Source organism: Acartia tonsa, chromosome 10 (assembly GCF_053477335.1).
Source record: "Acartia tonsa isolate MP-2025a chromosome 10, ASM5347733v1, whole genome shotgun sequence".
Lineage (NCBI taxonomy): Eukaryota > Metazoa > Arthropoda > Copepoda > Calanoida > Acartiidae > Acartia > Acartia tonsa.
In genome coordinates this window covers 34,552,187-34,673,028 of record NC_137269.1, presented here as the reverse complement: position 1 = coordinate 34,673,028, position 120,842 = coordinate 34,552,187, and the positions used below count along the sequence as shown (strand labels likewise).

General features: G+C 33.4%; 5 protein-coding genes across 14 annotated transcripts; 1 reads left to right on the top strand and 4 right to left on the bottom strand.

Moving 5' to 3' along the window:
- Window positions 1–2,581: 2,581 nt before the first annotated feature.
- Window positions 2,582–16,026, bottom strand: LOC145329960 (N-acyl-phosphatidylethanolamine-hydrolyzing phospholipase D-like). Of its 3 annotated transcripts, none has more exons than XM_080174456.1 (13): window positions 15,949–16,026; window positions 15,651–15,719; window positions 13,276–13,369; window positions 12,360–12,440; window positions 11,186–11,271; window positions 10,903–10,999; window positions 10,172–10,296; window positions 9,768–9,805; window positions 9,431–9,504; window positions 4,909–4,979; window positions 4,512–4,615; window positions 3,850–3,979; window positions 2,582–3,326 (listed from the first exon to the last, which is right to left on the bottom strand). In XM_080174456.1, exons 2-13 carry the CDS (start codon window positions 15,668–15,670, stop codon window positions 3,179–3,181), a joined length of 1,068 nt encoding a protein of 355 aa, XP_080030582.1. In that variant the 5' UTR covers window positions 15,671–15,719; window positions 15,949–16,026; the 3' UTR covers window positions 2,582–3,178. The 3 variants fall into 3 exon arrangements, with proteins under 3 accessions (XP_080030582.1, XP_080030581.1, XP_080030583.1); XM_080174455.1 differs by having other exon boundaries at window positions 16,009–16,020; XM_080174457.1 differs by lacking the exon at window positions 15,651–15,719 and having other exon boundaries at window positions 16,009–16,019.
- Window positions 16,021–42,341, bottom strand: LOC145329959 (uncharacterized). 2 transcript variants are annotated; one of them, XR_013883190.1, is made up of 23 exons: window positions 42,211–42,341; window positions 41,576–41,664; window positions 40,974–41,058; window positions 39,565–39,627; window positions 39,116–39,185; window positions 38,528–38,603; window positions 37,971–38,032; window positions 36,635–36,731; window positions 35,904–35,947; window positions 35,342–35,426; window positions 34,664–34,741; window positions 31,975–32,039; window positions 31,304–31,362; window positions 30,019–30,083; window positions 27,220–27,352; window positions 26,030–26,137; window positions 25,548–25,669; window positions 24,059–24,175; window positions 22,339–22,464; window positions 21,966–22,063; window positions 21,542–21,711; window positions 20,145–20,534; window positions 16,021–16,703 (listed from the first exon to the last, which is right to left on the bottom strand). XR_013883190.1 is itself a non-coding variant. In XM_080174453.1 (22 exons), the coding sequence occupies exons 1-22, from the start codon at window positions 42,267–42,269 to the stop codon at window positions 20,471–20,473; spliced, it is 1,935 nt and encodes a 644-aa protein (XP_080030579.1). In that variant the 5' UTR covers window positions 42,270–42,341; the 3' UTR covers window positions 16,021–20,470. The 2 variants fall into 2 exon arrangements, 1 of the variants encoding a protein (XP_080030579.1); XM_080174453.1 differs by having other exon boundaries at window positions 16,021–20,534.
- A 2-nt stretch (window positions 42,342–42,343) lies between these two features.
- Window positions 42,344–59,959, bottom strand: LOC145329958 (DIS3-like exonuclease 2). Of its 4 annotated transcripts, none has more exons than XM_080174451.1 (28): window positions 59,755–59,959; window positions 58,673–58,854; window positions 57,870–57,947; window positions 56,740–56,827; window positions 56,142–56,331; window positions 55,724–55,771; window positions 55,182–55,325; window positions 54,676–54,772; window positions 54,179–54,500; window positions 53,885–53,988; window positions 53,415–53,612; window positions 52,909–53,044; window positions 52,577–52,641; window positions 52,116–52,237; window positions 51,678–51,862; window positions 51,091–51,217; window positions 50,617–50,692; window positions 50,013–50,103; window positions 49,526–49,635; window positions 49,137–49,250; window positions 48,738–48,823; window positions 48,214–48,316; window positions 45,512–45,680; window positions 45,090–45,154; window positions 44,573–44,652; window positions 43,531–43,828; window positions 42,851–43,142; window positions 42,344–42,558 (listed from the first exon to the last, which is right to left on the bottom strand). In XM_080174451.1, exons 1-26 carry the CDS (start codon window positions 59,809–59,811, stop codon window positions 43,683–43,685), a joined length of 3,183 nt encoding a protein of 1,060 aa, XP_080030577.1. In that variant the 5' UTR covers window positions 59,812–59,959; the 3' UTR covers window positions 42,344–42,558; window positions 42,851–43,142; window positions 43,531–43,682. The 4 variants fall into 4 exon arrangements, with proteins under 4 accessions (XP_080030577.1, XP_080030576.1, XP_080030578.1 ...); XM_080174450.1 differs by having other exon boundaries at window positions 43,545–43,828; XM_080174452.1 differs by having other exon boundaries at window positions 42,851–43,139; window positions 43,545–43,828.
- Window positions 59,960–64,612: 4,653 nt separating this feature from the next.
- Window positions 64,613–72,841, bottom strand: LOC145329961 (serine-arginine protein 55-like). Of its 4 annotated transcripts, none has more exons than XR_013883191.1 (11): window positions 72,716–72,841; window positions 72,297–72,391; window positions 71,833–71,911; window positions 71,426–71,497; window positions 69,827–69,968; window positions 69,273–69,328; window positions 67,399–67,542; window positions 66,916–66,999; window positions 66,543–66,633; window positions 65,426–65,682; window positions 64,613–64,707 (listed from the first exon to the last, which is right to left on the bottom strand). XR_013883191.1 is itself a non-coding variant. In XM_080174458.1 (10 exons), exons 1-9 carry the CDS (start codon window positions 72,802–72,804, stop codon window positions 66,555–66,557), a joined length of 840 nt encoding a protein of 279 aa, XP_080030584.1. In that variant the 5' UTR covers window positions 72,805–72,841; the 3' UTR covers window positions 64,613–64,707; window positions 66,543–66,554. The 4 variants fall into 4 exon arrangements, 1 of the variants encoding a protein (XP_080030584.1); XR_013883192.1 differs by having other exon boundaries at window positions 65,426–65,522; XR_013883193.1 differs by having other exon boundaries at window positions 65,430–65,522.
- A 2,029-nt stretch (window positions 72,842–74,870) lies between these two features.
- Window positions 74,871–116,192, top strand: LOC145329957 (uncharacterized). Its single transcript, XM_080174448.1, has 18 exons — window positions 74,871–75,027; window positions 75,211–75,304; window positions 75,595–75,702; window positions 76,326–76,542; window positions 77,246–77,310; window positions 77,629–77,787; window positions 78,351–78,446; window positions 78,759–78,878; window positions 79,242–79,288; window positions 79,582–79,673; window positions 80,111–80,175; window positions 80,972–81,090; window positions 81,432–81,499; window positions 82,716–82,841; window positions 91,349–91,459; window positions 105,470–105,567; window positions 112,334–112,420; window positions 116,097–116,192. Exons 1-18 carry the CDS (start codon window positions 74,879–74,881, stop codon window positions 116,151–116,153), a joined length of 1,878 nt encoding a protein of 625 aa, XP_080030574.1. The 5' UTR covers window positions 74,871–74,878; the 3' UTR covers window positions 116,154–116,192.
- The last annotated feature ends 4,650 nt before the right edge of the window (window positions 116,193–120,842 follow it).

The following is a 120,842-nucleotide window of genomic DNA, read 5'->3' as shown; positions in this document are numbered from 1 at the left end:
TATTATAAATATAGATTTATTTTTAATTCTATTGTAAATTTTTAAATCTAATCTTCAACATGAATATAAATACTTTAAAAATAAGTAATAATAATTAAAATAAAAAATACTATACTAGAATAAAGACACATATATAATAAACTGATTATATAATCTAAAAGATATTAGGACTTAAAAAACAATTTATAAGTATATCTGTTAAGAACTCTAAAAAGATACCTTTCTTAGCTCAATCTTATAAGAATAAGTACTTAAGTTAGACATGATAAATATTTTTTAGTATTTTTTAAAATCTGTTATGTTTGATTTCTAACCCATAAACATACTTTTACATATATTACAAACTATTTAATAAAGTAAGAATCATTGAACATTAAAGCTTTGTTATGCATCAATAAAAATATGAAGCTCTTCTCTAAAGGAAAAATAATCCAAAGAGGACTATCCACGAACAAGAGCACATGATTTTAAGTACCTTCCAGCATTGACCCTAAGTATTTTCTTTCAGAATATGATAGGTCACCATATATTATTGATATATTAACGAGAAAATTTATGTTTCACCATGTTTTTTTTTAGGTATTTTAATTGATTTTGAAAACTTTTATGAAGATAATTCTTTTAATAAAATGGATATTTGATGATACATATGCGAATACTCGTAGTATATAGATTGTAAAATAATACATAATAGCATTAATTTAAACATACATATGAGATATAGTAAATGTGCTTTTGACTTTTTTTATTTTTTATCATTTGACAACATGGACAATTAAAGACACCCCGAACTCAACAAAACGTTTGATATAATTTTAACTAAAAATGGTGGATATTTTTTTACTTTTCTTCAACTTGAAGTGGTGAAACATAAATTTTCTCGTCAAAATATTAATTATTGACAGTGACCTATTATATTCTGAAAGAAAATACTCAGGGTCAATGCTGGAAGGTACTTAGAATCACGTGCTCTTGTTCGTGGATAGTCCTCTTTTAAAAAGTTCAATTTTATGCGACATTTTCTAAAACTGAGGTCGGACAACTGATTTTATTTGAATCAGTTGCAAAAACAAAATATAAAATTTTGACTCAATTATGATCAAATTGTCTAGCAGAAAAATAGAGGCTAGTTTTATTTAAAAGAGTCATATTCCGGAGCTAGCTTAGAAACATTTAAATAAAGGGGGGGGGTAAAATGTGGTGACTCGTGCCACGACATACCAGCAATTTTATTTTGGGTGCTACTCCCTTAGTTTTAAAGATAATTGGATAAAATCTTTTGGGCTGGGTCAGTAATTACCCCAACTAGAGGTATCTTTCAAAAAAAAACGGCGGCAGGACCGCCGCTCCCGCCGCCCGCCGCCGTTTTCCGCCGCCACCAAAAAATTTTTTTTTTTTGCATTTCTCGCCGAATTAGGCAATTTGGAATCATTTGAGTCCATGTTATTTTTTTCAAAAATTTTTCCCCTTACAAGCAGCCCTGCGGGGGGACTTAGTCATTTTTTTCAAATTCTCGTATATCAAGGTATATCTTAAATACAGTACTTCTCCTGTGATTTTGAAGATATTGAAACAAAATCTTTTTAGGTTGGTAAGTAAAATATATTTGAATTAAGAAAACGGCGGCGGGACCGCCGCTCCCGCCGTCCGCCGCCGTTTTCCGCCGCCAACAAAAAAATTTTTTTTTTGCATTTCTCGCCGAATTAGGCAATTTAGAATCATTTGAGACCATGTTATTTTTTTCAAAAATTTTTCCCCTTACAAGCAGCCCTGCGGGGGGACTTAGTCATTTATTTCAAATTCTCGTATATCAATATCTTTAAAAGCAAAGGAATTTGAAAAAAAATGAAAAAAAAGTCTCAAATGATTCCAAATTACCTAATTCGGCGAGAAATGCAAAAAAAAAATTTGGCGGCGGAAAACGGCGGGAGCGGTACTGTATTTAAGATATACCTTGATATACGAGAATTTGAAAAAAATGACTAAGTCCCCCCGCAGGGCTGCTTGTAAGGGGAAAAATTTTTGAAAAAAATAACATGGTCTCAAATGATTCCAAATTGCCTAATTCGGCGAGAAATGCAAAAAAAAATTTTTTGTTGGCGGCGGAAAACGGCGGCGGACGGCGGGAGCGGCGGTCCCGCCGCCGTTTTCTTAATTCAAATATTTTTTACTTACCAACCTAAAAAGATTTTGTTTCAATATCTTCAAAATCACAGGAGAAGTACTGTATTTAAGATATACCTTGATATACGAGAATTTGAAAAAAAATGACTAAGTCCCCCCGCAGGGCTGCTTGTAAGGGGAAAAATTTTTGAAAAAAATAACATGGTCTCAAATGATTCCAAATTGCCTAATTCGGCGAGAAATGCAAAAAAAAAATTTTTTTGGTGGCGGTGGAAAACGGCGGCGGGCGGCGGGAGCGGCGACAAAATAAAATTGCTGGTATGTCGTGGCACGAGTCACCACATTTTACCCCCCCCCCTTACATAAATAATAATTATAGTAAATTATGGTTAAGAAATAAATGTCATGTAATTCAGAGTAAACACATTAAGAATTATAAAATTACAATGTTTGAGTATTTTTGTGTGTGCAAATTTTATGTTTTTTTGTAAAGTATATGATAAAAAAATCAATTTTATCTATAAAAGAGGTTTTTCACTTGACTAAAATGATTTTATATATGAAATATATTTATAAGTTGTTAAATATTTTACTCCTTATGAGTCAAAATAGAGTTAAAATTATTAAAGAGTTACATTTAAAAATAGCCCTCAGCCCCGCCAAAAAAAGGGTATTTGTCTTTTTAAAACTTAGGAGGAGGGCAGATCGACTCCCTCCCCTCGAAGGCTTATATGGGCGTATCCGCTAGTCTAAAGAAAAAATCCCAATTCTTAGTTAGTATTTTTACTAGTTAAATTTTGTTCATGAAACTACCCCCGCATTTTCTGCATTGTGATTGCTTAAAAATAAGAAAATTAAAATCAGGGATGGTGTTCCGAGGCACTCTTGACAACATCGGATTCAGTTTTTCTTAAAGTTGGAGGATTCCTTTAAACTAATTCAGATTAGCATAAAGAATGAATATATTTTATTTGGATTTCAGATTCTGATATTTAGTCCAAAATCCGGCGGTTTAGGCCAAAACATATTCAGATTGCCATCCCTAGATTAAAATTTACAATTCCACCGACTCTCCGATATTGATTGACACAAATTCTTCCTCTGGAAGTTTAAACTCTTGTAAATATTTTTTCAAAAGTTTTGGTGGTTCCATGTAGTGTTCGTAGGTGAGCTTGAAGGTGCCCCAGTGAATCCCAAGGGACCTAAAATCAGTTAGATTAATTCAATTAGCTACGAGTGCATTCTTTTTAAAACAAGAGTTTGTTATATTTCGTCTGATTGATAAAAATAATTGATGCATTCCCTCAAAGTGCATAGAAAGCACAAATCACAAGATAAAAGGGCAAGGGGGGGGGGAGGAAAGTGATTAAATTTTTCCTTCATTATTAACCCCTGTGGGGGGCTCTAAATCTGTAGGAGCCTAAACCTGCGGTGCCACTGCCTATACATTACTACATGCTGAGCTACCCTGTTCTCAATATAACCTAACCTAGCCTAGGGTAACAACAGAAAAAATACCACCCTACCTTATTTTCAATTTTATAAAAATGTGGAGGAGGGTTCTTTGCTAGACTATGTACCTTAAAGGAAACCGCCAAACAACTATAGAAGTATGATAAGAGTGAATATTGAGAGAAAGATGTATGTATTCGCTTAAAAACAGGTACAACTCAATTCTTTCTACCGTTAGTACTTACAGACAAAGACCGTGAAATGAAATCTTACTTGTTGCTCCTGATATCCTGATGTATCCTGACAGCCTCTCCTGGATGGACATGTTGATACTTCATGAACCAGTTGGGCTGGTATGCGCCTATTGGGATAGCTGCCATGCTAAAGGGTCCATATTTATCTCCTGAAGTACAAGAATATTAGTTATTATTTGAATTAAAGAGTACAAGTACACTTAAAAACCCAATAAACTGAGAAATGGTGATTTAACATGGATATGAGTAGGAAATTCATCTATTTTTTTCTCTTAAATTGCATTATGATTCGTTAATTTAAAAAAGTTAATTCTTTATCTTTTTGGACTCTATTTTTACATGATAGGTATATTGAAATATAACCTTGATTTATAGAATGTTGCTTGCTAAGACTATTAGGCACTTTTATAAACTAAGACTTTATTTTATTTCAAACTTAAGTCTTAGAATGCCAATACGTTACATTATAAGCAGTTTAAGGAGATTTAATTCTTTTCTTCAGATTTCTATGAAGACCTTAATATCATAAGTACAGCTTCAATAGAAGTTGTACTGTTTGTGCTTTGTAGTAATAGTAAGGCAACAAAGATGACAACATCCATTAAAGCGAAGTTTTGAATTCAACAATTGAATATGAACATTTATAGGATGTCAAATTTTAATCGAAATAGCTATATGTACCTATTTGTTTGAATCCTTCAAAGTAAGCAGTATCCCCACCAAACCAGAATGAATTGTTTGTTCCTAAGACTGCCCAGGAACCCCACAAAACTTTGTTGTCATCACTGAAATATAATAGGTAGGTATTTCTGGTATCTTCTTTGCATAATCGGTTTAGCGTTATTGAGATCCTTCACTAAACATACAGACAGACATCCTGATAATTTTTAATGATAAAATAAAGACTTCCACCAATTGTTGGCAATACTGTGCACAGATTGATGAAAAAAGTAGATCAGCTGTGACAGTCTTTGAAGTATTTGATTATTTGTTGGGCTACTGGCGGCTGAAGTGGCAAATTGCAAATAAGGAGCAGCTTATTGTACAGTTACCGCGCCAAAGGCCTGAAATAACTAACCTTACTGACCGCTTGCACCAATGATTAGCTGGGGTAAAAACTATTTTCACGTCAGAATCTTTCAAATTTCTAGATAATTATCAACTTTGATATTTAAATTATTGTTGTTTATGTTTAAAAAATCAATCATATATGGTAATTTTTTGGAGGAAATAGGGATGTAAATTAATCATGGTTGGCATATCGGGAGGGCGACTTTGGGCGGGCAGTTTTAAGCGGGCGGTTTTGGGCCGCCCTTTATTGGTCCTTTTGAGCACCCCTCGTTTTGGGGGGTGAAAAAAGAGGGGGCGGGCCTATTTTTTTGGGTGATATTAACTATTATATAGATTAGTAAGCTTTTTTTATACTTATCTAGGGTAGGGTTTCGCTAACCGCTGAACCGATATGATTCTCCTTTCCAGTGGTCCTGAGATGGTTTTAGGCTATTTTATTTCTAATAATAAGTCACGGTATAGTTTTAGGCTGTTTTTTTTGGATACTATGTTGGCCACATCTACGCTGTGTATCTACCTTCGTCAGCAGCAGCAACACCACCAGCAGCAGCAGAGAAGCCAAGAGCCAACGACAACAATCTCCCAACTTATCTTACCAACACATCATCAACAACCTTCCAGAGGTTTTTTAACAACATCGACAAAGAGGTTCACTCTGCTAACTCGAGTTTTTAGCTTGCCCGACAAAGAATAAGACAACTCCAGCCTGTCTTATTCGGCTTCTCTTAATCAGAGCTGGTATAGAGCAAAATCCCGGCCCAAACCATTGGCCCTGTATCATATGCAACAGTAACCTAACACCTTATGCTGTCCAATGCTCTTCATGTCAAGAATGGCTCCATGTCAAATGCTCTGGCCTAAAATCTACCAAACAGAGATCCAAATTAAAATCTTGGACTGGACCATGCTGCGCCACCAGAAAGAGCCCCCATGTCCCCCCCACCCCCAACAAACCCCCCCGGGACCCCCCTTCCCCCCGTGTCCCCATTCGGGACCCCCCTTCCCCCCGTGTCCCCCCTCGGGACCCCCCTCCCCCCCGTGCCCCCCCTCGGAACCCCCCTCCCCCCGCGTCCCCCCTCGGGACCCCCCTTCCCCAAATGGACCCCCTCGTGTCCCCCCTCCCCCACGTGCCCGCCCTCGGGACCCCCCTCCCCCCCGTAACCCCCCTCGGGACCCCCTTCCCACCCACAACCATCAAGGCCATAACCTGAAGATTTACCAACACAACATCAATGGATTCACTGGTAAACTCGACGAGCTGCTACATGCCCTAGAGAAAGGAAACTTCCTCATTGCAGCCCTTCAGGAAACTAAACTTACCGACAGATCTAAGCTAAGAAACACTCCAAACTACACATTTGTAAGAAAAGATAGAGGTGTGAACAAAGGCGGTGGCCTAGGCTTTCTAGTCCACAAGGACGTCAATTTCAATCTTGTTCCTGAACCTGCCATTCTTCAACAAGATCCACACCTCGAATCCCTCACCATCTGCATACCTGGCAAAGACAACAACCTTTCAATCAGAAATGTGTATATACCTCCACAGAGCAGCTGTAGCCCACAATACACCCCCCCTCTTAACCATCTTCATGAGGGACTTGGTGAATCTTACTACATACTTGGGGATGTAAACGCTCACCATGAACTCTGGCATTCAGAGGCCAACCCTGATGCCAGAGGCCGACTCCTAGCCGACACCATCTCTAACAACAGCTATGGAATCATAAATGAAGACTTACCTACAAGAGTCACCAACACAGCCTCTACAGCACCTGACATCAGTCTTGCCTCCCCAAACCTCATTCCCACCAGCACCTGGAGAATCGAGAATAAACTTAGCTCAGACCATCTGCCGATCTCAATCAGCCTAACTGCTAATTTCACCAAATTCAACTCCAAGCACTTTACCTTCATGAATTTTTCAAAAGCCAACTGGGAAGAATTCACAAATCAAACTGAACAATCCTTTGCAAATGCCAGAAATGTTACAGACGTCCACAAAGCAGAAAAATTCTTCAGAAATATCCTTCTTAAAGCCTCCAAAAAATCCATCCCAGCTGGTAGAATTCCTAAAACTTACAATGCCCTTCCCACAGAAGCAGCAAGACTAATTGATGAGAGAGACGAGATTAGAAGAAACAACCCTAATGACGACAGACTGAATGATCTTAATAACAACATCAACCAAAAAATCAGAGATCATAGAAAACAAAAATGGACTGAACACCTTGACAGCTGTCTACCTGGTTCTAAGAAACTATGGAGCACCATCAAAGGACTTGGCAACAACCCCAGGCAACCTGAGAACCAGGGCATCTCGTTTAACAATAAAACCATCAACCATCCCAAGAAACTGGCCACTAACTTCAACAAACAATATACTCCCAACACAGACAAGAAGCCCCAGCAAGCCCTACGTAATATTCTGCGAAGAATGAAACGCAAGGCTAAGGACCAAGCACCTGTTTTCACCCCTGCCCAGACCTTGGAAGCCATCAAGAAGGCCAAGAGCTCCAAAGCACTTGGACCTGACGGCCTGTCTCCAATCATGCTTAAACACCTCGGACCAAATGGGATTAAATACCTCACTAACATCTTTAATGTCTGCATCAAGACCTCCAAGGTCCCCACAATCTGGAAGACAGCCAAGATCATCCCCTTACTAAAACCCGGCAAACCTGCAGATAAAGGCCCCAGCTACCGCCCCGTCTCTCTTCTCTCCCCCGCAGCTAAGACATTGGAAGCTCTTCTTTTACCACTAGTCAATGCTGCTGTTCAGCTTGCTGACCACCAGCATGGATTCAGAAAGAACAGATCGACCACCACAGCCCTCCACAGCATTTTGAACCACATCAACTCAGGACTTAACCGGAAGAAACCCGTCAGCCGCACAGTCTCTGTGGCAATTGACCTGTCCAAAGCATTTGACACCGTGGACCATCAGCTTCTTCTAGAGGACATTAACAACCTTCCTCTAAATGACTATGTCAAACGCTTTCTCTGTGGTTATCTTCGCGGCAGACAGACATATGTTGAATTTAGAAACTCTAGATCAACATTTAGGAAAGTCAAGCAAGGGGTACCACAAGGCGGAGTTTTATCACCTGTTTTGTTCAACCTCTATATGTCCTCCATGCCCTTACCACCTGGCGACATAAAATTGGTATCTTATGCTGATGATTCCAACATTTTAAATTCTGGACCTGTTATCGACACCGTGGTGAAAGAGATCAACCAATATCTCGTCACACTTGACACCTGGTTCAAGAGCCGTAATCTTTTCATTTCACCTGCCAAGTCATCAGCTACTCTTTTCACAACTGCTTCATATGAGGTAAATCTAACACTGGATGTGAAAATCAATGGTGAAACTGTCCCGACCGTCAAGAAACCCAAATTTCTTGGGGTCACTTTTGATGGCCTCCTCTCCTTTAACCAGCATGCTTCAGATATGAAAACTAAGCTACAGTCTAAGAATAACATCCTGAAAGCACTGACTGGCACCAACTGGGGTAAGGAGAAGGAAGTAATTACCAACACCTACAAGGCCATCGGACAATCTACACTTAACTACTGTGCTCCAATTTGGACCCCCTCCTTAAGTGAAACTAATTGGAAAAGACTCCAGGCGGCTCAAAACTCCGCGCTGCGCACCGCCACAGGCTGTCATCTAATGTCTGACATAGATCACTTACATCATGAAACCAAGCTAATGAAAGTCAGACAGCACTGTGAAATGCTCAGCAAACAATACCTACTCTCTACACAGAAACAGGACCACCCTAACCCAACGAATCTAAATGCTCGCCCCCCCGCCCGCCAGATGAAGGAAACATTGACCTCCAAATTTGGCAGTGAAATAAAGGACTTATCCACCCCAAACCTCTCCTCCGATGCCTATAAGAGGAGACTGAAGCATATCCACACCACCTCTGTCAGAGACATGCTAAACAACATGGCCAACAGCAAAGTTCTCAATGCCCCCCCTCCCCCCATAAACGCTACTGAAAGGGTTCTACCTAGAACCACCAGAAGCACACTTGCTCAACTACGTTCCGGCTATAGTAGCTTTCTCAACAGCTACAGAGCAAGAATTGGCAATTCTATTGATGACACCTGTCCCAACTGCCCTGCTACTCACACAACCAACCACCTGTTTAACTGTCCGGAGAACCCTACTACCCTCACTGTCAGAGACCTCTGGACCAACCCTCTGGAAGCAGCCAGATTTCTCAATCTGGCCAGTAATGATGATGTAACGGATGAATAAGAAAAATGGGCTACAGAAAGAAAGAAAGGCTGTTTTTTTATCCTTTTTATATGCTTTTCACGACATTTGCCCAAAAGGGTTCCCAAAACCTCTTTTGGGCAATCGGGCGGAACTATATTGAAAAAAGTGCATGATATGCCAGCCCTGAAATTTATCGAATCAGCATTCTCCCTTTCTTGCATTATATTGTGTTGTTATTTTTATGAACTTCATTAGATACCAAAATATCATAAATTGAAAACTATCAAAGTTGATTCCTTTCTTGCCACCAAGTCATCTCATGAATATTGTCAGAGTCGGCCACCGTGTTTGATTCCATCCAAGATTTTAAACCTCAAAAGTCAGACAATAAATCAATATTCCACATAATACATTGTCTTTACGAATTCTTTTGAACCAAAGTAGCTGGTCAAGGTTTGGGCTATTTTTAAAGAGGGTAGTGGAATAACCCCCAAATAAGAATAGCTCTAGAACAGAACAAAAATTCAGAAATCGAGGGATAATTTTAACATGCTTACATTAATTCCTATTATTCCAACATACAGATACGCAAAAGCGAAATATAGAACAACTACCTAAGCTTTTAAAAATCTTACCCATAGGCACAAAAAATTCAGTGTTTGGTTGTACTCTAAAGATCAATCCTTAAAATAAATGAATTCTTTTAAAAATGGAAATCCACCAAAATGAGTTATGTGAACATATTAAATTTTTTGAAGATTTTTTAATCCTATCACCAAATATAATAAAATATTTAAGTAGTTTAGGTATACCTTTATCAAATTTAAATGTTTAAGCCTAATATAAATTATAGAAGTGCAGCTACTCAATAACTAGACCATACAACTTTTCATTAGTAATCATATAACCCAATAATATAATAGGTACTTCCTTCTTTATGCAAGCTACTAATACAATCTATAAATGCATGAGAAAATTGTTTCAAATCACATGAACTTTCATGATGAAAAACAAAGTATATATTAAGGATCAATTCCTAGCAATTTCTGCAACACTGTTGAGGTCCAAGTGGTCATAATGACTGTGGGAAATGACGACAGCATCCAGAGCTGGGAGGTCACTGATGGTGCAGGGGGCATACCTGTACCTTGCGGGACCAGCAAACTAAAACAAATACACTAATATTTGACTTTAATTAAAGAACAGCTGAAAACTTGTTAGTAAATGTAAGATTAATAAGAACATCTGTACCTTAACAGCTGAAGCTATGTTCGAAAATATAAGATCAATAAGAACAGCTATACCTGGACAACTGAAGCTCTGTTGGAGAATATCCAAGTTTAATAAGAACAGCTTTATCTGGACAGCTGAAGCTCTGTTGGAGAAGATAGGATCAGTCAAATCAACTAAAGCTATGTTGGAGAATATAAGATCAATAAGAACAGCTAAAGCTATGTTGGAGAACATAAGATCAATAAGAACAGCTTTACCTAAACAGCTGAAGCTATGTTGGAGAATATAAGATGAATAAGAACAGCTTTACCTGGACAGCTGAAGCTCTGTAGGAGATGATAGGATCAGTAAGATTAGTAATACCTTTACCTGAACAGCTAAAGCTCTGTTGAAATATATTTATAAGATTAATAAGAACAGCTTTACCTGGACAGCTGAAACAATAGATCAATAGAGAAGATAGGATCAATAAGAAAAGCTTTATCTGGACAGCTGAAGCTCTGTGGAAGAAGATAGGATTATAAAGAACAGCTTTACCTGGACAGCTGAAGCTCTGTTGGAGAAGATAGGATCAGTAAGAACAGCTTTACCATCAACCTCAGCAAGCACGCTAGCGTGTCCAAGCCATGTCATCCTAAAATAAGGACAATATTATTTTTTATATTTAGTATTTCATGAGAAGCTGCCCTCAAAATATTGTGACAAAGAAATTGTTGGACTCGAAATTGAATTAGGTATGAAATCATAGGTTGTGATAATCGATTATTTTTTCTATTTATGGTGTCACAAATAACCAATTAATGAGGCATTAATTTTATACCTGGCATTAGAAATATCTGTCCAGTTGGGTTTTATAACAGGAAAGGTTTTATCCAGTTCAGCGGGACTGGGAATATTTGAATCATCCTAAAAATTTTATTAAATCATTACAAGATGTATAATAAAAGCCAATTTGATTTTAACAAAGTATTTGATACAACTTTGCTGATTATTTTATATACTAAAAAAGTAAGTTGTGTGTGTATTCAAGTCCACTGAGAACGATAGAAACGGCTAGGGTGCTGCTTGGTTCACAATTTTGATCCTTGTAATGGGCAAGATATGAACTAGTTTACAGGGAATATAGAGCACCAATAAACCTTAACCCCCCCCCCCCAAAAAAAAGAAAAGATTGAGGGGGTAACCCTATCACCGTTCTAAGCGTAGCCATTTTTGCATTATTGTCAGGGAGTAAGGGAGGGGACAATGGATCGAATATTCAATTTTAAGGAGGCTCAGACTTTGGGTACTGGCTTAAAGGGAATGTGCAAGAATTTAGCAGTTTGGGTACTTGCGCATGAAATGCCGCTACTTGTTATGTATGTTTTGAATATTGCAGACGGGGAGAAGGAATAAGGGAAGTGGGGGCAAGGGAAATAAACACTCGTTGTGTTAGTTTGGAATGTAGCAAACGGGGAGAAGGGTGGTGGGGGCAAGGGGCAAGGGAAATAAACAGAATAAAAAGGGGCAGTCATATTCTTGCTAGCAGCTGGCCGGGTCCAATAATCTTGTAATATAAAAATCACACCAAAAAACCTCAATATATTTCATCAAAAACAAGTTGTGATTTCACTTTACATGACGCTATGGAAATCTATTATTCAATTAACAATCCCTTTATAATTTCCTACAAATTTATTGGATTAAACTGGATTTCATGCCCTTTCTTTGATAACTCTTATATTGAATTAATTGCCCATTGTCCCCTCCCTTTCTCCCTGATTATTGTAGGCTTGTCATAATTACCTACCTCGCACATAAAAGTAAATGAGTGGGGAAGGGGATAACAATTATAAAGAAGAATTTCCACCATTAAAAAATGTGGATATGTTTGCAGTATGCACAGAGCATAGGTATTATGGTTTTCATCTAATGATAATTTTGATTTCTTTATGCACTGCACATGCAGACAGACACATATAATATCAGACAGTCTACCTCTTCACTAGTTTTACCTTTCCAGTTAGGGCAGACCAGAAAAAGGATAGAACATTAGGTCTGTCCTTCATTGCCGGGTTTTGGAACCTTCCATTTTCCTTATAAATAAAATAACAAGATTAGTCTTTGTGAAAACTTACCTACCTACTCCTTTATATGTTTAAAAAGATAACTGTTCCTTCATAAAAATACCTTTAAGATATGAAAAGCATCTTAGTAAAAGAGAGTTAACAGTAAACAGACAGACAAACATCATGTATATTTTGTAAAAGGATTATTGTGTAATATTATAACGTAATATTAAAATTTAAGTTTTCAAGTGTTTATCTAAAACTGCTCATAAACAGCACTAAATGCGTTTATGTAAAGGTATTTTTATAAAAATAAGAATCAGATATTTCTGGAATTGCTTAAAAATTTGGACCATGAAAAGAAAACGAAGTAGCGGGTTTCGTCATGTTAATGATTGCACCACAGGGCTAGAGCCCCCCGCAGGGGCTAGAAATGAGAAGAAAGCTTATGTGAAAATACGAAGAAACCCACTCGGTACTTTGTTTTCTTTCCATGATCTAAAATTGTTTGTTGGCGGCGTAGAAACTATAAAACTAGGATATATATGTCTATTCCCTGTTGAATTCTACAAATTCATCTATCTATCACTCACGCAAAAGTACAAGAAATTATTCTTTAAAGGCTAATTACCTAATACAATGCATATTATCGTCCACACCCCCCTATACCCTAGCAAAATCCCGTACACGCCACTCGCCACGGAGTATGACTAGAAAATGTTTTAAATGTTTATTCTTGATGAGGCTGCGATACTTGGCTCTCTCTCTTCCTTATTATTTTTAAAACAAAAATATTAAGTGTAGGATCATCACAACGCCAATTTTCTCTAGAGGTCTCTAGGGGCGTCACCACTATTCGAACCTGATAAGGTAAAATGTTTCCATCTTGATCCCTGTATTGTTCAGGCCATGGAGGTGGTTCAAACAAGGTGAATGTCTCTGCTGGCTCCCACTCTCTGCAATAATGCAACGTGGGTCAGAAAAAACTGCCTTTTCCAGTTTTTTGACATAACCAATAGAAATATACCAGGAATAAGATATAACCAACAAGCGAAATCGAAATAAATCTAAAATAATACTTTGGGGGGCGAATAAAAAGGTCGTCAATTCTACGAAGTGTTTCCCCTCCAAACGACAGCTGAAAATAAGTATAGGTTTCGTGATTTTTAAATATACCGAAATTAATTGGAAGTCTGGGTTATTTGTTTAAAAATATAATGTAGATTTATTACCTATCGGTGTCAATTTATCTATATATAACGGCGCATTTTAAAGCTTTAAGATTTTAAAAAGTATTTTGTAAGTTATTTAAGATTTTGTTTTACAGAAAAACTCTTTAGTAATAAATTTAAATAGAATTGAAGTCATGGACTACAACTTAAATTTTAAAAACTTCTTTCCAAAACGTTTAGAACATGATCAAATTATGGTTTTTAAAAAGTTAGTAGCTGCCCGAATTTTCCTCCTCCCCAGTCTACTTTTCTTCTTCAAATTTTGTAAAAAATCCACTTGAGGTTAAGCTCTCCCAACCAAAAGTATGAAGCATAATTGAAATTTATAAGTATGCTTAGATAAAGATATTAAAATTTTCCTTTTTAATTTGATAATTAACTTATGGTGTGAATGCTTTTCCGTAGATGAATAATGTTGGATCATGGAAAAAAAAAACAAAGTAGCAGGTTTCGTCGTATTTTCACAGTACCTTTTATGTTTCCATTAGATTATCAGAACAGTAAATTATTCAACAGCATACTATCATATTTTTCTATTATCATAATTAAAAATCCTATATATAATATCTATTTGCGATTGCGTCTTTTTGAGAAAATGAAACGTTCGATAAAAACTTTAGGGACTTTTACTGAATTTTGATTTGTATGTATTGTATATTAAGTTGAGTGTTCAAACGTTTCAACCACTAATTTTAATCTACAGAAGAGGTAATTTTGTGTGTCATAATTGGGTATGTACATCAATTTATCGGCCATTATCTTATCCCTTTAGATCCCTGATATGAAACGCTGTGCAAAAGTGATAATATGTGGTTGTCAATGCACACCTAAAGAGTTAGGGACATGGACTGTAAATTAAAATGGTAACCAAAATTATATGAACACGTTCTGTCGTTCGTAGGTTTAAAAACTTTCATTAAATCTTGATTAGGTTTCACTAAAACTTTTTTACAAATATCTTAACATAAAGGGTAGCTTTGTTTATCGTAATTGGGGGTGTAAACCAATTTATTTCTCATTGTGTTATCCCTATAGATCCCTGCATAGAATGCTTTAAGTACCAAGTGTTTAGGAGTTAAATTTCGACATTAAGAATAAAGATATTTTTGATTTATTTAACATTTTTAGAGCTCTTAAAAGTTCTTAAGACAATTAAAAATCCTGCAGAAATCTTACATTTGATTATATATATTTCTAAATATTGTGTTAGCTAGAATACATTTTTTATTAAAATATATATCAAAATTTTACCCTATATGCAATATCATTATGTTGAATTCTGATTTTAATCTACTTTTGGCTTTTAGTATAATACCTATAATAATACTATTATGATTATGTTAGTAATTTTACAAAAATCTAAAGTGATAAAACAATTGTCGATAAACTGATTTACAACTCCTTTGATGATACACAAAATACCCCTTCTGGAGATCACAATTAGTGGTTGAAATGTTTGGACACTCAACTATATAAACAAATCAGTCAAAATTCAATAAAAGTTTAATAGGTTCTTAACTTGATAAGCCAACAAATAAGAAACCGTTCTTCATGAAAAAACCGTTCTTGGCTTTAAAAATTTTGATTACATTTTATTAAATCTCGGTTGGTTGGTACAAACTAGCACTGTCTAAAACCTTTTCCAGAAATGATTAGGTATTTAATCTACAAAAGAGGTAGATTTATTTATCATCATATGAGGTATGCATAAATTTATCGTCTTCAGATTCTTGACTCATAATGAAATGTTCAATTTGTGCAGTAATACAGATAAAGAAAAGGGTGACTTCCCTCACAGTGCATAGCGAACAAAGAAAACCGCGCCTATCTTAGTTGGGAAGTAAATTGAAAATAATGGGATTATATTTTTTTTCACGCCGAACCCGAACTAAGAACTATTTAGGTACTTCCCTTTTTTTTCAATTCATTCTAAAATAAGTAAGGTGGGTTCTGCACTCGATTACCTTGTCACTTTTGGGGATAGTGGCAGCTAAAAATACTATACCTTGAAGTAGCCACACCCATTATAACAAGGATGAGAAGGGTCCAAAGAAACAGAGGAATAATATTGTCACTAGAAAACAAATAAGGTATAAAAACATGGACGATTACTGTCACAGTAGCGTACCTTTAAACAAGAAATGAGGGGTACAATTTACAACAACACCCCTTGGAGCTGGTCCCAATAAAAAGTCATCCACCTTAAAAAAATATTTCTTGTTTTCAAAAAAAAAAAAAAAATAATAGGTATGGAGTAAAATAATGTAAAATCGTTTTTAAAATATTAATATTGTACTTCTTACCTAAACTTTTTGCGACCTGAATAAAAATTTTTTTTTGTCAAGTTCCCAAAAGATACTTACATCATTACATTCTTTCTGAAATATCATATTTTATTTTATCTATTTAACATCTTTTATGCATTATCTATTTACAAGGTGCGATACATAAAAAGTTCCATTTCTTAAACTATAAAAAATGCAGGTTTTGAGAAAAAACAACTTTGAATCAATAATAGTTAATCGTTGTCTATAATGAGGCAACTGAAGCTAGGGCTATAAGACTATTTTACTCTACAAAAGTAAGTAACGTTAAAAGTTAAACTATCGATTTATTTTTTCCCCTGCATATTTTTTATTTAAAAATAGGACAGTTTTGGTGCCGCATCTTGTAGATATCAGATATGTAAGAAATATAACGACTTTATTAGAGGACCTCTAGATTGCATCTTGTTAGAGGACAGAAACCAGTGAATAAAACATGACTAATAGTAGTAGCAGATTTTTGAATAAATGATCATCGTTTTGAAAATGCCTAGTTGTATGGAAAGATTTCAAATTCCATTAAATGGCCACAAATATTTTTTGGAAAATTGTCTCAATCCATGGATCCTCTAATGTAAATATCTAATTATTTAAGTTTACATTTATGTTGAAATCAATATTAAATAAGGCATATTCATGATCACAAGTTTTTACTGTAAATTTTGGATAAAATCAAAGAATTAGTAAATAATAATTTTTTGTAACATTGTTTTATAATTATACAATATTTTATGCTTTTAAATAAATTTAATATTTGCTTATAGCTCTATGTAACAAAGACAGTTATGTCTATAATTAGCGCAGCAACAGGTCAACAACATTTTGGGGTTTTAAAATTTGGCAATAATTTCTTTATTTGACATTTTAAGACCTAAATCGGAAAATAAATTATCTCGGATGTACAGACAAGCATACCCAAGTCATAAAATAGCTGCGCTACTAATGACAAGCAATTATTAATATTTGATAATATTGAAAATGAAGATATATCGAGATTTCAAAATCACAGCCAAAAATTAAAATATGCTCTACATAATATAACAAAAATGAAAAAGTTATGTTTGTTCTTAAGAGAAGTACATTTAAATTAAAGTGATCACACGATTCATTATTTTACAAACCCTGCTAAATATTTTTAGGCATACACGTATTCCAAAGAATTAAATTTTTCGACAATTTATTTTGCAAAATACTTGCAACTTCGGTCCAAGGAGCGAACATAGGGCCTAAATATATTAAAAACGGACCTAGGTGAAGACTCCCTAAAATGAGTACAATCAGTTTAGTGGATAGAGGCATCTAAGCGACAAAAAAACCTTACTGCTATATAGAATTCAATTGGTTAATATATAAAAATTAACAACAATCTCTTTTGAAATATGCAAGTTGAAATGTTCTTATTTTAACAAAATCAGCATCCAGACCTTTTCAATTACGAACCTTAACGTATTACATAAGGTTCCGAGGGAAGGTTGGATAAAATAGTGTCCCATAGTATTCCATCTACGAAATAAACTAATTTGGGGGTGCCAAAGGACCCATGTTAAAAAAAAATCAGTTAACTATATTTTACACTCAAGATATGGGTTTTTATGCCCCCCCCCCCCCTAAAACAGAAATTTTAAGCGGAGGGATTAATTGATGGAGGTTGGATGAATGCCTGATTTGTAGAGCTTTGCTTTTATGTCATTCTTGTTTAAACTTCAATTGTATTTCTTTTGAAAAGCATTAATATATCCTATTCTTAAATATTTAAATCTTTGTTAAATTTTGGATGATTTAATTTTAAAAATATAGCAAGAATACTCAATAAATATGTTACTATAATGTTCTAACCTTACATCTTCTGAATTTGCCCTATTATCTTTATAAAAACACTGAAAAACAGTTTTTTTTTGTGATCGCAGTAATGTTTTTCTCTATGATTTAAGTCTTAAATTTATAAAGAAATCATAATGGCCGAGCCACATAACAATTTTGTCAAACTTGATTTTAGATTTTAATAATATATCATTCCAAAGAAATGTTATGTTATTAATGCCTTTACTAATATTTTAACAAATGCATTTAATTATCATTTCATAATAAATAAAATTTTAAATTTGTAGTTTATAAAAGAATGGCCTCTTCCCCACAACCAATTTCTGGGGCCATATCTTGTAAGGTGTTTAACACCTCAACCCCTCCCCACCCAGCCAAAATTTATCCTATAATTTGCCCATTACTATTACTAATACTAAGCTTCCAAGAAAATTGTGGAGCAATAGATCTAGCCGTCAATTATTAGATGCTCGCCTTTTTTATCTGAAGCATGAGATCTCAGAAAAGGCTGTACCGCTTAGATTGTTTTTTTTAAGAAAATCTTGAGACACTGAGGAAAAAAGTGTCTAAGAGCTATATTAAAAAATGTACTAAGTAGTTGAAAAAAAACAATTTTAATTTGTATTAATTCCTTTACAGTGAAGCTTCTTATATATACAGGGAGGGGTTAATAACTACTTTGCTGGAGGGTATCTCTACCCTCCCAAGAGAAATCGCCCCTAGAAAAATTAATCCCCAATTTTTTTACTTTTTCCTTTTAAAACTAAAATTGAAAATGGGTGGGGATCGACTTCAACTTTAGCACCTACCTCAAGTGCTTCTAGATACCTTTAAAGGCGTAGCCGCTAGTTTTACAATAATTTAAAGCCAAATGTGTAAGTAAAAATAAATTTACATAAACATATGTGTGGGTGTAAATTTTAAATAATCAAATAATTATTATCCATTATTTTATTATTTAAAATCCTAAATAATACCATGGAAAAAAGAGAGACAGAAACATCAGGTAGGGAGGGGACATTGGGATGTTTATTACACTAGTCCCCAAAGTTTTATGATAACTTTTCTTTTCGTTTCAACCTCTAATTTTTATCTAGAAGTGGTAAATTTGTGTATCATCAATGGGGAGTTCAATCAGTTTACCTGCCATTGGGTTATTCCTTTTGATCCCTAAGAAACACTATAGAAAGCTAAAAAAATTAGGATGAATTTAAATTAATATCCGTAAACAAATATCTTATTTTGGACTTTCTATTTTCATAATTTCTTATACCTATTCTTATTCATTAACATCAAATATCAAATACATGTTAATATGAAGCTGTGTATAAATTTTTAGCTGTCTATAATATTACTATATAAAATACTAGCGGCTTCGCCCCTAGCCTCTAAGGGCTTTGCCCCAAGAGGTTTAATCAAACAAATTATTCATATTTTAGATTTAAAAGAAAAAATTAAAAAAAAAAATTTTTTTTGGGGGGGGAGAAATTTTTTTTTGTGGGGGGGGTAGTCGACCCTACTATTTTTATTTTAGTTTTAAAAAGAAAGAAAAAATTTTTGGGTTTTTTTTTTCATTTTTTGGGGGGTTGGGGGTGTCACTGTCCCACCCCCCAAGAAAATAGTTATAAACCTTTCCGGGACTTATGAGAAGCTACCCTGTAAAGGAGAACCCGATCGGTTCAGCAGTTAGCGAGATCCTTCGCTACAAACAGACAGACAGATAGACAGACATACAGACATCGTTCTACTTTGTATTATAGATATTAGTTTTACGAGATATCTACATCAATCATATCTTCCTTTATACATATTTAATATACAGGGTCTTTTCAAAATTAGAAATTTGGCAAGACAAGGTAAATAAAAACTTATATATTTCTTATGTTTTCTTTTAAATAAATGTTTAATAAAAATTAGCAAGTTTTGTTAGGCAAAATGTGTAAGTAAAATTATTTACAAGCTCAATAATGTAACTTTTTGTTGTTATAAAAGTTATAAATAAATAGTAAATTAATGTATATGATATATGTTAGTTTCTAAACCAAAGACAAATTTTTTTATAATTTCTAAAATAAAATATCTCAAATTCAATAAGTATCAGGGGTGTATATTCTGCATATTTGACCCTAACTAAAAGAATATGTGGAAGGGGGAAAATATGAATAAAGTAAGGAGTTATGAAAATATTTTTTAAAATTTTCCCCCCTTCCTTGCTGGAAAAAACTAGGAGAAAAAAAAATATAAAAATTTGCTGCAGGGAAAAAATGAATCTTGAGCTGAATATACACCCCTGATAAGTACTTAAGCTCATATAATAATATAAGATTACAGATTAATCAATGCAAATAAAGTACCTTAATTGTTTAAATATAAAATAATCATCAAAATATTTACTTCAAATATGTTTTTAATAAATTTTGAGATTTTAGCACAGCAACTCGATAGGTAACTTAATCTTGAAAAAATTTAGGACTGAATAATGAGAAGTATAACAAAACAAGGATTAATTTTATTTTTCATGGAAAATTCTTTACGATTCGATACGACTCATGACTTTTCAGTATGACTATGAATCGGATGAATAAGATTAGTAGCCAAACTGGGAAAACATTACTGCTCTAACCTCACTCTTAATTTCTGGTTCCTGAATAGTCCACTTTGAATCCCAACATTTCCTTTTTTATGTCAGCAAGGGTGTATTTTCATCAACAGAGTCGGAATTTGTCGGCAGCATTTTTGAATACCTGCAATTAAAATTCTACAGTAATGACAATTTTGATTTAATTAACTTCCCTGAAGTTGTACCTAGCTAGAAAGTTTAAAAGATACAAAATAAATTTAATGATAGCTATTATTTTTCTATAGATAAAAAAAACATTTCAATTGATCTAAAGCTGGTATTGCTGAGTTGAGTATGTTATGTTGCTTATAAAGGGGGGGGGGGGGGGGAGGCGGGGGTTAAAGCAACCATCTCGTAATCAGTGAGCAAATGGCACTTAGAATTTGAATTTTGATCTGAAATTTTGCATGAGTAATCCTTGGAAGGTCTATTTTCCCTAAATTGAACAAAAAGTGGATAAGTAACGGCTAACGGCTGGCGGCTCAGCCGTTTAGCCATTTTTAAAACTATTTTCAAGGCAAATCAAAAAAATCCTATCTCCACATAATACTCTTTGCTGTTCCAAAACGTTTTCAAACGGTTCTAGCCGCTAGTTGCTGGTACTAGATATCTAAAAATGATTTAAAGCAAAAATATGTTTCAAAAAGTTGATTCCTACATAATTTATGGCAGATTTGCCCTAAAAATAGCCAAAAAAACGGCTGAGCCGAAATTCGAATTCTAAGTGCCATTTGCTCACTGATTACGAGATGGTTGCATTACCCCCCCCCCCCCTATTTAAACCCAAATCAAGATAATATAGGGAAAACATAGGGGGAAGAGATTTATTGACGATCATATCTTTAATTGTGATTAACCCAGGGATCTAAAAATAAGACAATTGTCAATAAATTCATGTACTTCCCCAATTATTATACAAAAAATTACCCCTTTTGTAGAACTAATATTCGTTGAAACTTGGACACTCAACTTAATCAACCAACCAATAAAAATTCAATATAAATCAAAGTTCTTGAGCTAACAAATAAGAAAACGTTACTATAAAACTTTGGGGACTAGTGTAATAAACCCTATGTACCCTCCTTCCCCGGGTTAATCAAACCACCAGCCTGTAATCTGTTTTAAACTTACCAAGCAATGAATAGTATAATGGCCACCAGCTGAAGGCCTAACGGAAGCAGGGTCATAAGCAGGGGTATAGTGAGGGTGGTGGGACCCCACAAGGGACCCAGCAGAACTGCCAGCTGAGAGAAAAATCTTCGAATTCCGTGCGCCATACCCTGTACGTGCTCGGGAACCAACTAAATAACAAAAACTTGTTTAATGTCTGTCTGTATGCTAATCAAAATCTCAATGAAAGCTGGACCATGCAAATTTGTCATTAATTTTAACTTAGAAAGAAACTAACATAATGTGAAGGTTATGGAATAGAAGTACTCAATCTACTTCTACCTTCTAGCAACAGATATCTTTAATTATATTATACCTACGTTCTACAGGCAGACCGACGAAATATTCAAATAACTATGAAAATTTTGCTAATAAAAATTAATACCTTAGAAAACAAAGCCAACCCAATTTCTGCTACAACCGGGCAGCCCAGAAGTTGAAGGAACGCGCCAATTCCAAAATATTTCACTTTACTTCTGTCCCCTAAAAATACATAATTTATAAAATCTAAAGTAACCTAATATTTCAAGAACTGCTGTACTTGTAATGTTTCAGTTTTCAAGAAACTTAGTGACAGTAGAGAGAAGATTAGAGCTATTTGTGAGAAGTTAGGACAATCCCTCCAAGAGGTAGGGCCCCTTATTTTCTCTCTATTACTAAGTCAAGTAATCAAAAAGCATTACTAAGAGACAGACCAACGCGACAGACTCAAAGTACGCTCACTACTAACAAAAATACGATTGTTTGGATCACTTTACCTATAGTAAAATTAGGGATGGTACAGGTGTGCCATATTAGAGCAAGCAGGGAGAGACACAGCCCAGCACGGACAAGTGCCCTGTCGGTCAACCAACGAGTCAGCAAGGTGAGGATGCCAAACACAACTGAAATAACAAGTACAATATTGTTAGTATGAAGTGCAGAAAGATTTCCATGAAAAACAAAGCAATATTCTGCCAATTAAAGCTCTCGAGTTGGATATTTTTATTAAACATTTAAGTTTTTAATAAAGTCTAACATACAACAAAAATTAAATTCTAAAAGAAATCGATTTAAAATGGTATTATTTTTTAATGATAGAGGGGGTCATTGTTGTTGTCTCGTATTTTGTGTATAGTTGGGTGTAAACATTAAGTCAAATACTTGTATTATGTCAAACTGTTCTTAATTATGACATTGACCATTTCATATATCTACATTTGGTTATAATTTATTAAAGGGAGTTTAAACGTAAAAATTTCTCATCTGATTACCTATCAAATCTTAACATTTTCTAAGCACATTTCACTACACTGATCAACCAAAAACGTCCTATTAACAAAAATATCCAGGAATAATGCCTTGATTTTATGGTATTTTGGGAGGGAAAAAGGAAAAAACAGGGAAAATCTGAACGTTTTTGTTTCTTATAATGTTTGTAGGGATATTTAACTTGTCATATATAGTTGAAACAATTTACTTACTGATAAGGATTTATTTTATGATATAAAATTGCCAATTAGTTTTTTTATAACTTAGTAATTAGGTAATAAAGACCTATTTTAAATTCGTATTATTGACAAAAAAAATACCTCACTGTCTACAAAGGGTTGAATCTTATAGGTTATTTAAAATAATAATATCCTTTTTTATTGTGTTAGACAATAAATAACCCACTTTCGAAAATTAGTTTACACTTTTATCAGACTGTTTATAAAGAAATATTGCGTCTTTATTATTTACAAATTTGTAATTAAAGGTGGGCGAGAGATGGGCCATCTAAAGTTAATTGGATACTAATAAAAAAAACCTGTTTCTAGCTTTGTTATTGTATTTGGTTTTCAATAAAAAATATTGCTTATTTTATCAATTTCTAAGTAACTATACATTGGTTTAAAGCAAGGATTATGTTAAAAGTCAGCTTAACCGTTAGGAAAAATCTAGAACTATGTGAAAAAGTATAATTTTAGCTTTAATGGGAGAAAAAAGCAATTTAATGCACATTTTATTTGGTACGGAAAATTCCTTCCTTTCCCTGTACCTTATAAAAATCGTCGGAAAAGGCCGTTTTTTAAGCAAACAAAAGCGCGTTTTGCTCTATCTGTGAGATATTATGAATGAGATAATGTTAAGATTTGATATTAAGATGAGAAAAATTTACGTTTACAGTCCCTTTAAGAACAGTTTAACTTTTTACGAGCATTTGACCAAAAGGTTACACCCAATTTTACGGAAAATCAATTTTGAAATGTCGTCATCATTGCTTGAAATCGGAATACCTCAACACCTTGCGCATCGTATTATAAATAGCTTTCCGCGGATATAAAAATGTACAATTACATTCGTAGAAAACTGGATATAATACTATGCTACACAAAAATTTTAAGTATGGCTGAGAACCGGTTCTAATCCACCGGATATTAATCGGTTTCAAATCGATACGGGAAAACAAATTCATAAACTTATTTTGGAAATAATAAAACAAAATTCCACTACTACCTATAAATTCAAAGGCAGCTGCCAGGTAGAGATAAGAGTTAGCAGAATCATCATATTGGAAAATAGTGTTCATTACTGGAGGGACTATAGCTTCTAGACTTGTCTGGCAAAATAACACTGAAAATAGAAAAACAAAAGTCACTGATATGGTAATTTATATGTTCGATCATAATAATATATAAATTTGGCCATAACTCAAATCAAAAATGCTTTGAAAACAGACCTTTTACGTCCTAAAATTTCAAACAGTTTATCTATACCTAATCAAAGTAATAAAATTTAAAATATCTTTTTATTCCATAGAAAAATAATAAATATACTAAAGAATAAGCAAAGGGGACTATCCACAAACTAGAGCACGTGATTCTAAGTACCTTCCAGCATTGATCCTAAGTATTTTCTTTCAGAATATAATAGGTCACCATTAATCATTATAATATTGACGAGAAAATTTATGTTTCACTATGTTTTTTAGGTATTTTGATTGATTTTGAAAACTTATAGTAATGTGATATATGTGGTAAATCTTTTACTCAAAAACTTGACTTGTAAATGTACAGACATATAATTGGACTTGGACTACGACTTGGGTACAGTATAAATGACTTTCAATATATATTAGTTTATAATATATATGTTTTACTTTTATGTACAAGAAATTGATAATAGTAACATATACTTTTATAAAGCTAATTTTTTTAATAAAATGGATATTTGATGATACATATGCGAATACTCATGTTATATATGTTGTAAATTAATCCATATTAGCGTTAATTTAAACATACATATGAGAAATAGTTAATGTACTTTTGACTTTTTTTTTATTTTTAGCATTTGACAACATGGACAATTAAAGACACCTCGAACTCAACAAAACGTTTGATAGAATTTTAACTAAAAATGCTGGACATCTTTATTACATTTCTTCAACTTGAAGTGGTGAAATATAAATTTTCTCGTCAATATACTAATGATTAGTAGTGACCTATTTTGAAAGAAAATACTTGGGATCAATGCTGGAAGGTACTTAGAATCACGTGCTCTTGTTCGTGGATAGTCCCCTTGGGTGTAAGTTTTTAAATGTATGGAAACCATGAAATCAATAAAATCAATTGATTTAATGGGATATGATTTTTATATAAATAGGAAGATATTTCAAAACTAATTACTTGGGCTTGTAAAGAAACTGTTTCAGTATCTTAGGTCGAAAAAGGTGTGATTTGTGAGTATTTTTGACAGAGTTATTGTCAAATACATGATCAAACATATAAAAAAAACTAACAGAATTTACATCGCATTATGTGTATCCAAAGTTTATAAGTCAACGAGCAAGATAAGATCGGTTTTAAAGCTTTGGGTACTAGTTTAATATACAGGCCAATGTCCCCTCCCTTCATAGATATTATGTTTGATTGGGAAACAATAAGTTTGAATGTATCATTATTCATTATTAGGATACAAAGAATTAAGTAAAATTGAGACTCACCAATAAATCTGATAAAAATGAGAATGCAAATTTCTGGTTTAGCAATGTGTTCTTTATATTCATTACAGCCTCCACTGGAGCTTGACATCATGGAACTTTCTGTCTGCGCTACTGACACATTCCTAGAAAGTTAGAAAAGTGGATACATATGATAGATGTCAAAAGAAGATACATAGGTACACATAACTTGGGATGGGACGCGGAAGGTTGCAGTACCTTCCTCCAAAATATATAAACAAAAAATGTCGGTTAGAAAGACAGAGAGACAGAAAAACAGCCCACATCTTTTTTTATAAGAATTGTTACAGATCGTAAAATTGTGTTATTCAATATAATCTAAATAATCTCCTTGTTATATGTAGTTACATAAATGGTTAAAGAGATAGCTGGTATTGGTCATTCAAAAAAGATATATCATTAATGATAGAAAACTACGCCTAACCTATTTTACCACATACAAATATTTTAAGAGAATGACAAACCTGCTTGAGAACCTGCTGGCATCAAAAGTTGAGCTAGTTCTATTATTTTCATCCGCTATAAATCTTTCTGCTTCAATGATATATTTCTCTGATTTTCTTTTACTTCGCCTAAAAATTATTGTTTCGGTTTTCAAGATAATTAGAATTCATTTAGATTAGGTATAGAAACATCAAAGAAAAGTAAAAACTTATATATAAATGTCATTAAACAAGTAAGGGAGGGGGGGAAGTTTTGACACATTTGCGTAAACCTGGCACCCAGGCTTTATCTTTGGACTGAGAGGATAGGTTATTAATGATAAAATCATTCTTATATGATGAATTTCACGAAGTTTTAAGATAAAGCCTGGGTGCCAGGTTTACGCAAATGTGTCAAAACTCCCCCCCCCCGGGCCCCCCCTTACTTGTTTAGAGACATTTATATATAAGTTTTTACTTTTCTTTGATGTTTCTATACCTAATCTATTTTTTTTTCATTTTTACCTGTACAGAGACCACCTGGAGGCCTGGAGCTCCGAAACCTGGAGGCCTATTTAAAAAATCTTAAAACTTCGTGAAATTCATCATATAAGAATGATTTTATCATTAATAATCTATCCTCTCAGTCCAAAGATAAAGCCTAGGTGCCAGGTTTACGCAAATGTGTCAAAACTCCCCCCCCCCCCCTTAAACAAGGATGACAACATCCATAAAAGCGAAGCACTGAAACGGTAGGACAAACAGCCATTAAGACTTATAAAGTGTCAGAACTGAATAATCAGAATTAGAGTCGTATCTACTCTATAAGTTATATTAATCGGTTTTATTACAGAAATGCTTTGCACTCAATTGACCGTAATATATTAATTACCATGTGTTATAGTTTATCTAATACCTTACAAATTTTTATAAAAGTGGTAATTTTTGTCGTATTTTCCGTAAAGTTGTATGTAACCGTTTAGTCGATTGCGCTTATTAAGTCAAACTGTTCTTAATTTTGACCATATCATATATAAACATTCGGTCGTAATTAAGAACAGTTAGACTTAAAAAGCGCATTTGACTAAACGATTAATCACAACTTTGCGGAAAATATGCGAAAAATGTCCCCCTTATTATCCTTTTTTTACCTAGGTATAGTTTATTAGTATCGGTGTACATTATTATAAGTTAGCTACTTATTAAATTGTCCTTATTTAACTTAATTCTACCTAAGAAGCCTGATAGGATCCACCCGTACATCCCAGGAAGCTCTTCTAGGCCTTGGCCTAATCAGCTGATCATGCAAGGACAGTTCAGATTGATAACTACAAGGCACAAGTTGATGATCTGTTGACCCATAACCTAGATAATTGAAGAATATTATTATAAGACCCGTCCAACGTTTTGTAGAGTCTAGACAAAAACATATTTTTTTACGTTTCTCTATATCCAACATTTGAGAGCCTAATAGAACCAGAATATGTCCAAAAGCTGCGTTACTATTAGAAATAGTCATCCTTGATACTGTTTAATAAAAAAAACTTCGCTGCAAAGGGAACCCATATCGAGATCTCTCAGTGGAAATATTAAGCTACTGACAAAAAAAAACAACTTAGGTACTACTTTATATAATAAATTATATATATAAACACAAGTTATTTTTTAACATTTTATTGATGGAAGACAATTGTTTCACTACTAAATAGATCATCCGTTCCAATTACAGGGTGGCCACAGACTTTTTTTCAAAATAGCATAAAATAGTATGCAGAAAAAAAGTGAATAGTATGCAATAGTATGTACAAATTCCATAAAATAGTATGAAATAGCATGCATTTTAAACACAATAATGTACATTTAAAACAACTTAATGCCTTAAAATGCAGGCAGGGGAGTAAGGGGGGGAGGTCTTCAGGTGTTGATTCTTGCATAAACTATAGCTCATGCCTCTGACAGCTTTAGTCAAAAAAAAACTGCTCTGATGATCGATTGGTTTAAGAGATACCTAACTAGGATTAGGTTAATTTTAAGGTCTTTTTGAGCCACGGAGGGCTAGGGGAAAGGGGGCATCAGATTGACTTCTAGACTAAAAGTTGGTTGATACCAATGAAAGCCAAAATATCTGCATGGTAAATTAAAGGATTCCAGGTCATTTTTAGGGTTTTATAAAGCCCTAGAAGGCTAGAGGCATAGGGGGGGGGGGGAAGGTCAGGGGGAATGACTCTTAAACTTAAAAGTTATTTTATACACATTGTTTAAGTTCAAAATATCTACACGATTCAAATGTGATCCAAGAGAAAACTAAGGTTTGGTCAATTTTTAGGGTTTCATAAAGTCCTACAGTGCTAGGGGGATTGGGGCTAAGGTGTTGCTTCTTGCTAAAATTATAACTGATGCCTTTGATAACTTAAATTGAAAAAAAAATCTACTTTTAAGATTAAATGGTTTAAGGATAATCAAGGTCAGGTTCATTTTAGGGTTTTATTGAGCCCCGGAGGGCTAGGGGGGGGGGGGGAGAATGACTTTTAAACTAAAAGTTGGGCTACACTAATAAAAGCTTAAGTCCAAAATATCTGCACGGTTTATAAAGTAGTTTTAGAGAAAACTGAGGTTAGATCAAATTTTATGGTTTTATTGAGTCTCGGAGGGCTAGGGTGTGATGGCTGGGTAGTTGCTTCTTGCTTAAACTATATATCATACCTCTGATAGCTTAAGTCCAAAAAAATCTGCTCTCATGATCAAATGGTTTATTAGATAGTTAAGGTTAGGTTAATTTAAAGGCTTTTTAACCCACGCGGGGCTAGGGAAATTGGAAGTGGGGTGACATCTAACTAAATGTTAATTTACCCATAAAAGCTTAAGTCCAAAAAATCTGCAAGGTTCATAATTTTGGTTCCTGAGAATCCCCCCCCCCCCCCTTGATCTAATAGGCACCGAGTGACTTAAATAATGGGTTTGGGTATGACACTTAAGTGAGGGTAAGAATTTTATCAATATCTCATTCCTAGCGGGCACAGGATGCCAACAAACCTGGCAGGATCATCCAGGTAAAGAGAAAAAAATATTTGAGTTTAAGAAAGCATTTTATGTTACCAAAATACTAAAATATCATAAATATGTATATAGATACCAATTTAAGGTTCCAGGTTTGATCCTGCACGTTCTGATCCTCCAGGTTTCCGGAAATGTTTAAAAGGATCCTTTGACTGAAATTTTTGACTTTAAATTTTAAACTTAAATTTTTCCAACATGTCCACATGAGGTATTAAAATTTCATATGAAGCAGGCCTCAGGAACTTGGGCGACTTCGCCATCTTGTCCAAGGCAGGGACCAAACTTATGCTACGCACTTGTCCACAGACCCATCAAAATTTCATAAATATCCACCATCGTTTTCCTGCCGAGCCCCGGCTGGCAGCTGCCAAGTACAGCTTCCGCTGCTGAAATTTATGTTTTAAGATTCCTAACATAAAATTTACACACACAAAAACATTTTCTGAAAAAATTGGTCTTTCAGCTTCAAAATTACAGCCGTTTAAAATTGTTATGTGAAAAAGAACCTAAAAACAGAGGATTTATATTAGTTAAGAGATCATAAACATCAGTTACATTTCTAAAAAAAATGAAAACAAAGTAGCGAGTTTGCCATATTTTCACAGTAGCATTTGATAAGTTATTTTAGGTTAGGTAAGCGGTAATGATTGCCCCGCAGGGTTAGCGCCCCCCGCAGGGGCTAGAAATAGGATAAAAGATACTATGAAAATGCGATAAAACCCGCTACTTTTTGGAAAATAGTGGAAATAGTATGCAATTTTGGACAATAGTGGAAATAGCATAATTTTTTGGAATAGTATGAATAGCATGCAAAAATAGTGGAAATAGCATGTTTGTGGCCAGCCTGCAATTAAGATGTAGGTATAAAATGGGAAAAGAAAGACTAAATAATAAGCAAGAAGTAAGAAATATGTGTTAATAATTTTTACTTCCCGCAGAGGTTTTTACAACTCATATCCAGGAGGATTATCTACCTGAGCCTTGGCTGTTATTACTGCTGTGTCCGATGCTAAAATCAGCTCCACTGGTGCCTCGTGACCTTTAATTACATCCATAAATCAATGAGTCCATGATTTTGACATAATTTCTTTTTAAGCGAAGCTTGCTTATAGTTATCGGTCTGTAAGTCTAAATGTCTTTTTTTTTAACGGTACATTACATACGATTCAATACATCTGTAAATTTAAGTCATAAAAATGTAAGTATTTAATTAATGTCTTTAAATAGTGTATCCTGTATTTCAGTGTTCTGGAGCCGGAGCCGGGAGCAGCAACATTTTTGGTGGAGCCGGAGCCGTATTTTTCGTTAAAAACGGCTCCGGCTCCGGACTAGCTAAAAATGATTTTTTAAAGTAATATTATAATTTGGCAACGGTCTATTTCCATATAATAAACTGAAAAACTATTGTTACTTAACAAATAGACACACATCCTTCTACTTTTATATAGCTTTAATCAAATAAAAGCAAAATATTTTATATTATTTATTTTATTTTATCAAATTCAATAATGAAAAAAAAATTGATATATTAATTTTAAGGTAGGAGCCGGAGCCGGAGCTGAAGCCGGAGCCGCATCAAAATTATACGGCTCCGGCACCCTGCTGTATTTAAATTATTTTGAAATATCTTTACATATAAATTTGTTAAGACTTAATGTTCTGCTTTTTAAGTCCTGACACTCATATGCAGGGGTGTATATTCTGCACAAGATTCATTTTATACCCCGGCTGCAAATTTCTAAATTATTTTCCCCTTCTAGTTTTTTCCAGCAAGGAAGGGGATAAAATGAAAAAATATTTTCAAAACTCATTTTATTCATATTATCCCCACTCCCACATATTCTTTTAGTTTTTTTTCATCAAAGAGTGGAGAAAAATGCTTTCAGTTCTATTAATTTTTACATTTTTTACGCCCCCCAGCCACATATTTTTTATTTTTTTTACCCTCCCCTCAGCCGGGTCAAATTTGCGGAATATACACCCCTGCTCATATGTTAATGTTCGTTTGTCATACCGTCTTATTCAGGAGCGACGATTTTATGGATGTTGTCATCCTTTTTGTCAAAATTTTAGCACTAAAGAGGGATTGTCATAAAAATCACACCTAGTGGTATTATAGCAGTTAAAAATAACATGAAATATCAAATCACCTATTGGTTTCTGTTTATTACGAAATATAAAAATACTGGTTCAAACATAATTATATGCTATTTTCCTTGCGGGTGTAAAATCCCCATTATACTGTTATAATATTTGTACCTGGCCTTAAAGCAGTCAATGGCAGGAATGGTAAGGAGGTGACTAGTTCCAGCAACTGTAAACACAATTTGTTCTTGTCTTAGTTTTTATGTACATTGAAGTCGTTGCTGCTGATGTATATAAGATGTAGCTATTTTAGACATTTTTGGTTAAATGAATATAAAAAAGTTAAGGTCTACCATGGTCTTGGCATAATGTTATGAAAAAGTATAATGAGTTGACATTATGAGTCATGAAATGCTTTTTTGATGAAAAGTGTAAGGTGGTAATTGTAATCAGTTTTATTAATGTACTTATGTATTTTACAGCAGCATTTGATGATGTTTTTCCGTATTCTTTATTTTTAAATTTAAACTCTGCAAAACGTATGATGATAATTCGTCAAAAAAGCCTTAACATCTCACAGTTTTTATATAAATGTTTTGATAGATCTATATTTAACACAAACTTAGTATATTTACAAAAAAGGACATAAAATCACTGCTGCAAGGTTCTGAAAAACACTTGCTCTCATTCGTGGATACTGATAGTCTCCTTGTAGGCTACACAGTACAAAATATTCAAGTTTTGAAAATTTAGTGTCAGTGTAAGTAAGGTAGATGTCTGGAGCATTTATGCATCTATACTTTTAAATTCATTAGATGAATAGAAAGACATAGAATAATTCCTGTGACTCCGGGGGGTGGAGAGAGAATGAGGGGTAGTCTTGGTCCAGGGGAACATGATTCACTACCCTCTAAAATACATTAGTATATATACAAATATCATTTTGACCAACAAATTTTTTTCCCAAAAATTTGCTGAATTATATTTTAAGGTTGGGCTATTTTGAGGTTATCCCCCCCTCCCGCAGTTATAAATCTTATTTTTATTAATTCAGAACAAACTGCTTCTTCTCCTTTACTTTAATCATTACACAAATACAGTATCTTCATTCTTAATATATAACTAAATAATGTATGTATCCTATTATATATAGTAAGGTTTTTTTGCCTGTAGCTTAAGATCTCAATAACTTCTGAACCGATTGTGTTTTATGATTAAAGTAAGCTTGACATAGTTCATGTTATTGCTTTGAGCTATTTCATTTTCAGATTTATTTTGGGATGGTTTCAGACTATTTTTCTAGCCTATCTCTGCCCCTTCGAATATTTATGGTCGTTAGATGCTAGGGGCTTTGCCCCAAGATGTAATGAACTGGGTTTGATCGACCCAACTTTTTGTATTTGATATTTAAAAAGATAAAGAACCTAAAAGAATTTTTTTGGGGGGAGGAAGTCAACCTCCCCCTTTTTAAATTTTAGTTTAGTGTCCCACCCCACAAGGAAATAGCTTAAAACAATCACAGGACCAGTAGGAATATTTCCTGAAGAGTAGAGTCCAATCAGATCAGTGGTTACTAAGATAAGCTTCAGACAGAGAGACATCGTTCTACTTAGTATTATAGATATATAGGCGAATTTTTAATTATGCGTTATAGATAAAACAAGGATGACATTCATAAAAGCGAAGCACTGAAACGGTAGGACAAACGGACGTTAACACTTGTATAGTGTCTAAACTGAATAATCAGAATATAAAAGTACTAGAGTTGGCTCGATATAACTATCTCCCTATTGGCTAGTTTTCTATATGCATATATATTTCATAATAAATCTATTACTATTTAAACGGAAGTAAATATTTAATAATTTAAATGATCTTAAAAAGATTTTTTAAATTATATTTTTTTCTTTACATTACCATCACCAAAGGGTTTATTATATGATTACAATTTTAGTTCAATATTTGAACACACAAAGTGTCGCCACAATCGAATTCTTTTAAAACAGAGTTTTCTTTAATTTATTATATTATAAATTTAATTTTCTTTTTTATGATTAGAAATTAAATACTTCATTATAATGTAAATAGCAACATGAAATGAAAAAAATGAATTTATTTTTGATAAAGTAAAATAATGCAGGGAGTAAGGGAGGGGACAATGGGCAATTAATTCAATTTAAGAGTTTTTGAAGAAAGGCCATGAAAACTAGAATAATCCCGAAAATATGGTGGAAATTGTAAAGTGATTGTTGATTAAATCTAGAAAACCATAAACTAAGAAAAAAGTTCCAAGAAAAAAAGCAATCATTTGAAAATAAGATTACCAGTATTACAGACTGACATAAACATTCTGTAATTAATTACTACAAATATCTCCCTGGATCTCTTCAGATGACAGGGAAAGAGAAAAGAGATTTGGGGGCAAGTGATGTGAACACGGAAAAAAGGGGCAGGCAGGCGTGTAGCTGGATGTGCAAGTATATGACCCGCAGGCCTTCCTGCCCCTTTTTATCCTGTTTATTTCCCCCACCTCCCTTCTCCATTTCCCTTTCTCGTATACTTTTAAAAAGGAGGTGGGGATGAAGGGAGTGAAATATAGTATGGGAGGGGGGCCGTGTATTTATATTTGAAGTACTCTCTGTCTGCAAACTATATATATTCAAAACTAACATAGCGAGTAACGGCATTTCTTGCGCAAGTCCCCAAACTCAGTCAGAAACTGCTAAATTCTTGCACATTCCCTTTAAGCCAGTCCCCAAAGTCTGAGACTCCTAAAGATTGAATATTCGATCCATTGTCCCCTCCCTTACTCCGTGAAAATAATGGGTCTTGTCGTTCTGGGCAATGAGAGTTTATTATGGATTATTGGAGCACTATGAGTTTTCAACGATTATTCCTTGGAAAACTTGAGCTCGTTTATAGACATTTATTTCCTATATAGATCTGACATGGATCTTGAAGCAATTAAGCAGGCTGTTTTGTACATGTTAAAAATTGGAAGATTTCATTAAATAAAAGTTATCGCAAATATACTTAGTAAATAAGAGTCGATACAAAATTGTAAGTAAATTTGTTGCAAAACTGCTTGATACAGGATAATGTTTATGGACATACTTACATTTTTAGGACTTGATTATAGTTGCTTCGCTTATAAAATTGTTCTTTGTTGTCCCAGGAATCAATATACCAAAAATCAGATCAAACGGATAATTAGATCACATTAAAATTTGTTGTTAAAAAAGTAGAAAAATAAACATGTTTAAAATGGACGTACGGACATTCTGGTAATGATTATAGAGTTGCTACGCTTTCTAAATCGTACCTAACTACTACAAGAATCACCATGCAAAGTTTGAAATCGATAGGACAATTCTAACATACCTAAATTAACGAATAAAAGCTATTTATCTCGGACGGACGTACGGACCGACCCTAATTATAGAAAAGCTTCGCTTTTAAAAAAGTATAGATGTCAAAGAGTAAATCATGTACGGACAAATAATGATTATGGAGAAGCTGCGCTCCAAACAATACCTCGGTTCTGAATTCTGATGGAACCAATGTGTTGTTCATTAATATCTCCCAACTCCTCTTCACTGTGCATACTTAGTCCTTAAACAAGATTAGTTTTTATGAAAACTTAAAAGTGGCGATTTAAAAAATATTTTTTTTTAATTCTTGGAAAAACTGAACGAACACTAGATGCCATTCTTTCACAAAGACATAAAAAAAGATTGCTACTGCCTTTTCGTGCACATATACCTATACAAACACACTAAAAAGTTTTTTTTTTAATGGCCAAGATACTCAAAATTTTATACAGAGACACACTTACATCCTAACACTTGCAATCAACCTTTTACTTTTTTTTACAAATCAAATAACCAAAAATCCAAAATTCCATGAGAAATGTTTAAGATATGCAAATTTCATAAACAGACACAGGCACACAATACACATTGATACACTCTACTTCTATTAATTTAACTGGACAAAATTTTTAAAGAAATGACTAGGTAAACAATTTTAAGTATTGAAAAGGTAAAAAAAACTACCTAGTTGAAGACATAGAAATACATCAAAGAAGAAAAACGAGTTTGTTTTGATTTTAAATGATTTTCCATGTATTTAAGTAAAGCTTTTTAGATGAATTTCTAGATTTCTAGAATGCTTCTAAACGAAAAGATTTAAAAAGCCTATCTCCCTACTTACTTTGTTGTGAATGAATAGAGTCTGAATCATCTGAGTATAAGTTCATATTTTCTCTAATAGTCTCGCTTGCTGTTGACAGGTAGCCCTGAAGAACACAAAAGATCTCGTAAACGATTTTACCGAGTATTTAAAGGCAATTCTAACAATATAGTCCAGGGAATATCTTTTAGGCCACTACCCCCCCCCCCCCCCCCCCAACACTTCTTGGGATAACGCAAAAGGAGTTTTTTTTAAAGAAAATTGTTTAAAAATGTGATTTAGTTAAAAGAGAAAAACTTTCTAAAACATAATAATATAAAAGTTACAAAGTAGCTAACTTTATACTTTATAGCTTACTTTGTCGGTCTGTATGTTGCAAAAGGAAAATGTAATTTATTCGGTAGCTGTGAAAAGATAAACAATCATCGTTTATTTTATTACCTAATATCTTTTATATTAAAGTGATTTAATAATCTCCTAAAGATATATTACTTCTCAAATTTCTGAGAACTTTTATTTAATACATATTTCTTATCTATACCTTTTTTGTCTGTCCATCTATTTGAAGGTTTTATATCTATACCTGATCTAGTTGGTCAGTTATTAATTCTTCACTCGCAAGCTTAACTAAAACAAAAAAGTCTAAAATCAAATCTTCCTGCCAATATGTACAAGCTGTTCTTACTAGCAAACTATATTAAAACTAAACACATCTAGGTTTTACCTACTCATAAAAAAAAGACCAAACATTTTCTTTAAGTTTTAGGAAGGGTAAGAACAATCAAAGCCCCATGAAGTTAATCTTTTACCCAATTTCCCCCCTACATTTACAAGCTAACTAAATGAATTTTTATTCTTATCTGGCTTCAAGCTTAATAAAACGAATAGTACAACATTTTAGTTGATCTACTCAGAAAGTTTTACTTTTTTTAAAAGTTAAGCTTTTCTATAATTAGGGTAGGTCCGTCCGTCCGTAACGGATAGCTTTTTCGTTAATTTAGGCATTTTAGAATTGTCCTAACGATTTCAAATTTTGCATGGTAATTCCTTTAGTAGTTAGGTACGATTTAGAAAGCAACCAAGTCCTAAATATGTAAGTATGTCCATAAAAATTATCCTGTATAAAGTACGACTCTTATACATTTATATTCTGATTATTCAGTTCTGACTCTGTATAAGTGTTCATGTCCGTTTGTCCTACCGTTTCAGTGCTTCGCTTTTATGGATGTTGTCATCCTTGTTTATTGTTGAATTAGTTGAAAAGGTACCTACCTTCATGTATTTTTACAAATATCGTTTTGGAACAAAGTTTACCTAAGTCAAAATAGAATAGTAGGACTAGAAAGGAGACAAAAGCCCAGAGCGCAGCCATTACTAAGCCAGGCGCGTTCAACTTGGTTATGGTGAAGTTCTTAGGAAAATATGATCAATCGCATACGCTTAAATACCCGCAGATATGGCTCAGTGGTTTAACGTCCGCTTATCTGTTGGGGAGGTGTCGGGTTCGAGTCCCCAGACCGCATCAATACTAAAGATGTAAAAATTAGTACCTACTGCTGCTCTTTCAGGCGTTAGAGATTTGGAGTAAGAGTAGGGGGGAAGCCTTAGCCCTAAATCAGGTATGCATGGGTGGTCCTTGGCATAGTACACTAGTGAACGAAAAACTTTGCTCAGTCATAGGTTGACTGAAAAGTCCCTGTGGACTAGCATTGTGTAGTAGCTAGCTGGTGTGTAAGTGGCGTTTGTTAGTTCATCTACTGGGAGTCATCCTTAAATACTAGGTTGACTGAAAAGTCCCTAGGATTTGATGTGACTTCATTGTGTCGTTGTCAAAACAGCGCCACGTCCTGTGCCTTGGTTGCATGAAAAAGTCGCAATAATATCGTGACAAAAATCACGAAACCTTAACTCACCCTCCATAAGGTTGAAGTGTAAATTACCCACAAGCCCTAATTAAAGTGTTAAGGGAAATGATGGGAAGGATGCAAACTCGAATCCGTGTCATACCAAAGACGTTAAAAATGGTACCTACCTGCTCTGTTCGGCACAGGACATCAAAGAGTTTGAGTAGGGGGAATGCCTTGGCCCCAAACAGGCGCAACTCACTACCATGCACAGTTAGGATCTCCAGACAAAGATCGTGCAATCAAAGGGTTGGTTGTCTGCAATGTACTGTACCACGGGTATGAGGTGAAGGACTAAGAGTCTGGCCTTGAGTTGACAAGTTGACTGTTCAGTCCAGGTGCAACTCACCCACACGACATTAACATTAACATACGCTTAAAGACTTACATGGTCTGTCCTTTCATAATTTTCTAAGCTGCTTGAAAGACTGCTTACTTCCTAATAGGATTCTTCTGGCTAAAGATAAACCTCAACTCTTCTAATAACCCACTAGTTCAGTCCGTCTGTCCAATGAGGAGAAAATATAAATCAAATACAATTAACTCAGCAGCTATACGAGATATGCTGTTAACATTTCATGTGATGATTTCTTATAGCTTTTGCACTAAACCTTTAATGTGTGTTTATGTCCTATTAGTTAAAAAATAGGTTTACAATTAGTGCCCAATCTCAATCTGTCCCAAGTGTAAAACCCTTATCCCCTCCCACAAAATTTTGTGACTTTTTAGCGGATGCGATTGACCACCTTTGTGACATGGATATTCAGGTAATCAAGGATTAGATTCATTCCAGGTCCCAGCACCAACCCTAGATAGATAAATAACATGAATAATTGGGTAAATAAAACGCACTGCAATAACAAGCAATTTCTTTTTATAGATATGAATGGTAAAGACTGTTATGCCGTAAATAAAAGATATGATAAGAAAATTTTAAGTTCGTGTGAGGATCAAAACTATTTTGAGAGAGTGCGAAAGCATAGATATTTTACATCTTTATTTTATATACAGACATCTGAAACAACGCGGCATAATATTGTTATATAGTAGCTGCGCTACTGTAAATATACATAATAAAGCACAATCAATATATAAAGTCTAGATGATGATTTGATCCAATTGTAACACAATTCAAGAACTTACGACCTCATTATTGGTTAGAAAGTTGTACACATTAGTACATAAGGCATTTTTTAGATTTCATCCAATTAAAGGTCAATTTTAAACAGTTTATTGTTTTTAAATGAAAATATTATTTTCAAACTAACCATCTAGAGTAATACATCTATTATTAGAACATTACCTATTTGCTGGGAGATATTAAGAACCAAGAGAACTGATGTTCTTTCAGATTTAGAGGTGTATCTACACAAATCTGCCTAAAATGGTTTTTTAGTAATTGTTGATTTTTTAAATGAAGAAGTTGATATCAATAAAGAAATAAATTCTAAAAATATTATACCTAAATTTTGCAATTTTTACTTCCAAAATTAAAGTTAGTTTGACAAAATGCTTCTTATGAGTTATAGTACTAAAAGTAGAGTTCATTTACAGGGATCTAACGGGATAAGACAACGGTCAATAAATTGGTGTACATCCTCAATTATGATTTACAAAATAACCCCTTCTGTAGATTACAATTGGATGTTATATAACGCTTGGACACTAAACTTAATGATCCAACCAATCAAAATTCAATCCCAAAGTTGTTAAGACAACAAATAAGAAAACATAATTATAAAACCTTGGGGACTAGTGTAATAAACAGCCCTTGGGCCCTTACTCTATGGTACATTTATGTTTTGTTTTTTTAATAGAATAGGATAGATATTATTATAGTGTGAACATCTAATTAAAATAAATAAATAAAAACCAAAGAATTGTAACTTACAAGGAAGGCAACAGATATAGATTTGCCACAACCAGAGAGCAATCTTGCCAGAACCAATGCCACGGCACTCCTAATAAATATTTAAACATCAATCATTCGGCATTCCTGTATATTAATATAGGTTGAGGTTTATATGTATATTGTATATTAAGACTTAAACAAGATTCTTTTCATAAAAATTTTTGAAATACAGAAACACTAACAAACTAACATATTAAAGAGACAACCTTTTGAACTCCACTGTTTAGGAAGCCCTAAGGGCCATAAAATTATAAGGAAATGTACTCTTAAAAGGCATAAAAAAAGCTATATCGATTAAAGTTTCTGATGGCAGCAGCTTTGTAATTTAGTTATCATAAGCAGGATCTAGGCTATATTTAATAGCTAAGATGAATATATTTTGAACATTTGAATTGTAGTGTAGCTCCGCTACTAAAAAATGTGTAAACCTTGCACAACAGTAAATGACTCCTCCCCCTATCTGGAACAGGTTCAATACAAGGACCAGTAATCTGAACAAAAAATTAGCGTTGTTTCCCTTACGGATATCCTATTATAAAAAGTAGTAAAGATTTTATTGTCTGTAGCTTTGATAACTACTGAACTGATTGAATTCTCCATTAAAGAAACTTTCATATTGTTGAAAAGTTGGAAAAGTAACGGCTAACGGCTCAGCCGTTTTGCCTTTTTTTTTGGCTATCTTTAGGGCAAATTAGTTACAAAACCTATCTCCAAAACGTTATCAAAACGATATCAAACGGTTCTAGCCGGTGTGTGTGTGTGTGTAGCCATTTCATCGGTCTGGTTCAGGGTTGCCATCTAGCTGTAGAAATCTTGCTACTTTTCTCGGTTTTTTCAAAAGGTCGATAGGATTCAGATCTCTAGGGTTGGAGTTGCAGTTGAAAAGGTGGGGGACATCATGAGGGGAAACTTGACAAGCTGGGCATTTGTTGTCAATTTCTTCGTTGATACGGTGATTGTAGTCATTTACTTTAGTGCTAAAACCAGATCTGAGTTGGGACAGAGAACAGCGGGCCTTTCTAGTTAGTGTGTTCTCTGTTTTACTAATTTCTGGGGGTTTGAAGTTGAGGACTCTGTTGTTCTTATACTTGCTTTTAACAGTTGCAACGGTTTTTGTGTGCAGAGATTTAAGGCCTCTTTTTAACTCTGGTTTATTTGTTATAGGAGTAATGCGTCTTATTTCGTTTCTATATTGGAGGGCAGTTTTTTTCATCTGTCTTGGGTCTGGATGGCGATCCAGGTGCTTCTGTCCAGGGTGGCCAGGTAAGTGTGAAGCGAGCAGGAATTGTTTGGTAATAAGCTGAGCATGGGGTTGTAGGGGTAGAACCTTTGTTTCTAGCCGGTAGTTTGTACTAGAAATTTAAAAAATGGTTATTGCTATCATTTAACATGATATAAACCAAACATATGTTTTAAAAAGTTGATTCCTACGTAATTAATGATGAATTTGCGCTAAAAATAGGCAAAAAAACGGCTGAGCCGCTAGCCGTTACTTTTCCAACTTTTTGTTCGATTTAGGGAAAATAGACCTACCAAGGATTAATCATGCAAAATTTCAGATCGAAATTCGAATTCTAAGTGCCATTTAAAAATTGATTACGAGATGGTTGCATTAACCCCCCCCCCCCCTCAAAGTTTTATAACAACTTTTTATTCCTTGACATAACAACTTTGGGGACTTTAATCAAATTTTGATTGGTTGGTTCATTAAGTTTAGTATCCAAACGTTTCAACTACTATTTGTAATCTATAGAAGGGGTAATTTTGTGTATTATCATTGGTGATTTATATCAATTTCTCGGTATTGTCTTATCCCTTTATATCCCTGACGTAATACCTTGTATTAGTATATATATCAACAACCCTGCCGATAATAAGACCAGAAATCATGTCAGTCATTGTCATCGCAGATATCACAAGTCCTAAAACAAGAATTCCATCCAGAACTATTTTCCTCGAGTAGGGCAGCAAGAACATGATTGTAATATTCTCGGGGAGAAAGGGGATATTTGACTGTAAAAAACACTAATACAAATTTTTTTTAGAATAACATTAATCTGCAGAAGGGTAATTGTGTCTTTTCCTTGAGATCCCTGAATATTCTATAAGAAAAAGAAAGCTTATGACGTATTTAGTAAATGTAAAGTTTAATAGGTCCTACGGCATTAACAACACCATTTAAACTATTGCAGACATTACAAATATAACCCTTTGATTTAACGACCTTTGTCTGAGAGTTCAAACTTTAGATGCTAATAAGATATTTAGATGCGCCTGAATTTTGGCCAAGTGATTTCCCTTTGCTCTTATAATACTGTTAAGCATCTGGCAAGAAAGGAGTAGGCACAATCATTAATATCTTCTTTGAGTTGGATCATGGACGGACAAACGGTCATGAACTTCTATATAATTAGTTTCAAAATAAATATAAATACTTACCTAGCCAATAAGTTTGTTCTTTATCAACTCCGAGTGATTGTAAATACTCCCAAATTGTAGGAAAAATAATGGCATACTCTAACCCACTGTGGAAAGAAAATTTCATTTTAATGACGAAGCTTTACTGTAACTAAACCTCATTGATTAGCTATTATCAGAAAGAGAGGAACAAAGAACTGTAAATTATACTGGTCTCTAAAATCAAATACACCATCACATATTCGCTGGCTTAAAAACTTGAGTTATTTTACTTGAATCTTGAATAACTGGTGATTTCCTTCAAAGTTCGTAGCGTAGAACCCCCACTCCCCTTTTTAGAAAATAAATCTAAAATATGGTTAGATATATTTTCTTAGTGCTAGCAGGGATATCCTGAATCCAATATAACCTAACCTACCCTGACCTAAAAGTGAAAAATAAACAAACGAAACCGCTGATTGGATAATTCAATGAATAATTATAATATATAAAAATCGAGGTTTTCGATAACCTTTGTCCTAACCCCTATGATCCCTGGCTATTATACTAATCCTTTGAATTTGAGTAGCTGGATTTAAATCCGTCTATGTGCCTACAGTTGAGAAAGATCTTCCAAACGGCTGGGACAATAAAATAGAAAATGAACTATTTTCCTGACAAACATGAAAATATGTATGACCAGCTGGCTCAGTATCCGCTTTCTTTTTACCTCCATTTTAAAGAGTACAAAATTTTGAGGATTTTTATAATATAATATTATATTAATGTAACTTTATACATCTTTAAAAATCTGAAAAAATTCCGATCAAATTAAGAACTAGATACAAAAATTTATTAAGAATAAGATAAAAATTGATTATTAATCCAGGAAGGGAAGGGATATTATAAGGACCCAAACATTAATAAAGATAAAGGGTTTAATGGGTGTTTAATTTATCGTCCATCGTACCTATCCTGGTATTAATATATTATTTATTTATCTAAATAACAAAATGATATGTGTACTGTATAAATATGAGTAAATGAGATATTTCATTTTTTTACAGTTCTAATTTATAACTAGAATTTTGATGAGCTCAGGGAATAGTGAAGTTAAATAATTTTATATCATATTAGAATATTCAAAAAATTTAAATTATGAAATACTGAAATTTAATCACAATTAAAAAAAAACACAAAAAATGGTAAATTATAAAAAAACGTTAAATTACAAGTTTTCCATTAGATTTAATTATGAGCATATCTTTTGAAATTATTGCTAAAGAAATATCAAAAAGTCAATTATAGAACATTTACTTCATATATCACATAGGGGGATGAATCAAAATCATATGTAAGCTTTTCTTTTTTATTAAAAAATAAGAATTTTGGTAACATTTCATCACGAAAAAAAGGTATTACATCAAAGTTAATTAATTCAACAAATCTTAAAGTTTAAACCTTTAATTTAACAAGAATGCCTAGGTAGGTAGTTTTTCTAAAGAAAAATTCTGAAAGGCAGATTTAAAATTACAAAATTTTGCCTTGCTAACAATACCTACATTTTCTGACTATGTGAAGGGGTATCATATTAATAAATTTGGATCTACTGCAGTTCACAGTAAAATATTGCTGGTAAGCAATATTTCCAAAAATTTATGAATTTTAAAGGCTGCTAGCTGCCAAACGGCTGAACGTACAGATTATGCCCGCACACTGTTTTAAGCAGCATAAGAAGGCCTACAAATAATCTGGAATAGCCAAGATCCAATTATGCACAGAGAAAGCTTCACTGAAGAAAAAACGCGTAAAATAGGTCTTTTTCGCGCATTTCTCTGCACTGCGAGATAATTATGCATTATTGATTTATGGCTATTCCAGATTATTTGTAGGCCTTCTTATGCTGCTTAAAACAGTGTGCGGGCATGATCTGTACGTTCAGTCGTATGGCAGCTAGCAGCCTTTAAAATTCATAGAATTTTGGAAATATTGCTTACCAGCAATATTTTACCGTGAACTGCAGTAGATCCATAAATTTAACTAGGTATTAATGTTTATTATTTTTCATATTTAATTATTGCTAACACTATTGAAGGAATAAATCTGTTTTTGAATGTTAAAAGGTCGAGCAAATGCATAATAAAAGAAATCAATCTAAGGTTATAACTTCATCTTCTTGGTTTGTGTTTGGAGGGGGTATGATAGCCATGAATTCAAATGGCTTCTCTCCCTTCACAAGGTTGACTGTAAGTGTGGAAAAGCTTGATAGAGTTTGCTTTCGTCCATTCTTCCATACTAAAAATAAGGAGTTGTGTTATTTGTTAAAAGATTTATTAACTCTAGATGATCGATCATATACTAATAACTTATAAGGAAATTCAAAAGGAGGAGTCACATCATATTATCATCTTTATGTAACTGACTTAATCTATAATACAAAGTAAAATGATGTCTGTCCGTCCGTCTGTCTGTCTGTCTGTCTGTCCGTCTGTCTGTTCGTCTGTCTGTCCGTCTGTCCGTCCCTTAAGATCTCGGTAACCACTGAACCGATAGGATTCTACTCTTCAGGTAATATACCTACTGGTCCTGTGGTGGTTTTAGGCTATTTTCTTGGGGGGTGGGACACCCTTAACCCCCCAAAAAACAAAAAAATCCCCCCCTAATTTTTTTTTGCTGAAGATTTCCTTGGTCCTTTTACGAATTTCGCCAAAAAATTTTATTGATCACCTCTTGGGTCAAAGCCCCTAGAGGCTAGGGGCGAAGCCGCTAGTTTATGATATATAGCAAAACTGCCTCTTTGAAAAAAAATGTGTACACTACATAATAATGTGGTCAGATTGTTACGACACTATTTTAAAATAGGTCTACTCAAAACATTAAAATGTTTATCACAAAACTTGAGAATAAGACTTGTTTAATTTGTTTTAGTTTTATTTTCATTAAGGAAATTCCAGTTTCATTGTCAGAAAATTTACCTCATAACGCGAGACCTACACAAGTGAATTAGAGAGAAGCTTTGCGTCAAAAAACTAAACTGACCTAAATCCATGAAGCCCACGGCGTTAGTCCTTCTGGTTCTAAATGATTTGATGTCCAATTTATCTGTGTACACTCTCCTATTCGCAAACATGTGGTTATACAATTTTGGAATTTATTGTTCTTGTTCTGTACTTATGAGATGACCACCACAATATAGGTTGCTATCCACTACATTGTTGTTGTGATAAATAAAAAATTCTTATGCGATGAAATACAACCAATATTTGCAATATAGTGACTTGAAGAGAAGAGATCATGATGGGAGATAAATGGAAATCTAAATGGAAATCTAAGTACTGTTGTGATATTAAAGTAAAAGAATAGAGGGGAGGGGAACAGGGCTTAGATAACTGTATATTCACATTTATTGTTGTGATGAATTAAGAATGTACTTTAGTTGTGAAGACTAAAGTATACTCTATGAAAAGGGCATCTCGGGGAAGGTTGCGTGATTATATAATGACAAATTGCGACATAATTTTTTAACCAAGTAGAACATATTGTATAAACATTCCTAGTGATTCCAAGATCCACTAATAAGATATCCAGCGCATGGTCTAGTACTTTCATCACACTACCTCGCTAAAAAAACATATGTATATCATCATGAATATGAATAAAAATGACTTAAATCTAAGACCAAGTGCAATAACATAGAAGCAGAAGTGAAAAATAAAAGACTAAGGTGGCTATCTAAGCCTGGAAAAAAATAGAGGTTTATAATTCTAGCTTCTAATTTTCAGGGGATATACCATTTATTGAAACACCTTATCTAAAATTTATATTCATTTTTGACAAAACGTTGTTACTGCTAATTGTTTGGGGAATTCCCTTTCCTTTTTTTCAATTGTCGGACGTCTGACATAACAGAGGTTATAACGCAGCATAGGAACGGTTTAGGACAACTATTTCACAAATTCAACAAATGTATTAAAGAACCTGTTCTATTGTTCCACATTCAGCAATGAATAGACCCAGGAAGAGCAGAGAACTGGTTTCACTAGCCTGCTTAGCCGCCAGCCGCTTGTCGTTGCTGTGGGAGCACAGCTGCTGTGTAATTGTTTTATCCCAATGTGGAACCTTTCCGCGCACTGCATAGTCGAGTAACCTAACAATAAGGATAATTATGTCCATTAGTAGTGCAGATTTAACAAGCTGACAATAAATCTGGAGAAAAGAAACAATAGATAAATATAAAAGAAGAGTTTAAAAAAGGTATCAGTAAATCAAATATTTTAAAATTAGCCTATTTTTAGAGCTAAATAGTTACTAGAAAGAATATAATTTTAGAAACAATTTATTAAATTAGGCATTCTACTTCCCGCAGATAGATATGACCAGGGCGACCACTCCAAAACCAAAAAAATATAGTATTTTTATAGTATATTTTTTTTCTTCATATAGTATATATAGTATATTTTTTTTACTCATATAGTATGATATAGTATTGGACTATGAATTATTTAGTAACACATAGTATATACATCATCAATAATAGCTCAAAGCAAAGTTGTTATCAAAGCAATTTCACATAGGGGGTGGGGGGGGGGGGAGATTTTGCCACTTTTGCTTACTCTGTGATTATTAGGCTAGTTATAAATGTGAGACTATAGGTTATTTGGGATAAAAGATACTTTTTTGTAGTATTTCACATATATTTTATCATTTTTTGGATAGGTCTTCAGGCTCAGGTCTTGCAAATGAAAGGTGGTTTCTAGACAGGTAAAGAAATTTTAATTTTTGTTTGAATAGTAAGAGATGAACTTATTAAGCAAAATATGCATCTTTTTGGATATTATGAACATAGAAGAAAATTTTTAAGAATAAACAAAATATGCATCTTTTAGAATGTTATTAACATACCTAAAGAAAAAAATTTAAATCGGCCTCAAAATTCTGGTCCTGCAGGCCTCCAGATCCACTCTGAACAGGTAAAAAATCAAATTTCTTATTTAAAGAGTTAGAGGTCAACTTATAAAACAGAATATGCTATCTATGAAAATTTATTAAGAAAAAATGACAATCGACCTCCAGGTTCAGGTGCTGCAGGCCTCCAGAAGGACTCTGGACAGGTAAAAATAAAAATTTCTTATTTATAGAGTTAGAGGTTAGTTTATAAAACACCATAAGCATCTTTTTTCGACGTTATTTACATATCTGAAGAAAAATATACAATTGCCCTCCAGGCTCAGGTGCTGCAGGCAGGCCTCCATGTAGACTCTGTCCAGAGAAGACCTGGAGGCCTACAGGAACTGAATTTGAGGGTCAATTTAAATTTTTTCCTCAGATTTGTTAATAAGAGGTGGGGAAGTTTTGACACATTTGGGTAAACAGTGAATATAGGCTTTATCTTTGGACTGAGAGGATAGGCTATTAAAGATAAAATCATTCTTATATGATGAATTTTCCCAAGTTTTTAAGATTTTTTGGATAGGCCTCCAGGTTAAGGAGCTGTAGGCCTCCAAGTGTTCTCTGGACAGGTAAAAATAAGAATTCAAATATTTTTTTTTAAGAGATAGAGGTCAACTTATAAATGCATCTTTTTTCTTCAAATATGTAAATAACATTTAAAAAGATGCATATTTTGTTTTTAAGTTGACCTCTAAATCTTTTTATAATTTTTTCTTTCTTTAATGTTTACCTGCGGCTCCTAAAAATGGAGGTTTGCAGCTCCTAAAGCTGGAGGCCTATCCAAAAAATCTTAAAACTTGGGAAAATTCATCATATAAGAATGATTTTATCTTTTATAACCTATCCCCTGAGTCCAAAGATAAAGCCTATTTTCACTGTTTACGCAAATGTGTCAATTCCCCCCCTCTTGTTCTTTTTTTACAGAGAACAAGGACATGTAATCATTTTTCTCGTATTCATTCGAATCCGGTTGGTAAGAACTGGTTCTCATCCATACGAAAAAAAAATATGTATAGCATCGTATTACATCCAGCTTTCTACGAATATAAAAATGTACAATCGTAAGATTAAAACCAGTTTTTTTAGCCTGTGCCTTCGGCTAAAATAAGAAATTTGATTTTTTACTTGTCAGGAGATGACCTGGAGGCTGGTAGGATCAGAATTTGAAGGCCGATTTAATTTTTTTATCTTTAGGTATGTTAATAACATCCTAAAAGATGCATATTTTGTTTAATAAGTTGATCTCTAAATCTTTAAACAAAAATGGAAAACCTCCCCCCCCCCCTTTTAAGTTAATTCTATGATAAAAAAAACTGATATTGAAATCATAATCACAAACATTTGCTCCATCTCTTTCTTACTGTAGAGCTTTATGCATTTTTGTCGTATCACAGTAGCTTTTAAAAGGTTATTTTAGGTTAAGTAAGATAAAGGTTAATGATTTCCCCGCAGGGGTTAGAAATAGGAGAAAACCTACTGTGAAAATAAGACAAAACGCTCCTTGAGATGCATTGTCACAAAACTGACAATATCCGTTTTTTTGTAAATTTAAATGTAATATTATATAGTATATATAGTAAAGTTTGGTCAAATAAAGGTATTATTATATAGTATATATAGTAATTTTTGGTCATATAGTATGATATAGTATCCAAACTCATCCTATATAGTATAAATAGTATATATAGTATGCAGTGGTCGCCCTGGATATCTAATTAAATCTGGATTACCTGTGTACCAAGATATCCGGGTATCTTCTAATGGGGGATGTGAAATGTGTGTAGTACGGAACATTCAGGGCAAAATGCGAATACATACTGGGCGCCAACATACCTATCACAAAATTAGAGTACATAATATTACTGGGCGCCAACATACCTATCACAAAATTAGAGTATATAATATTACTAGGCGCCAACATACCTATCACAAATTTAGAGTACATAATATTACTGGGCGCAAACATTCCTATCACAAAATTAGAGTATATTCTATTACTGGGCGCAAACACACCTATCACAAAATTAGTGTATAAACTATTACTGGGCGCTAACATACCTATTACAAAATTAGAGTAAATTCTATTCCATGACACCGACAAAATTATCACAAAATAGAGCATTCTGGACACCCAGGCTAACAAAATAAAATAAATTGACATGCTCATTAAAAAATTCAAGTTAGATATGTTTTTATAAAATTTTAGAACGGGCCATAACTGAACTTCATCATATTCGATGGACATCAAATTTACCTGTACAAAAGTATTTAGCAAGTTCCATACACTTGAGCAGATTAGCACGGATAACTTTAGCCAGTTCTGGTACTTCAACTTCATACCTGACAAAAGTTATTTTTATATGTGAAGCTACATTTTAACTTTGAAAAATTTAAAACTTTTTGACCTACCGCCAATTATTCTAAATTAATATGTTTCATGATAGATTTGTGTATTTAATATTTTCTCAGGAGTTTTAAAAGTTTTCATTTTGAGACATGACGTAAAATAAACACTTTCCAGTTTGTAGTGGTGATAAATTATACTCCAGTTTCTCAAGTTCGGTTAATATTATAGCCCAAAAATTCATGGCTATAAATTTACACAGCATCTTATCCTGCCACCCCTGCCTACAGGGTTGGAATTACTACTTACTTTTCTAGGCACTTGTGTAGTTCTGGAGCAGAGCTGTACTGAATCTGGATATTCTGAGCATTCAACGCTGCCAAGGTAGTCTTCATCACATTGTCCTTCGGCGGGGGATGTCGCCTAAGAAAAGGACAATCTTGTAAAGGGTAATATTGAAGGTAAAAATAAAACACACCGAAAATAAAATATTAAATAACCCCAGAATTATATAGTTGTTGGCTTCATTCTAATACAGGGGTGAATATTCTGCATTACATTCTTAGGAAGACATATGAGTGTATTTTTAGTAAAACAAAGTACAAATTTAGACTTGTTTCAAATAATTTGAATGAGGAATACGGCGGGATATTCCGCACCCCCCCCCCCCCTCCCTTTAATGTGAATCCCCAAATTACCTTAAAACGGCCAGATCTGGGAAGATGGTGTATATCTTCCTGGCCACAGCCATGTTGGCCAGTAACATGAACTCCTCTATCAGCTTGTTACTATGCTTGTGCTCATACACCTGTAAAAAACAACATGTGCTAAATATGCAGGGATTAGAAAATGGACGATAAATAAATGGAGGTACATACCATTACCCAATGATGAATATTGAAAAACAAAATTAACACTTATGTAGAATAAAACTATTGGTTGAACCAATGAACACTCAGCTTTTTGAAGGAACCAATCAAATTTTATAAAAGTACACCCAAAGTTTGTAAGCTAAAGAATAGAAAACCGTGATTATAACTTAGGGTAGGTACAAGTGTAATTAACACTTCAATGGTCTTAGAAATTGTGTATCTCTAAACAACTATTTAAATGAATTTTACATTGCGGCAGTAGGAACCTTTTTTAACATATTTCAAAATTGTACGAAAACTAAAAATATTTTACCTTAAAAGAGTAAGGCATGCCATCTGAGTTAAGTTCAAATGCCAATTTTGGTTGAGATATTTTCAGATAACCGTTACTCTCTCTTTTTGATCTAAATACCAGAGAAATTGAATTCATAAGTAGCGCGATAATAACAGATATGAAAGTTTAGTAAAATACAACAAAATGGGAAAATATCCTTATACAAAAGTATTAGAATGTCTGTGCGTCTGTCTGTCTATACCGAATAATCTCAATAATCGCTAAACCGATATGATTGTCCTATACCTACAGTATAAATTCTCGAGGTCTTGTGAAGCTGTATATCTATTTTGTGGGAGGGTACCTACCGCCACCATACCGAGAGAAATAACCCCAAAACATTTCTTGAACTAAAAATAAAAGTGAAAGGGTGGTCGACTTCCAATGATGTTACACAAAATTACCCCTTTCTGTAGATTAAAATTATTGGTTGAAACGTTTGAACACTCAACTTAAAGAAACAACCAATCAAAATTCACTGAAGTCCCTAAAGTTGTTAAGCCAACGAATAAGAAAACTTTGGGGACTTGTGTAATAAACAGTACATTGTCCCCTCTCTTTCAATATCAATAGGAATGTGTACCTAAGAACGAGGGCAAGTTTCTGAAGCATATTTACTCTCTCGGCAATTATTTCTTGGTTGAAAGGTTCCTGGATGTCTAAATACATATAAAATATTATTTATTTGTAACTAATCATTTTTCCTTAATCGATTTTTAAAAGAATTTAACATGTAAGGACATAACCCATAATTAAGAATTTATTATTACTTGGATCTAACACCATGTACTCTAATATTAATATAAATAATCTTATTATTTTTTTTCCAAGTATGGCTAACGAACCGATGAATATCCGGTAGATTAGAACCGGTTCTCTGCCATATCAAAAAATTATGAATTTAATAACCAGAGCCTTCGGCCCATCGAGGCTATAAAACTGGTTTTAATCTTATAATTGTTCATTTTATTATCGATCCGCAGAAGCTGTCTATATTACGATGCGATAAATAACTATTCTAATAGGCATCCTTGCTGTATAATTATGACTATCAAACCTGGAATTATTCCATCCTCCCATGATTTCCTGTCTGGTTCATCTATCATCATTTGAGCATGGTCATATGATAACTTGACACAGCTTCGTATCACAGTTCTTCCAAACCATTCGGATAGGATTTTACCCTAAACAAATTTCATAAATCTTTTTTATAATTCTTGTAATTTTGAAAGGATATTAGCCTAAAACAAAAAAAAAATATCTATAAGATAAATATTAATAGCTAAAAGCCAGACCTATTTCTTCTTTAGAACATATGCCTATATTTACTGGTTTGTTTATTTAACAGAGATAAACAAATATTTACTCTTCATCATAGCCATTAGAAAACATCATTAAATTAATTTTTTATTAAAAGTAAGGGATATAACAGGGGACGATAAATTGTTTAAAACTCCAAAATTACCTCTTCCATAGATTAGGTATTATCATTGGTTGGAAAGTTTATATTTAAGCAAACGAAAAACAGAATGTGAACTTAAATTACCATTTTAATTTACAGTCCAATGTCCACTCCACCCCTGCAAAAATCTAAACCTAATTATTACTGAAATTTTAAGAGACTTTATAAAAACAAAATATCACCTCTTGGTCTATAGTCCACTCTACACTGTAGGACAGTCTGTCCACCCCTGGGTTCAGGGAGCACAGGTTTTCACAGAGGGGCCGGGGCAGCATGGGTATCACCCTCTGGGCCAGGTACGTAGAGGTGGTCCGCTCCGAGGCAGTTAGGTCCAAGGAGGTGTCCTCACGTACAAAGTAGGAGACATCTAAAATAAATGTCGTTACTACACAAATTGTTTTTCTTTAAAGAATAAATCTCCAAATCCGTCCCGACACTATTACTGTGTTTTTTGTGTATATGATAAAGCTGTAAATAACTTTGTTTTTAATTAGATAGCTGCTCCACTTTCTGCATCATACTTTTTAGTTACAAAAAAATGTCATGCTAGGTTTCAAATCGATAAGATGATTATAAAATGCCAAAAATTGTAAGAAAAGATATGCTTTTGATAAATAAACCTGCAATATGAACTCCCACAGTATATACTCCATCATCATTGAGAGTGATAGACAAAGCATCGTCCAGATCTCTGGCAGTTTTAGGATCAATGGTAAATACACACCCAGACCGAAAATCTCTGAATTTTAGTCCTTTATAATTTCTATAAAAAAAACCTGGCAATGTAAGTAAATTAAAAATAAGGGGTAGGGCAGTTTTTTTATGCTTAACCCTTGCGGGGGGAGGGGCTAACTATGCGGGGCTACCCCTACTACTCAATATAACCTCATACCTAGAGTGAACCACACATAAACAACCCTCTCTTTATTTTCAATTTATTAATATGACTCTCTTAGTCTATAGGTAATAGAACAAAGCAACATTACTTATCATAGGGTTTTAAATACTTAGGGTACTATCGCGAATGCCGTGTTATCTGTTCATTGATAAATTCAATATAAATAAGAAAGAAAAATTCCTGCGTAATTTTATTTCTTCAGGCGGTATACTCCAAGTCTCATGGTTGGGGGGTAAATCAGCTAACACCTGAAATCCAAAAATATTTTTCACTTCTAGAAATACATTGTAAACAAAGGGCTCTTTCTTTACCTTTACTCCAATAACTTAACCTTGGAGAGCATAAAGAATGCCTACAGCTTTTTAAAAAAGTTTGTTCGTGGTCCATATACAATATAAGGAAAACTGCATAAAAATTTTCTAATTGTCTTCCCCAATTTTTATTTGTGAAATTCTATAAATTATAACAAATAATCATTAGGGAGAAAGAAAGGATTGTCGATTAATAATCCCTACCTCTGGTGAGAACTCCTGGAAGTCGATGTTAAGATCATAAAGAATGGCATCTGTCCTAGCATTGATATCATCCGTATCACCCAGGCTCTTAATCAAAGATCCACCAGCCTTTCCAGGAGACTCCCAGCTTTCAACTCTAAACAAAACATGAGTTAACTGGGTTGTTAGCAAGGAGAGAGGTGGCAATGTGTTATAAAAAAAAACTGGTATCCAAAGTTAAACAACCACATTATGTTATTCGTTGGTTCAAAACTTTTTATTGACTTTAAGTTTTAATTTTAGTTACAAAATAGTGTCAAAACTTTTTTACCATATAATTTTATTATACAGAAGGGGTAACTTAGTTTATCCAGTTTTCTACGAATATTAAAATGTACAATCATATAATTAAAACCATATTTTTTACCCGTGATATTGGCATCTCGGGGCTGAAAAACTGGTTTTAATACTTATACATTTTTTATCCGAGCAAAGCTGTTTATATACGATGCAATAAATAACTATACCTGGCCAGAAACAAGGTATTACTAAACTCTTGCCATTTCTGAAGAAACATGTCAGGACATTGTTCCATGGGTATGTTCAGCCGCGGAATCCGCGAGTCTGTGGGAGAGAACAGAGCGCACCGCGGGTTGCGGTCAGCGTGTGGCCGCAGGGTGCCAACCGCGCAGCGGTTGTGCTTGAACTCTACAATATTCACCACCCTAATAAAGATATGTTTAAAAAGCATGAGATTTTTTAGAGAATAGTAAAACATGACAGACTAATCAAAAATGATGTACTAAAGCAGCGCAGCAACAATATTTTTTTTTAAATATATAAAATTCGTATCACCTTTTTGACCTCAGCCACTTCAACCCCACCAATTATCCTTAAACCTGCCATGGACAGATACTAAAATTCCCTAGAAGTTGAAGAACGAGATCTATTTAATACGAATTGAATCAAATAACATGAGCAAGTAATTTAATTTAACCTGCCGCAACGCTGTAGAAACTGATCAGCCAGTGGGTGCTGGATCACATCCCCCAACTTAAATTCAACTTTTGGAATCTTGGCTGGCTTGCTACCTCTGTTGGCCTAGGTATTACATATTATTGGTAAAGACATTAAAACAATTAGACTGGATATAATTAAATGAAACAGTACAAGTTTTAATGTCATTAGGACAGCTCTCAAATGTCGTTTAAAGCATCGATCTAAGTTTTCAGTTGTGGGCGGACAGTCACCCAACAAAAATGAAGGAAAGCTTCTCACTAAAAAAATTTACCTGGAAGATCACAGATTCATTGGCGGATTTCTTCTTTTCCTTCTTTACCGCATTTTTTCTATTTGAATTGGCGACATCGCCGGTTGTGACAACAGTTTCAACAATAATATCATCATTAGTATCACAGCTTGGTGTAGCATCACAGACTTTTTCATCCACAGATTTATCATCAATGGTAAATACACCTATTTTATCATCAATGCCACTTTGATCAGTTTTTTCAACTGTGGAAGATTCATTGGCATTTTGGGGAGGACAATTTTCTATAGCTGCAACATGTTCAGCAAGCTTCTCACCAGGATTAAGGCCAAGAGCTGACATTCTAGAAAATAAATGAATTGGTAATAACTGAGAAAACCAAAAAAACTACTTCAAATTAAATTTCATTAGTTTTAGCCACAAAAGCCTTGAAAACATGAAGTAAAACGGCATGATATACCTGTAGAACAGACAGAAAATATAGAGTAATTTTGCTGTATTAAAAAAACAGTTCTTACTTGACTACACTTTGTTCAACGGCAGTGATAAGATCATCACTCACGTCGCTCTCATAATCCTCGGTAGAATCTAATGATTCAAGCTCATCAGGGGCAACTAGATAATAATATTTTGTTAATCACGCAGCAACTCTTTAACTATTAACCAGGGGGGTAGACCATTACTAACATAATATTATGTAGAACTATAGAATTAAAAGGATCAAGTATATTATGAGAAGCCAGATAAAACCTTTTTTTAAGTAAAGCTACTTTATAACTAGGTATAGTCTGTCTTACTCTGAACTTAAGACTCGACTGGCTATCTTACACTTGTAACCCAACTTTTACTTCCATAGATATAAAAATTTAAGGAAAATTAAATCTTACATTATACAATCCATATAACTTTTTCATAAGTTGAACCAAATAAAAAGTTTACAAATCCATCCACCACAAAGACATAAACCCAATTGTAGATATGTCGATTAGATGTGAGGCAAAAACACACATTTTTATATATTTACCTATGGTTACAGCTTGCTTATTTTTTGTTTTCTTTGGCTTGACAGTGACATCCTTGTTTATCTGAACTTGCTGAAGAATATCATTAGCCAAGTGATCCACATTGATGTCACTAACATCCCATGGCGTGTTTGAGACGCTTACCTACATTTTTGTTGCATTTCAGGACAAACTATCATTTGAAATATGGATCTTATTGGAATGATGGTAGGTTGTATCATTTCTGATAATTTAAAATAGTGATTGAAATTAATTGAATGGATTTAAAACCTACCTTCAAATTGGCATAAAAATATCTCCAAATAAAGTTAATAAAAAGCAGAATATGCGGGAAAACTGACGCACAACTCAGTACCTTTTAGAGAAGATTTTACGTTAGAGACTCAAACAAAAATTTAAGTAGGTACCCAGTGAAGATTATTTTATCTTTCATTCGCTGCTCATTAAAACCTTAAGAAACCTTTTATAACTAATTAAAATACAGACGAACAGACAGTTCCTAGGTATAACGTAGCTGCGCTATCATCAAGTTTTGTCCGTTCCTTGGCCAATTTAGATCCAAACATTGGAGCATTCGCCACAGGATTTTCATCTTAAAACACAAGGATAACGAAATAAGTAAATAGGCATAAAAAGGTAGTGCTATGGCAATGAAAAATATTTTTTCTTAATTTATTACTCAAAATGAAATAGTTGAAATGAAATAGAACTCCCGTATTTGTAGGAGGGGAGGGTATAGGGTAAAGGTGGTAGAAGGGGGAAATCTTTAATTTAAACCGCTGTGTGTTTCAATTTATTAGAGAACATAAAATCTGGTGTAAGATCCAAATAATAATACATCCATTACTTGTGGCCCAACCACTTTTACCTTGCAACAGTGATAAATAAAAAATATTTTTATAGAGTCCTAAAATCTCAATCAATTTTAAATTTGCCGATTTACTTAAAAAGTTATCCCCTGCCTTCCACAAGACTTGAATCATTAATTTCATCATCAAGTACAATTACTGAGTTATCTATTTGGGCAGTGGAAGAATTAGGATTATCTTTGATATCTGATTCATCTATGATGTTTTCTTGTTTAAGATTGAAAACAGCACTTTTGTGGAGGATTTTGTAATCATCTTCACTGCCATTAGTTTCCAAGTAGTCCTAAGAATAAAATAATATAGATCTTTAGAATAGCTACTTAATAATTCATAATGTTGTCGGTTTTAATTTAAGTGCCTAGTCGAGCACAGAAGCCACACCACTATCCCCCTATTTTGAAGTAAATTGAAAAAAGGGGTGGGGGAAGGGAGTCTGTATTATACTGTATAGTCTCAACTGTAGCAGGTCGGTCATGTCGAAAAAAATCTACCCCTACCTCTTGCTATATTTTAAAAATAAGGAAGGGGATGGGGCTCTGTTCTCTAAAGAACCAAAGTTTCTGACTAACAGGTACATACATTCTCTCAGCTACAATTATGACTACACGTAATAGAGGTGCAAGATCCCACTAACCGATACTGTATTTCCTATGTGAGAAAGTGTTTAGGGGGATTTCAAAGTTAAACTTACCTGAATACAATCATGAAGTATATTCCATTTATCTGGTGGGTCTACCTCAACTATCACGAGATCTCCATTCAAAGCTCGGTTTCGATCCCTATTAAGAGTGAAGTCATTAAACTATTTAATTTTCAATCACGGCTACGAAAGCGATTGAGACCAGTTTGAAACCGTGGAGAAAACGTATATTTTGTAATTTTTCCTTTCCGAATTCATGGACAATTGTCCATAAAACCATAATAGAAGTAATGATATCGATCCTACTATTTCTTTTTTAAAAGCGAAGCTTTTCTATAATTAGGGTCGGTCCGTCCGTCCGTCCGTACGTCCGTCCGTCCGTCACGGATAGCTTTTTTCGTTAATTTAGACATGTTAGAATTGTCCTATCGATTTCAAATTTTGCATGGTGATTCCTTTAGTAGTTAGGTACGATTTAGAAAGCGTAGCAACTCTATAATCATTACCAAAATGTCCGTACGTCCATTTTAAACATGTTGATTTTTTTACTTTTTTAAATAGCTTTTTTCGATAATTTAGGCATGTTAGAATTGTCCTATCGATTTCAATTTTTGCATGGTGATTCCTGTAATAGTTAGGTACGAGTTAGAAAGCGTAGCAACTCTATAATCATTACCAGAATGTCCGTACGTTCATTTTAAACATGTTGATTTTTTTTACATTTTTAACAACAAATTTGTATGTGACCTAATTATCCGATTGGTCTGATTTTTGGTATACTGATTCCTAGGACAACAAAGTACAATATTATAAGCGAAGCAACTCTATAATCAAGTCCTAAAAATGTAAGTATGTCCATAATCATTATCCTGTATCAAGCAGTTTTTCAACAAATTTACTTACAAATTTGCTTTGACTCTTATACATTCGCATTCTGATTATTCAGTTCTGATATTATACAAGTGTTAATGTCCGTTTGTCCTACCTTTTCAGTGCTTCGCTTTTATGGATGTTGTCATCCTTGTTTAAAGATAAAACAGTAAGTAGTTTTTGAAGTGTAAAATTATTTGGCCAAGCGTCCAAAGACAAACCTAAAATGCAGATTTTGTCATGTAAAAACAAAAAATATGGCTGAGATTCGAACCCATACCTGCGGACGCGTAATAGGAAAAACTACAAACCTGACTCCTTTGATATAAATATCAGAAGAACCGTCGGGGGTACAGATAAATGCGTCCTCATAGCTTTTAGGGTTTATCCTTAATAATAGTGTAACTTTAGAATATATTATACTAGCGGCTGCGTCCTTAGCACCTAGGGGCTCTGTATTCAAAAGTGTAACAGGGGGGGGGGGGGGGATAGCTTAGAACCATTACAAAAATTAAATCTAAAAATAAAATAGCCTAAATCCATCCCAGACCATTTGTGAGGATTACCTAAAATGAAGAACTCAATCGGATCAGTAGTTATCCAAAACCTTTATACTTTGTATCATTGGATAAATAGCGCAACTACACTATTTGTAAGTTCAATGGACGAATTGTCAATAAAAACCCAATCCTTTGACATTTGTCTATAAATCATAATTGTGGATTAATCTCAAGAGTCCATGAATAAAGGATAAATAAAGTAGGACACTTGCCATACTTATTAAGGCAGCTACGAGTAGTAATTAGGCTATGGTTTGAAAAGTGTAACTAAAAACTTGTGATGGGATCTAAACTTTAAAGGGATAAGACAAAATAGAGATAATTTTTGTTTTAACAAAATTAAAATCATTGGTGGAAAAGTTTGATATATAGATTAGATATATTATATTATTAGATTAGATATATTATATTAGATTAAAAAATATCCAAATTTAGAGATCGTGTTTTAAAACTTTGGAGACCAGTATCATGTACAGTCCATTTTCCCCTCCCTCCCCAATCTAGAGTCCTTTGGTGACTGACATCCCAAATAAATTACACTTTTGATTGCCTACCTGAGAGTGGCCTGAATGAGAGACCCGGGGCCAACATGTTGGGTGGCCAATCCACGTGCAACTATCATATTCACAGGCATGTAGGGCTCGAACTGGCGATTGTTGCTCCAAGTGTTTTGATTTCCTTTAGGCTTGTTGGGGGTGGCTCTAGGTGTTCGTTTAACGCCCCCAGGAGTTCGCTCCTTTTCAAACGGATAAGGGACATTTAAATAGCTGGCTAAAGTGTGAAAAAAGTTTCAAAATGTATCTTACATATAAAAGTAGTTTAATAAAGCATCATCAGCAACTTAAACTTAAACGCAAACTTTCATGGTATAATTTTAAATATTTAGCAGGGGGATGATGTGATGATTTTTATTTAATCATCAAATACTGTGATAAATGTTATTCTTCTGCCTTTTATAGCATTCAAGGATATTTTTGTCGTGAGCTTTTAAATTACTTTAAACTCTACAATTCATTTGATACTTTTTAGAGAAAACAAGCTTCTCAGTTTTATCCATATAAAATTTGAAATTTTCCAAAAGGGGACTATCCACGAACGAGAGCAAGTGATTCTAAGCACCTTCCAGCATTGATCCATGGTATTTTTAGTGAATATACTAGGTTTATGTTTAATAGGTATTTGGTTTATCGACTAAAAAGTTAGGTTTCACCATGGTTTTATATGAAAAAAAACTTTGAAATGTTAAACATAATTTGGTGCAATATCATCAAATGTTTTGATGAGTTCAAACTGTTGTTTAAAAGCTTAATGCAAAAGTATATTATTTTGATTAAAAATGTAAAGTTATTTAAAAAAAGGGTTGGTAACTTGTGATATTGTAAACAATTTAATTAATGTTCTTTTGCAATAGACAGCATTTGATGCTTTTCTGTCGTGTTATTTTATTTTGTCCTTTGAACAACAAAGCGTTTGTTGATATTGCATCAAATTATGCTTAACATTTCAAAGTTTTTACAACCTAGTATATTCAATTCACTAAAAAAATACTATGGATCAATGCTGATTGCTGGAAGGTGCTTAGAACTCATGTTCGTGGATAGTTCCCTTTTGACACTTAAATATCCTTATTCTTTGCCTTATTGGGTGTATTATTACTCCCTCCGGATGTGGACTGGGCGTTTTTGTCTTCCATACTTTTAGATTTAGGCTTTTTAGACAACTTTTCTTTGTTGGAAGGAGTAGTTGAGGCCTTTTTCTCGTTGTCAAAGCTTTTCGCCTTCTTTTTGTTCTTTTCTTTTGGTGTTTTGCTCTATTTTTTTTATCACATGATAATTTTTATTAAATTCAAGTAAGCGGCTTTGCCCAAAGCCATAAGGGACACTTTAAAAAAAGATCGCTTTTAATGAAACAGAAAAATGAAGGGATGGATTGAACTATTTTACGCAGAACTAGAAAAGCAAAGAAACCTGCTCACTCAAGGCCTTAAGAAAATTTCGTTATACAAAGGGGGGGGGGGGCTTAATGACATTTATTCGTAATCCGTGAGCAAAATGGTCTAAATATTTAGCTAGACCCTTCAAACTTGGTATATAAGCCTAGTCCTATAGGTATTACATCTAAATGGCAAAAAAATCCAAAAAATTTTATTTTAAGGTTAGGTTAGGTAAGAAAAACCCTGCGGAAATGGGGTTTTTAGGCTTTTTTTGGTCTATTTTGATGTGGAAACTTACCTTAAATTGTTTTTTCTTAGGGTTTTAACTAAAATACGCTGTATCTATTCATATGGACTTTATTTAAGATGATTCAGCAAGTCGGGGACCGACTCTAGGGGGCTAGGTGGGTGGCCCGCAGGGGTTAAGTGCCTTATTCCCAATACATATGTTGTGATACATCTAATTATAGGTTTTTTAGGTCTAGGAACTCAAATTCAGAGCTAATATAAGCATTAGATAAATCTGAAGCTAGTCCCATCGGGCTAGGTTGGTGGCCCGCAGGGGTTAAGTTCATTTTATCCAATATATATCTTGTTATATATCTAAATATAGGTTTTTTAGGTCAAGAAACTCAAATTCTGAGCGAAAATTAACATTAGACTAACCTGAAGCTAACCCCCCCGGGCTAGGTTGGTTTTCTGCAGGGCTTAAGAGCATTTACATAACCTAACCTATAAACTTACTTATAATTTTACATGTTTTTTCTTGAATAAACTTTGTCTATTAATGAGGACTTTATTTAAGATAATCCAGCAAGTCAGGAACCGACCCCAGCGGGTTAGGTTGGTGGCCTGCAGGGGTTAAGTGCATTTTTCCCAATATATATGTTGTGATACATCTAATTATAAGTTTTTTTAGGTCAGTTAACTCAAATTTAGAGCTAGAATTAGCATAAGACTAATCTGAATTTAGCCCCAGCGGGCTAGGTCGGTGGCCCGCAGGGGTTAAATGCATTATTTTCCAATATATATCTTGTTATATATCAAAATATAGGTTTTTAAGGTCAAGAAACTCAAATTCAGAGCTAAAATAAGCAATAGTTTTACCTGAAGCTAACCCCCGCGGGCTAGGTAGATCTTCTGCAGGGCTTAAGTGCATTTTACCTAACCTAACCTAGAAACTTACTTATTTTTTGGTTTTTTCCTTGAATGAACTGTGTCTATGAATGAGGACATTATTTTAGATGATCCAGCAAGTTGGGAACATCCTTGGGTCAGCCTCCTGTATCAAGAATCTTTTAAATGATGGCTTTAGGACTGAACACTGTGTATCTAAGTAAAACCTAGCCTGCCTGGGTCAGCCCCCGACTTGCTAGATCATCTTAAATAATGTTCTCATGTACAGTTTATTCAATTAAAAAATCTTCAAAAAAGTAAGATTCTAGGTTAGGTTTGGTAAAATGCATTTAAGCCTTGCAGGCAACCCACCTAGCCCGCCCATTAGCTCTAAATTTGAATTTCTGGACCTAAAAAACCTATAATTTTATGTATGACAGCACATACTTTTTAAAAATGCACTTAACCCCTGCGGGCCACCCACCTAGCTTGCTGGGGTCGGTCCCCGACTTGCTTGATCATCTTAAATAATGTTCTCATAAATAGACACAGTTTATTCCAGAAAAAAAAACCTAAAAAAACAAGTAAGGTTCCAGGTTAGGTTAGGTAAAATGCACTTAAGACTTGCAGGCAATCCACCTAGCCCGCTGGGGCTTGCTTCAGATTAGTCTGATCCTTTTATTAGCTGTAAATTTGAGTTTCTTGACCTAAAAAACCTATAATTTGATGTATGATAACACATACTTTTTCTAAAAAATGCATTTAACCCCTACGGGCCACCCACCTAGCCCGCTGGGGTCAGTCTTCGACTTGCTTAATCATCTGAAATAAGATCCTCATGAATGGACAGTTAATTAGAGAAACAAAACCTAAAAAAATAATATTAAATGTAAGTTTCTAGGTTAGGTTAGGTAAAATGCACTTAAGCCCTGTTAACAACCAACCTAGCCCGCTGGGGTTAGCTTCAGATTAGTCTAATGCTTATTTCAGCTCTGAATTTGAGTTCTTTGACCTAAAAAAAACCTATAATTGGATGTATCTCAACATATATATTGGGAAAATGCACTTAACCCCTGCAGGCCACCGACCTAGCCCGCTGGGGCTAACTTCAGATTAGTCGGTCCTTGACTTGCTGGATCATTTTAAATAAAGTCCTCATTAATAGACACAGTTTATTCAAGAAAAAAAACCTGTAAAAATATAAGTAAGTTTTTAGGTTAGGTTAGGTAAATGCTCTTAAGCCCTGCAGAAAACCAACCTAGCCTGGGGGGGGGGTTGGCTTCAGGTTAGTCTAATGGTAATTTTCGCTCAGAATTTGAGTTTCTTCACCTAAAAAACCTATATTTTGATATATAACAAGATATATATTGGAAAAAATGCACTTAACCCCTGCGGGCCACCAACCTAGCCCGCTGGGGTCGGTTCCCGACTTGCTGGATTATCTTAGATAAAGTCATCATTAATAGACAAAGTTTATAAAAATAACATGTTAAACTATAAGTAAGTTTCTAGGTTAGGTTAGGTAAATGCTCTTAAGCCCTGCAGAAAACCAACCTAGCCCGGGGGGGGTAAGCTTCAGATTAGTCTAATGCTAATTTTCGCTAAGAATTTGAGTTTCTTTACCTAAAAAACCTATATTTTGATATATAACATGATATATATTGGAAAAAATGCACTTAACCCCTGCGGGCCACCAACCTAGCCCGCTGGGGCTAGCTTCAGATTAGTCTAATGCTTATTTTAGCTCTAAATTTGAGTTCCTTGACCTAAAAAACCTATAATTAGATGTATCACAACATATGTATTGGGAAAAAGGCACTTAACCCCTGCGGGCTACCCACCTAGCCCCCTGGGGTCGGTCCCCGACTTGCTGAATCATCTTAAATAAAGTCCATATGAATAGATACAGCGTATTTTAGTTAAAACCCTAAGAAAAAACAATTTAAGGTAAGTGTCCACATCAAAATAGACAAAAAAAAGCCTAAAAACCCCATTTCCGCAGGGTTTTTCTTACCTAACCTAACCCTAAAATAAAAATTTTTAAATTTTTTGCCATTTAGATGTAATACCTATAGGACTAGGCTTATATACCAAGTTTGAAGGGTCTAGCTAAATTTTAAGACCATTTTGCTCACGGATTACGAATAAATGTCATTACGCCCCCCCCCCCCCCCCTTAATTCAACGGCATCCAACCACTTTCATACAGAAATGAAAATTCTCAAGAGGGCGTTAATTTTTTAAATATCGCCTTTATTTAAAACAAGGATAACATCCAAAAAATCAAAGCTATGTAAATAAACGGTAGAAGAAATGAACATGAAAACTTGTAGTTTAAATTCTAACATTAATTTTTGGGCAGATTTTTGTAAGAATCCGAATCCGGTTCAAAATTTAGACTTTTGAATCTCACTTAACTGTTACATGAATTCGATAGGACAATTCTAACATGCTTTTATTAGCAGGGGTATATATTCTGCAAATTTGACCCTGCTAATAGGGAGGGGGGGGGGGTGGAGAAATGTAAAAATTAGGAGAACTGAAAATACTTTTCTCCATTTTTCTCCCTTCCCTGGTGAAAAAAAAACTAAAAGAATGTGTGGAAAGGAAGATAATATGAATTAACTAAAAAGTTCTGAAATTATTTTTTAATTTTTTCCCATACCTTGCTGGGAAAAACTAAGAGGGGGAATTTTTTTAAAATTTACATCAGGGAAAAAAATGAATCTTGTGCAGAATATACAATCTTGTGCATTAGCGAAATAGCTATAATTAACCTATGGACGGACACGTACGTACCCTAATTTTAGAAAAACCTCGCTTCTAAAAATATATCATGAAAGTTCCTCGGAAGATTTCTTTTCCTTTTCCATTATAATCTGAAAAAAGTTCACAAAAATACAATAACTTGCTATTAAGTATTTATTATTGAAAAACACTAGGTATTAGCAGAAAAAGTAGGTAAGAAAAATTATAAACAAAATAAGGTTTTCTTTATTATGAAGTTATAAGTGCAGTAAGAGAAAGGCAATAAGCGTCATCAGAAACTAAAAATTTATCTTGTAATGTGTGATATTCTAGCGGCTACGCTTCTAGAGGCCTCTAGAACAGTTGAAATGGTGGGGGGGTTGAATTTAACTAAACATTTATTATTAGTTTTAGTATAAAAAAGAAAAATTACCTCCCCATAATTTTTTTTGTGTGGGGGTGGTGGTATATGAAGGAGAATCATATCGGTTCAGCAGTTAGCGAGATCCTTCGGTACAGAAAAAGTTACTTTTACATAACAGTTAGATACAAATACAATTTGAATTTTGTATCAAATGATGCTTTTTTTACCAATCTTCATTTTATTAAATGTGTAAATACAATATATGAAAATGTCAAATAGTTAACAGGGAAAAATAATTGCCATGTAAGAATTCCATTTGAATTTTTTAAAGGAAAAAATGACAATTAGTTAACCCTTTACAGAAAAAAACCGAAATATTCATTAATGATATTGTTTATTCTTGATCAATCTTCTTGAAATCACGTTCACCTTAAAATATAAAATATTATTTTTGTTCAAATTAAAGGGTTAAGATCGAAATTAGAGCAAAATAATTTTAAACCTAAGTTAAAATAAAGGGAGGGAGGGGGTGATTACTAAAGATCTCGTAATTAAGGAAATAAATAAATATCTATACACTATCAGGGATATTAAGGGATAAGACAATAGACGATATATTTCCATTGTAAATTAACAAAATTAAATTAAAATTATTTGTTGAAAAGTTGACCTTTGAAAAGCCATTTATTTAACAACAATAAATATGAAATTTAAACCATTTTGTGATTTTTTAAAACTTGACACCTACATCTACGAGATCTCCTCGAGTACGATACCACCCAAAAGGAAATCAAATTTAATATTGGTTTACAACTTACTTAGGAAAACATAAATTTAATTTAAGTCTTTTTTTCAAAGTATTATAAAATTATTTGGGTATATAATTCCCTTTTTTTCGTGAATAAATATTAAGCGACCTCATTTCTTTTTTTCTCTCGCAAGAATGAAAATTGAATACTCTAATTTCAACCAAAATAATAACATGTTAAAAACCAAATCTTCAATCAAGATTGAAAATAAAACATATAAAATGCAAATTCAAAAACAGAAAAATTCAACTTTAGTCATAAAATATTTTTTTTTCTCTTTAAGAATTTGCTATTATAAATAAAATAAAATCACCATTCTTTTTTTTTTAATAAAGTACCTACACAATTGGCATGGGGGGCATCGGAAAAATTGTAAACACGATTTTTGTCCCTTCCTTCCAATTGTTTGATTGATTGATTGATAATTCTAACATCCTTCAAGAGAATCTCTAATTGTGTGGCATTGTACACTCACTTCAACATCGAGATGCACGTCATGTGACTGTGTGCGCGCACGTTTGTGTGTGTGTGCACGCGCATCATTTGTATTGTTATTGTCCCCCTTTATGGTTGAAGGTTTGTCTCAACCACTTGGCTAGTTAACAATATATAATTAATAACAAACTTAGGTTCTCTTTACCATTAAACTTAATCTTTAGCCATGTCGTTTTCATTTCTTATAAACATCTTACATTTTAAAGCATCTTATGAAAGAAATAAACTAGGCTTAAAAACATGTTTTGAAAATATATATTGGTTATTTAAAAAAAAAATAATATAGGGAAGATACAGATCTAGGCCAATATAAGATAGAATATTCTTTGTATTATAATGCTTTGCAAGTCTAGTCTATAAGATACTTTATTTGAAGACTTTTATAACATTCCTACAACCTTACCTAAGTAAAAAATCCTATAACACTCGTGCATTTGAAAACTATCGGTAAAAAGAGAAAGAAGATAAGCTAAAAAAACATAGCTTTAAAATTTACATTTGATTTAATTTTCATTAATTCTGAAGGCAAAATATTTTTCATATTTTTTCTCTTTATTTAGCTCGTTTTCTCATCTTTTTGCCCTTAAAAAATCCTTAGAAATGTGATTGATAATACAAAAGGATAGAAAAGGAAGATAAATATAAAAACTAATTAAGAAATAAGAACAAGATTTTGTGAAAAATAAATAATAAACATGGCTAACAAAAGCAAAACTTCCATAAGTCATTTCACCCCCAACCCCTTTTGGTTGTTTTAGGAGAGAGATATGAGGGGGTGGGGGGATTTTTTACATAAGTTTTGTCATATTACTATTGTGAATCTTGCACTTTTAAAACATGTCACTTTTTAAACATAACCCATTTTGGAAAACTTTAAAAAAATTTTATTAGTCCTGTTCTATTATCTATTAGTCAGAAATTTATGTTCTTATCTTTTTAAATAAAATAAGAAAATCTTACCAAGCGTGTCCATTAAGATCTGGATCTCCTTGACCTGGAGCGGCTGCGGGACCTGGACTTCTTGTCTCTGGAGCCAGACCTGGATCTGGACCTTAAATAGCAGAGATTTGTAAATCTTTACCATAAAACTGATCTCCATTAGGCAAAATTATTTATGGAGGCTGGCCAAAAGCTATTTGCTAATACCTCACAAAAACAAAGTTAAAATGACAATACTTTAGCAACAATTACTAAAAAATGCATATTTTTTTGTGATTTATAATGCAAGTTTATATAAAAAAAGCTCTATTTAAATACTTGGATGTAAACAAATATATAACGAGAACGCCTGGAAAATCCTGTTCACTCTGGACTTTGTTATCCTTTATTATACCTGGATTTACGGTCACGTGATCTGGAGCGTGACCTGGACCGGCGACTGCGTGATCTTGATCGAGATCTTGATCTGGAGCGGGACCTAAACAAATATTTGACAAGATTAGTTTTCTTTTAAGTGGCACATTTGAGATTGAAAAAAACTAGGTTTCCCCTGATTGCAGGAAACTTTTATGACACGGCTAGTTTGCACCAACCAATCAAGTTTTAAATTTAATGAATTATAGTGATGTTTATTGTTTAAGAAACTTTACGAATCCTATCAATAAACATTTCAATGCCCATCCCTCCATTAGTGTCAATCCCTGATGTTTTATGTAGGGGACTTTTAACTTTAATTAAATTTTTGTTGGTTGGTTGGTTCATTAAGTTGAGTTCCAAACGTTTCAACCACTTTAACTTATTGTAATCTACAGAAAAGCTTATTTCGTGTATCATCATTTGGGATGTACGTACATGAATTTAACGGCTATTATCTTACCTGCTGTTGCTGCGCTTTCTGCTTCCTTTGCTGGTGCTCATGTCAATGATTTTGATGGCCCGGCCATTCAACTCCTTGCCGTCCATCTTCTCCATTACATTCTTCACATCGTTGTAGCTCGCAAACTCAACGACACCCTCGTTTCTAAATTATCATAATATGCTTGATTAGTACATTAGAAGGTTTTTGTAAGTAGTATATCCAATGGCTTTATTCATAACAAACTTTTTAAACTAAAAGTATTAACTGTGAATAGTAATGAGTTTTGCCTGTCTATGGGCATAAGCATAACCTTGTACTAAACCCCGAACCACTTCATTATGCAATCTACATTTTCCTGGATATTTTGTCTACGGTAGTCCAGAAGTGTACAGCTTTACAGTACATTGTTTCTATTTGTTAAAGCAACACGTATGATAAAAGAAAAAGATTCCTTTTAAAGTAAAATGCTTATATTTCAATCAAAATCTATATTTTTTTTATTTTTTACCGATCCACGTCATTATGCAAATCAAAAGAAAATCAATGAGAAAACGTTTGTTTTGCACTTTTCTCTAATTTTAAAAAATGATTCTGATAAAATAGCAATATTTTAAGGGATTTATGCATTAATTATAATGAAAAACAGTTTAAGGTAGATTTTAATGATTTTTCTAAATAAGAAATAATTGAAAAAAAGAAATTCTATCCTTATCACTTTAGAGGACAGCTGCTGACCCCCAGTCTTATGGATGAAGCTAAATACATGTTAAAGATAAAAATTACCCTGAAAAGTATACAAAAATGTTTTTTGATGTGTTAAAAAAAATCCATTTTAAAATCTTGATTTTGAGGATGATGGCCTTTAAGATGCTCTTACTGGTGGTGAAGGTGAGCTAAATGTTATCTAAGTACATGACCATTACAACAACTTGTCTATTAACCTATGTACCATTTTTTGTAGTCATAGCAGCCTCCAGTGGAGCCTCTCGACATGAAATATAACCATTACCTAAAAACTACATTATTTACTTTATGAATTTTAGTAATTAAAATTGCAATTTTTTTCTTTTTTAATATTGCTTGGCTGGAGGCTGCTATGACTACAAAAAATGGACCATAGTTCAATATATAAGTTTTCTTCAAGGGCATGCACTTTGATAACATTTAGCTCACCATCACCACCAGTAAGAGCATCTTAAAGGCCATCATCCTCAAAATCAAGATTTTAAAATGGATTTTTTTAACACATCAAAAAACATTTTTGTATACTTTTCAGGCAAATTTATATTTTTTACATGTATTTAGCTTCATCCATAAGACTGGGGGTCGGCAGCTGTCCTCTAAAGTGATAGGGATAGAATTTCTGTTTTTCAATTATTTCTTATTTAGAAAAATCCATAAAATCTACCTTAAACTGTTTTTCATTATAATTAATGCATAGATCCCTTAAAAAATTGTTATTTTATCAGAATTATTTTTTAAAAGTGGAGAAAAGGGCAAAACAAACGATTTCTCATTGATTTTCTTTTGATTTGCATAATGACGTGGATCGGTAAAAAATACAAAAATATAGATTTTGATTGAAATATAAGCATTTTACTTTAAACAGAATCTTTTTCTTTTATCATACATGTTGCTTTAACAAATAGAAACAATGTACTGTAAAGCTGTACACTTATGGTCTACCGTAGACAAAATATCCAGGAAAATGTAGATTGCATAATGAAGTGGTTCGGGGTTTATATTAAGATGAAAGACCATTAGAATTTCATAATTGGTGGTAGATACAAAAATATATGATACGCATTTTTCAAACGACGGGTGTAAACTTTTTCTTCATAGCTGCGACTTGTGCATTCATGAGATGCTTCAAACGTGAAATTTAGCATTACCTTTTAGTTCTATGGGCATCCGCATAGGTAACATCTCCTGCACTTCTCATCACATCCTAATAACAATTATACCATTAAAAGGTTAGAGTTACAAAAGACTGTACATAAAAGGGTAGGTAATAGTTATTAATCGCATCGTAATATATACAGCTTTCCGCGGATATAAAACTGGTTTTAAACTTATGATTGTACATTTTTATATTCGTAGAAAATTGGATATAATACGATGCTTTACATAAATTTCCAATACGGCTGAGAACCGGGTCTAATCCACCGGTTATTAATCGGTTTTGAAGCGATGCTGGAAAAATATAGAAAAGCGAGAAATTTTTAATAGGTGTGTGTTTATTGTTTAATGGAACGACAATATCAGTCCAATTATATACACATTTTGTTCATTGTAGTTAACACCTATTTTTAATAACATTAAAATGTGAAAACGCCTAGTGATTATTAAAGTTTGAGGGATTTATTGATAGAATAATTTAAGGGCAGACAATGATACTTAGAAATTTTCTCGCATTATCTTTTTCGGCCATTATCATATTTGATACCTTAAGGTCTTGCCATGAAACTCTGCTGCTTAAATTCTCGACAACAACTCTGTACTCTGTCCTGGTGGGTGGACCATATTTGTCCAGCCAAACTGGGCGGCGCTTGTCTCCACCGCTACCTCGACCTCCGCGGCTACGGCTCCTAAAATAATTTGAGAACCAGGTTGAAACAGTGTTAATTAATGTGATTTTATGTTTTATAATATAATGATGTACTGTTTTATATTTATATACGTTTAGATTTTAATGTCTCCGTTTCTGATTCAGTTCTCCATTTTAGTGAAGATTCGCATAGGTTTTGGGAAGGTTTTAGGCTATTTATTTTTATAAAGATTTTTTTGCGGTTCGTTTAGATTTTTCCTAACAGTGCCAGTCAATCAACCCCAAGTCCTTGTAAGCAGGGTTGGCATAAAAAACCCAAGTAAAAACCCAAGTTGGGTTTTATTGGGTTTTTTAACTCAAAAAAAAACAAAAAAAACCCAGGTTTTTTAAAAATGTACCTTTTGTCGATAATGTTAACTCTATTTTGACTTATAAGGAGTACTATTTTCAAACAATTAATAGAAATTATAAAAACATTTTATTTTAACTATTGTATAACTGCATTTTAACTGCTTATTTTTATATATAAGTAACGGAATGTCTGTTTATATGTACCCAAATAACTCCCTAACCACTGAACCGATATGGTTCTCAATTACAGTTAGCTTCTCACGGGTCCGTTGAAGATTTCTCATAGGAGATTTGTGGTGCCCTCCCCCAAAATTGGAATAAACCTTCCCTGGACCTATGAAAAGCTACCCTGTACAGGAGAACCATACCGATTCAGCGGTTAGCGAGATCCTATGGTACAGACAAACATCCTATTACTTTATAAAAATGATTTAACCATAGGTATATCTTAAAATTGCTAGGTAATCTATAATACAAAGTAGCTTGATGTCTGTCCGTCTGTCCCTTAAGATCTCGGTAACCACTGAACCGATTGGATTCTACTCTTCAGGGTATATACCTATTGGTCCTGTGGTGGTTTTAAGCTATTTTCTTGGGGGGTGGGACACCCCCAACCCCCCCAAAAACAAAAAAATCCCTCCCCCATTTTTTTTTTTTTTTTTTTTTTTTTTGTAGAAGAATTCTTTTGTAGAAATTTTCTTTTGTAGAAATATTCTTTTGTAGAAGATTTCTTTTGTAGAAAATTTCTTTTGTAGAAGATTTCTTTAGTTCTTCTTATTTTTTTTTTGAATTTTTGTTATTGTCATCTCTTGGGGCAAAGCCCCTAGAGGCTAGGGGCGAAGCCGCTAGTAATCTTTAGAAAACAATAAAGCCCAAAAAAACCCGGATTTTATTAATAAAACCCGGGTTTTATTAATAAAAACCCAATGGGTTGGGTTATTTAAAAAAACCAGGGTTTTTACCAACCCTGCTTGTAAGAGAGAGAGACAGGGGAATATTTTTGATGCCTTGCAAAATAGCAAAGCATCAAAGGACAAACTACATCCCACCCCTTCCCTATACCGAAAAATAAGTTATATGCTCGCACTGCACAGGGCAACTTGAGGAAAACGTCTTTAATTTCTAAATTTGATCCCCGAGCTTTACCTGGAACGTGAACGTCTGGACCTGGATCTTGAGCGTGACCTCCTCCTGCGGGACCTTGACCTGGAGCGTGACCTAATAAAAAAAAATTCGGTCCATTAATCCTCAAAAGTAACATTGTTGTTTATTTGTCTGCCTATATGTAGCGAAAATAACCCATGGAAAAAAATTTAAAAACTAAAGTTTGCTGTAGTTAAACTGGAAGGTTGAATTCACAACCATTACTCAAGTGCACCTAGAGGCATAACAGAAAATATATTTTCATTACATAATATTTGAACAATAAATATCTATCGATAGGTAAAAATAAACTTAGTAAAAGGTTATTTTACTCTTGATTTTTTTTTGTAATCAAAAGTAATTTGTAGAGTAAGGTTTAAATCCTAACATACGGTAAACGCATATTTCACCTTCCGCCGTAGCCCCATCTCTCCTTGTCTCTGCCGTGTGGTGTACCCCGTGCCAACTCAACAGTTACTATCTCGCCCTTTATTTTCAAATATTTAAACATCAATGTATGTATAAGTAATTTTATTATCCATTAATTAGAAGTAACAGGATGTTTATTATGAAGGGATATATATTGGATGGGATGGGATAATGACATGACATAAAAGTCTTCAATTCTGAAAACTTAAGAAATATAGGTAGGAATTGGTTTGTTGTTTCTCATTGGTTGGTTGACCTCCCAGCAGCCATAATTACATTTTAAACATTTTTAAAAATGCATATCATTTATATAAGAATTAGGTTCTCTAGACCAGTTTACAGTAGCGTTGCTACTTTATAACTATGTAGGTCTTATAAAGACATTTAATCATTTAGAGTGGCATATTATGTGTAATCCTTGAGAAGATGTTTAAATATTGTTCCTGAAATTCTTTCTTGTGAAGATCATAGCAAGCGTCATCGGCGTCCCTCGCGTCATCAAACTCGATGAAGGCAAACTTATTCTTGATGGAAATGTCTCTGAAAAATTAAACATTTCTAGTAAGGGAAAGTTGAAAACGAGCGTTTTGTCGATGCTATTACAAAACCAATTTATAAAAAATGTCTTGATCTTTTCGATCATGAAGAATTTTTTTTTATTTAGAAATCTTTTTCATAATTCTATTTTCTTTCCAAGTTTAGAATTTACGTGGATGTTTTACTACTCTACTGTAAACATAGTAGATACCTATTATATATAACAAACTTGCTGTATCCTATACTTTGTTCCCATTAATTTCTAAAAGGATCGATTGGCCATCTATGCTTTCTATATCTATTAAAGATAATTAATTGGTTATGTACCTGATCTTTCCGTATTTTCTAAAGAAATGTTCTAGATCTGATTCTCTGCATCTGTGGGTGATACCTCCCATGTACACTCGGGTTCCCATTTTGATATTTTATAATTAGTCTTTTTTACTTCTGAAAATTGACAAAAAATGTAATTCACCAAAGGATGCATATCTTAATGTGGCATGAAATTATAGTATGTTAGGGCCTTGGTTCATTTATAATCATTCAAAGCTAATTTAAATGACAAAAATATCAACTTTAGGAAGAATTATGTATATATATAAAATACAGACAGTTAACGATATTGATTAAGATACTTTTTTTTACATGTATAATATATAAAAGGTGACAGTAACAATCAACAAAAATTTAGGATAAAATAATAAACTTTCTAACTATAATTATGAAAATTGTAAACATAAACTTAATTTTAAAGAATAATTAATAATTTAAAGCATAGTCTAATTTTTACCGACTACTGCAACAACAAAAATGGCGGCGAAATATGATAAACAATGATTTCAGGGTTTCCAACTTTATAATAAATAAGGTTTCAATTCAGGGTTATCAACATAACATTAATTTTTCCGTTTAGGAAATATTCACATAAAAAATAAGTTTTAGTGTCGTTGTCCCTAGCTATTTAAAAGGAAGGGAGAAATTAATTGTTAAATTTTCTCTTAAATAAATCCAGAAATTGGACTAAAAATGCCCATATGGGGGCGTTAATGGGGGCAATTACAATATAAGTTCTGACAATCGTATTTTGCCCATATTTTGTTAGAAGTAAACCAAAAATCAAGTTCACAGCTCCCAATGACCAACAAATATATACTTTTATCCTGTCATTGCCCTACTGTGCCAATAAAATCGTATAATTAGAGATATAGTTTTACTAGCAATTGTTTTTGAAGTAAAATTTTTCATGGATGCCTGGCAGAACCTTCAAAAATGTTTAAATTATCAAAAGTAGAATAAAATGTCTTTTTATACAGTTCGTTTTGGGATAAAAAAAGACAAAAAGTTTTTGATGCACCCTAAAAGTCAGCTTCAATACCCTTTTTTTGTAAAATTCAATATTTTTACATACAAAATGAAAATAAACAGTTACAAGCTGAATAAAATGTTTAAAGTTTACTAAAAGCCATCAAAACAAACCCCTTCCCCAAAAGCACCATCCCTTGAAAGGGAAGGAAATGGGAAGAGATGATAGCATTTAATTCTCTTCATATATTTTCCTTCAGATAATCACCGTGACATATTTTTTTCACCTATTCAATGGAAATTAGTTTGAATGGATTAAACTTTCATAAAAAAATTTCTTGCATGTATTTGCAGCGATTTTTTAATATAAACAGAAACTTTTTCATATTCATAATGGGAATTTTTGTCAAGGTATAATTTCTACATGTACCACCAGAGTAGAAATCAGACGACAACAACAAATAATAAAATAGAAAAATTAACATTATATAAGTGTTCAGAGTTAAAAATCAAGTCTTTTTGTGCTTAATGTTATGTTTTACGTTGTATTGTATTAGTTTTTTTAAGATAATTAAGATTGTTTTTCCCTTTGAGTACTTGGTATCTAAATATCTTATGTTTCTGATTTAATCATTAATTGTCCCGCGATCTAGCTTCTAAAATTAAAAAAATAAAATATTTAATTATCTTCTATTTATATAACATAAACTGTTTTTCCCCAGAAATTTTTATGGTATTTATTTTATCATAGACATTAATTCCCTATATGTCAAACTCTAGAAAAGTATTTTGATTTCAGCTAAAAAAGTTTTATATATAAGTAATTACTTTATCATATTCTTAGTAGCAATTATTGTTCTGTAATTCAATTTGACTGTCTGTCCGTCTGCAGCGCTATGGGGTAAACGTTATTTTACCTGCTGCTGATTTTTTATGAAGAGTTAAGGTATCCAATTTCTTAATGTTACTTGGTACGTCGGTCAGCTAACAGACGATCTGTTCTGCAATAGGTCATGCTAAAAAAGACTATGTTTTATATTGATACGTAACGGTTTCGTGACTTTAATAATTTTTCTTTTATTATCTTTTCTTTTTTTCTTCACATCTGTTATTTGACCACTAAACATAATCTCTAAAACTTCCCAAGTCTGTTGTCCACCAATGATGTTTGTGCTTTGCTACTTGTGGATGGTGTCATCCTTGTTTTTATTATCTTTAGAAGTGAAGATGGCATTAGCTTTGGAGCCAGCAGCTGCCAACCATAGCTCTGGCGGGGACAAATTAAAATGTAAAAAATGTCGGGAAATTCTTCTGTTCAAACCTGATCATGACTACAGGTAAAAAATCCCAACAGCAGTCATGAATCAAACAGTGGCTACGCCCCCTAACATCTAAGAAGAGAAGGGCAATTCAAAAGTCTAATGACAACCCAATGACATCGAATCAAAGACTTAAAAATTAGAACTTAAATATTTTTTCTTTATTAACTTTGTTACCTGACTTCATTATTTTTATTCTAGTGAAGTATCAGATCCTGCATCAGGGGACGAAACCAACATACTTGGTGTAGATGAAGAAAAACGCCCAAAATGGATTGATGACCAAATTGAACAGGTTGAAAATATAATCTCAACTATATTTTAATACTATTGGTTTAGCCTAAATAGCCGAGATTTTGATCAACAGAAAGAAGTTTCATCAAAAAAAGATAAAGACTCAATATTGGTATTCCAATATGCATTTTCTTTTTATGACATACCCATTCTAAAAGCATGTTGTTTACTTTTCTTTGGTCATTTTTCGAGTTTATAAATCTAAGACCAAAGTAATTTTTCTCATTAAATTCCCTTCATAAAGCTAACCCTTCTACATTTTGTAAGTATTTCTTACAACGGTAAATTTAGGGTGGTTGGACCAAGGGAAAGCTGAATTGTTGCAAGTGTGGAACAAGAGTTGGAGGGTTTGATTTTGTCAGTGGCATGGCAACACAAGTTTATATTGTCAAGAGCAAGGTATTATTTTTTATATTTTTACAGAAAAAAGAAAGAGCTTAGGTAATCTATAATACAAAGTAGCTTGATGTCTGTCCGTCTGTCCGTCTGTCTGTCTGTCTGTCCCTTAAGATCTCGGTAACCACTGAACCGATTGGATTCTACTCTTTAGGGTATATTTCTATTGGTCCTGTGGTGGTTTTAAGCTATTTTCTTGGGGGGTGGGACACCTCCAACCCCCCCAAAAACAAAAAAATCCCCCCCCATTTTTTTTCTTTTTTCTTTTTTTTTTTGCTGAAGATTTCCTAGGTTCTTTAGGTTTTGTAGAAGATTTCCTAGGTTCTTTAGGTTTTGTAGAAGATTTCCTAGGTTCTTTAGGTTTTGTAGAAGATTTCCTAGGTTCTTTAGGTTTTGTAGAAGATTTCCTTGGTCCTTTAACAAATTTCGCCTTAATTTTTTTAATCACCTCTTGGGGCAAAGCCCCTAGAGGCTAGGGGCGAAGCCGCTAGTTATGCAATAAAATGCCATTTCTTCCCCATCAATACAGAAAAAATATTTTTTTTTGAATTTTTGCATAATTGAAATAGATGTACGTGTTAAAATGTTTTTAATTAAATTGATAATTGAATACTTGTTGATTTCAGGTTGATTTTAACCTTGTGTTGGGAGCAAATGTGATTCAGCCGTCAACAATTCCCCAATCAATCATCAATGCATCTGAAGGAATTGCAACTACAGATACAAACAGCATCGAAGCCATAACATCAGAAAGTAGTGCAAACGAAAGCACTGAACTATCCACGGCATCCTCTTCTACTACAGAAAGTTGTCAGGATGCAAGCATAAGCCAAGCAAGTCAAGGTACTTAAAATACTCTTGGCTTCCTAACTAATTTGGTTGATTCTCTCAAAGTGCCTAGTCGAGCACAGAACCTCCTCCCTTATGTTAGTGTTTTACCTTAGATTAGGTTATATTGGGTACAGGGTAACCCCACAGGTATAGGACACTTATAGGCCCCGCAGTGGTTAGGCATAAAGAAACAAACCACCATTAATTATTTTCAAATTAATTTTGAATTGTTTTGTGTGTGTGTGTCTGTGGAGGGGGGTTCTGTGCTCGCTAGGCCCTATGAGAGAAAGCACCTTGTTTCTATGCTGTTACTTTTTGCTATATGTTTTACATTTTCAGATGAAAATAGAATGTTTAATTTAGCTTTGGAAAACTAGAATAATAGATAATACCTATGTTTAGTAAGATTTTCAAAATTATAAAAATTTACATTTTTTAAGGAGAAGTTTTGATTCCTGAACCCCTGCCAAAACAAATTCCTTTCAAAACTTAAATTTATAAGGGGGGAGGAGGGAGGAGTCTTAGAGGCCTCTAGGGGAATAGTCACAAGTAATTTGTAAAGAAGGATTTTTAAATTGGTATTTCTTTTAGATAATTTAACTCTAAATGCATAAGTACTTACCTACCTATATTGTTTAAAATTATAATCCTAACTAAAAATGGTGATTCAAATGAATCGAATGTTTTGTTTGTCAGAGGTATAATTTTTTTGTAGGTGCTGACGAAACTGACATAGAATTGGATTCTATTTCCACCTCCACACAAAACCACACTGATCATGTAAGATATTATATTTTTATTTTGTAATAAAGGACAACTACGTCTCGTAGTAGGTATCTAATCTTTTAAGTCCTTCTGACTAATCTGAAGAGATTGGACTTCACTTTTGTTGGAATATACCTACTGGTTAACGAAGGTTTTAGGCTATTTGCTATGGGGGCGGGAAAAACATTAAGGGAAAAGATCTCGTAAAACCCGTTGTAACAATTTTAATATATTATGTTTTAAAAAATGTAAAGATAGTACCCAGCAAAACAATTTCCAAAGTGTTGTTTGATCTTCAATGACACGTTAACTTACATATATTTTTTTAATTAGGAGTCAAGTTCTACAGAGGAAGATTTATTGGCTGTCAACCAACAGAATCAACTCACTAGGAGACAAATAGAGAAAATAAAGAGAAGGAAGAAAAGACGGGAAAGAGAAAAGGAAAATAAAGCCAAGGAGAAGTCACAAGAATCCAAAGTTCAGGATAAGGTTATTTATGCTTTCTTAATGCAGTTGGACCAGCAATAAGACAATAGACGATAAAAAAATATGTATATTGAAATTGGTGGTTGAAAAGTTTGGACAATGCTCGTTTGTTCACTACCCAATCAGATTTTGTCCCCAAAGCTTTAGAGCCATATGACAATGTATGTTTATAAAACTGAAATACAAAGGTAGTACCTGACAATATTAGTGTAATGGTTATTTGTCGGCTTGCCGTCGGGGAGGTGTCGGATTCGAGTCGGGGCAAAACTGCGTCATACTATAGACATTAAAATTGGTACTTATTGGAGCTATGTTAGGTGCGTGATATCAATAGTACGAGTAGGGGAATGCCTTGGCCCTTACTATGTACAGTTAGGACTTTAGACAAAGGTCATGAATTGAAAAGGTTGGGTGTTTGTTGGGTAACGCAATACGTACCCATCGCATGAATTTTGTTATGGTGTCTGCAATATACTATAAGTACTAAACTTTGGGTGGAAGGTTTTTTTTCCCTTCCTTTGACTAATTCCTTAAGACTTCTGCATGTAATACATAAATTATTATAGTTGCGAGAACTTCTGGAAGCAGAGCCCGAGCTAGAGGCTTTACCTGATGAACTCATCTGTCCTGTTTGTCTTGACCTTCTCTTTGAACCTTTCCAGGTAGAATTCAATTTTATTGATGTCATAAAAAACAGTCGTGATTTCTCTTCCTTGCCTCATTAGGTAGTACATTTATTTTTAGGGATAAGACAATGAATGAAAAATAAAATAACCCCTTATTTAATTTAGACTTATTGACTGAAAAGTTTAGACATTGCTAATTTGAACCAACCAATCAGATTTGATAAAAATACCCAATTTTTTTATAATCCAACCAATGTTATAGCATATTTTTACATTTAAATGCTCCCTGCTTCCCTGATAATTTTTTATGTCGATTATCTCTGCTTTTATCATTGTTTTTTTTTGTAGACTGAGCCTTGTCGGCACATATTTTGTGAGCCCTGCCTGCGACGACTTGGCCAGAAGAATGCCATGAACACCAAGTGTCCGCTTTGCAGGTCAAAGATCAGGTTCTGCAAACATTTAGCGGTAAGCATTTACAAGGTTTCTAAATAACAATCATGTGAAGTTCTTTTAGTGTGTAGCTTTAATATTTCGTTAACTACTCAACTGATGGCGTTCTAAATTTTTGGGAAGTTTTATATTGTTTTTGGGATGGTTTTATTCTATTTCATCTTAATCTTGATGGTCTAACGATGTGCTCATATTGGCGTTTTTTTTGTATTAAGGTCTGAAGTAATGACGTCACTAATACATTAAATTGGCGATAAATTGATTATAAGTTAAAATATTCATAAGAAAAGTAGGTAGGTACACAAAAGTAATTTTGTAATAAAAAAAATTCCAAAGTTTTTAAGCAAACAAAATATGAAACATCTCTCAAATTTTAAGGCGACGTCACGAGAAATCAGGGAGCAGCATGAAGCTATGTATCTCAGGTATAAAAAAGTTTTGAAATCCTGCAGTATTACAGTATATACGAAAAGACGAAAGTAAGTAATGTAAATTGTTAAACAGTACTGTAGAATGTGATAGTTATTACTTAATTTTATTGTTTATAATAACATTACATTACTTCTGTGAGAATACTTATTTTATTTCAAGCAGCTTTTGTGTAAACAATTCGAGAAAGAAAAAAAACAAATCTTAATTTTAAGCGTACTTAAGGCATTGTCTTGGTAGTAATAACAACGTTTTAATGAGAAAAAATATGTAATATATTGATGTTTAGACGAAAGAAATTTGAGCGGTCAACTCCTGTGTTTTCTTACCCCTTGCCTTGGACTCCTGGCTGGCGTAATCTTCTACGTGGCAGACCTCTAGGCATTGTTTAAATGGCATTTAGACTATTCATAGCTTTCTTTTAAAAAAGGACCATCTATTGCCTCTATTTAATATTCTTAATTTACTTCCCCCTTAGTTTCATCCAAAAATTAAGTCTTTTTTGACACTGACGTCCAAGTTGGGCGGGATTTGGGGGAAAGGGGTTGTAAACTAGGGTTAATAACTTCACCAACCTCAAAGGTTTTAAAACTCTTAAAATTTTGTCGCTTCTTAATTTTCTCCAAAGCCGTAAGTTTTTATAAATCAGGTAAATATTTTCAATATGTGGATTTTAACCCCCCCCCCCCCCCCCCTTCCTCATGATGCTGTACAGCTTACCTGAAAATTACAACCAATAAAGAATTGCAATATCCGAGATCTTTAGCATCTGACAAAAAATTAGTTTTAGATGAATGCCAAAAACAAACCAAAAACAGGTGGCAACACAATTTTTGTTGATGAAAATAATCAAGCTGAATACATGCGCACAGTTCTCTTACAGGTATACACATATTAAATGCGAATCTGTTTAACCATTATGGACGGTGCGACTGATCGTATCTCAGTGTGGCGTCTATTGTGTATCGCTTTATTCGTAAAGGGGTAGTTTCACGAAATGCATTTGAACTTAATTTAGTGAACTGCATATTTTTTCCTAGTTAATGGGTTAAACTACATTTATATAGCATATATTTGAAATAAATTCAATTTTCTACTACGTAGTTTTTAAGATATCAAGACTTGAAAATTGTCTTTTTGTGATATATGCAATTTAAAAAGACGATTTTCAAGTCTTGATATTTTAAAAACTACGTGGTAGAAAATTGAAATTCTTTCAAATATTTGCCATATAAATGTAGTTTAACCATTTAACCAGGATAAAATATGCGGTTCACTAAATTAAGTTCAAATGCATTTCGTGAAACTACCCCTTTAGTCATTTAGAATCTTCACATTGATTTTATACAAAGAATCCTATTATGTTAAGGTATAATTTTTAATTTTGACAATTTTATTTTACAACAAACAGATGGCAGTTTTTTGTTTGAACCCAAGAATAGGTATTAAATTATATCCCTAATAACGAAAAACAAAACCTTACATTCTGCAAACTATTGGTTGAGAAGTTTGGTCACTGATCGTTTGTACAACTCAATTTGATAAAAGTCTCCCAAATTTTCTATCCAAGCCATAATTGAGATATTGTGTTTATATTCCTTTTGGAACCAGCTTAAATACAGTCTAATGCCCTCTCCCTCCCTGCTAAAACTAATAATTAAAATAATTCACATTTTCAGATACCGTACTATATTCCTCCAGTATTTCTTGCCAACGTTTTCAACATTCTATTGTTTGGTTTTCTGTTGGGCATTGTGGAACTTCTGCCCACGCTTTTCTATGCACTTATGGGGCTCAGGTAATTTGAAATTTTATTGTTGATCAAAACTTTAGATTTTCTATTCCTCACGGTAAAATGATGCTGGAATCGATTATTTCGAAATATACAATTACACTTTTTTTGTGAATTAAAATTGGCAACAGAAATATTTTTGTGAGATGTTTCCAACACGAATTAAATTGGACTTTGTGCCTAATACATTTTTAAAAGAAGATATTTATATTTTATGTTAATTGTATACCAACAAACGTTTTATGGAGACAAATCATCTAGGGGATAAACTAACTACTGGACAAACCCTCAATGGGACAAACTCTAGGGTAACATTGAAACTAATTTTGTATTTTAATTTTTATCAGGAGTGGAGGTTCCGGATCAGGAGGTGGAATTAACTTAACTGATGCAATTCCTGAATCTACCAGTGCAGGTAGATTTTATAATCTCAACAAAAGTAATAATTGAATTCTAAGAATCTTGGTATAATCCTTCAGTATTAACATCAGTCAACTAAATCATTCCCCCTCTAAATTGTTTGTACCGAATGATCTCGTTAAACTGAACCGATATGGTTCTCCCTTACACACAAAAAAAAGATTTTTACTTTTTCTTAAATTTAAAATAAAATTTGGGTAATAGAATTCACCTACACCGTTCTCAAGTGCCTCTAGAGGTCTCTAGGGGCGTAGCCGCTAGTTTAAAGATAAAGGATCAGAGGACGACAAACTCTCTCGTCCATCCTAGTTGAAATTACTACATAATCTCAAAGGAGACAAAGAGAACAAAAATATGATGATTTCTTATGACTAGCCTCCATCGAAAGTATACCTTCCTACATTAATGCATAAGTATAGAAGTATATTCCAGACAACTATCTGTCCGAAGTGGCTTAGACCCTTTTTGTCTGTTCGCAAACTGTTTGTTCAATAGGGACTTGACTGTGTTATATTTCCGACTCTATTAGCTGATTTCAAAGACCCAATACAAAATCGGGACAGGGTGTTTCTTTTACTTAAACTTACTATAATTAACCTAACCTAAGTTAAACTATTTTATAAAATATAGCTTGGGTTTTTTTCTGGGTAGGTTTTTGGCTAGGTATTTTCTCTATAATTTAAGATGTTCTAGTGGATGTAAGGGCATAGCCACTAGCTAAAAATATGACAATAATTTAGTCTACTGTAATGAGTGTATAGGCCACATAATGATCTTATCAAATAAAGAAATAATAGGGTTATGTTGTACTGCCACTACTGTTCAATAATACTTTGTCAACTTCTTTTAAAAAGTTTGTTTACATGAATTTATTAACGAAACAAATTTTTGTTGTAAAGTGTTCAATTATTTGTTTTCCAAGCATGTGTAAGTACACTTGAAAGCAAATTAATTTCTTTTAAATAAATATTCATTTATATTTGAGGAATCTTTATTTTAAAAGAATAGGTATGATTTATCATCATCAATTAGATCTGCCTTTTTATTTAGATACTTTGGTTTAGATTGTCTTACCTCTTTATACTTACCCAAAAATTTTCCATTAAAAATTTTTATGTACATAATCATAATAGCTTCCTTTAGATCTCCGTATCACTCCAAAGTCAACACCATAACAAAACAATTGATGCATTTTTAATTAACATTTTAAGATGAAACTGTAACTCCTTCTGGTGGTACCTCTGCTGAAAGCACAGATCCTACAACTGAACCCCCTGGCCTTAACATCCAACCCACAGACCAGGATATTATACAAGATCTTCCAGGTTCAATTCCAGGTAAAAATTATCACATATTAATAACAATAGAATTGTTAAAAGAGTAGGTAAAGAAGGGAGGTGAATAAGACACTTTTTGTAACCATACCTAAACACAAAGAAACCCAACCAAAACAAGTGGTGCATTACTGAATTTCAACATGACAGTTGGCAAAATTTGAAATTTCAATAACGGATAATGCCTTTTTTCTCAGTGCTACTCTAATAAATTTTATACCTAGGATTTTTCTTCAAATTTCAAATGAGCGATATAAAAAGTAAGAACGAGGAAAATGTATAGGACTACAGGTCGTAAAATGAATAGGTTAGTTGTCTGATATAGTTGGGAGGTAAGTACAAAAGTTCAGACAGTATCAATCATCCAAAGAAATATTACTTATATATAATAGATATGTCAAAAATATTAACATTATTGCATATTTCAAAGGATTTTTGTCTTTGTGTTCAAGCTGAATGTTCAACAGAACATGAATATGCTTTTAAAAAGTTTTCTGAAAAATGCATGGGCCATAAATATCAATAAAGTCACTTCTTCAATGTATGACGTTATATCATTTATTTTGAGAGTAATTCGTTTTTTATCATAATTTATGTCTTTTACTTCATATTACCTAGTAATTACGGAAAAATAGCCATCTAACTAAAGCTTAAAAGATAAAATGTACATATAAATAATTTTTTACTTTTATTTATTTATCTTTTAAGTAGGCGTGTAAAAAATTCACACAAAAAATTACATAAATAGAAAGAAATGAACATTAAATCTAAATCAGATTCTAGAAGCCATTTCCTTTGAGTTATAGTTGAAATAAATGTAGCATAACTTCCACCTTTACTGGATGCACCAAAACATATTAAATTTTTATGTTGTACCATTGAAAATCAGTTGATTCCTACAAAGCAAATTAAAAAAAAGATATTTTTTAATAGAATGTTGCTTGGATTAGAAAAAAACCTTCTTAGGCGGATAAACGCCATTATGTATATTTTATTCTTGTAAATTTGTATAATCAGTACTAAATCAAAATTTACTAGCGACTATGCCCTTAGAGGCCTTTAGGGGTACTTGGGGTGCAGGAAAGTTTAACCTCCCCCCCTTCCCCTCTCATTATTATGTTTTAAAAGAAAAATTCAAAAAAAGGTGTTGGTACCCTCCCAAATTTTTTTTTTAATGTACGTTTACTTGATTTTACTGTCGACTGCAAAGGCAGAATCATTTCGCTGATAATTCTCATTATGTTAATCATAAATTTGGCCCTAATCTTAAGTTTGAACACAAAAGTGTGGACAAAAATAATGAATTTGATGATTAAAGAATTAAATTGTATTGATATTTATTTCAAAGTTTTGTACCTACCTAAGAAATATCAAGATTTGAAAAATTTACACTTTTGGACTGTAAACAATTCTGAAGTCCCTAGAAAGGATATTTGGAAAAAAATATCCTACAAAATCGTGGTTCAATGTCCCTTTTGACCTTGCTGTTGGTTTAGGACGTAGTAAAATAATATTGCATTCTAAAATTCAGTCATAATTCTCCACCATTAATATATCATGACATATTCGCATAAATAAAGTGCAAATTCTCTGCATTATTTTTCCCTCTCTCACCATCAAACTCTCTCTCTTTCTTATTGTCACAGGGATAAGTAAATGGGGAAAAACATTAAAATTTTAAGGAGGCATCGTATTGGTACCTTGAGAAACCTCCACCCCACGTTATCTTTTTCATTGTTTAATCTGTTATGAAACTAAACATAAAAACCAAGCAGAAAATATTATCTTAAGAATAAATGGATATATTATTACATATATGTTACACCAGATTTTCATGTTCTTTTATAAAGTGAAACATCCAGCGGGCTAAAATAACTACAACTCTCTTTTCATCCCCTTACCTTCTGCTGGGTGGATGAACTGATTAATAAATGAGTTTCATGACAGCAAACTAAATAATTGACGACATTTTTTCCCCTGTCACAATATCAACTTATATTCTATATCCATTCAAGAATGCCACTAAACAGCAGATTTTTTAGCTTTTATTGATAGAATATTATAAAGAAAAAATATTTTCTAAAATGTCCATTCTTTATGACCCTGAGTTTTTCTCTCTCTATTTTTTACCCCCTACTGAAGCGGGAATTTGTTAGAAAAATGATCTTTCAAGCCGCTGATGGGAAAAATTGATGACGAGATATTTACCTTTCTAAAATGGAAATTGATAGAATATTGACGATGTCAACACATATAGAGTTAAGTTAGAACGACCCAAAACAATTAAGTTTTATCCTATTATATAAAGTAGTAAGCGTTTTTTGTCTATCCCGAAGGATCTCGCTAACCACTGAACCGATATTGTTCTCCTTTACAGCGAAGCTTTTTATAGGTCCTGGGAAGGTTTTAAACTATTTTTGGGGAGGGTGTCTTCATTTCACTTTTTTTTACTCTTTTGAAACTCATTTTTAAAATGGGATAAGGTCGACTTTTCCCTCTCCTACCTTAAGTGCCTCTAGAGGCTTCTAGGGGCGTAGCCGCTAGTTGTAAAAAAAAATAAGATAAAAAGTAAGGACTTCTAAAACGACGGCTTACATGATCGTTTAGATCGTTTTGTAATAAAAGCATATCGTAAATGTTTTCAACAAAAAGTTTGTAAAACGACAATTTGATTTTGGTTTTGTTTTTAAAAGTAAAGCTTTTCTACATTTAGGGTCAGTGAGTACCTGCATCCGTATCGTTAATTTGGGCCGGTTAAAACTGTCTTTTTTTTTTGTTTCAATCTTTGCACTTTTTTGCACTCTAAAATAATTCTATTAATATAAAATGGTTAAAAGTGTAATATCTTGGCACTTGGCCCTAACTGCATTAGATGACTATCATGTTTATTTTAACATTTTAAACAAATTTTCAAATATTAAATTCAAATGGGAGGGTGGGGGGGATCTATTCCTTGCCATTTTTTTTTCATGTAATATTTAGTGTAGGAGGTTGTTTAACACCGAACTATAATAAGGAAAAGGGCCATTTTTTTGCGTAATATCCATAAAGTTATTTGTTATTGTAGTTAATTGCGCTTATTAAGTAAAAATGTTCTCAGTTTTTCATACGCATAAAAAATGATAAGTCAAATCGGTCCATTGAGATGGTTTTCGAGATTATAAGTTTTATAACCGGATGTATTAACATCTTAAAATTGTTTATTTTTATAGAAAAAAGTATACCTCACCACATTTATGCAGGATTTTAAAAAAGTTGGCCTAAAACCGTTACAAACCTATAATTTTAAAAATAGAATAGCCTAAAACAATCCTCTTTCTTAATTGAGGAACTCAATTGGTTCAATGGTTAGCAGGAATAAGGTATAACCAACAAGCAAATTAATTCGAAAATTTATTTGGGGGGCAAAATACCGCAACCTTTATTAAATTGCCTTTTTCAGCTGTCGTTTGGGGGCAAAATTTGTATTTCACCATCGAGAAATCAAGAGAAATCGCGGCATCTCCTAAAAATTGTGCTTTATTTGTAAACAAAAAAATTCCAAGATTGCAGACAATGGTTTTTTAAGTTTAAAAAAAGAACTGCCCACAAGCAGAATTTTTTTAAAGACAATTTTATGTTGACATCATCATGATCAAAATTCTGACCTATTAATTATAAAGTTCTCCCACTCTTTTTTTGTGCTCCTTTTGTAGTGACCTTTGAAGTTTTCTTTCCTATTTTAGCATCTCACGAAGCTAAATGCGCCAATGCAATGCAGTGGGAGAATAGTTAGAGGTTAAATTTTTCAAAGGGCTTTGATTGCCATGCTGTTGTATAAAATCCGCTTAAAATTAAACATTAGTTTTAGTAAAAAAAGGTAAAGATTTTATAATTCCAATTTTTTTCATTAGGACACTCCTATAAAAATAAAAAAAATCTAGTTTTAGTAGAGGGTTTTAATTGAATAGACATAGTAGATCAACCCTTTATCATATGGTTTGATGGTATGCTTGTAACTTATGCTTGAAATCATTTTTTGAAATGTACTTCATGCAACTTTATAAAAAAATTAAAAACAAAATTTTACAGCTATTCCTAATTATTAGTTTGCATTATCTATAGAATAAGTTGAATTGATTTGCTTATATTGTATTCTATTTTGCAATACTTTAGATAGCCAACAAAAAACAACTTGTTTCTGCATAATTTGAAGAAGCTGTTTAGTACTATTGCAAAACTATTAGTGAGTTCTCTCTGCATAGAGGATTTATCACCCCTTTCACAAAATTACTTATTTTATAAAAATGATTATACAGAATAATTATAGTTGTTATTATAACTAGCTAATTCGTCCCTAGCATTTAGTGGCTCTGTATTGTACATAGGAAGAGCAGGAAAATAGCATATAGTATTCACAAAAGATATTTCAGCAACTTTTATAAACGACCAAAAGATTCACTGGAACCCAACAAAGCTTTCATAGAAATCACAAACCAGTGTTTCATGCAATTAAAGAGATCTTTTAACCACCCAAATAAAAAGTATGTGTAAACCCTTGTAAAGGAACCAACATTATAGTTGAACTGTGTAGTCACGGGGCGGGTCTCAAGTTTAAGGTTTGCATGTCAGATAAACATTGGAAATGTGCAGGCTATACAATTAAAAGGTAAAGGGATATTTCTTGAACACTTTCACTAATATTTTAGATGAATTTGTAAATGTTGTCCGGAGATTTAAAATTTGAAATAACATTTTAAACGTAATTTAAACAAAAAAGTGTGCTTTTCCTCAAAGTGCCGATCAAGCAACCCCCCCCCCCCCCCACCCCACCCATAGACGTCCAAGGGGGGGTCGGGGGTAATAGGGCGATTACCCCCCCCCAAACGATTTTTTCATTTACCCCCCCCCCCATTTAAAAATTACCCCTACCCTGGGTTTGCCGTAGGCACCCCCAACCATTTAGGAGGGGATATTTACCCCCCTCAAACAATTTTGGGGGGGTAAATACCCCCCCCCCCCCAAATAAAAAATCTCTCATAAAATTTTTTTTTGCATTTTTAATACTAAATATTAAATTTTAGGGGGGTAAACTAAATTTACCCCTGCCAACAGATTTCAGGTGGGGTAATTACCCCCCTTCCCCCCCCAAGAAAATTTTACCCACGAGGTAAACATTTTTTGGGGGGGGGGGGGGGTAAAAAAAATTTTGTTTTGATTCAGTTAAACAAATTAAGTTATTAAATTCAAAACCACTACACATATTTTCCACCACTTTTTGTAGTTTTAATAAAACTGGTTTCTCAGTAAGATTTTCTTTAATTGCAGAATTTAACAATGGCCGATATAAAACTTTGTGCTGTATTTTGATGAAATCAAGAATTGATGCAATGGTGTTTAGTCCATGCTCGTTTAGTTCCATTATATCAACATTGTTAAATTTGACATTTTTTGCCCAAACAGATGAAGTAATATTTGATTGAAGAAAGGTTTCTCTTTATGTAATGTAATGTTATCAAATCTGACTTATTACCCCCTTGTTTATCCCTGTGTAGAAACTAGTTGAGGTACGGGTATAAAGGAAGGAAACATATGTGCACGGTTAGGACAAGTTTACAGGTACACACCTGTACTTAACTTATTTTATATGTATCTATAAAAGAGATTTTACATTAGAAACATGAAAATAGAATAGTTATTTCTTTCATCGTATTATAAACGGCTTTCCGCGGATATAGAATGTACAATTATAAGATTAAAACCAGTGTTTTAGCCCCATGGTGCCGAAGGCACGGGCTAAAAAAACATTTTTCTCCATATCTTCAGTGTTTATGGTCCGATTTTGAAAATTTTTTCAGTTATTGATATCAAAATTAAATTTCCTGTCATTTGCAGAAAACAACCATGACGGCCACACTGCCATTTTGCAGGTTTTATGCTATTTTTGTATTTTTCACATTTTCACCATATCTTCAGTGTTTATGGTCCAATTTTCAAAATTTTTCAGTTATAGATATAAGAATTAAATTTCCCGTCGTTTAAAGAAAACAACCATGACGGCCAGACTGCCTTTTTGCAGGTTTTAGGCTATTTTTGTATTTTTCACATTATTCTCCATATCTTCAGTGTTTATTAGACCGACTCAGAATTACCACTTTTTTTGAAATTCAATGGGCGCGCTATTTCAACCCATTCCTTTTATGATATAAAGACCAGTGATACCAAAAAAAGTGTTCTGGTAGCTTTTTTTCAGCAATATGTCAAATTCGATTTTCATAAAAAAGGGGAAGGTTCCCCCCTGGGGGTGAAATTTTTTTTTCTTTCAAACCATGGCTTTATACACCTTTCTGAATTCGTCTTGAAGAGTACATTAAGGATCAAAAAACGATTTTAAAATATTTTGATCATAGCAAGAGCTATTCTCAAAAAACTAACAATTTTGGCCATTTTAGCAAAATCAGGTGATTTTGACGGTTATTTGAGGATAACTTTTTCTGGGATCAATATTTTTAAAAAAAGTTTTTTGATTCTTAATGTACTCTTCAAGACGAATTCAAGAAGGTGTATAAAGCCATGGTTTGAAAGAAAAAAAAATTTCACCCCCAGGGGGGAACCTTCCCCTTTTTAATGAAATTCGAATTTGACATATTGCTGAAAAAATAGTCTGAGAACACTTTTAAAGGTATCAATAGTCTTATATTTATGAATAGAATGGGATAAAATAGCGCGCCAAAAAATTTTGCATCTTGAGTCGGCCTAGTGTTTATGGTCCGATTTTGAAAATTTTTTCAGTTATATACCTATATCAAAATTAAATTTCCCGTCGTTTAAAGATAACAACCATGGCGGTCAGACTGTCTTTTATCAGGTTTTTGGCTATATGTTTTACATATTTCCCCATATATTTGGTGTTTTTGGTCCCATTTTCAAACTTTATGGGGATATCAGTATCAAAATAATTTTTCCCATTGTTATGAGAATCTTTTATGTAATCTACTTTGACTGTCGTCATCATTAAAAATAAAACAAGGTTTCGTGTTTATTTTCTCCAATAAATCTATTCTTGATTTTAATAAATACACTTTAAATCTACTTTTACGTATTTCCATCCACGATTTTTTGTGCTTCGCTACTTATGGATGTTGTCATCCTTGTTTTCAATCACAATTTACCGAATGTTTTCAAATGCTTCAATGTTACAGGGCTTTAACAAGTTTTATAAATCTGTAACTTACGAAATTATTTCACATTTTGGCACCTTTAAATGTAACCAAATGTTGTTCGAATGTCTCTTGTGAAACAAAATCCTTCTGAACATTAAACATTTAATACATATTTGACACATATAGGAATTACATAAGGCCTGGAATCATAGTGCTAGCTGATAAATTGATCCAAATTGGAAAGGAATTAGGTAGAAGCGCCATAGTTTTAAACCCACATTTTGTGGAAATACAACGAAACCTTCTACTTCGTTTTTTTTCTATGATCCAAAATATGTTTTAAGAATATCATTAAACAAGTTAGGTATAATGTTTTTTTTCTGTAAAAAAAAGAACAAAAAATTGGTATTTTTTCTAATTGGATAAAAATATAAAAGATTTTAGTCCATAAGGTATCAGACAAACATAAAAAAATATTGAGATTCTTAGGGAGGGATGGGACATTGTACTGTAAATTACACTGCATGTCATAGATGCAGTGCAAAACTATTATTAAATCTTGATTGAAGATTAAAATAAGTAGTAAGAAACGAGGAGATTGTAATGTTCAGTCTAGATAGGGATGAGTGCCATAAGTTACCTTCTGTATACAAAATATCACATTTTTCATACATTTAATTGCAAAGAAAAAATTTTAATCTTGCATTTCTATTAATAGGGACGACAGTTAAAATGCACTTTTCTGAATTATTACATAAACATGGCAGTAATATTAGATTTGGTTCTGAATTGCCAAAAAAATCAGTGATATGGCAATGGATGATAGGATTTGTCTACCTCCAATTATGGCATCCCAAATTTCCCTTTTTGTAGACCCTGCTAGTTTAAATAAATTATCTAAATTGATATCCCAACCAATTATACAGTGGAAAAAAATAATTCTACTCGAGGGAAGAGAGGACGTAGATTAAATTTAGAACCATTGTCACCTCCCTCCCTGGATTTAGCTGTGTGCATCATCTGAATAATTAAATTGGAGAAAAGCAAATTCGCAGGGATATGAAATCTGAAGAAAATTATTTTAACTTGTAGATTTCTAATAGCAAAGCTACTCTATAGCTCTAAATATTCGTCTGTGACTTTTAGCTTTGTTTTAGGAAAAACGTGATTGTCTCGGCTGCTATTAAAAATACATTGAATTTTTGTTTGAAGATTCTTTATACCAAAGAGGATCCAGAAAATAATTCATTTGTTCCGTCGGTCTGTCTGTAATGCTCTGACGGTCATTTGAATTCTGTAGGAATAATTTAATGTTAAACCATATTGGTAGCGTAACTACTCTATATAATTATACGTATTTTTATTTAGAAGAGATGAGCGTAGAGGCCGAGGCTTTGGATTCCACCTTCTACTTCATTCTCTTTGTACTCTCATTAACCGCGGCTGTGGCTGGTCAACTTATCATTAACCATAGACAAGGTATTTACTTAGATATCCTATTTTTATACACCCTTAAGATTAAAGATTACTATTTATATATAATTCATAGATTGAATCGCATTTACTAAGAGAAATCACCCCCTAGAAGAACTGATTATTACCCCAACTTTTTTTACTTTTTTCTTGAAACTAAAACTGAAAGAGAAGGGTAGACTCCCCACTAAAAAAAATAACTTGAACTTTAATTCACCATACACAGAAAATACGACCGAAACATTAAAAAACATGCAATACAAAATTTTATTTCGTGTTGGGGTTACTCTCAACTTTATCGGTCAAGAAAAACACCGTGATCTGTTTGTTTGATGGTTAGATTGATTAATTATATATGTGTACAACTATTCTCAACCTGTGAAACTAACTTTCCAAATAGAAAAACTTGTCTTGTGTCTCAACATAGCACATTTTAAGGGACAGGCTGATAATAGATTTTTTTTGTTAGCAAAGCTTTTCTATAAAACTATTTTTGCCTGCTGTCCTTATGTTTGTTATTGCTTCTATCTGTGAGACTCATTCAACTCGTGAAGAATCAAACACACACATTTCTCTCTTTTTTTCTTTCTTTTTCTCATCTTTCGTACACTCTCTCATTCGTTCTTCCTATCTATATATTATCACTAGCGATTGCGCCCCTAGATGCCTCTAGTGGCCCTTGAAAGGGGAGGGGGAAGAGTCGACCCACTCCACCCTAAATTTTAATTTTATCAAATATAATATTTATTTGGTGGGGGGATAATTTTCCCTCTTCGGATGTTGGTGGTACGCTCCCCCAAAATAGTTTCAAAACCTTCCCTGGACTTATGAGAAGCTTCATTGTAAAGGAGAACCATATCGGTTCGGCGGTTAGCGAAATCCTACTCTACAGACAAAAAAAGCTTACTACTTTATATAATAGGATTACAATCACTGCACCTTGATAGTTAAATCCAATGAAATGTATTTGATAGTGTAGTATAAACTCTTGCTATAAGAAATGTGAAACTTTGTTTGCGAAGCTTTTCTTTTAATTTCTCGTGGATTATTTCATGTACTTAGGAAATCCTCTAAAAATTGTTTTAAAAACTTCTAACCTTAAAAAAAGATGTCCCTTTAAAGATCTATCTTTTTAACACAACTAAAACTACAAAACTGCTTCTCTTACATAACATCTAATTTAGGTATTTAGACTAGAATAATACAAAATTGAAATGAAAACACTTTATACCGTTTCCTCTCATTTATATCATGTAGTTTTTAAAATTTCATCTTTAAAATGATATTATATTATTTATCTTTGTTACTTATTTGAGTACATTGTGATATATGCCCTATACATTTTTTATATATTTAATATATATTGTCAATACTACTTTTACATTTCAATTTCAAGTTCTCCTATTATGTATGCACACTAGCAACAACAAAACCTTGGGATAAAAGCGGCGGCAAATGGAAAAAGTTTTGGAATTGAATAAGAAGATTCCAACGTTGATTAAATGTCAGAACAGTGCAGTTTCCTTCTCACAGAGCGGATACAAAGTTGCTGAAAAATCTTATAGTACTCAAACAGCCTAATAGTTCTATAATAATCTGGGAAGCTTAAAATGTATCTCAATGAGTTTCTAACGCATATTCTATATGATACGACCCAAATACTGAACATGCTCAACTAATTTTCATTTCTTACTGTTCCCGTAGAGTAGAGTGTTTGAGGCAATAGAATGATGTCTGTCCGTCCGTCTGTCCGTCCATCTGTCCGTCCGTCCGTTCGTCTGAAGCTTAAGATCTCGGTAACCACTGAACCGATTGGATTTTACTCTTTAGGGTATACACCTATTGGTCCTGTGGTGGTTTTAAGCTATTTTCTTGGGGGATGGGACACCCCCAACCCCCCAAAAAATGAAACCCCACCCCATAAAGAAAAAATTTTCTTATTTTTTTCCAATTTTCATGTTTTTATATAATTTTATAAATTCTTATAATTTTTTATATCTTTTTATATCTTTTTATACTTTTTTATACCTTCTTATATTTTTTATATTTTTAAATTTTTTTCTTCTTTTCAAATTTCTTTTTTTCTTTTAAACTTTGTTTTTTCAAATTCAAAAAGATTGTGAAACCTTCCTTCTCCTGTAGAGGCGAAGCCCCAAAAAGGCTAATGGCAAAGAAATTTTTAAAAACATTAAAAAAGAGAAAAAATACAATGGTTTCAGAAAATATAAATTAATATAAATAAATATAAAAAGTTATAACAAGTTATAAAGAGTTATAAAATATTATAAAGAGTTATAAAAAGGTATAAGGTACAAAAAATATATAAAAAAATGTAAACAAAATTTTTTTAATTCTCCCCTGAACTTTTAGGGAAAAAGCCCCTAGAGGCTAGGGGCGAAGCCGCTAGTTATTATTAATTCAAAGCTACCTTTTTGGCAAACGATGATAATAAATAATTATAATCCTATCTTTTCCATTATTGTCTATTATTTTCTTATTTGCTAAGTTCTAGATTAGCTGAAATGAATAAACATACTATTTCTATTTCCATTTAAAGACAGGCAAAAATACATAAAAATATTATTCGTTCAATCCTTAGATATGATGTTTAATTAAGAAGAACGTACGCACTTAATTTATACAACAACTAGCGACTTCGCCCCTAGGTGTGGGGTGGGGGATTTTTTTTTTGTGTGGTTGTTGATGTCCCACCCTCCAATAAAATAGCCTAAAACCACCACATGACCAGTAGGTATATTCCATGAGGAGTAGAATCCAATCGGTTCAGTGGTAACCGAGATCTTAAGGGACGGACAGACAGACGGATGACGGAGATATCAAGCTACTTTGTATTATAGATAGAGGTTACGCCTCTAGCTCTAGGGGCAGAGAGGGTCTATAAAAATAGATTACAACTATCCCAAGACTTATATCTGAAAAGAAACTACATAGTATCAGTAGTCATTGAGATCTTAAGCTTAAACAAAAAAAGAAGCCTTACTACTTTGTATGATAGGATTATTTTTTATAGGGCCCTTACTTTTAACACCAAAAGTTTTTGTTAGCTTTTGCTGCCCTCTAATGAACCTAATTGTCCTTGTATTCTTTCTATCTCGACCAAGCTTGTATTTGTTTGCATAAATTTAACCTGTCTCAACTCTCCTTTCTTTTGTCTGACTTTTGAATTACCATGGTTGGATTTTCTTAAAAAGAATTAGTTTGGATTATTTCACAAATAACCAATATGGATGGTAGGCAGGGGATTTTGGACTATAAATTACACTGGTACCCAAAGTTTATATCCTTGTTTTCTCATTCCATGGCTCGAAAACTTTGGATACTTTAATTAAGTGTTGATTCAAAACTAGTAGTCTCCAGACTTTTTTATTCTACAGGGTAACTTTGTTTGTCGTTATGGGCACGATATCAAATTATCATCCATTGTCTTATCCCCTAAGATCACTAATGATATTAGAATATTTTATTGAGTCTATTTCAGCGAGATTACACCTTTTTTTATAAGTTAAGTCCATTGATAAAAAGATAAATTGTCAACAACAACAAAAAATATTTTAAAAATGATTCATTTGATTTACAAACATTTTTTTTTCACCAGACTTTTACGCATAAACTTTTGAGAAGATTATATTGTTTATCGTCTAATGTCGTATCCCTCAATCCATCCTTGATTTCTCTCAAAAAATTTGTACTAAGGAAAACATAATTTTCAGAATAAAATTCTCATTCCGCCTTGAAGTTGCAATCAAGATGTTTTTCCTATGTCTCTCAATTATGCAGAAAAACTTTTTATTTTAAAACAAAACAACATCAAACATGGCATTCCTTTTAAATTCAATAAAATCTAACCAGATTTATAGATTGTATTGGTATCCAAAGTTTTCTCATTATTGGCTTTAAAACTATGGGTACTTTAATTAAACCATGATTATAAAAAAAAAATTAGCACTTTACCACACTTTTAAATCCATGATTTTGGGTAATAATGTTTATAATCATTGATAATTTGTCTTCTATTGTCTTATCCCTAAAGATTCATAAATTTATATCAATGAAGTAATTGGGAGATTTGCTTAGGTATCAATTAGGATGGCGTCTAAAACTTTTTGACTAAAGAGCATCTAAACACAACTTACTTTGTCCACCCATCTTTGTGTCAAGCCCTCATTGTGCTATGATGTAAAAAGAAAGAGAAAATTTGACTTTTATGTCCGTAATATATTCAAAAATCAATAAAAAATCACGAAACCTTTACTTATCTTAGAGGAAGGGGGGGGGGGGGCAACGCTTAGTAGTAATGACCTGCCCTCCAAATGTAATTTTAGATTTGTAACGCTTGATCTTAATCTTACATATCTACCTTTATAACCCTTTTATCTTAAACTTTTTGAAAAATTGTTTGTATGTTCTTCGCTTAGTATAGATGCTTATATACAGATTTTTAAAAACTTAATTGAGTTTTGTGTCATTAATTCTATCATAATATTGATAAAAAAAAGGGCAAAACTGATTCTTTGTGTATATAAAGATTGGTGTAATATTGTGAATTTTGTAAAATATAAAGAATTTTATCAATAAAACTGTCTGGCGGAAATATTGGCCTAGTTATGTAATCATATTATAATCAAGGAGAAAAGGTCTTGTATATTCACCCTTGGAATTGCCCTTAAGGTCGTCCATGCCTCTGTAGTTTAAGGTCTAACAAGCCACGGTAAACAAAGAAAGAAGTATTTATTTATCTAATTCTACACCAAGATTTGTTAGTTATAAAAACAGACAATCATTTTGCTGATTGGTATTTTTGCTTGAAAGACTTTTCTGTGCATGGTTATAAGTCTAAAGGTCATCTCACACTAATTACTCGAACCCATCAACACTCTGTCGCGTGGCAAGCAGGCATCATACAAGAGGGGGTTTTTAATGCAACCATCTCGTAATCAATGATTAAATGGCACTTAGAATTCGAATTTTGATCTGAAATTTTGCATAAATAATCCTTGGTTGGTCTATTTTCCCTAAATCGAACATAAAGTTGGAAAAGTAACGGCTAACAGCTGGCGGCTGAGCCGTTTTACCATTTTTTTTGCTATCTTACGAGCAAATTAGTCACGAAACCTATCTCCACATAGTACTTTTTATTGCTTAAAAACCTTATAAAAAGAAATTTTAAAAATGGTTATTGATATCATTTAACATGAATTAAACCAAAGATATGTTTTTAAAAAGTTGATTACATCCTACGTAATTAATGATGAATTTGCCCTAAAAAAAGGCAAAAAACGGCTAAACAGCTGAGCCGCCAGCCTTTCCTTTTTCAACTTTTTGTTCGATTTAGGGAAAATAGACATACCAAGGATTACCTATGAAAATTTTCAGATCGAATTTAGAATTCTAAGTGCCATTTAATCATTGATTACGAGATGGTTGCATTACCCCCCCCCCCCTTTATGATTTTGTTTCTAGTAGCACAAAGTGTAGAGCGCCCGCTTGATAACTGGGAGGTCACAGGTGCAACTTTAAAGTCAGATAATACTTACCAGACTTTTGAGTAGTACCTAATATCTAGGGGGAATGTCTTGGTTCATAAATGAATTGAAAATTATATTTTCTTATTGGGCACATTAATACAATGCAATATTTTAACAATGAAATATATATTTTCTAGTTGAGGTTCATGCAAGCTTCGGCTTTAATTCTTATTTTTAAAGTTTCATTCCTTCTAGCCATATTCATAACCCATTTTCCCAGGAAAGAAGAATAAAATGTTTAGAAGTTCATATTCCTTTATTTTTGAGAAATATCTAGCTACCTGGATATAACTGTACAAGGTTTATAGGCTGTTGAAATAGTTCTATGCCTTGTACATTTACATGTGTATATAAGTATGCCCTAATAAAAATTATTTTTCCTACTACCTAATCATGGACATAACTTATATTTTATAGGTACATGCACAATATAATGAATAGGTATTTATAAAAATCCATTAAAAATTGGATTTTATAATTTATTCTCTAGATAAAATATACTCTCCTATAGACTAACTGTTTTCAAGAATCCATTAACACATTACCTACCATTAACAGTTATATAAAAGTATTTAAAGAGAGATGGGAGAATATATCTCAACTCCCCCCCCCCCCCTCAAAAATCCTAATTTTTATCGATTTAATTTTTTTAAGATTAAGAAGTAATTGTTTTTTATAAATTTTAATATGTGAAAACTATTTTTAGCAATATAAATCGATATTTGTTAGGTATATTTTATAGCTGAATAAACCATAGGCATCACCTGAATTAATGCAGATAAATATTTGCTATGGTAATTTTCTCACCTGTTTTTTTATGGTTTATCTTAGTAGTAATGACGACCTTTTTATCTGACCCAAAATATTTATTTTTATTTTTTATCCTTGCTGGTTTTACCTATTCTTGACATTTTTATGAGAAACTTTGTGATTTAAAAGGAATTTTTTACCTTCCATCACATTTATGTCGAATAGATTCCAAGTCAGATAAAGTAAAGTCAACATAAACCAATTTTAGTTTTGTTTGGATAACACTGATTTTAGATAGTCTGGAAATATTAGGAGAAGGAAAAATATTTGAAAAACAAACATAAGATATCCTAGATTCTTAAGTTTTTCTTCCATAAGAAAATAAGTTATCATAGGAATAGGATCTTAAGAGATAAGACAATGTACGTTTCAATTGATAACAAACAAAAGTACCACTTCTGTAGAATAAAAATAATGGTTATAAAGTTTGAACACTTCTAGTTTGAACCAACCAATCAAGATTTAATAAAAGTATCTTAGGATAAAAGAATGAGAGAACGTGTTGGTAAAAGCTGTGACTACGTATACCAGTTTAATTACAGACAAATGTACTCTTCCTCACTGTTTTTTTTCTAGTATTAATAGATAGATTGTTTTTCAGAATTATTATCCCTTGTCGAATTAGTGAAACCAAGGGAGGGAGGGGACATTGCACATTATATTGTTTACAAATACGTGCATTACAGCTGTAACCATCAACTGAATTCTTTCGAGGAAGAAATGGGACTCGGCTGCCGCGTATAGGCCTCAAATTTAAACCCGCTAGTAAGACAAAAATAAATTCTCGAAAAGATTCATTGTTTATATATCCAGCTGAATTTTTAAAGTTATATGACTATTTCGTTGAGGCTTACATGCGGCTGCCGAGGCCTGAAAAAAAAACTATTTCATAATTTTAGCTGACTTTAAGGGGAGGGGGCAGTCATATTCCAAAGAATAGTTGAAATCGAGAAATATTTTTTTCAAATTAATTTTCCTATTGACTATACCTGCGTTCTTTCATTCTATGGCTTTGATTGATCGTAACTTTCCAGTTGTCTAGAGAAGGGGTAATTTTATTTATCATAATTTGGAATATATCATCCATTGTAATATTATCCCTGACTATCCCTGTATAGAGCAGACAAAAACTAGTGAACTGATTAAAGTCTCGTTTTATTTGCAGACATAGGTTTCCTTTTCAATGGGGAAATTATAAAATTACAATAACAAAAGTTTCTCATCAATTACTTATTTTATGAACTGTCAATGGGGGCCGGGTAGTTCATGATAGAGATTAAAACAAATTTATTACTTATTAGGGAATCAATAGCTCGTTTTCCCTTTAAAGTGTCTTGTTAAGCACAGACCCCCCCCCCCTTATATTTTAAATAAACTCTAAATAAGATATTGTTTCTTGTTTCTTACTTTGTAGAATACAAAGTTTTAATTAGGGTTGGGCCGGATACTTTTTTGGCCGGATACCGGATATCCGGCTGATTTTAAATGCCGGATATCCGGTAACCGGCCGGATATCCGGTAACCGGCCGGATATCCGGCCAACGCCGGATATCCGGCAAATATCCGGTTATCCGGCCAAATTACCGGATATCCGGCCGGATAACCGGCCAAATTACCAGATATTAAAGTAGTAAAAAAAAAATTCTTCAGAAATCTTATATAAATTTACATAAAGTTAAACTTATTCAGAAAAAGTGTTCTTCTAGCTTCAATAATAAGAAAATTAGAGCCATTTAAGATTTTAAAAAGCAGAGATTTTTGGTGTAAAGTATAAAAAATTATAGAGCCGGATATCCGGCCGGATAGTTTCAATATCCGGTAACCGGCCGGATATTGAAAATGGCCGGATATCCGGCCACACCGGATATCCGGCCCAACCCTAGTTTTAATAAGTATTTTTATCTTATTCGTCTATTACTTTATTTGTGGCCTTAGTGGGTAATAGTTACAAGACGTCATACAAGAATTTTTATCTAGAAGATAGGGGCTGAGAATTGGTGAAATATTTTTAAATCAAGCATATGGTACACTGACATGATTATTTTTATTGATGTACTCATTCTTTTTAAAAATGGAAACTGTATTTTTTTTCTGTATAAATCACCCTGTGGGCACAGTAAAACTTTTGCTTTTAGACCATTGTGGTTTGGCAAAAATTAATTCAATTTGACAACTGTTTAGATTGAGGCTTTTAAACTTCAAGTTTTGCGCCAGGATTTGCTTCAACTTTTTCATAGCGTAGCTTCTATAAAATTATGCTTGGTTCTTTATCTTCTTACAACAGTTTCGCTAAAATTATACAAGGACATAATGCTCCAATGTACAGTAGGGTTGGGCCGGATATCCGGTGTGGCCGGATATCCGGCCGGATATCCGGCCATTTTCAATATCCGGCCGGATACCGGATATTGAAACTATCCGGCCGGATATCCGGCTCTATAATTTTTTATACTTTACACCAAAAATCTCTGCTTTTTAAAATCTTAAATGGCTATAATTTTCTTATTATTGAAGCTAGAAGAACATTTTTTCTGAATAAGTTTACCTTTATGTAAATTAACCCATTAGTGCCGAGCGCCACTTTTATGGGCCGATCGAGCTGTAAGTTTCAGGGAAGCTTTATAATGGTCAAAACGGAATTCGTATTTTTTTGTTTTGCTCTAGTGGCGTGCACAGGAAAGTTGCAAAAAAACCCAGTTCGGCTTGGCCATAAATACCAACCAGGCATTAACACCCGTTTTTGGTGCTTTCCCCCAGTTTTAAAACCCGGTTGACCTGTATAAACCCGGTTAATTTGACCAAAAATCGAAAAATGTAATTTTTAAACGCCAAAAGTGAGATGAACACTTTTTAGAACTTTGATACGATCCGTAATTGAAAACTACACAACCTCATGTAATCTAAAGAGCTACAAGTATAATACGAAGCGATTTATTTCAAATTTCGTGTTTAGCCGGCGATTTCGGGTAAAAAAACCCTGTTTTGTTGTTGTTGTCAAAAAAAATCTATTAGTGAAACCGGGTAATAAAAATTTCAGACTCCAAATGGAAATGCCGAACCGGGCCTATATAGGGCGTAAAAAACCATAAAAAAATCATATAAAAAATAATAATTTAAATAAAACGAATTCACAAATAGATGTACTTGTCAATAAACTTTAGATTTAATGAAAAAAATCAGCGACTTTACTATAAAAACAAAAAAGTTAGATGGGGTATTTTGAATTTTCATGATTTTCAAACTTTGTTGATCTATACCGGCAAACGGAAGTAAGCAAAACTACCTGCTCCAGGGGGAAATGAAAGCCAGGGTAGTAGAGGGGGGATTCATACTGAGAATGATGCAATTATGAAGCCGAAAACCGGTTTTTTTACATTTTCTGGCACCGGGTTTTAAAACCCAGTTCGGCACTAATGGGTTAATATAAGATTTCTGAAGAAATTTTTTTTACTACTTTAATATCTGATAATTTGGCCGGTTATCCGGCCGGATATCCGGTAATTTGGACGGATAACCGGATGTTTGCCGGATATCCGGCCGGTTACCGGATATCCGGCATTTGAAATCAGCTGGATATCCGGTATCCGGTATCCGGCCAAAAAAGTATCCGGCCCAACCCTAATGTACAGCACGTTTTAGTAATTTCGCTGGAAGCGAGGGGACATAAAATTGTACAATAAACTTGTATTCAAGGTTTCATGAACTCCTCTTAAAGGTCGGCTAAAAACTTTGGGGAACTTCATTAAATCTTATTGGGTTAAAGTGTCTAAACTTTTACAAAGAAACAGTTTTAATATACTGCTGGGATTATTTTTCTTTATCATAATTGTGAATGTACAACAGTTTATTAAGGGCAGGAGGTACTTCTTGAAGAACTGGGGGATATTGACGTCCCTCCCCTTACCAGTCACCCTTCCTTCCAGGGATATGAAAGGTTTGCGTAGGACTAACTATCCTACCTGTAAAAATCCCCACAGTTACAGAAACCACCCACAAAACCTCAAACACTTATGGCTTTAACACAGCCAGAGGTGTGCATGAAACAAGAACTGTTGGAACTGATGCTCAGTTTACTGAGAATATGAAAGATGATGGTGAAATCCGAAAGGAAGCTATCAACTTGATGACAGGACCAATAAGTTCTAAGCAAAGCTGTAAGATAGGAACCTGGAATGTTAGAACAATGTATGAGTCAACTAAAACAGCCCAAGTAGTTAAAGAAATGACAAGTTACAATATCGGAATACTTGGAATTGCAGAATGTAGATGGACAGGACAAGGACAAACCACAACCAAAGATGGCCACCTAATACTTTATTCTGGTCATGAAAGTCAACATATGTATGGGGTTGCTATAATTATTCAAAAACGACATGTCAATTCACTAATAGACTGGAAACCTATATCAGACAGAATAATTAAGGCTAGATTCCAATCAAGGCACTGCAAGTTGACCCTTATCCAATGCTATGCCCCAACAAATGACAAAAGTGAAGAAGTAAAACAAGAGTTTTATGATCAACTGCAATCAATCAGAAACTCAGTACCCAAACATGAAATGTGTCTATTTCTCGGAGATATGAATGCTAAAGTAGGAACTGACAGGACTGGAGTGGAAAATGCAATGGGACACTTTGGCATAGGTACAAGAAATGAAAATGGAGAACTTTTACTTGATTTCTGTTTAAATAATGATATGGTCGTAGGAGGTACATTATTCCAACACAAAAACATTCACAAATATACCTGGACAACACCTGATGGACAAACAAGAAACATGATTGACCATATCATGATCAATAGAAAATGGGTCAAGTCAATGCAAGACTGTAGGAGCTATAGAGGAGCCGACATATTCAGTGACCATGAACTAGTTGTCAGTAAGATTAAATTAAAGCTGAAGCGTACTGGCCATGATAAAAAGAGTGAGATTGGTAGACAATATGATTCTTCAAGATTAAAGGACCCAGTGATAAAGAATGAATTTGTCTTAAAACTCAGAAATAGATTTCAAGTCTTAGAGGACCTAAATGACGAGACTGAGATCACATGGACTTCAATTAAAGAAAACTTTCAATCTACTGCTAAGGAAATCCTAGGACACAAGAAACCAGAGAAAAAGGACTGGATCTCTGAAGAAACATGGAACAAAATAGAAGAGAGAAAGAAGCTTAAAAACAAAATTCATAATGCTCAACATTTGGCTGACATGGGCAATTTAAGAGCTGAATATACTGCTAAAGACAAAGAAGTCAAAAAGTGCACAAGGAAAGACAAGAAAGATTACATTGACAATCTGGCTGAAAAGGCCCAGAGAGCAGCTGACTTCGGTAACATGAAAACAGTATACAATATAACCAAGCAATTAAGTGGCAAATATAACAACAAGAGTGGTGAAACTATCAAGGCTAAAGATGGTAAATTACTCACTACAGAAAAAGAAGTTGCTAAAAGGTGGAAATCGCATTTTGAAGAAGTGTTGAACAGACCTGAACCTGAAATTACTGCTGAACCAGAACCAGGACATGAAATAGACATAGACACACGACCACCAACTATTCAAGAAGTTAAAGCTGCTATACATAGTCTAAAGAATGACAAAGCACCTGGACCTGACTTGATAACTGCCGAAATGCTTAAGGCAGACATAGATCTTTCTGCTAGGACTCTAACTGATCTCTTTGATAAAATTTGGAGACAAGAAAAGATACCAACTGACTGGTCTAAAGGTATAATCATAAAACTACCTAAGAAGGGAGATTTGAATAATTGTGATAATTGGAGAGGAATTATGCTGCTTTCTATCCCAAGCAAGGTCCTATGTAAAGTTATTTTAAACAGAATTGATGAGAAAATTGACAATAAACTAAGAGAAGAACAAGCTGGATTCCGTGCTGGAAGAGGCTGTGTTGACCAAATTTTCACCCTTAGGACAGTTATTGAACAATGTGTTGAATTTAACAAGCCACTCCATGTAAATTTTGTTGATTTCTCTAAGGCCTTTGACTCCATACACAGACAAACACTCTGGAAAATACTAAGAAGTTATGGTATACCTGAAAAGATGATAATTATGATAACTAAATTTTATGACAACTTCCAAGCCTGTGTTTCAGTTGGAAACAATAAGACATCTGATTTCTTTAAAATAAGCACTGGAGTTAGACAGGGATGCATTTTATCACCTATTCTATTTATATTGGTCATTGACTGGGTGATGAAGAAAACCACAGAGGACAAAAAACGTGGTCTCCATCTGGGCATACTAGGACACCTAGAAGATCTGGACTTTGCTGATGACCTGGCACTGATTTCAGAAACAATTAAACATCTACAAGCTAAGACAGATAGACTAGTCAAATACGCAGGACAAGTCGGGCTCTTTGTTAATGTCAAGAAGACTGAAATTATGAATATACCTACAAACCCTGATCAAACTATAACAATAAATGGTGAACAATTGAAACAAAGCAACAAATTCACCTATTTGGGGAGTGTTATCAGCAGTGAAAATGGCTCAAAAGCTGATATTAAAACCAGGATTGATAAGGCTAGGGTTGCTTTCAACAGTCTACACAACGTTTGGAATTCAAAGAAACTTGCTCTGAAAACAAAAATCAGACTTTACAACAGCAATGTGAAATCAGTTCTTCTTTATGGAGCTGAATGCTGGAGAACTGTGAAAACTGAAACAAATCAACTTAATGCATTTCACAATAGCTGCCTAAGAAGAATTTGCAAAATATTCTGGCCAAACAAAATATCAAACATTGAGCTGTATGCTAAGACCAAGTGCAATAGTATTGAAGCAGAAGTGCAATTTAAAAGACTAAGGTGGCTAGGACATGTGCTTAGAATGGAACAAAATAGGTTTCCAAAAAAGTGCTTAAAATGGAACCCCACCACTGGTAAACGTAAACGGGGACAACCAAAAAAGACCTGGAGGCGGAGCACTGAAAAGGACCTCTTTAATTTGGAATTAACATGGGGAGAAGCTGAAGCACTTGCCAAAAAAAGGAATTCATGGAGGAGCAGGGTGGCCGTATTCTCTGGACTCCACAGTCCAAAAGAGAGACGCGCCTAAACTGAAAAAAACAACAGTTTATTATTTCTAAAAATCTAAGAATAATATTAACCTTGTAAAAAATTTAACCAGAGAAATATTTTGTTCAACTTTAAACTTTTTTCCTGTTTCTCTTTTTTATTTCCAAGGATTAAAAACAAAATATGGCTCAAGGATTTTAATCCCTTCTTGGTTTATTTTTCCGATTTTAATTTTAGTGTACATTCTATTATTATAGGTAATCTATTATTAAATATTATATAGGTACAAGCTTCATATTGGTGAAGATATTCAATCCCAACGCCCGAAATTTTGTGCAAAAATGCCAATGACCACTCGTCAGTTATTTTTCAATTCTGTTCATATTTATACTCATGTAATAGTAGTACTTTTATGCCTTTTTGAAAATAATGCATATAGTTTTTACCTTATAGACTTCTTCAAATTTTTTATATTATGTTTTCTTGTCATTTCTATGGTCCAAAGAACCACTAATACTATTGTCTCTAAAAAGTTTATCTAGCTGTGTTTCTGTCTGTCTGATACCTCTTTTCCCCCTTTTTTTTGATTTTTGCTAAATATTTGTTTTCTGTTCAGGACGGCAGCGGTTTGGTCACAGAATTGCAGATACTATGGTGGTCATATGCATGACATGTGCTCCACTTCTCATTATTCCTACTTTTCTTCCATACAGGGTAAGTCATAAGAGGGAGAGGGGGGTATCGTTATATTAGCCAGCTGCTGGGAGAAACAGTTTGTCAGGGACAGGGTATGCAAGAAACTCACTATATATCCAAGTATTCTATATACATTGTCATTCTCCTGGCAAAAAAGATAAATGTTGCATATACAAAAAAAACTAGTCTTTATTTTCTTTAGATGTGATTTAATGAACAATTTATTAGGGATTATATGGATAAAATGTGTAGATGTAAATTTTCATGCAAGATGTGGTGCCCAATCATGCGCATAATTTCATATTTTGTCTACCTTTATCAGGGCTCAAAAGATTGGAAATTTTGCATTGCTTTTTAAAAGATAGGAATATTTATTTCTCGCGTCGTATTATAAACAGCTTTCCACGGATATAGAATGTACAATTATAAGATTAAAACCAGTTTTTTAGTCCCAGATGTGCCGAAGGCACGGGCTAAAAAACTGGTTTTGATTTTATGATTGTACATTCTTATATTTGTAGAAAGCTGGATATAATACGATGCTAGACATAGTTTTTTCGTATGGATGAGAACCGGTTCCTATCCACCGGATTCGAATAAATACGAGAAAAATTCTTATACTACAATTTTAATAGTTCAAATAGGGTTAGATGGGCATTAAATGTCTTCCGTCCTTTTTTTCTATTTCATTCTTTATTTAAAAACGGAAGGGGGCTTTTAACGACCCTCCCGAGTCCCCCTATCGAATGAAGGGATAATAAACGAAAAGGTGTCCTAGTTTTTGGGGTCAAGTTGAGAAAGGCATATTTCTAGATTCCATTTTTTGGTTAAAAATTTATTTAACAAATTATGTGGTGCTTTCATTGAAACCTGTTTCTTGACCCCCGAACCAACCCTCCCCCTTTCTTGTGAATTGCTACCAGTGTTGCGGAGCCGGGAGCCGTGGAGCCGCCATATTTTGGTGGAGCCGGAGCCGTAATTTTCGTTAAAAAACGGCTCCGGACTAGAGAAACAAAGAGATTTTTTATAAATTATAATTTGGTAACTCTGTTTTGTTATGTGCAAATGCCCCTTTTAAGTTTTTCAAGTCCATTTTTATCAAAAATTGAACTTTTACAACCTTCAAAATTAAAAAATAGACGTGGGGAAAAAATGTGTCGAGTTTTTCTTGATTTTAGGACGGAGCCGGAGCTGGAGCCCCGGAGCCGGAGCCGCATCAAAATCAAACGGCCCCGCAACGCTGAATGCTACACTTGTCTATCCTTTTGCACCTGAATGTTTTTCTCCTCTCCTTTTCTTTATTAAATATGCTGACATTAGCCTTAATTCATTTAACTTTCAGCTGTTTTTACAAAAAATACCAAAAGAAATTTTTATTTTTGCTGAAAGATTGAGGTTTCAAAAGACTTGGTTTATGTAAGATGAAATCATTTTTTAAAGAACACATTTCTGCCTCTTAAAAACTATCCTCCTAATATATAAAGCATTAAGCGTTTTTGTCTGTAATAAAGGATCTCGCCAACTCTGCTGAACCGATAAGGTTCTCTATTACAGCGAAGCTTCTTATAGGTTCACTAAAGGTTTATAACAATTAGGGGGGAATTTTATATCCACCCTCCCAAGAGAAATCGCCCCTAGGAAAAATGACACCCCCAAAAAAACACAACATTATCTTTCAAAAACAAATGAATGATCAAGTGTTCCTAGAGGCCTCTAAGGGCGAAGCGCTAGTAATAAAAAAAAAGAATTATCATAAAGATTGTCCCTGAAAAGTAAAGGCCCTTACCATGAGGCTAGGCTAAGCAAATTTTTGTTTTTAGACTTTTCTGTTGTTTAGAATTGACAACTCAGACTACAACAACAATATTCAAGATGCAATGACAATCCTTATTATTCTTATTTACCTAATATAATTTTTGTACATTTTCTCTTTTTGATTTTGTGATTAGGTATAACATGTGATTGTTAACATTATGCCATAAATTAATTAAAAACGGACAAAACAATGTGTAGACTAGATGTACTTTTGCGATAGGAATCTTCACTGAAAGTTTTAGCAGTTTATCATCAATAGCAGCCGAGAAAATCACATTTCCCCATAAAAATACTGACAGACAAAATGAATTATTGAATAGTTTCGCTACTAAACAGAGAACATATATGTATTACCTCGAGAAACATAGGAAATGATGTGAGATAATATTATTGATTGCTTTTTAATATTTTTAAAATCAAATGCTTTTATTAGACAGGAAGAATAATAGGCAATCAAACCTGGCAACGTAGTCCAAAATCGTTGAAAAATGAGCTAAATATATTGGAAAATAAACAGAATATGCCAATTTTAAAATAATTTAAGTTTAATATTTTCAATTTTGTAAAATGGCATGTTATTTATTAAGAGAACTACGTGTTTAGGTCAAAGGACTATAATTTATTTCATCCCCCATTCCCTAAATGTTTTTTTTTTAAATATTTTAAAACAATTTTAATCCTATAGGTATTTTTTTTAATTACCTTAATCATTATTACTTATCCTTATAATAAAGTAACAGGATGTTTGTGTGTCTGTGTGTTTGTATGTTTGTACTGAAGGATCTCGCTAACCGCTGAACCGATCGGGTTCTCCTTAACAGGGTAGATTCTAATATGTCCCGGGAAGGTTTATAACTATTTTGGGGGAGGGTACCACCACCTTCCCTAGAGAAATAAAATTTTTTTAAAGGGGGACGTAACTGAAGCTTTTTTGATGCTGGGGGGGGGGTTTTCTCCGGAACCACTTGATGAACCGTGCAAATTTTTTGGACTTAAGCTTTTAGGGGTATGAACATCTTGTGGTTTCAAAGTCAACCCCCTACCCCCACCCCCTAGCCCCCCGGGGCTCAAAACCCCCCTAAAAATGAACCTAACCTTAATTTTCTCAGAAACCATTTGACCAATAGGGATGATTTCTTAAACTTAAGCTTTTATGGTTATAAACTAACTTCTAGTTTAGAAGTCACCCCCCTGCCACCAACCCCTAGCCCTCTGGGGCTCAAAAAAACTCTAAAAATGAACCTAACCTTAATTTTCTCAGAAACCATAGAACCAATAGAGATAATTTCTTAAACTTAAGCCTTTATGGTTATAAACTAGCTTTTGGTATAGAAGTCACCCCCCTGCCGCTAACCCCTAGCCCTCCGGGGATCAAAAAACCCATACAAATGAACCTATCCTTTATTTTCTCAGAAACCATTTGACCTATAGAGATGATTTCTGAAACTTAAGCTTTTATGGTCATAAACTAACTCCTAGTTTAGAAGTCACCCCCCTGCCACTAACCCCTAGCCCTCTGGGGCTCCAAAAAACCCTAAAAATGAACCTAACCTTTATTTTCTCAGAAACCATTCGACCAATAGAGATGGTTTCTTAAACTTAAGCTTTTATGGTTATAAACTAAATTTTGGTTTATAAGTCACCCCCCTGCCGCCAACCCCTAGCCCTCTGGGGCTTTAAAAACCCTAAAAATGAACCTAACCTTGATTTTCTGAGAAACCATTCGACCAATAGAGATGATTTCTTAAACTTAAGCTTATATGGTTATAAACTAACTTTTTGATTATAAGTCAACCCCTAGCCCCCCGGGGCTCAAAACCCCCCTAAAAATGAACCTAACCTTAATTTTCTCAGAAACCATATGACCAATAGGGAAGATTTCTTAAACTTAAGCTTTTATGGTTATAAACTAACTCCTAGGGGTATGAACATCTTATGGTTTCAAAGTCAACCCCCCTACCCCCACCCCCCTAAAAATGAACCTAACCTTAATTTTCTTAGGGATGATTTCTTAAACTTAACCTTTTATGGTTATAAACTAACTCCTAGTTTAGAAGTCACCCCCCTGCCACCAACCCCTAGCCCTCTGGGGCTCAAAAAACCCTAAAAATGTACCTAATCTTAATTTCCTCACAAACCATTCGACCAATAGGGATGATTTCTTAAACTTAGGCTTTTATGGTTATAAACTAACTTCTAGATTATAAGTCACCCCCTTGCCGCCAACTCCTAGTCCTCCGGGGCTAAAAAAAATCCTAAAAATGAACCTAACCTTAATTTTCTCAGAAACCATTTGACCAATAGGGATGATTTCTTAAACTTATGCTTTTATGATTATAAACTAACTCCTAGATTATAAGTCACCCCCCTGCCGCCAACCCCTAGCCCTCCGGGGCTCCAAAAAACCCTAAAAATGAACCTAACTTTAATTTTCTCTAAAACCATTTGACCAATAGGAATGATTTCTTAAACAATTATTTTATGGTTATAAACTAAATTTTGATTTAGAAGTCACCCCCCTGCCGCCAACCCCTAGCCATCCGGGGCTCCAAAAAACCCTAAAAATGAACCTAACTTTAATTTTCTCAGAAACCATTTGACCAATAGGAATGATTTCTTAAACTTAAGCTTTTATGGTGAAAGCATTTTTTAAAAAAATTACTGGAAATTTAAGCTAAAGTATATTTTTTAGGGGGTTTTTGAGCCCAGGGGGGCTATGGGGTGGGTGACTTCTATAATAAAATTTAGTTTACAACCATATATCTGCCAAACAAAATAGTAGTTTATACACTTAAAAACCCATCTCTATTGATCAAATGGTTTCTGAGAAAATTAAAGTTAGGTTCATCTTTAAGGTTTTTTTTAAGCCCAGGAGGGCTAGGGGTTGGCGGCAGGGATGTGAAGACTTCTAAACTAAAAGTTAATTTATAAGCATAAAAGCTTAAGTTTAAGAATCTATTAATCAAATGGTTTCTGAAAAAATTAAGGTTAGGTTCATTTTTAGGGTTTTTGAGCCCCGGAGGCCCGGAGGGCTAGGGGTTGGCGGCAGGGGGTTGACTTCTAAACTAGAAGTTAGATTATTAGCATTATAGCTTAAGTTTAAGCAATCATCTCTATTGATCAAATGGTTTCTGAGAAAATTATGGTTAGGTTCATTTTGGTTTTTTTTGAATCCTGGAGGGGGGTGACTTCTAAACTAGGAGTTAGTTTATAAGCATAAAAGCTTAAATTTAAGAAATAATCTCTATTGGTCTAATGGATTCCTGAGAAAATAAAGGTTAGGTTCATTTTTATGGTTTTTTTGATCCCCGGAGGGCTAGTGGTTAGCGGCAGGTGGGTTACTTTTATACCAAAAGCTAGTTTATAACTATAAAGGCTTAAGTTTAAAAAATCATCTCTATTGGTCGAATGGTTTCTGAGAAAATCAAGGTTAGGTTCATTTTTAGGGTGTTTAAAGCCCCGGAGGGCTAGGAGTTGGCGGCAGGGGGGTGACTTACAAACCAAAATTTAGTTTATAACCATATAAGCTTAAGTTTAAGAAATCATCTCTATTGGTCGAATGGTTTCTGAGAAAATCAAGGTTAGGTTCATTTTTAGGGTGTTTGAAGCCCCGGAGGGCTAGGGGTTGGCGGCAGGGGGGTGACTTATAAACCAAAATTTAGTTTATAACCATAAAAGCTTAAGTTTAAGAAATCATCTCTATTAGTCGAATGGTTTGTGAGGAAATTAAGGTTAGGTTCATTTTTAGGGTTTTTTGGAGCCCCAGAGGGCTAGGGGTTGGTGGCAGGGGGGTGACTTCTAAACTAGGAGTTAGTTTATAACCATAAAAGCTTAAGTTTAAGAAATTATCTCTATTGGTCAAATGGTTTCTGAGAAAATAAAGGTTAGGTTCATTTTTATGGGTTTTTTGTGATCCCCTGAGGGCTAGGGGTTAGCGGCAGGGTGGAGACTTCTATACCAAAAGCTAGTTTATAACCATAAAGGCTTAAGTTTAAGAAATTATCTCTATTGGTTGAAGGGTTTCTGAGAAAATTAAGGTTAGGTTCATTTTTAGGGTTTTTTGGAGCCCCAGAGGGCTAGGGGTTGGTGGCAGGGGGGTGACTTCTAAACTAGGAGTTAGTTTATGACCATAAAGGCTTAAGTTTAAGAAATCATCCCTATTGGTCAAATGGTTTCTGAGAAAATTAAGGTTAGGTTCATTTTTATGGGGGTTTTGAGCCCCGGGGGGCTAGGGGGTGGGGGTAGGGGGTTGACTTTGAAACCACAAGATGTTCATACCCCTAAAAGCTTAAGTCCAAAAAATTTGCACGGTTCATCAAGTGGTTCCGGAGAAAACCCCCCCCCCCAGCATCAAAAAAGCTTCAGTTACGTCCCCCTTTATCGATTTTAAAAAGAGAGTTCAACGAAAAATAAACGTCAAACGTAAAAAAAACATATTTTAAATATATAATAAAAACATTTAAAGTGCCACTAGAGGCCTCTAGGGGCGTAGCCACTAGTTTTAGATATAGTAGTTCGGTATTAGAATATAGTAAACGGCATAATTTATGGTTGATTAATGTAAGAGTTAGGGCTCGGCAGGTAAACCGCATCTATCCGCGTTTTTTCAGAATCCGCTGCCGCATGTTAAAAAATTGAAGTAGATGCAATTTTGAATGAAATTTGAACCCTTGTTTCTCTCGAGAACTAGTTTTTTTGTGTTTGCTAAAATCGCTGTTTATACAATAACTAACTGCTTTAGGCTGAGGCCTTTAAGGGGGCACTTAAGGGAAGCGGGGAGAGAAGACCCTCCACCTTCAAATTTATTTTTAAAATGAATGTTTTAAGCTTTTCTTGTGTCTGTAGGAAATTTCATTATACATCGGTCCAGTACCATTTTGGTTCAGCGTTTAGTGAGATCCTAAGTTACAGACGGATAGACAGCCGGTTACTTTTAAATAAGAATAACTAATATTGATTTTAATTTCAGGCGCCGCAGGGTAATTATCTGGGAATGATTTTGAAGCGTATGGTTGGGTATGCTATTGATAACATCAGTTATCAGTCTATTTTACTGGTAAGTTGAATTAAAGAATGACTTTGAATACAGATAATTTCCGCTGGATTATAACCGGTTCTTAGCCTTAATGAAAAATCATTTACCGTATTATATTCTAGAGAATTTTCCACGAAAAATAAGATAAAAATTCTAAAACGAGAAAAAAATACATGATTTAAATAACACATATTCCATTTATGAGGGAGGAGACGAAAGTGACACTTTTTGAAACCAAAACTAAAAGGCAAAGGAACTCAACTAAATAAAAAGTTACAGCTCTGAGATTTGGCATAGTAGTTGCATTAAAAAGGGACAGTATGGAACTGTGAAGAAATGGAGGCGGCCGTTTCCCGTTGAAATTTTGTTTGCCTTTTCTCGCCAGATTAGACAATTTTCAATCATTTGAAACAAACTTTTCTACAACAAAAAAATTCCTAATATTTGCACTTAAAATGCAAAAAAGTTTTAAAATTGGACCAAAAATGCCAAAGATATGGGGAAATATATCAACATATAAAAATAGCCTAAAACCTGCTAAAAGGCAGTTTGGCCGCCATTGTTTCTTTTCATAAAACGCCAGAAATTTAATTTTAATATCTTTAACTGAAAAATTTATGAAAATTGAACCATAAACACTAAAGATATGGGTAAAAGTGTGAAAAATATAAAAATAGCCAAAAACCTGCAAAAAGGCAGTCTGACTGTCATTGTTGTTTTCTTCAAACGACAGGAAATTTAATTTTGATATCTTTAACTGAAAAAATTTCGAAAATCGGACCATAAACACCAAAGATATGGAGAAAAATGTGAAAAATATAAAAATAGCCAAAAACCTGCAAAAAGGCAGTCTGACCGTCATTGTTGTTTTCTTCAAATGACGGGAAATTTAATTTTGATATCTTTAACTGAAAAAATTTTGAAAATCGGACCATAAACACCAAAGATATGGGGAAAATTTGGAAAATATAAAAAATAACCTAAAACCTGCTATAAAGCAGTCCGACCGCCATTGATGTTTTATAGTTAATTGTGCTCCTTAATGATGGGAATGTTGTCAATAAATTTCAGCTCTCTATCTTTTATAGGAGCCGAGAAAAGAACGTTTCCCCCAATTCATTAATTACGGACAGACGGACGGACATTGTGAATTATAGAGTAGCTTCGCTACTAAAAACACGTTTTTAATTTTTTTTTTCAAAAACTTTTGGAGCTTTTATTAAATCATGATTGGTTGGTTTACAGTAGCAGAGTGCTTAGTTTTTCAGCAGTGATTTTACTTAATCTGTAGAGGGGTAATTTTGATTATCATAATTGCAGTTTTGTCTCATCCCTTATGATCCCTGTACTTGTCAATATAATCTTGATATAAAATTTCATCTTGTTTTTTTTTAGATCCCATTCCTTGCAATATTTAGAAAAAACATTAACATAAATGGATACTTTTTTGTCATTTTTTTATGAAAGGGAAAGAAAAAAACCATCAACTGGGATTTTTGTTTTCCAGTTATTCTGTACAGTACAAAGGATATTTTTTTGCCAGGGATCTTAGAGGATAAGACAATCGAAGATAAATTGATGCACATCCCCATTTGTAAATTAAGAAATTAAGTTTATTGGTCCAAAGAACCAATCAAAATTTATTAAATTTATAACATTACAGAGCCAAATAGATAGGACAACTTTTTAAGAATAATTTACAATTTCCTAATGTCCCTCTCATTTTTTTACTTAAGGGACCTTGCTAAATAAAGGGAGGGTGATTATTGAAGAAATCTATGTAATAATTAAAAGTTTTAAGGGCACTTAAAAAGCAAATTTTTTTTAATGCATGATTAAAAGACATAATTTGTGGAAAACTACTAAACATTTTTTTTCAATGAAGAAAATAAGATAATGATGATTAGATTATATCAATGGTCAGTGGGTTAAATTAAGCAATACTTTTGTACCATTAAAAACACACAATATGTACTTATTTACTTTTTAAATATTATCATCTTTTTTTCAAATTAGACGGTCAACACACGATGTACATAAATTCCTATTGCAATTTAATTGTCATTAATCTCCACCAAACAAACATTTATTTTATAAATCTGTTCATGAGATTTCAATGAACAGGCATGCTATATGTATAAAGCATTATTTTTACCAAATTTGAATTCTTTATGAATTTGAATAGTGTGTGTGTGTGTGTGGAAAGATTTTAATTTGCAGGTCCATCCATCACCTCCTTCTCATATTTGCACTGCTGGAATTCTAATTTCATATTTACACTTTTATATTCAGTTTTATTATAAAAGTTAAAATAATCCAAGGAAGGGAGAAGAGACTGGTTATTTATCATGATTTCTGATTTATTGGCTGGTTCAAAATATTCGTTTTAAACCGTTTAACCAACATTTAATCTAGGTATAAAAGAGGTTGTTTTTTTTTTAAGAGAATGCAAAGTACATAAATTTTTTTAGGGAAAAGACAATGGCCGAAAAATTTAGGTACATCCACAATAATGATTCTAAAATAACCCCTTCTGCAGATTACAATAAGTGGTTAAAACGTTTGGACACTGAACTTAATCAAAATTCAATAAAAGTCCATAAAATTGTTGAGCCAACGAATAATAAAACGTTATTATAAAACTTTTGGGACTAGTGTAAAAAACAGCCCAATTTTTCCCCCAACCCTGTTTTTTTTTCCCCATTTTCTTTCCCCTCAAGATCCTGGGTATCCCACACATTGAAGACTTGTAAAGATTATGAAAAGTTTTGCTTAAAAAATGTTAAAAGTTTATTTTGTTTCCGTTTTCCTTGCACACAAAAACTAGATAAGCATCTGTCTTTATTTAATCCTAAACTTTGAAGCATTGATCCCTCTTCATCGTTCTGTAGATTATTTTAAAACAGTTTGACCTCAACAAAGTATTTAATTAAACAGATACATTAATCCTTATGTAAAAGTATCAGGATCTGTGTCTGTTTGTCTGTGACGAAGGATCTATGTAACCGCTGAAACGACATGGTTCTTCTTTACAGTGTATTTTATCATAGGTCCTGGGAAGGTTTATAATAATTTTGAGGGTAGGGCTTCTTCACCTCCCTTGCAAGAATAAGATACCTTCGCCTTAAAAAAATATTTAAAATTTATTTTTCCGATCATGAAAAGTTGGGAGGTCGACTTACGCCCATCCCCAACCACACTTTATAATAGGATTCTTATGGTTGAGCTCCTGGCGGCGCTAGTTAAAAGGGGGGAGGCGGATGTGCCACTTTTTGAAACCAAAACTAAAAGTCAAAGGAACTCAACTAAAAAAAGAGTTACAGGTCTGAGATTTAGCATGGCAGTTGCTTTATAGGGTTACAATATGGAACAGTGAAGAAACGGCGGCGCATCCGCCGAAAACCGCCGAGAAATTGAGAAAAAAAAATTCGGCGGGAAACGGCCGTTGGTTTCAAAAAGTGGCATATCCGCCTCCCCCCTTTCGGCTTGTAGCCGCGAACAATCGACACTTTTTTAGGCTTCGTCAAAGGATTTTTAAAAACATTTTTTGAGGAGTAATTTAGTGAATTATCATTAGGAATGTACAACAATTTATCATCCATTGTCCTATCCCTTTAAATGACTTCGTACGTGATACCAACAACTTTACCTTCTTATTAAAACTCTATAAATATTTTAAATTTATTTTTTATTTTAGGTAATGATAGTAACGTTCATGTACCACTTTGATGTCATCGATGAAATGATCGCCTAATAGGGCAACTGTTATATTTGTCAACCAAACAACACCAGATAAATAATGTCTGCTCTTTTTTTCGTGTATTTCCCAAATTCGATTTATTCAGTTATTATCTATAATAACAATTTTGGTTATATGATTGTTTTATGCTTTAGTTTTTAAGCTTAGGATTTAATTGCTATTTTGTTACATGATTATACTGAAAACTTGATCAAACAATTCTAATGATTTAGATAAGGTTTTAGCTTTGTTTTCGCAATTTTTTGGTATTTCTAAATAATCGCGATTTACAGTAGATATAAATTAAATTTATATAAAATTTATTTGCTTGTTTTAGCCGCATAACTTAGGAACTTGTAATCGATATTTGGGAACAATTGTACATATAGTAAATGTGTTTTAAATTTTAATTAAAAATCTTATGATTGGCTAGTCTAGAAAATTGTATTTTTCATTAACTGCAAGATACAGGAATAGGTTAATAGCAGAGGAATTATTCTCCCAGAGGAAAGTACATAAACCATCACCAAAAACATTAGGTTCCAAATTTATATCATGAATTTGGGGAAGATTTTTAATCTGTTGTTGGCCTATCTCTTTAAACTTGGTTAAACCCCTAAATTTACATAATTTTTTATGTGTGTAAAATTTTGTCACATAAATTTTGATCTAAATGTGGAAAAAATTTAAAAACTATACCTATTACCTATTGTAATTAAAGCTAGTAGTTTATTTCTTTCTTGTAAAATACCTTTTGGATCAAGTGAAGTTAACGAAGTTGCGGGTATCGTCATATTTTCACAGTAGCTTTTATCCTATAATGTATATGCTACTGGGGGGGGGGGCCTCTAACCCTGTGGGGCCAATTGCCTAGCTCTGCGGGACAATCACCTAACCTAAAATAACCTTTCAAAAGCTACTGTAAAAATACGACGAATCCTGCAACTTCGTATCCTTCACACGACCCTACCTTTTTTCTTTTAAACCTTTCGTTGAAAGATTTATTAAGAAGCATATTTTGTCTTTATTTAGCTTTTAGTTTTTGCTTCAGAATATTAGTTTTATAATAAACTGTCATTTTATTTTATGAATCCAAAAGAAACTTAGAAGGTAAAAGAAATAAAATGTTACTGTATTGAGAAGTTTATTTGTATGTTAGTTAAAATTACTATAAATTATAATAGTTATTTATCGAATCGTATGATAGACAGCTTTTCGCGGAAATTAAAAAGAAAAATTAAAGGATTAAAACAAGGTATTAATTTTATGATTTTATTTCTGTTATACATTAATGTTCATTATAGATGAGAACCGGTTCAAATCCAGCGGATATAAATAGGTTTAGAAGCAATATTGGAATATACATTCTGGGTTATTTTGGGAATTCATAAGGGGTAGAGTGATAAAGAGTATTATACTGTTTGAAAATTAATTTTCTTAGATAATAAATCAGACACAACAAATAATAATTGCCCAACCTAAAAGTGAACTTCGAGCAGACGAAAAGTTTTGTTTATATTTAGTCACACATGATTTAATCCCATAATTCGAGTTACTAAATTTTTGACAACGTTGAGCTTTGTCCTTAGAAATTAAACGATTTATAGCTGACTTATTATATGGATGAAAGAATATATAACTGCCCTTTTGTAGCATGGTTTTAAATTTTTGATTGATGGTTGAAAAACAAATGGTAGCAATTGGAATATTAAATTTTGAAGTATAATTGAACAGATAAAAAACATGATTCAACATTTATTTTGTTGACCCCTTTTAACACTGAATTAGTTGAACGGAAATTATGACTTCATATGAATAAAATAAAAATAAAATCGTTAAAAACATAAATTTGTTTTACATTATATTTTACTGTATTTTCCCTTGTATGTAGTATCCTGAATACTTTTTCTTTTTCTCTTAAGACATTGCTTTCGTTAAATTGATTAATATGATTAGGCCTAATTGTAAGAAAATAGAAAAATACACAGAAATATCCCTTAAAAATTAAATGCCTATGTTACTTATTGAAAAAAATCACCAAATTTCATTATCATTTTAATAAATTTTATGATTTTAGCGTTTGTAATTCAATGGCGGCGTAGCTACTCTACTTGACTTCCCTTTGTCGATCTATATGACGTAGATAAATTAAAGATGATAGTTCTAGAATTTAAACTATAAAAGTAAATTGGTATGAATATATTCTTTAGTGCTCACACTCATCCCGATAAATGGACCACCGAAACCCAAACTTTGTCTTTCCAGTCCCTGCGGGGTAACTTACCTTCTGGGTTCTTCTAACACTTAACTATTCTATCCTAAAAGTAAGTTTTTAAAAGTGAAGCTTTTCTATAATTAGGATTGTTCCGGCCGTCCGTAACGGTTAGATCTTTTCTTTGATTTAGACGTGTTAGAATTGTCTTAACGATTTCAAACTTTGCATGACGATTTTCATAACAGTTAGGTGCGGTTTAGGAAGCGTAGTAACTCCATAATACTTACCAAAAAGTCCGTACGTCCATTTAAAACATGATGATTAAATTATCCTATTTCTATAAAAATTTTTAATAATGTTTCAGAGGATAACACAATATCATACGCGAACCATCTCTATAATTAAATCGTTAAAATGAAATTATGTCTTTGCACAGCACCCCGAAACTTTGCAAAAACATAAGTACGATTTGTTTAGACTTACAAATTAATGTTCTGCTTATTAAGTTCTGACACTCTACAAGATTTTTTGTTTGTTTTCCCTTCCAATTTTGTTAGTTTTATCAAATCCTTAAAAAAAAATTTCGAATATTTTTCCCTTGTATTACTATGCATTATGAATCAGAATTAAATGTTTTTCCAGCCAGGTTTAATGGGTTTAATAGCAGTTGTAATGAGGCAAGAAAACCACTAAAAGGTCCTACAAAAACAGGAATTTAAGGGATAATAAGTTGATGTACATCTCAAAATTACTCCTTTTGTTACTGACTGCGTGTCGAAGCCGTTCAATTTTGATGCGGCTCCGGCTCCTACCTTAAAATTAATATATCAATTTTTGTTCATTATTGAATTTGATAAAATAATATAAAATATTTTGCTTTTATTTGATTAAAGCTATATAAAAGTAGAAGGATGTGTGTCTATTTGTTAAGTAACAATAGTTTTTCAGTTTATTATATGGAAATAGACCGTTGCCAAATTATAATATTACTTTTAAAAAATCATTTTTAGCTAATCTGGAGCCGGAGCCGTTTTTAACGAAAAATACGGCTCCGGCTCCACCAAAAATGTTGCTGCGCCCGGCTCCGGCTCCGAAACGCTGGTTATTTATGCAAACTAAAAGTTTGGAATTTGCTAGTTTTAACCAACCAATCAAGATTTAATAAAAGTTTTTATAATTTACGGTCCTCCCTTCCTCCCTGAACAAATTGAATTAAAAGGAATTTTATTATTTTAATGAATCATTTCAAATTCATAGAAAATAGATTGGGTTTAAAATAATGCCAAGGTCGTAGCAGTCATGCGTCTTGCGTCATATTGGCAGGGTGACGCAAATTTCAGATCTCAGTTTTCGCCGTTTGATTTACTATTTTTCTCTATAAGATAAAAGCGATGCTTGCTAGATTGTCTAATTCGCTATAATATAAAGAAAATTTGTTCTCAAATCGCCAAATCTGGGGTCTGAAATTTGCGTCACCCTTACAATCTGAAAGTGGGGAAGAGAATAAGGGATGGGGTAGAACCGGTTATCATAATGTTTTATCTTCTCGACTTTAAGTTAAACTCTATCAGAAAATAGAATGTTTATGATGGAAGGGTGGGGACATGGAACTGTAACTGACACTAGTACCCAAAGATTTATAATAACCTTATCTAAAATATTTGGGTTCTTTTATCAAATTTTGATTAGTTAGTTCCAAACTAGCAGTGTCAAAACTTTCAGCAAATAGTTTGAGCTACTAAAGGGAAAATTTTGTTTGTCGTTAATGGGGAGAACCAACATTACCTAGTAATTTTTAATTTGCTTTTGTATTGTTTAATGTTAATTTGGTGATTAAAATCAACTTTTCCTTTTTTGCAATGAAATAATTTTTAATTTCATCACTTTATTTATAGTTTTACTCAATAACAAGGATGCCAACATCCACATAAGGATCAAGCTTTAAGAAACCAGCTACGGGCAAATAAATTCCTTTTTTTATATCTTATTTCCCTGAGAATTAACATTTATAGTTTAACATAGACAGAATGATTATTTGAATATTCTCTCATCATAGTTTTACAGAGGTCCAACAAGGATGGTTAAGGCTAATTTATCTCTGAATTTTAGGTCTTAGTACGGTTTTAGGCTAATTGCTAGGTACTAGTGGGTCAAAATGGTTGTTACACCGGATTATGCATTATATAGTTAAAGATTATATTTAAGCCAGGTTTCAATTCGATTGAACGATTTTAAATTAACTGAGCAAAAGCTTATATTACTCCACGATACAACTAAATTTAAGAAAAGCTTTACATTTACCAATTTTAAACACATAAAAAGCTAATGACTTTTCAATACGAAATAATTTTGCACAGCAAAAATAGAGTTTGCAATTTAAAAAGAATTTAGGTTAGAAAAGAATTATTTTAATAGATTTGTGCATTACTGCAAGATATAGGGTTTGTAAGATTTGCTGGTCTCTTGTATTTTAGTTTTATTCTAAAGGC

Bases quoted from the DNA above. Each gene is read 5' to 3' on its own strand.
- LOC145329958 (XM_080174449.1), bottom strand. From the start codon at position 59,811: ATGGAAGACAAAAACGCCCAGTCCACATCCGGAGGGAGTAATAATACA. The intron at 58,855-59,754 runs GCAAAGAATAAG...CCGTTTGAAAAG, and splicing joins GTAATAATACACCCAATAAG to GAGCGAACTCCTGGGGGCGT. The intron at 45,681-48,213 runs GTAATCCAGATT...CCTTATTGTTAG, and splicing joins CCGGATATCTTGGTACACAG to GTTACTCGACTATGCAGTGC.
- LOC145329959 (XM_080174453.1), bottom strand. From the start codon at position 42,269: ATGGAGGTAAAAAGAAAGCGGATACTGAGCCAGCTGGTCATACATATT. The intron at 39,628-40,973 runs GTATTACGTCAG...TTTTTTGTTCAG, and splicing joins GATATATATACTAATACAAG to ATTACTGGTCCTTGTATTGA. The intron at 22,064-22,338 runs GTAAAGTGATCC...ATGTATTTTTAG, and splicing joins CATCCCTAATTTTACTATAG to GGGACAGAAGTAAAGTGAAA.
- LOC145329961 (XM_080174458.1), bottom strand. From the start codon at position 72,804: ATGGGAACCCGAGTGTACATGGGAGGTATCACCCACAGATGCAGAGAA. The intron at 71,498-71,832 runs GTGAAATATGCG...TTTTTTTATTAG, and splicing joins AGATGGGGCTACGGCGGAAG to GTCACGCTCCAGGTCAAGGT. The intron at 67,543-69,272 runs GTAATGCTAAAT...ATGATAATTTAG, and splicing joins GATGCCCATAGAACTAAAAG to AAACGAGGGTGTCGTTGAGT.
- LOC145329957 (XM_080174448.1), top strand. From the start codon at position 74,879: ATGGTGTCATCCTTGTTTTTATTATCTTTAGAAGTGAAGATGGCATTA. The intron at 79,289-79,581 runs GTATAAAAAAGT...ATTGATGTTTAG, and splicing joins CATGAAGCTATGTATCTCAG to ACGAAAGAAATTTGAGCGGT. The intron at 82,842-91,348 runs GTAAAAATTATC...ATTTTTATTTAG, and splicing joins TCTTCCAGGTTCAATTCCAG to AAGAGATGAGCGTAGAGGCC.
- LOC145329960 (XM_080174455.1), bottom strand. The intron at 11,272-12,359 runs GTAAAACTAGTG...TAAAATTTTTAG, and splicing joins GGTCTGCCCTAACTGGAAAG to GATGATTCAAATATTCCCAG. The intron at 4,616-4,908 runs GTTAGTTATTTC...ATTATATTTCAG, and splicing joins TGGTGCAAGCGGTCAGTAAG to TGATGACAACAAAGTTTTGT.